This window comes from Phoenix dactylifera, chromosome 9, assembly GCF_051530095.1.
Source record: "Phoenix dactylifera cultivar Ajwa chromosome 9, Ajwa_hap1_PhDact_Kaust_v1.1, whole genome shotgun sequence".
Lineage (NCBI taxonomy): Eukaryota > Viridiplantae > Streptophyta > Magnoliopsida > Arecales > Arecaceae > Phoenix > Phoenix dactylifera.
The window spans coordinates 2,609,802-2,750,510 of record NC_143198.1 but is presented as its reverse complement, the minus strand read 5'-3'; the positions used below and the strand labels follow the sequence as shown (position 1 = coordinate 2,750,510).

General features: G+C 38.2%; 13 protein-coding genes, 1 long non-coding RNA gene, 1 other non-coding gene and 3 pseudogenes across 36 annotated transcripts; 10 read left to right on the top strand and 8 right to left on the bottom strand.

Annotated features, from left to right (window-relative positions):
* Window positions 1–2,101: 2,101 nt before the first annotated feature.
* On the top strand, window positions 2,102–9,478 carry LOC103704469 (ATP synthase subunit gamma, mitochondrial-like). The gene is made up of 9 exons (XM_039115771.2): window positions 2,102–2,308; window positions 4,039–4,082; window positions 4,200–4,352; window positions 6,158–6,271; window positions 6,355–6,482; window positions 7,611–7,733; window positions 7,825–7,944; window positions 8,980–9,101; window positions 9,223–9,478. Exons 1-9 carry the CDS (start codon window positions 2,211–2,213, stop codon window positions 9,290–9,292), a joined length of 972 nt encoding a protein of 323 aa, XP_038971699.1. The 5' UTR covers window positions 2,102–2,210; the 3' UTR covers window positions 9,293–9,478.
* Window positions 9,479–10,529: 1,051 nt separating this feature from the next.
* LOC103704470 (uncharacterized) lies at window positions 10,530–13,152 on the bottom strand. The gene is made up of 3 exons (XM_008787761.6): window positions 12,758–13,152; window positions 11,693–12,037; window positions 10,530–11,141 (listed from the first exon to the last, which is right to left on the bottom strand). Exons 1-3 carry the CDS (start codon window positions 13,046–13,048, stop codon window positions 10,632–10,634), a joined length of 1,146 nt encoding a protein of 381 aa, XP_008785983.1. The 5' UTR covers window positions 13,049–13,152; the 3' UTR covers window positions 10,530–10,631.
* Window positions 13,153–16,604: 3,452 nt separating this feature from the next.
* On the top strand, window positions 16,605–23,133 carry LOC103704471 (uncharacterized). Its single transcript, XM_008787763.5, has 4 exons — window positions 16,605–16,763; window positions 16,913–18,103; window positions 21,194–21,624; window positions 22,207–23,133. The coding sequence occupies exons 2-4, from the start codon at window positions 17,155–17,157 to the stop codon at window positions 23,002–23,004; spliced, it is 2,178 nt and encodes a 725-aa protein (XP_008785985.1). The 5' UTR covers window positions 16,605–16,763; window positions 16,913–17,154; the 3' UTR covers window positions 23,005–23,133.
* A 484-nt stretch (window positions 23,134–23,617) lies between these two features.
* LOC103704472 (uncharacterized) lies at window positions 23,618–28,742 on the bottom strand. Its single transcript, XM_008787764.5, has 5 exons — window positions 28,619–28,742; window positions 27,148–27,266; window positions 26,980–27,048; window positions 26,767–26,873; window positions 23,618–24,511 (listed from the first exon to the last, which is right to left on the bottom strand). The coding sequence occupies exons 2-5, from the start codon at window positions 27,254–27,256 to the stop codon at window positions 23,831–23,833; spliced, it is 966 nt and encodes a 321-aa protein (XP_008785986.1). The 5' UTR covers window positions 27,257–27,266; window positions 28,619–28,742; the 3' UTR covers window positions 23,618–23,830.
* A 2,625-nt stretch (window positions 28,743–31,367) lies between these two features.
* On the top strand, window positions 31,368–33,503 carry PS2 (Presenilin-2). Its single transcript, XM_088703943.1, has one exon. It carries the CDS (start codon window positions 31,496–31,498, stop codon window positions 32,780–32,782), a length of 1,287 nt encoding a protein of 428 aa, XP_088560069.1. The 5' UTR covers window positions 31,368–31,495; the 3' UTR covers window positions 32,783–33,503.
* Window positions 33,504–35,457: 1,954 nt separating this feature from the next.
* Window positions 35,458–38,818, top strand: LOC103704474 (uncharacterized). Its single transcript, XR_015968602.1, has 3 exons — window positions 35,458–37,988; window positions 38,093–38,243; window positions 38,375–38,818. It is a non-coding gene; the product is annotated as an uncharacterized LOC103704474 (transcript).
* Window positions 38,819–41,065: 2,247 nt separating this feature from the next.
* LOC103704473 (uncharacterized) lies at window positions 41,066–45,690 on the top strand. 2 transcript variants are annotated; one of them, XM_008787765.5, is made up of 5 exons: window positions 41,066–41,349; window positions 41,437–42,004; window positions 42,461–42,739; window positions 44,334–44,842; window positions 44,950–45,690. In XM_008787765.5, the coding sequence occupies exons 2-5, from the start codon at window positions 41,613–41,615 to the stop codon at window positions 44,961–44,963; spliced, it is 1,194 nt and encodes a 397-aa protein (XP_008785987.3). In that variant the 5' UTR covers window positions 41,066–41,349; window positions 41,437–41,612; the 3' UTR covers window positions 44,964–45,690. The 2 variants fall into 2 exon arrangements, with proteins under 2 accessions (XP_008785987.3, XP_008785989.3); XM_008787767.5 differs by having other exon boundaries at window positions 41,106–41,349; window positions 42,470–42,739.
* Window positions 45,691–48,959: 3,269 nt separating this feature from the next.
* LOC103704476 (LRR receptor-like serine/threonine-protein kinase RPK2 pseudogene) lies at window positions 48,960–56,277 on the top strand (annotated as a pseudogene). Of its 7 annotated transcripts, none has more exons than XR_015968601.2 (5): window positions 48,960–52,572; window positions 53,362–53,454; window positions 55,378–55,606; window positions 55,700–55,914; window positions 56,009–56,277. The product of XR_015968601.2 is annotated as an LRR receptor-like serine/threonine-protein kinase RPK2 pseudogene, transcript variant X7 (transcript). The 7 variants fall into 7 exon arrangements; XR_015968598.2 differs by having other exon boundaries at window positions 53,238–53,454; XR_015968599.2 differs by having other exon boundaries at window positions 55,378–55,914.
* LOC103704477 (ninja-family protein AFP3-like) lies at window positions 56,195–58,737 on the bottom strand (annotated as a pseudogene). Its single transcript, XR_016396359.1, has 2 exons — window positions 57,969–58,737; window positions 56,195–56,713 (listed from the first exon to the last, which is right to left on the bottom strand). The product of XR_016396359.1 is annotated as a ninja-family protein AFP3-like (transcript).
* A 1,769-nt stretch (window positions 58,738–60,506) lies between these two features.
* LOC103704478 (mitochondrial import receptor subunit TOM5 homolog) lies at window positions 60,507–65,179 on the bottom strand. Its single transcript, XM_039115775.3, has 2 exons — window positions 64,952–65,179; window positions 60,507–60,826 (listed from the first exon to the last, which is right to left on the bottom strand). The coding sequence occupies exons 1-2, from the start codon at window positions 65,033–65,035 to the stop codon at window positions 60,749–60,751; spliced, it is 162 nt and encodes a 53-aa protein (XP_038971703.3). The 5' UTR covers window positions 65,036–65,179; the 3' UTR covers window positions 60,507–60,748.
* A 3,093-nt stretch (window positions 65,180–68,272) lies between these two features.
* LOC103704479 (uncharacterized) lies at window positions 68,273–74,552 on the top strand. Of its 2 annotated transcripts, none has more exons than XM_039115776.3 (2): window positions 68,273–68,773; window positions 69,612–73,644. In XM_039115776.3, the coding sequence occupies exon 1, from the start codon at window positions 68,378–68,380 to the stop codon at window positions 68,771–68,773; it is 396 nt and encodes a 131-aa protein (XP_038971704.1). In that variant the 5' UTR covers window positions 68,273–68,377; the 3' UTR covers window positions 69,612–73,644. The 2 variants fall into 2 exon arrangements, with proteins under 2 accessions (XP_038971704.1, XP_008786000.1); XM_008787778.6 differs by lacking the exon at window positions 69,612–73,644 and adding an exon at window positions 74,254–74,552 and having other exon boundaries at window positions 68,277–68,773.
* Window positions 74,553–78,608: 4,056 nt separating this feature from the next.
* On the top strand, window positions 78,609–81,381 carry LOC103704480 (uncharacterized). Of its 2 annotated transcripts, none has more exons than XM_008787781.6 (2): window positions 78,609–79,006; window positions 79,983–81,381. In XM_008787781.6, the coding sequence occupies exon 2, from the start codon at window positions 80,002–80,004 to the stop codon at window positions 81,013–81,015; it is 1,014 nt and encodes a 337-aa protein (XP_008786003.4). In that variant the 5' UTR covers window positions 78,609–79,006; window positions 79,983–80,001; the 3' UTR covers window positions 81,016–81,381. The 2 variants fall into 2 exon arrangements, with proteins under 2 accessions (XP_008786003.4, XP_008786002.4); XM_008787780.6 differs by having other exon boundaries at window positions 78,736–79,133.
* Window positions 81,382–86,371: 4,990 nt separating this feature from the next.
* LOC103704481 (Asparagine synthase family protein) lies at window positions 86,372–100,988 on the top strand. Of its 2 annotated transcripts, none has more exons than XM_008787785.6 (15): window positions 86,372–86,588; window positions 87,367–87,490; window positions 87,614–87,832; window positions 88,685–88,875; window positions 89,016–89,151; window positions 89,603–90,016; window positions 90,109–90,191; window positions 92,046–92,160; window positions 93,944–94,049; window positions 97,528–97,621; window positions 98,263–98,456; window positions 98,976–99,075; window positions 99,155–99,271; window positions 99,821–99,877; window positions 100,273–100,988. In XM_008787785.6, the coding sequence occupies exons 1-15, from the start codon at window positions 86,493–86,495 to the stop codon at window positions 100,378–100,380; spliced, it is 2,154 nt and encodes a 717-aa protein (XP_008786007.4). In that variant the 5' UTR covers window positions 86,372–86,492; the 3' UTR covers window positions 100,381–100,988. The 2 variants fall into 2 exon arrangements, with proteins under 2 accessions (XP_008786007.4, XP_008786006.4); XM_008787784.6 differs by having other exon boundaries at window positions 86,379–86,588; window positions 90,094–90,191.
* Window positions 100,989–102,714: 1,726 nt separating this feature from the next.
* On the bottom strand, window positions 102,715–106,516 carry LOC103704482 (large ribosomal subunit protein uL13w-like). The gene is made up of 4 exons (XM_008787791.6): window positions 106,160–106,516; window positions 105,891–106,007; window positions 105,665–105,752; window positions 102,715–103,066 (listed from the first exon to the last, which is right to left on the bottom strand). The coding sequence occupies exons 1-4, from the start codon at window positions 106,429–106,431 to the stop codon at window positions 102,923–102,925; spliced, it is 621 nt and encodes a 206-aa protein (XP_008786013.1). The 5' UTR covers window positions 106,432–106,516; the 3' UTR covers window positions 102,715–102,922.
* Window positions 106,517–108,904: 2,388 nt separating this feature from the next.
* On the bottom strand, window positions 108,905–111,977 carry LOC103704483 (uncharacterized). The gene is made up of 3 exons (XM_008787792.5): window positions 111,685–111,977; window positions 109,642–109,716; window positions 108,905–109,270 (listed from the first exon to the last, which is right to left on the bottom strand). The coding sequence occupies exons 1-3, from the start codon at window positions 111,837–111,839 to the stop codon at window positions 109,198–109,200; spliced, it is 303 nt and encodes a 100-aa protein (XP_008786014.3). The 5' UTR covers window positions 111,840–111,977; the 3' UTR covers window positions 108,905–109,197.
* LOC148702386 (uncharacterized) lies at window positions 110,404–110,672 on the bottom strand. Its single transcript, XR_015968594.2, has 2 exons — window positions 110,629–110,672; window positions 110,404–110,543 (listed from the first exon to the last, which is right to left on the bottom strand). It is a non-coding gene; the product is annotated as an uncharacterized LOC148702386 (long non-coding RNA).
* Window positions 111,978–114,782: 2,805 nt separating the features above from the next.
* Window positions 114,783–128,100, top strand: LOC148702385 (transcription initiation factor TFIID subunit 8 pseudogene; annotated as a pseudogene). 7 transcript variants are annotated; one of them, XR_015968592.2, is made up of 4 exons: window positions 114,783–115,176; window positions 115,288–116,566; window positions 123,077–125,138; window positions 125,411–126,191. The product of XR_015968592.2 is annotated as a transcription initiation factor TFIID subunit 8 pseudogene, transcript variant X6 (transcript). The 7 variants fall into 7 exon arrangements; XR_015968589.2 differs by having other exon boundaries at window positions 114,903–116,566; XR_015968590.2 differs by having other exon boundaries at window positions 114,935–116,566; window positions 125,079–125,138.
* On the bottom strand, window positions 125,330–132,549 carry LOC103704579 (protein LONGIFOLIA 1). 3 transcript variants are annotated; one of them, XM_039115778.3, is made up of 6 exons: window positions 132,334–132,471; window positions 131,721–131,877; window positions 130,729–130,796; window positions 128,410–130,644; window positions 127,841–127,994; window positions 125,330–126,129 (listed from the first exon to the last, which is right to left on the bottom strand). In XM_039115778.3, exons 2-6 carry the CDS (start codon window positions 131,872–131,874, stop codon window positions 125,330–125,332), a joined length of 3,411 nt encoding a protein of 1,136 aa, XP_038971706.3. In that variant the 5' UTR covers window positions 131,875–131,877; window positions 132,334–132,471. The 3 variants fall into 3 exon arrangements, with proteins under 3 accessions (XP_038971706.3, XP_038971705.3, XP_017697631.4); XM_039115777.3 differs by lacking the exon at window positions 132,334–132,471 and adding an exon at window positions 132,016–132,114; XM_017842142.5 differs by having other exon boundaries at window positions 131,721–132,549.
* Between the last annotated feature and the right edge of the window lie 8,160 nt (window positions 132,550–140,709).

Below are 140,709 nucleotides of genomic sequence, written 5' to 3'. Positions count from 1 at the left end.
TATATATATATATATATATATATATATATATATTGCCAGATTCAGATTTTGAGAATTTTTCTGATAAGGATCCGGATATACAGTAGAAAAAATATATCTAAATATCTCTTAAATCTAGGATCAAAACCATAACCTTTTAATTGGTTAAGTAATACGCAACCACGAGGACAGAACTCGGTGCTATTTTATAATGATAGTTTATTATACTCGTAGAATTAATTCTTTTCATGAAAAAATGAATCCTATTTTGCCCTTTGATAAAAATGAAAAATAAAAAAACCTAGAGTATCTCTAAAGGTTTGTAGTTTACAAACATTAAGAAATCAACAACTTCTATACATTCCAAAATTTATTCGTAATTTTTTCTTACAAACTTTCTAAAAATAGATAATTCATGGTTATTTTTCATTTACGCCCCGATTAAACAAATTTATCAATACCGCTATTCAAAAACCTGATTGAAAGAGAAGATTAGCACAACCAGTGGTTATGAAAAATCTGATTGAAACAGATTTATCAATGCCGCCATCATCGCCCTCGGATCGATTCCCAATCGATCGAAGTCTACAGCTGAAACACCGGAAATAATTCCAACCTGTAGTTATGAGAAGCCGTGACTGGAGAAAGCGAGTCGCCGGAGTCCCGATCAACGTCGGGATCAACTCCTGGCCTTCCTCGAGAGCCGGAGCGGGCGTGGAATGAAACGGCGGCAAACTGACCGAAAGAGGGTTGGAAATGCGGATTAAAGCCCAGGGAGAACCAAGGGTCCGGGATGCGGAGAACTCGGAATTTTAGCCCATAGAACTTGGCCCGGCTATCGCTGATGTGATTTGGGGCGACTTCAATTGAGTTGATAGTGGCATGTTAGTATTTAAGCTGATTTGTTTGGAGTTTGACCTGACAGTATATCTCCCCAAAAAATAGTCAATAGTAGATCATATAATAGTTATCATATAAATATGTAAAGAAAAAGTAAAAAATATTATAGATATGGGGCTAGTCAAAATCACTTTAATATTTTATTGGATCTAAATAATCATTTATAAACTTATTCTTAACTTATCCAACAATGGTATGCCATCTGCTCATTCTCCGCAATCGACAAAGCTAAGCAAAACTAGCTCAAATAATAAAGTTCTATATTTCGTGTACGTTGTGAGATAAAATTACTATGGATAGAAAAGCAATAAGGGTAAATTTCTACGTAACACGTTATCAGAATTGGATATGTTCGGAAGCATAGGTTAACCTATACTTAAAACCCAAAACCTAGGCCTAATTATATCATATACAATGCATCTATTTGTCTCCATTATTGGCATGGATGCTATCTAGCTAATCCATGCTTGAATATTGTTTCCCAAGTAGGCAATTCATTATTACTTTCTATTTTCATATGAAATTTCCTAAAATAGGTTACACAAATACCAACAATAATGACGATAACATGCTAACTCATCTATCAATTTCAAATTTATTCAAACAAAATCGAAAGTTTACTTGTTACAGCTTTTGAGCTTTTCTCAATTGCAGGACATTTATAGTCCTCTTTCAGTAGTCTCCACTACCACAACTTTGTAGCCTTCCTTAGTTTTGAAATTAGTCCACTTTTTTGTAGATACATGTGTATTTAGTCTTTTTTTGTAGATACATATATTGACAAGCCTGGTTTTTTTTATTCAACACAGATAAACAAAATTGAAAATAAAAAATTACAGTAATATCAAATAGAATATAAAAACAAAAATATACTCAGAGTAAAGTTCCGCTCTGCAGCTATTAGCCTATTACTTGTCCTTAGTTGAGCTGATTGCAGCTCAGTTTAATACTCTGGAAAATTTTAATAATAAAAGATGGAAATAAGAAAAAAAGAGGATGACAGCCATTTTACTGCCTCCTTCGGGCTCAGGTGCATCTCATCCGCCAATTGCAATGATTTGGATAGGCATCTAAATGTATAAGAAAATCAGACGGCTATGGAATGACGAATGAGTTGATTTCCTTCAGATCCAAATCCAACGGCTGTCGCACCACGGACCTATGATGGACCGCACCGTTACGGTGTCCATCACTTTCCGGTGAAAATTAAAGCCCGCAGGAGGACGCAGGCAGGTCATTTGATCCGAGGTCGCGGGCTCTCCTTATCGGCCCCTCTCCCGGCGGCAGGCGCTTTCTAGGGTTTCAGAGAAGACCTCATCTTTGCGGCAGCGATGGCGATGGCGGCTCTGAGAAGAGAGGGGAGGCGCTTCCTCCTCTCGCCCATCTCACCCAATCCTTCTACTGCCGCTCGATCCGCGATGCTCTCGGAGTAAGATCACATTGATTCGCCCTTGGTCTCCGTGAGATTTCGGAATTGTTTGGAGTTTATTAGAGAGAGATCCTTAGAAGTTTTCTTAATGCTTCGTTTTGATATAGATCTTTTGCTTGCGAGATGAAATAGTTCTTGATTGATTGACTTGGTCATGACTTGATTAATGGAGAATTTTTAGCATCTAGCCCAAATCAAATGGTTATATAACGAACCACGGAAGTAGTAGGAGACGATTTGTTTTTGTTTGTTGTTCTTTTTTTTGTAAGCGCTGGGTAAAGGAAACTGATTGGCACGAACACCAATCGACTCTATTAAAACTATTTTTTCATCCCATCGAGCTGATTTATGAGATGTTTGATGCCGCTGAACCACGTTATCTTTTTATATAAAGATCGATATCCATATTTTTGGAATAGGATGTTTTATTAAGAGGCTGCCTGGGTGAGATACTGGATCCATTTCCACACATAATGAAAGGGAAGGCCTTGCTCATTTCTCACTTTTGATATTATTTGAAATCAACTCTTAAGTGGCATTTGGTTTTTTTTTTTTTTTTTTTTCAAAATAATGCTGCTGGTCCACTGGTTTTTGGGCAACCACTCTCCAAGAAGCTTAGATGCCAACTTTGATGGGTGTGACTCCATTGTCAACATGTTTATGCTCCATTACACAAAGAATCACAGAAATTTGATGTTTGAATCGAAGAATAATTCAAAAGCTTCCTATGTGTACCTCCAGCGGTAGTTTTTTGTTAATAAAGTTGACGTGGTAGATATTGTTGTTAGTCAATGGAGGCTAAGAGATACAAGAATGTCCTTACCAAAGATGCGAATCTTATTCTGGCTCTTTCCTTTAGAGATTTTATGTGAATTTTCACTCGTTCACCCTTTCTGAGACTTCTGAGATCTTTTCAGCTTAATGCCTATTGATTCTTAGCTCTCTCCCTCTTTACTTTATTTTTGAAAGTGTTGGTCAACTTGTATACTTTTAGAGTTGTGGGTATAGTGTTTTGATCATTGAGTCTTGATAACTATGGTCTTAGTTGTTTCGATAAAATATTGTGGAGTCATACTTTATGATTGAAAATAGAATGAAATCAAGGTGACAAATTATCATAAAGAAATGAATCTTGAAAGTTTTATTGTCTCAATGGTGAGCAAGCACAAACTTCCTTTTATTTTTTCCTTTTCCTCTCAATAGTCAACTGTCAAAAGAACAAATACAGTTTGCTAATGTGAAGTAAACAAGGGGGGAAGCACACATGTAGTGGGGTTGGAATGAGCAAGTAAATTTACACATTGATAGGGTTAATGTTGCTATGCAGGATGACCGTTTGAGCCTTTGAGTGTTAGGTCTTGTTTCTATCCACTATTTCATTATCAACTTTTATAGTTCTAAGTTCCATCAACTACACTACGTGAATGTTAGCATGGACAAATGTAGCAGAAAGATGAAGGTTCAATTAGTATATATGAGGTGTAATATTCCTTGAATGCTAACAAATTCTTAAAATGATGGTGCAAATTTTTTGGTAGACTTGGTCAGCATTGATTTTTTTTGTTCCTTATAAAACTTCATGATTTGTTCATATTATTGTCATGATTATCTCTATTCAAATTTCATTAGTCTAGTCAATCTTAATTGATCTACTGTGGACCGTTGCTTGGTTATTATTATTATTTTTATTATATGCTTTTTCACAATAGTAACATGAAGCTGTATTTCAGAGACTTGAGCCCGTTAGGCACTCGATCCATTTCAACTCAAGTAGGTGAGAACCCTGTGATTCTTGATTACTGCATTTTCCCCTTCTACATAGTTAGATCATGCTTTTATAGGACTGACTATGGGCCATTTAATTGTGTATGTTTCTATTTGTGCCTTGCAGTCAGAAACCGGATGAAAAGTGTTAAGAATATTCAAAAGATTACAAAGGCTATGAAAATGGTTGCGGCATCGAAGTTACGGGCCGTTCAGTCGAGAACTGAAAATTCACGTGGCCTGTGGCAGCCTTTTACTGCACTTCTTGGGGATACCCCTAGTATGTTTCTCACTTCCATTTTTCCAACGGGCAGATGCTTTTAGAGGTTTTAACATCTTTTTTTTTTGATGCAGTTATTTTTTTTTTTTCACAAATGCTTCCCTCCTCCTTGCCACAATTTTTTTCTTTTCCTACAAATAAATAATCTTATTGGAAATAATGGAATATTAATGTTTAGGGAAAATAGGATCGGTAATGTGGGAAGCTTTGATCAGCTCTCCAAACAACCAAATATTTGTGATAGGAGAAAGGCTTTAGTGTTTTATTTTAATGTGTATCTATTATCCTAACAATAATGCCACCTCTCCTGACATATACCTGCTAGTGAGGCATGTTTGTCTTTGCATGCTTTCCATCCCTCTAACTTTGTATTTGCATTTTGCCATTCTGTTTGCATGCCCTGCATCTGGGCATTTTTCAACTCATTTGGCCAGGGTAGGTAAATGGTTAGAGCATGTGTTTGTTAACCATGAGATCGAAGGTTCAAGCTTGCTCCTCCAGTGCTTATAATTTATTCAAATGGGTCTCACCCGTTTCTTCTCTTAGAAAATATAATCACATGCATAGCATGCCACTGATTAGTTTGATTGTGGTTTGAGATGCCCCATTACACTCCACAACACCAACCCCCTCTTCTCCTTTCTTCACCTTCTCTCTGCTCTGCCTTTCCTCTCCATTTATCTTCTCTATTATCAAAACCAATGGTCATATTTTCTACTCATTTTTGCTTCTCATGTTTTATGGATATGGAAGCAAAGGTGTCTGGAAGCATCAAATAAGTTCTCGTTCTTCTCTTTATTAGCTTTTATTTAGTGCAAACTTCTAAACCCTCTAATCTCTTTATTAGTGTTGGCTTTTGAGTTATTAACAACAAATTTTTGTTGCATAAACCAAGTTACAATGTTGAGGAAGAAGTTTCAGTCTTATCAGAAATAAGTTATTGGCAGTCATAAGATTCTCTTATTTTAAATAATGTCCATAATTGCAAGGAAACTGGTAGTTACAATTGGTAGGAGATGAGCTCGAAAGTTCAAAAGGTAGAAACTCAGGACTCTTTACTTCATTATATTTATGGGCAATTTCAGATTTTTTGAAAGAATGGAAAAGGGATGTTTCAATTTTGGACCCAACTCATAAAACTCCTTGCCGTCTTCTTGGACCGCCAATCTGTTTGCTTTACCATTTCTACCTTCCTATGGAATTACTGAGGTTCAATCATATTTTGTTTCTTCTTTCACCAAAACATTGCTGAACAATACAAAGAATAGGGTAGCTACTAATGAAATTCAGCTCCTGCATTCCAAATTTCCAATGTGATAACAAAATGACCTAATTTAACCATATGACACTGTATGTTTGTCTGGCTCTTTCTCACACTATATGCCCTAGACCATTCATCATATGGCAGTCAGAATCTATCTTGGACAGCTTGCTCGGAACTTCTAGACAGCTGCAGGCATAAATGCTACATGAACCTACATGTTTGATTTGTTTGGATATTCTGCAATTTAAGTTAACTTTTCCCTGTTGTTTGATTGTAATGTTTGACATTTTTTGAGGTCAAATAGGATGATATATTGTCGAACCATAATAGTATTACGATAAAGGCTTGCTCACTTTTCTTTTATCTAGCTGGAGATTCATATCTTGCTCTCTTCTTCATGACAATTTCCTTTTCCAAGTCTGCTATCGTGGCATCAGTTGTTTTCGTTCTTGCTTTTTACGTTCATTAAGTGATTATTTGACTTGTTCTCTTGTGATTTCTTCCTAGTTAAATGTTTTCACTATGCCATGTTGCAATCCAGGTGTTGATGTGAAGAAGAATGTTATTGTGACTATCACCTCTGACAAAGGTCTTTGTGGGGGCATCAATTCTACATCAGTCAAAATCAGCAAGTCTCTTTACAAATTGATTTCCGGTACTGTGAAGATAATTGTATGCTTTGGTAGCTTCTTTTTTTATGATAACTTTATTCTCAGTTTTTTTGTGTTTTGCTATTAGGTCCTGAAAAAGAAACAAGATATGTTTTATTGGGAGAAAAAGGGAAGGTTCAAATGGTACGTGACTCAAAGAGTAGCATTGAGATGACCATAACTGAGTTGCAGAAGAATCCGCTAAATTATACTCAGGTCAGTGTACTGATTATGATTATTATGTTGCAAGAAATTTGTAGAATTTGCATTATTTTGATTCTTGTCTTGTTAGGTTGCTACATCTAGGTTTTGTCATAGAATGATAATGCATTATCATTGCCTTGATATTTTCATTTTACTATATCTTCACATGGGATGTTCCATTTTTCGTGGTTTCCTTGTGTTGAAAATTTGTTCTTTTGAAAAGAAATGTTCTAAGTCACAAATTCACTTTTGGTGGCATTAGATATTCCAATTACATGCAAGACCAGGGAGGTGAAAAATAAGATGGTGTGAGCCTGGCTCAAACAGGTCCCATATATTAGATGCCCAGATCCAACTAAAAAGCCAATAACTGAGCTTGGGCCTATTTAAGCTTGGCATATGCTTGACAATTGAAATTTGCCGATTAGACATTTGAACTCAATGCGTAGTTTTCTCTTCTCAAGAAAAAAAAAGAGAACTTAATGTGTAGTTTGGGTGGAAAGGCTGAGCCGCTTAAGCCTAACCTGAAATCCAGGATACCATTGCTAAGCTTGGTCATTCAACACCGGCATATATTTGTCAATCCAAATTTTGCTCTCTCTTAAGAAATAGAAACATGCAAGGCTCGCAATCTCAATTGTGGATCCTATACCGGTACCATGTTGGGGCAATGTCGGTGCATGCAGTACGGGATTTGGTTCTGGGTGCACTGACACTTGGTATTGTCCTCCATAGTGGTATTGTCCTGTGAACCTTGGGAGGATGTTAACTTTAACGAGGTTGTCAACTCCAAAAACTGTAGATGGTCCTAAGGTCATGCAGTGATAATTCAAATAAAAGAAGCTTAGTATATCATTTCAGGAAAAAGCTCGAAAATTAGCTTTTCCCATTGGAGGTTGCATTTTTTTCCCTCCCAGAAAGTTCGTTGCTACCTTATTCTTTATGGAAACTCGGCAATATTCTTTTTAGTCATTTTGGTTCTTGACATTTTATGATGTGCATGCTTTGAGATAGCTTTTGGTAACTGACAATATAGCCCTGTAATATAAATGCACGATAAATCTGAAACACTTATGACTACAAATGTGTTGCTAAAATTTCTTTCTTCTTGTTGGCCATCTTCTCATTGTCTGTTGTCAGGTTTCTGTTCTTGCTGATGATATTCTAAAGAATGTTGAATATGAGGCCTTGAGGATCGTTTTTAACAAGTTCCATTCTGTCGTCTCATTTCTTCCAACAGTTTCAACCATACTATCTCCTGCGGTGATTGGAGCTTTCTTTGTTACTGCTTTCACACATCTTAACCCTAACATAATTGAGCAAAGATAAATGCTATACTTCATACTGCATGCAGGTAGCGGAGAGAGAGTCAGAATCAGGTGGTAAGCTTGGTGATTTGGACTCATATGAAATAGAAGGGGGTGAATCGAAAGCTGAAGTGCTTCAGAATCTAGCAGAGTTCCAGTTCTCTTGTGTATGCCTTATCTCTTCACAAGCTTAAGCATTATACATTATATAAAATGCATCTTATAGTTCATCTCTTTTCATTTTGTATAGAACTGTTTCAGTCATCTCCTAGGCTCATACAAGGACAAGGATGATGATGTTTAGAATCTGGTTTTTCAGAAATTTAAATTAGTTTAAGAGAAGCTGTTCAAAATGGGTTCTATTGGATTGGGCGGTGGATGTGAAAAATGTTAGGAGTGGCGTAGTCATATTATGAAAATGGGTAATGCTAAGTCAGCTATGTTGCGATCTCCCCTTGCTGAAGGATAGATATGCTGGTACTTTTAGGAACAAAGGTGGGAAAAGTCAATGACTGTCTGAAGAATCAAATGGCAGGTATTAGAAGCAGGGTCTACAATAGCAAATTTAGCATAAGTAACTGGAAGAGTATTTGGGTATATTGAAGACCACCACCAAAAGAAATAATGAGCATCAACTTTAATGCTGCTTCTAGCATAGAAGGGTTTGTTGCTACCATGGAATTTATATGTCGTGATTAGAGAGGAAGGCCAATCTTTGTAATAGCTGATTTTGGAGATCTGTGCAGTGAGACAAGCCCGCTTGGGCCAAGCAGGAAGGATATGGAAATATTTAGGCCAAATTAGATGCTATGTTGATTGTTGGACATATAAATGGTCAATATACCTTTGGCTGCCGGAGAGATTTTCTTGCCTATTTTGCTTCGTCATTTGGTGGCAAAGTTTTGGGTTTTCATCAGTGTCCTATATCTAGAGAGAAGCAAAATGGCTGTATATTCAGTGACTAATTTTGAAAGGTTTGAAAATGTGCATGTCGTTGGTACAGTTTTTTCTAGCGAGCCTGTACTGAATTTTTCTGTCAGAAATGATTCTTAAGAGTTTACTATTAGCTCTCGGATCATTTATGTTGTAAGCTTGCTTGCTGTACTCTGTTAAGTTCTACATGATCCATTGGTGATGACTAGTCATGCATTAGTTGTGTCGTGACTGTGCTACTTGGATTCTAAAGATCCCTGTTGTGGCAGGTTATGTTCAATGCTGTCCTGGAAAATGCATGCAGTGAATTGGGAGCAAGAATGTCGGCCATGGATAGCTCCAGCAGGAATGCTGGCGAAATGCTTGACCGCCTCACCCTCACTTATAACAGGTCTCTCTCTCTCTCTCTCTCTCTCTCTCTCTCTCTCTCTCTCTCTCTCTTCCCCCCAAGTTTACAGTTTTGATTGCAAAACTGGAGTGCTGACACCACCCTTTTTAAAACCTATCCAAAGGACCCGTCAAGCATCAATTACGACGGAGCTCATCGAGATCATATCAGGAGCATCAGCTCTCACTGGCTAGATTCGAGTTCAAGAGTTGCTTTCTTTTTTTTTTTCCATGTGCTTTCTGATGTTCCTTAAGATTATTCTGCGTCAAGATTTTGCAATAATTGGCCCAGATATTGACGAAGTCATGGGAGTAATATGTTCCTCTTGCTCTACAGTACATTCCTAATGGGATTGACCAATTCTTTGGTTTGTGCGGTTATTCCAATGATTGTTCATTAAAAGTCTTCAGCATGCAGTTAGGCAGGGCTTTTTACTTGCATTACTGCATGTTTGGATAATTACCAAACAAAAGTTGTTCCTCAACCGCGGCAAGCAATCAAACGTTTCATCTGAGAAGAATGGTGGCTGGGCCCGGCATTATCTGAAACCATCGGACCAATTTTAGCAGCTGGTCTGAACCCTGGTCACGGTTATAGCACTTGTGGATGAGTACCGGTCGAGGTATTGTTTAATCATAAAATCCTTTGTTTTTTTATTGATGTCAATAAGGGAGGCAATACCACCCGGCTTTTGTTAAAAAGCAGCAGCAAACGGAGTACAAGTAGAGGAGAAAAGAAAAGTTGCTTCTAAGTAGGATTGTCAAGTCATTTGATGGTGTGTAACTGGAAACAACCCAGCTCTTTGAGGACAGGTCTCGCAAGTCTTTTGACATGCATGCAACTTTTGCGTCTCGGATGGATGGGTAAAATAATATCGGAGAGAGCAACCCCTTCATCCGAACGCTTTAAACTGATCAGGTTTAGCCAATCTCTTTTAGTCAAATCTCATCCCAGAGAGTAGAGAAATCCCTGCTCTGTCTTCAATTGTCTAGTCCCCCGTGGGATAGGAGTAGTCTCTAATTTTGCCCTCCCATCTCTGTTGCAGCGAGCCTCATTTACTAGGCCTATCTATAATGGGCAGATATTAACGGTCTCTTAGTACCGATGGCAAAATAGAAACGAAAACTGATCAAGTGGAAACACAATACTTCTGTGCATTTGAAAAAAGAAATCAATTAGAACAAGATGAAGAAATTTTGTGCCTCAAATGCAATGCATTATGATTCAGGCCCAAAACGCCCAAACAGTAATTGGAGCCCTACCGTTCTCTCCTTCTAAGACCAATGGGCTTGAAAGCTTCTGGTTTTGGAACACAAGCCTTGTCTCTTGAAGGACATGCAGCTTGCGGCATTCATGTCTCCCATTTCACTTACATAACTCTTATCCACGGAGCCATTTTCTTCAAAACCTTTTACCTTCCTCCTATCAAACGCCCCGAATAGTGAAGAAAAGAACATGAAAGACTCAACAACATCTCTAACAAAAACATGGAAGAAGAAGAAGAAGAAGAAGAAGAAGGCATAGCTGCTCCAGTCATCCGGCGTGGTTGTCGTCGTTGTCTTGCTCTCTCTTGAGGTCGGCCGGTGGCAGGAAGACCTCCATCGACAGACCCCATAGGTTGAATCCCACTTCCTCGATGGTCCAAATCTCCTCCATTCTCCTCTTGTGATTCACCGACCCCTCCCCATACCGGAACAGCGTGACGCCGGTCTTGCCGGCGTGCGCGATGTTGACGCCATCGACGTAGCGGTAGTCCTCGATCACCGACTCCATGCTGGTCTCCCAGAAGATGCTCTCCCCACGGCGGCCGGACTTCATGCGGAGGAGGTGGGAGTCCTCGAGCTCGATGAGGAGGCCTGTGCGCTGGCTGAAGCAGCCCCAGATGGTGTGATGGATGATTTCGAAGGTGGCGGCGCTGCGCGCCTTGAGAGTCGCTGCGTTCGCTTCTAGCTTCAGGATGAAGCACTCCTCGCCATGGATGACCTTCTCGCCGATGCACACTGCTTCGGAGAAGAGGTTGGCGGTGGACCTGGGGTCCAAGCCCTGCCGGTAGAAAGAGTGAAGCAAAAGTATATATGAGGAAACAAATTAAGGACTAGATGCAGTCTCGCTCTTATTAGCTCCAATTTAAAAGGCTCCTATCGCTTTATTAGGGAGGGAGCGAGGGATGCAACGACTGTATTCTGTGTGTTGAACTTGGCCAAAATCAAAGCCAGAATAAATAATGTTGACATGCCTATAGGGTTCCCTACTTTCCTCGGAATATGCATGCATGCACCCCTGTTGAACCACAAACACTTTCGTTGTGGTCTAAATGCATGCCATCCTTCATTTATATACAATTTCCAACTACTATGTTATATATGAGTTCAAAAAATGAAAACCAGTGGTAGAACCTGAAATCGAATGGCATTCTTCACAATAAAACCTTTCTTTTTTTTGTGTGTTTCTCCTCACTTAGTTTCATAAAGATTAACCAAACAATATCTCCATAAAATTTCCTGAGTTTTGTACCTCTTTCCCTTTAACTCGCCTACATAAAATCTAAAACCAACCAACCAGTCTAGATAAAAACTCGAATTAAGGTGCCCAACCTGCAGTGATCGACGCAATGGCCGTGGAGGGCCTCTGGAGGCATGCGATTGCTCCGAAGCCGACTGCCTCCATGCCACCTTTCCATCGCTCCCAGCGCTCATCTTGCTGCCGCCCATGATGAGCTCGAAATACCAGAGATCAGGGCTCTTTTGCCACAAAACATACCCTCCAACCTCGCCATTCCCTTTGGCTTGTGCCTGCACGCTCTCGTCGCCGACGTGGAACTCCGACGCGCTCATCTTCACCTTCCCCACGGCATACATGCTGCTTACCGACATCAGCGCTGCCTGCCCTCCCGTCGCTGCAATGTATTGTTGGATGATGTATTTGGCCGTCGACGCTTGCTTTCAAAACCACAAAACAAGAGAATAATAAAGGTGCCGCATCATAAGTGCTAAAGATTAATTTAAGTCCTGTGCTTTCTTTTTTCTTTTTTCCATTTTTCTATGATCATGATGAGAGATTGCTATGCATTTTAGTCATGAGAATTTATTTTGTTGGACATGTAGATGCCAATTAATCTGTAGTCACATTGCTTGACATATACTAATTTAATTTCCCCTTCTTTCATTACTTTTTTTTCATTTAATAACTACTTGCTTTTAGCTATGACGTAGAGAAGTTATAGCACAAACCCTGTATCATGTTCGGCGAAGAAGTATAGGAATAGGATTACCCTTATATTGTCAAAAGAATCTCCGCAAAAACAAAAAGTTGTTTCCTTAGAAAACCCTGCGAATAGAGTTCCAACTTAAGGATTTAACGGCCACACATTGTTAATGCTACCAAGAATTCTAATATATGTTTATGATGACGCAAAAGAAGGTTTAAACATGGGGAGAGATTAATGAGAGAGAGAGAGGACGGATCCAATAAGAATTATATAGGAACGGATTATAAAGAATAATGACATTTGTTTTCCTATATAAGAAGTTAAGAATTAACGTAGAATGAACCAAGATCCATGCAAATGTTGGTTCTAATATTTGTATTAACAAAACCACGACATGCAAATGGTGTTAAAGATATGGAAATGAGTACGTAAAAGGTTGTGCAGATCTTACAATGGAGCAGTCGCGGATGGAGCGGGTGAATGCTAGGTCATGGGGGAGGGGGCAGGGGATGAGGGGGGAGCCAACGACATTGAGAAGGAGCTGCAGCTCGGCGTTGCGGCCGGTGAGCAGGGGCGGAGCCTCGGCGGCCTTGTCGAAGGCCTGAGCCTTGAGCCAGTTCCTCATGTTCTGCCACCTGGCGCCGCCGGTGCCCATGCCGGCGAACATCTCCTCGGGGATGGGCACCTCGAGCACGGTATCGAGGCCATCCTCGCGATCAAAGTTGGGACAGAGCTTTCTCATGTGGGGGTGATAAAGGTGGTGGTGGTGGTGGCGGCGGCGGCGGTGGCGGGCAGAGAGAAGCGGGCTCTCAGGGAAGGCCCACCCACCCTCCACCCGGGCGCAGGGTAACGGCTTTGTTGTTGGACGAAGGCACGGAAGAAGAGGAGGAGGAGGAGGAGGAGGGAGGAGAAGCCATTTTGGGGTTGGTTGACACCAAGAAAGGCCTCTCCTTGCTTGTAGATGGCTTGTGGACTGGTTTCCTCCTCATACCTATCTTTCAGGGGTTGCAAATGAGTATGCCTTTTTACGTGGCTTTTTGACCACTTGGTCTTGACTCATGGGAAAATTATGTTAATTTTTCCATGTTTTGCTCAGCATAAAATATTCTGCTAGTTAGGCTGATCAAAACCAAATTTCGAAATATTATTTAAAACTAGTTATATATTTCAGCTCATTTTTTATTGAAATAATATATTTAATCTTTAGAAGAAGGGAAATTCTTATTTCATAAATTCACCTAGATGCCTGCAGCCTCTTGATTGGACTCTAGGGTTGTGCATTATGCAGTGTTTTGGAGTCAAGAATGCACAACATGGTGAGCTAAGCTTGATGCTTGATGCTTGATGCAATATGTTTTTTTTGCTATTTGTATATATTTCATCATGCAGATTAACATAGATTTCATCATTTAAACTTCAGTTTCCTGATTCAAAATTAGATGTCTTTTGTAAAAATTGACATCTTTTGCGACCCGATTTTTTCTTATCTTTTGCTTATGCTTTTGCTTTTGCTTCAGATCCACAATTGGTATATCTGAGTTTATTTCAATATAAATCCATTTCTATGATGACAGAGCTTGGCTTTGCCTCTGTTGGCTGAAATTTTACTCAGCAATGTGCAGTCTTCATAATTGGACAGATGCATTTGCCCCTGGCATCCCACAGAAAGACTAGGGTAAAAACATAGAAGAGATAGTTCAAAGCATGAGGTTGTTTCTGTCACTTAAAAGGCATTTTTTTAGATAGGTTTAGATAATAAGGGCATTAGGTGACTTCTAAATGGGAAGTTGGAGGATATGTCTCCTTTTGTCATTTATTAAGATAATGATATATTTTAAGGGACTAAATATATCTCTGTCTGTATTAAAATGAAGATAGGTCATATAAAATTTTTCAGGGCATTAATGTTTCTCATCCTGAACCTTCACAAATAGATGGTAAAGTAAGGTTAGATCAATTATCATCACCATTCATCATAGTAATCATCATCGACAAATCTATGATGATGTGTTTGAATCAAAATCTGGGTATGGTTTCTATAAAACTCCTGACTGAGATGAGGTAGACTCCTCCATTTTGCATTCTTTAGAGGATCCAAGTGGTGCAAGGAATGTTTCTTCCATGCCAAAATTAAGTAGGTTCATTAAGATATCTCAGTACTATAGCTTCTGTTTGGTAACCTCATTCGCCTGCAGAAGTTGAGATTGAATTCAAACATGAAATGAATATCAAAGTGTCGAGTTTCTGGGTCATTAAAACAAGATCAGAGAAATATTTCAAATTTTCTTTTGTATGTTTAGCCTTTCTAATTTTTAGCATAACATTTCCCTCAAAAAAAAAAAAAAAATGGTACAGCATGCCCATTGTTAACTGAATTTATTTTTGTGTTGATTCGTTCCCCAGCTGACGGCGATTTTTCTTAATAAGTTGATTTTCCTTTTGTCTTGATTTTTCTTTCAGTTACTCTGCTCAAGCTTGTGGAAAAACACTTCAGATAAATTAGAGATTTTATTATCCATAAACTCAGTTTTAGCCCAGCAGTTGCTCCCCTACTCAAAGTTTTATTTCCATCTACTAAGAAGTGTTTGTTGAGTGTTTGATGTAGTTAATTTAGCTTGGTGGTTCTCCCACGCTGCTAAGATATTTTTTTCTAGATGAAAAAGATAAGCAAACTTATTTCATGTCCCTTTTATTGTCAAACTTTTCTCTCGATCTAAAGATTCCTATTCAACCTGATTTATCCAACTTGACTAACTCGACCCAATCCAAATTTAACTCAAAAAAAGGTTGAATAATTGGATTAGGATAAGAGGACATAAAAATTGGATTTAGGCTCATCTTTAATTCAACCCAACCTATCTGAATTGCAGCCCTAATTATAATGGTTTTAAAATAGATCCAATATATTAAATATGTTAGTTTTTTGGTGGGTGCATTGCACGTGCACTATAAAAAAAAATAATAACTACAACCCAACTTATATGTTTCCATGTTAGGAAACTTTACAATGTTGTTTTTGTCCTCGAACAATTGTTGTTAACTCATATACAATGTTTTGATTAGGACTTACACAAAATTTATTCAAATACACGAAAAATTACAAAGTTAAAACCTAAAGAGATGGCCATTATTTAAGGGTAAAAATTATCAAGCATGTCCATATAAAAGAGCATTGTTAGCATCATCTATTCGAACTAATCTTGTGTGATCGCTCAATTAATCTAGCATATTATAACACACAAACCATTTGTGACGTGCTTCTAGTTGTAGAGTTGAAATTGGATCGGATATTAGAATATTCATATCCATATTTGCTTTATTAGACGAATAGATACAGATGTTAGTTGGATGCAAAAATTTAATCCCTATTTTAAATGAATACGAATATAAATCACATACTAAAAATATAGATATAAATACGGATATAAATCGAATAATTAAACTTTATGATCACAGTATCAACAATATTACTCAGTGGATAATAAATCAAGTTAATAGCATACTAATATGACCATTTATTTTTTAAAAAAAATTATGAGTGGCATATAAAATTAAATAGAGTTACAAATCAAATCAGATATTTAGATACGGATCACATAATTTCTATCCATAGTCATATTCATTTTTCTTTGACAGTTATGGGTACGGATATGGATATTAGTCGGATGCTCAAATTTCTATTTATATTTAGATACAATCGAATACGAAAATAGATACGAATAGATATTATCCAATCCACTCTCATCCTTATCTAGTTGTGACTATTGTTCTAAATCAAGATCTATTTCGGCAACCGATCTATCAAGTATTCCTTTCTCTATGAAACATATGCACTAGACATGATGCATTCTTGGCGACCATCCGATGCATGTCTCTCTACTCGATCAATCATATACTTGGATCAAACTCTTCTCAAACACTCCTACAATATATTTATGTTAGGCCAAAGAGAAGGCTAGCAAGAGCTTTCAAACCCTGGACTCAACAACCACCCCAAACCCCACCACATTGTATTCCTTTCAAATTAGAGAACTAAATATCTATCAACGTCTAAAATGACATTCCCGTCCCTAAATCTTCCCATTTCACATTCTTGATATAATTTTTCTATTTATGCGTGACTCGACCTCACGTCACGAACTCTGTAGAATTTTAAGTAGGATCCTATTGGCTCCCGAGTGACACGATCATGGCCGTTCATATGGTAAAACGGAGGATACAACGGTGGAGATTATTCATACACATTTCTACCGTATTGCCCCACTTTCCAATATATTTCGCCCATCGGCCCATTGGAAGTCTCGAACACGGCGAGTGCGATATTATATGGGGGAGAACTGGAGGGACGAAAAAAAAATCTCATCTTTTTTGTTTTCTCTAGGTTTGGATTTTGCTCATAGCTTCCGCTCCTCGATCCATCTGGAATCTGTGTCTGGTCCGGCTGTCGCCGTTCTGGGGTAAGAACCCCAAAGTCCCTCTCTTTCTCTCGTTCTTCTTTGTTTTCTTTCGATTTGGGCGCTTTATTGCGATGGATTTCGTCCAATGTTGGCCTTTTTAAAGCCAAGATTGAATATTTTTTGCTTTTACGATCATTTTTTCGTTGCAGTTTGAATTTTAATCGGCTCGGCACGGAAGGATTGATGCTGGATTGATGGGGTTTACCTGAGATCGGAGTTTTTGTGGTTTCTGCTATCAGCTCTCAAGGCTTCTGCGTGTCTCTGGTTTTATGGAAAATTTTCATCCATGGAGTGTTCCACATTGAGGGTTTGCTTGAATTAAAATGATGAATTCTCGGAGGTTCCGGCTCATTGGGTTGGTGTTCGTTTCGTCAAGAGGGGTGAAACATAGATGGACTTGTGGGTAGCTGCGGGAGCGAGTGGCGCGGGGTATTTGGTCGAGCGTTGGCGAAAGGTTGTGAAGAAGGGGGAGGAATGCTCGTTAGAGTCACTTCATAGAGGCTTTACTCGCACGAAACCCAAAATGCCGTCGTCGATGGACAAGAAGAATGATCGGAAGAGCTTTGAATCTGGGGGCAGTATTTTTTGTAGATTGATTCGAAGGAAAACTGCAGAAGATGCTTCTTCTTGTAATGACAAGGTCCCTTGTAATACCCCTAGAAGGTCTTTGGGATCAAGGGTTAATGCTCCATTTGAGGGAATGGCTTCTAATGGTGGTGTTAAAGGAGACACTTTGATGAGTTCAGGCGAGTATATAAGGGACCACAATAATCTTTTGAGTTTGCAGCCGTGGATTTTTAGAAAAGACAGTACTCAAATATGTGAGGAAGGGGTGAAGGTGAATGGTGAGTTTTCTGATAAATCTGGGTATGAAATGAACAGTTTCGGCAATGCCTCACTAGTTGATGTTTCTCCGATAAGTGTGAGTCTTGGTTATGGGCATGGTAAAGGCCGAAGAACTCTTAGGAGCAGACGGTCTCGCAGGCATTCTGTGAAGCCTCTTACTTCTACAGAGACCTGTCTCGTCCCTCAGCTTTACGAAGAAAATTTTGAAATTGAAGAATATGTATTTAGTTCACTCTCGCCACCTAGTGCACAAGCTGCAAAGCCATTTGTTATAACTGATGGGAACAGAGTAATCAGCAAATCAAGCCATGAACCTTTGGGTAACAATGGCTTGCTTAAGGATGTTGGAGTTAGTTCAGGAGTGAAGGAAACTGTTGTTGGAGTTTCTCCTCTTCCAGATTTAAAGAAACTGAAACGGAAGAGCAGGGAGATGCAGAATGGAAGGTTGGTCTCTTCCACTTCTCAGAGATCCTGCAAATTTCCACATTCACAAGGTAGCATAATCAACCTCGGCTTATGCTTTTTAAGCCATGACATCTTATATATCATAATGAACTTTCTATGTTTGTTTACCTTTTGCATTAGCGATAGACTATGTTAAGAATATGAAACTTCCTAAAATATATAACATATGAAATGAGAAAACGGCATCACAAAAAGTTTGGAATATGAACTTGCAGTGCGAAATGTTCTGAATAAAGTATTGGTATATAATCCCAAATTGTTTACACTGAATATATAATGGTTAGCTTGTTTTTTGTTAAGTGTAGTAGTTCATGAACTATTCATTCTCCTGTACATAAGGACCAGAAACCTCCTTTTGGGTCCTGACATTTGATGACTGCACACTCTGAGTCTGATTGACATCAATGCACAAATTGAATCACATAATTGATTTGTTAATTACATTATCTTGGATGTTTGCTGGATTCTTTTTTTTTTTTTTTTTTTTTTTTTGCGGTTGGGGGGTGGTTTTGGGGGGGTGGGGTGTCATTTGTTTTCAGGTTAAAGAATCTTATCAGATATGTAGGTCCACCTGTTGTGTCATCCTAAGTAATGGCCGATCCCGAAACCAGATAAAAATAATGATCCTATATTAGGCCCCTTTACATTTTATATTGCAAATGCTGCATTCAAATGTTCTTTTACCAATACTATTAATGTAATATCTTCTTCAAGAAGTCCTACAATCTAGAACCCACGCCATTTTACTGTTATTGTAGGGATAGTGAATTCTGATCTGCACCCACCAACCTACCTGGACCCACCCAGAATAAATAGGTTGGGGTAGGATTTTTTAAATTTGGGTTGTTTCTGGGTCAAGCTAAAATAGTATTGATAATAAATGGGCAGGTATGATTTTAGGCTTTTAGCCCCTTGGACCTAATGGGTCACCCTGGAGTGAACTAGATGGGAACCAGTCAGCACCCAAACCCAACATAGTTGATAGTTCTCTGATTATTTCCATGTTGTTTGGTTCTAAGCAAAAGGGGAAAAAAGGCTTATAGAGAGTAATGGATAGGACAAACTGCAGGATTTTGGAATGCATTTAGCTACTTTCTTCTTAATTAGTTTATGATTATTATATCCCAAATTTCTATTTTTTTTTTTCAATTATGATGATATAGTTGAAGTTGAATTTGATTTTGTTATTTGATCTTCGCATACCATGTTTTCCTTTGTTTTTCAGTTATATATATGATTGACAATTGAAAACTTATATGAGTTGGTGGGTGGGTGTGGGTTATGTAAAATAAATGGCTTTGGTATGGGTTTACATTTTCCAACCTGATTATAAAAGGATCGGGTATGGGTTGATGGTTTTCTGACTTGAACCTGGCTCTACCTGACCCAACTCATTGTCGTTTTATTTGGTGAAGGGAACAAGAAGGAAAAAAAGAAAATATGCTGAAATAATGATGTGTTTAATGCCTAAGAAATTGAAGTTTTGGAGTGATTGATGCAACCCTGTTAGCTCAGGTTCTTTGTCTACTTCGTGTCTGTAGACCATCAGTCCTTTGTGTTTCAGTGCTACTGGGTTTAAAGTTAGCTGGCTTTTCTGACCCCTGGCCTTCCAGAATGTTTGTGCTATCCGGCAAACCTTTAGTTCTGTTTGAATAAGTGGTGACTTAAACCAAGCATGTTTCTTCCTTACAAAAGGCTGCTGAATGGTAATACTCTTCATCCTCAACGAATATTCTCAATACACATGTATTAAATAATATTTTTCCAGAAAACTAAAACACTGAAAGAGAATTGTTACCATGTAGAAAAGCACAAGGCAAACCCGTAGGAATCTCAACCAGAAGTTTGCATTGCATGATTTGCATCTAGATCAGTTTTATAATGAATAAATTCATAGATGATGAGCAATATCCAATTTGACTATAGGTTGATTTATTTGGTGTGCATCCTCATGACAAGACTGTGCACAATTATCATAGCCAGGGATATCACATGAGAACTCCCACCATTTCAAGCAAAAGGAAGGGAGGGATGGAGAGAGGGAGAGGATGTAGGATAATAAGATCAAGAGGAGTAGATATAGAATAAATGACAGACAGAGAGAGAGATAGAATAGTAAAGAGGAAATCCTCTCATGGAATGATTTCATTTACTATTTGGAATATTTCATGACAAGTATCTTAAGAGGGAAGGAGGGAGGGTGATAGGGAGAGGGTGCTTTCGCACTAGGAGGCATGGCCAATAGGAGAAGTCATAGAAAGGGGAAAAAGAGAGGAGTAGACAAGGAGTCTTCCCATGGAATGATTTTATCCACTAGTAGGGAGATTTTATAACAATATCTTATCAAGGTTATGGATAATTGTCCCAAAAGGAAAAGATGTCCCCAGAGCAAATTTCCTTCGGATTTTAGAGGTATGGGTGGTTGGTGCCCCCAGCAATTAGGTAGGATCTCGGGAATATGTGAATGAGGAGGTCAAAGAAGTTGTTTTGATAATTTTTTCCTTCTGTTGATAAATATGGATTTTTGGGTATTTTTTATCCTGGTTTATAAACCTTACCTGTCCTTTCTGTTTTCTTAATACTATCCTTGCAACTTTTGGTGGCTTCTTGCACCGACTCCCCATGCATTGAATCCCCATGATTGGTATCTACTTGTCATCAGTATGGTTTATTTTGCATTTGGAACAATCAGGCACTAAGACAACAGCTTCTCTAGCGTTTATTTTTAAAATTCTGTGTATGCACCCTTTCAACAGGCTCATGCATATTCTCCCTACTTGTTCAACCTATTTGTATTTATCATCAAGACAGTTTGATCATGCATTTAGCGATATAGATCAAATATAAAGGCTCAATTTCTTGCAAAAACATTTTATTTGGTATCACAAAACTTTTTTTCTTTATTATCGCATATGCGTGCAATGACAACACTATCATATGTAATTGCTTCAAATATCATCTATTTTCTTAGTTGTTACATTTTAGCTTTTCTTATAAGCACAAGCTTTATTCATATTCTTCAAATTCCAAGTATATTATCTGTAGTGAATCTTTTGGCTTTGGTTCGTTCTAAAACAGCTTTTCTTCTTTTTTTTCTTCCTCTTCTTTTGCTTTTTCAGAGTCACTTGATGGAACGCTTGTTTTCTGTCTTGGAGCGAGCATTGGTGTGATATCCACTATTATGTCACATAGAAAAGAAGTTGAAAAATTAAATGACCAACTGAAGCACACACAAAACTTGGTTCAAGATTTACAGGAGGAGTTGGAGATGAAAGAATCACTGACTGTTAAGGAATTGGCTAATGAATCTTGTGGAAGCCATGGACATGATTACAGCAAGGCAAAAACAGAAGATTCTATTGAATCCTTTAAGGAGCAGGTTCCGACATCTTATTTTCCTGAAAAAGAAACAGTGGAATGTAACAAACTGCCGTTGTCCAATGTTGAGTCAATGAGTGAAATCGAAGCAGAGCTTGAAGCTGAACTTGAGAGACTTGAATTGAACATGAATGCTGATAGTCAGGATGGAAGAATCTCTGCCTTTGGTGAGGTATAGCCTAAACCTATAGATTATCAAAGCCTAAGCACTAAATTAATACAATGAAATGTTTATTTGTCATTTGTTTGCTGGAACTTTCTTGTTTCTTATTTTAACCTAATATATCCTTTGAACTGGCATTTTAGTAGTGGATGTTCTGTGACATTTTTCAAATAAAACTTGCTAAGTAGGATTGTTTTATATTTTTCTGTCTCTCTTACGCATGCCCAGACTTGACATTGTTGTATGCAGTAATTTCTCATGGATAAAAGAATATAATATTTTTCTTTTCAAAAGAGTATTATATTTCATTCTCGGAATTAGCAACAGTATTATCACAATTAATCTAATTCACAGCTATTCTCGATCACGCTTGTCTTGCATGCTTTTATTGCAATTGAAATTTCTTTAATCATGATATTTTCATCTTTTGTGTCATCTAAGTGATGACAGTCATATGATGGAGCCAGTAACTATTTTGTGATGGTTGGTTCGATGTTTACATACTATTTCCCCTTTACTCCTGGTAGAAATCTAAATGCCTCATTTGATTTTACGAAAGTTTTAGTTTACAAGATGGAAATCTGATTGCAGTTTGATGAAGACCTCATAGCTGATGTCGTTCATGGGGAGCTGCGAGAAGATATGCTTGAAGGGGGAGTTCATAACAGGAAAGGTGATAATGATACAGACAGCAAGAGAACCTCCACAACTGAGACACATGATGCGAATTATGCTATCTCACCTAGAGAGCTCAGCTTACGGCTCCATGAAGTGATCCAACTCAGACTAGAAGGACGAATTAAAGAGCTTGAAGGGGCACTCGAGCAAAGCCAGAAGCAAGTGCAGTTGATGGAAGTTGATAGAGTTCTCTCTCAGAAAGCCTTCTCGAGCAGTGATGTGGGATCCTATTCCACCCAAGAAAGCCTGACCAGGATGGGAACTGATAATTCTCCAAGTCAAGCAGTCTGCTTAAACCTAACAGGAGACGCATTAAATGCATATGATGAGGCGTATGAGGAGTTCTTGCAAATGCCCAATACTGAGGAGGAGAATGTGCAATTAACCGCCAACGTGAGTAATAAAAAATTTTGTATGGATGGGCTGCATGCCGATTGGAGTCCGATATGGGGTATGGAAGGTGGCAGTGCAGACAAGTTACCAAGATGTGCACAATTTTTTGAAAAGGAGCCAAGAGAGGAGCAGTTTAAGCAAAGCAAGGAATCAAATGATGCTCATGAGAGCCATGGAGATAATGAAGATGAATCTGATGATGATGATGATGATGTTGTTGTTGATGATGAATTGATCCAACAGATTGTAGAGAGGACAAGGCAAGGGTCACCTGTAGTGTTACATGCTCAAAGAATGCTCTTTTCATTGGATGAGTAAATGAGGAGGAAGGTTTGTTTTTGCTTCAGCTTGAGAAAGGTTGCTCATTTCCATGAGCAAACCATTAAGCATCTTGAATCAACTAGGCTCATGATTACAATCTGAAAATAATACTTGGAATTGCCAGATTAAGAGACTAACCACATCACCTGTCCTGAAATCGCAACTGGTTACGTACTGCACGTAATTATTATTGAATAAGAATCTTATACCATGAGCTAAAGAATAAAAGCTCTCATGACAAACAGCGTTGTAGTATAGAAAACTGAAACAGAACGTAAAACCTTGCTAGCACTCTAGATCCACATTGTATTTTGCTGAACCAATGGTCCTCAGACCGTGCAGAGCATCAGCCATAGAATAATCCAAGCCTGAATCTGAGGACCTAGTCTGTAGAACCATTCAATAACTTCCCATTTATAAAAGCTGAATCATATATTGCAATAAGAAATCCTGATTCGGATTTTTGGTGGTTCACTTGCAGATAGGACAATAATTTGTAAAGCCTTGTAAAATTTATATAAGGGGGAAAGGCCATATCAACCTGTACAGAGAAAGACAGTCATTCTCTAAAGCAAAACCCATTGCATCTTTCCCATCAAATTTGAAACAATTTATCAAAAATTACTTTTCAACTGATTAAGAACAAAAAAGTCCAATCCCATACCTTCATTGTCCAAAATTTTGAAACAAAGATCAAGGAAAAGATAACAAAGAGATGTAACACAGGATATATTGTCCCCCAAGTTTAGGCTCAATGCTTAGTTTGTGTCATCCTAGCTGTTCTATTCTCACTTGGATGTGGTAGGTGAGCTTGGTGCTTTAATCAGGCTTGCTTGGTGGCATGGCCATCGGGCTCATCAAACTCATGATTGCTGCCCAAATCCGGGTTGCTGTTATCATAACCACCACCTGTGCTGCTGCTCGTAGTGCTATTATACTGGTTGCTACCACTACCATAGCCGATTGTCCCGCTCCCACCATACCCACCTGAGCTGCTGCCACTGGCATAGCCGTTGCCGGCAACACCACCAACATAGTTGTCACTGTAACCATCACCTCCAGCAATAGTGTAATTTCCACCACCTGTGCTACCCCCATAATTCCCACCATAGTTTTCGCTACCACCACCACCACCACCTCCACCAACAGTATAATTCCCACCGGCGGTGCTTCCACCATTTCCAGCACTGTTTCCACCATAGTTGCCAGGCCTACTGCTGTAGTTATTTCCACCGTAGGTACCTCCACTAGTGCTATAGCTATCCCCACCGTAGTTACCGCCGCCACTGTTGTAGCTATCCCCACCGTAGTTACCGCCGCCGCCACTGTTGTAGCTATCCCCACCATAGTTACCACCACCACTAGCATAGCCGCCGCCACCATAAGCGCCATAGCCGCCGCCACCATAAGCGCCATAGCCGCCGGCACCATAGCCACCACCACTGCCATATGCGCTGCGGCGTTCATTAGCATAGTTTACTCTAACAATGCGGCCATGTAGATCCTAATCACAATGGAATAAGAGGCCATAAATGACACCTGATCTAGGAGTTGCAGCATTTTTCACGTAAAAAAGGCCTACAATATGCTGACTTGAAAAATAAAAAAGTTCTGCAAGTCCAGTAATCATTCAATTCTATTAAGCTGGTTACAGGTGATTTTTTTGTTTCTATAAAATGAGACAAAGACATGGTCTTGCAAATACAAATAACATACAAAGGTAGTCCTCACGCCAATCTATAAGAAGTCAACAACTCAATTATGGGCAACAGCTTACAGGAAAGAAGTGTTGTTGTGGCATGACATATGCTAAGCTGATAGATGGACTTAAGCCCCCTAAAGCATCTAAGAGTGTGTTTGGAATTGGTTTTGATCTTTTTTTCGAATTGCTTTTCAAAAAGCGTTGTCATAAAAGTGCATCAAAAAAAATCATGCATGGTGTAAAAGCACTCACCAATGAAGGAGACAAGTGCATACAAAAATGTAGACACAAATGGGTTTCATCAACTTCAGGTCTGATTTAAACTAAATCTAACACAAATTGGACATGAATTTTAAAAAGACAGGAGACGAAGCAATACTCAAGTTAATATAATTTTGTTTGATCCAATTGTTGTAGAAAATAAATCTGATATGCTTGCCCTTTAGTGTCTGCATTAAGAACTTAGATCCAACCCGCATGTTTAAATATTGGATTTGGATTTCAGTTCATGATGATAAGATTAAATTTGGTTAAATTGCACCTCCAAACATTTTGTTCTTGAAAGAGTCAGTCAAATTTAGAAACATTGTCATGGATTCAAAAAAGCATAAAACCAATAGCGAGATCTTTTAGCTTCTGCTGAAAGCTGCTTTCTGACTACTGCTTACTTGATAAGAAACTATTATATGGCACTTCTAAACACAAACTTTTCCTATGAAAAGTGTTTTTTGCTTTAAAATCCACTAAAGAGTCATGCTAAACAAGCCCAGTGTCACCCACACAGACATCCATTAGTTACCTACTCAAATGCACTAACTTTCTTGTTGCCTTGTCTAACTTGCATAAGACATCTCAAGTTTCTTTTCTTGCAAACATTCTAGATTTTGTCCAATGGATGTAAAGGAAATTGTCATCAACTCAAAATGTACTCCTGGCTATACATTTTTTTTAAAAAATTTCAATGTTACATGTCAAATGTTCCAAATTGAGATCTTTATTCTTCCTAAATGAGCTCAGATTGTGATCCATTTGCTTATCTCACCCTCGGTAAGACAAATTTAGTCACTCCATCATCTTTCCTTGTTTAAAGGTGTGAGAAAAAAATAAGACAAGTTCATTAATTCAAAGTGCAAAAGAATTATGAAAGTCATGAAATTTTGTTTGTTAGGAAGATTTTGTTCCAAAATGTACTGAGGAGATTGAGACAAATACGAAATTAAAATTCAATTGAAGCACTCAATTCAAACATTATTAAGTGGCAAGAAATGGCACACATGGTTAGTAATGAATATCATTTTATCAATCAAATCAATACACATTATTTTAGCAACTTTATATGTGGAAAGAAGTTTATATTATATATGTGTGTTGATTTAATCAATTGTCATAAACAACATATTTTGCTCTTTTCAAGAAGAAGAAAGGTCTTCATTTTAAAAGGATGCTCAGGTACCTCCTCTTCATCCTACTATATGCATGATAAATTAATATTATGCACATCACTTTTTATTAGAAGAGGCCAACTCAAGTGAGTAAAAAAAAAATTAAATTCAAGTACATGAAGAGGAAATGAGCCCTGTTCTGACAAATAACCATTGATATTATCAAGGCTGAAAAGAACATTTTCTAAGGCTAACTGCCATATAAGTCAAAATGTGCATCAAAGGGGAAGCAAAGTTTAAGATCAGCATCGCAGACAACGATGTTGAATTGAGTTCTGGTACTGGATAGGGGTCTTGCAATAAGGTTGAATAGTCACCATAAACTGGAAGACCAAACAAGAATTGGAGGCTTGGTAGTAGTACAGTATTAATAGGAATAGTTGTTTTAAGATAAAACTTTGGATGTACAGCATACTTTTCCAAATCTCGATAAGCTCTTCAGTTCATTAAGGATTTAAACGGCAGTTTGATGGATATTATCATTTTTTTGTTTTCAAATATAAACAACAATATGTTTACTGAGCTAAGTGCTTGAATTCATGGAGGCTCTACTTTAAGATTGACTTATAAATTATAATTCAAATAATTAACAAGAAGATGTCTCATTTTTAGTACCTTTCCATCCATGCTACTGATGGCAGCAGAGGCCTCTTCACTTGATGTGAAAGTTATAAAGCCAAACCCTCTGGACCTACCAGTTTCCCGATCCATGATAATCCTAGCTGCACAGAAGGAAAATCTGAACTGAAGGAAAAATCACGTACAAATCATTGCTATCAGAAACAGTTTGCTAGGGAAAAAAAAAGAAAAATTGGATAAAACACATACCTTCAATTACTTCACCATAGCTGGTGAAGGCTTCTCTTAAGCTCTGATCGTCTGTGCTATACGAGAGTCCTATAAGATAGGTATTTTGGACATCAAAAGATGTGAGATACCTAGAATCTTTTTTTTAAAAAAAAAGGAGAAAATAAGATTGGAAGTAATAGGGCAAACCTCCAACGAATAGCTTTGAGGATGACATGCATCGTATTGCTTGGTATATGGACGGATTGGAAGTTATAGTTTGCTTAATCAGATTACCGACTTTATTAACAAAAGCCATTGTTAAGAATCTGAAACCAATGCACCAAGAAACATGGAAACTATCAGAAATTTGTTGCTGGAATAGAACGGCGTAGAAAACTAATCATCTATGTAACATTGATTTCATCTTTGCAAAATCCATTATTCAGAATCTCAAACCATTGTCCAGAGAAAGATGAAAAACTATGAGTCTGTTTTGAAATAGAATACAATAGTTATGCTATATAAAATTGGTTACCTCTTATGCACTCATTTTGGAGGGTGACAAGCATGAGTTGGACATAGACAAGACAAGCTTTAAGCCAAATTCTTAGCTCTAAGCACATAAGCATTTAGAGCATTAAGATTGGATCTGCATTCCATAGAGCAATTGCAATGGACTAATGGCTCCGGTCACCTCTCAATTAGCAAAAATGAAAACTCTATCTAATATTCCATCAACCTCATATTGCTACAGTGAGTAACAGTTTTCAAAGTGTGACTATAGATGAAGGTTGCATTGATATCAATTGATTATGCATACAGATACATGCAAAACTACAGTAAAGATAATACACCAATGAGTAGGCTCAGCATCCAAACAATTTTGGACAGGATAGCTCAAGCGATCAACAGGACATCTCCTTAATCAGCACTATCCTAAAGTTTATCATGATCCAGCCTTTTGGCATCAATTGTTAGATGCCTTATAATGCCTTAGTATGTACTTCAATAAATATGAACTGCAAACCCCAATAAAAAAGCAATAACAAAAATTTTGAAAAAGAGAAAATTTCAACTCCATCATTTAATCTACCACCATTCAATTTAGATATATTTTCAATTAATAAGGCAATAAGCTCGAAAACAATTATATACATATATATAAACTAAAAAGGAAAAAAGAAAAAAAAACAAGACAGCAGCGAATAAATCAAAACCAAGATAGCTAGAATGCTTCAACTTCAGCATCTTCCTGATTATATCACCCAAATGAAATTGACCAGAATCAACGAAAAAAATAATAAAAGGTATATAGACATATGATATAATCAACGAAAGCATTTTCTATTTCCTGATACAACAAGTATATTAACAAAAAGAAAAAAAATCTTGGAACAATACCAACATCAGTCATCACCATCCACATACACATCAAAATCTTCACTATCCCAACACATATGCAAGAGAAAAACAAAAAAAAAAGGCGGGAACGCCGCAGCATAATAACAGCAAAAGAAAGAGCTACAAAACAAAGAGTAATCGATTCCCAAACTAATAATATCTATACATGAACTCTTAAAAGAGAAACGAAAAGATTAAAGAATGCCTCCGCCCAGAAGCATGGAACCCTAAAAATTAAGATATGGCAATTAGGGTTAGGGTTTTAGAGGCGCAGTACCTGAGAGAGGTTTCCTCGACGACAGCCCTCGAGGTTTTAGGAAAAGAGCCGGCTTTTGAGGTCGCCGTGCATCAGGGGGTTTTATAGGGCCGTCGGCATTCGGGGAGGAGTACTGACCGTTGGATTAGAGCAGCGGGTTGATATCATTTGGAAGGAAAGGCGTCGGGTGATAATTCTGGTGATCCTGCGGAAGGAAAATCCTTAGCCTGTTTCTGCATTCTATTAGAACTTTTAATTTTTTCCAATATAGAGCACAAACATATGCAAGGAGTCATATTACTTTGGTGAAGATAGAATTATATGAAATTATTGGTATTCCGATGGTACACAATGTACAACAATTGTAGCTAATTCTTTTTTGATTAGCAGAAAACAACCAACTTTTTGTGCAAGTATGATATGTATCAATTTTGAATTATTTTGGTCATGACACATGAAATACCACCATATTGCGGCTTCTCTTTAAATGAATCATGTTTTTTCTTCCTATAAGCTGAAGAATGATATAAAAGATCGATACAATATATTATGATATTGTTCGTATGATCGGGCAGGTATTGATGGTGAGGATCAAAATAAAACTCTATTACGATGATGAAATTAGTGGGAAGTTTGGTTCAATAGAATCGAACATGACCCTAGCAACAAATCTTGGTTTACTGTTAGTAAGAATGCTTGATTACAATTGATCATAGCTTGATGTAACTGCAGGTTCATATATATTTGCTAAAACATGCAACATTTTCCTAACATATTTGAAAACACTTTCAAAGTGAACTAAGGAACTACCTTGATAAAAGTTCAACCAGTTAGGGTTTTCTAAGTTGAAAACAAATTAAGGGTCCACTGATATTTGTTTGTGAAGAATTTGGCACATCATCAAGCACTTAATTGGATTTGTACTTGCTTTGAAGCTCAAGATTCCAAAATTGTGCCTACAATAACTGATTCAATTTATGAATCAAGTCAAAGCCATACCACATGATTTGTATAAAAATATTAAATGCATACTCAGAAATTCAAGACAATCTCCTCGTCTTCTTCCTTTTTCTCCATATTTTTTTATTATTATCTGAGTGATACAATATATTCATCATGAATAAACAAATGTTGGATTTTTTTTATTTTTGTAAAATATTTTACAATTTACTTATTATTAGACATAACTTGAAAAGGGATTTGCTTGAAATTGATCTTTCTAAAAAAAATATTTCCTTATTCTTTCTAAGCAATATTTTACAATATCTTATGAAATATAAAACACTCTAATTTGAAAATACTATATGCCCATAGCTAATAGTTGGTGTGTCATTGTCCTATCATGTTCTAATTTTGTTGTCATATCACATCCAAGTCACTAAACTTTAAACTTTTCATGACTCCAAGGGTAAAAGAAGGTCTAAGAGCAAATCAGTTAGAAAAGTAAGTTATTTTTACCAAAGAATTTGTACTACCCTTGAGAAGATCAACCAATCATAAAATGAACACATGGCCTTTAAACCCATTTTCACAATTTGTAGATCATTTAATCTAGGATTTTTTGCACGAATACCCTCCTAAATATCAAATTTTGCGTGAATACCCTTTCAAAATCGATATTTGCATGTATACCCTTTTAAAATACTTGTTTTACTATTCTATCCTTTTTTTAATTCTTGTTTTTGCATATGTAACCATGCCATTTAACGCCGTTAAAAAATTAACAGTTCCAAATTAAAATAACTAAAACATCCTTAATGGGTAGATGTGGAAACAGAAATATTTATAAAGGATCGCGATCGCGACTCCGATGGCAGAAGAAAAAGACAGAGACAATAGCATAATTTTAAAATTTTATCTTATTTTTAATTAATATAAATATGATTTTTTTTAACACCATTAGAACAATTGTTATTTTAGGAGCATTTGTGTAATAACACAGTTTTATGAGGGTATATATGTAAATATTAATTTTAGAAGGATATCCATGCAAAATCTGATATTTAGAAGGGTATTCATGTAAAAAATTCTTTGATCTCTTAAAAAAAAAGAAGACAATTTGTAGATCATTTAAGGACTCTCATAATAAGTTATAGCTTGCATACATACACTTTTTTGAGCAATTTACCACCTTGTAAACCATTTCTATTGTACCAACCAAAAATATGGTAACAATAAGCTATATATCTGTTATTTATCTAGCTCTATCAAATATTTTTATTAAAGTTAAAAGAAGAAATTGGTACATGTTCAAATTCCAATGTCATCCTTGCCAAATAATATTGCTCGGTAAAATAGCTGCCACTTCCCCCTATCTTCCAACCATTAATTTATTTAGGATGTATTTGGTTGGCAGAAAGAATTCATCCTCATTGGAATGCGTTTTCTAGGAAGTTAACATTTAGTGATTTTTATATATTTGATTGATTATAAAAAATAATATAAAATAATTTATATTTAGTTGGATATTTATTTTATTTAAAAAATATATAAAATATTTATTATATTTCTGATATTTTTTTTTGTCATTTTAGGATTCTGGCTGAGAGTTTCGGAGCACTTCTGAAAAAAACATAAAAATTAGACGTTCTTATATTCTTCATATTTTTTTATAAAATATAAAATTTTATTTATATTAAAATTTTAATTTTATTATTTTTTAAATTACTTATATATATATATATATATAGTGTTTATTGACCATACTTCTCTTTCCTTTTTTTTTTTCTTTTTTTTTTCCCCTACTGAACCAAATCTGGTTCAAAGGAAAGGCAAAGAATAATAATTAAAGAAAAGAGAATAGAAAGGGGAAAAGCCTCCGCATCCCTCGCAAGGAAGAACCCCAATCCGGTCAGTAGCTTCCGCATCTACCGACACCCTCCTCCTCTCTTGAATCCGATGGCGCAGGACCCCGACTCCACCCCCAGCCTCCTCGACTCCCTGGGCGAGGAGATCATCCGCATCGTCGCCCCCGTCTCCGCCTGCATGCTCCTCGTCGTCCTCCTCGTCTCCACCCTCTCCTCATCCACCTCCCCACTCTCTTCCCTCGCCGCCGCCGCCTACTCTGACCCCTCATCCTCCTCCTCCGCCGCCTCCATCTGGGACAAGCTCTCCGGCGCCCTCTTGAGCTCCCTTGTCTTCATCGCCTCCGTCACCCTCCTCACCTTCCTCCTCGTCCTCCTCTTCTACCTCCGCTGCACCCGATTCCTCAAATCCTACATGGCCTTCTCCTCCTTTGTCGTCCTCGCGTTCCTCGGCGGCGAGATCCTCCTCCTCCTCGTCACCCACTTCAGTTTCCCTATCGATGCTATCACCTTCTCCCTTCTCCTCCTCAACTTCTCCGTCGTCGGGGTCATGGCGGTCTTCATGACCAAGATGCCGATTTCCGTGAACCAGGGGTATTTGGTCATCATCGGCGTGCTCGTCGCCTACTGGTTCACTCTCCTCCCGGAGTGGACCACCTGGGCCCTATTGGTAGCCATGGCACTGTATGATCTTGCCGCTGTCTTGTTGCCTGGTGGACCGCTAAGGCTTCTGGTGGAGCTTGCAATCTCTCGGGACGAGGATATACCAGCTTTGGTGTATGAGGCGAGGCCCGTGGAGCCTCGCCCGGGTGCGAGGAGGAGATTGTGGAGAGAAAGAAGAGATTATGGTACGAATTCAGGTTCTAATGCCAATCCTTCATCACTTGGAAACATGTCTCCGGAGACAGATGAAAGGAGAGATTTGGGTACCAATTCAAGTTTGAACTCCAACAATTCGATGACTGGAGAGGCGTTGCCAGAGACGAGGTTGGTTATCAGTGAACAGGAGTCTGCTGGGGGTTCTTCGCTATCAGAGTTGAGAGCACCCTTGGTGCAAACCCAATTAGATAGTCGTGGAGAAGGGGAAATTGAAGGAATTGGATTGGGTTCATCAGGGGCGATCAAGTTAGGGTTGGGGGATTTTATCTTTTACAGCGTCTTGGTTGGGAGGGCGGCGATGTATGATTTCATGACAGTGTATGCTTGTTATCTTGCTATTATAGCTGGACTTGGTATCACTCTGTTACTTTTAGCATTCTATCGGAAGGCATTGCCTGCTCTTCCGGTGTCTATAATGCTTGGTGTGTTCGTTTATTTTTTGACCAGGGTCTTGCTAGAGGTGTTTGTGGTCCAGTGTTCAACAAATCTATTGATGTTTTAGAATGAAATTACTGTTTAATAGGAGGACATTTAGCCTATTCCTGTATGATGCTTTCTGCAATTTCCACTTTAAATGAAAATGCATAGAAAAACTGGATGGGATTCCATGGGTTGATAAATTTATTATTGCATGAAAGTTTTTCATGTAGTACCTTTTGTTTCAACATTTTTCCTGTCACTTAATTATGTCTGTGGATATTGTAAATTGCTCATGTTCAGGAGATTGTGAAGGGAAGGAGGTTAAAGAGCAGCCTGTATTTTTATGGGCCAACATTCATGCTAGTTGTTGTCTTAATGAAAAAAGAAACTGTTTTCCATGCTTTAGTCTCCAGGATAATACTTTTACTGAAATAATATCTCTTTGCCTAGTTCATGTTGAACTGCTGAAGTTAATTCTCAATTGCATGAAGCTTAAATACTTCAGACCTGTTGCTAATGACGAGAAGAATGCCTGACACCACAAAATCATTGGAGAGGTCCTGCTTTGGAATTTCTTGACTAATTCAGGTGCTCGTCACATCATTTGCTCATTTAGTTACTAACTTAATATCATGTATCCCTATTTATTTGTATTTTTGGCAGCCTAGCTCAGTTGAAGTTTTATTCAGTATTTGCTGATTGAGTGAATCAGCCACAACATGTTCTGGTCAAGTAAACTAGATCTGGTGCTTTGCAAAGAGAAAAGAATGAGGATACACCTTACATCTTTGATAACTGGTAAATGGGCAAGCCAGGGTGGAAAATTATCCAAATTTGTTAAGCTTTGAAACTACCTTATCTATGTTCATGGCTTTCTGCAGAAAAAAAAAATATAAAAGTGTTGCACTAGAAAAAATTCTGAAAAAAGGTAGGTGGAACTTGTTCTTGCTGTTTCTTTCCTAGTGTAAATGCAAATATACATCATGGCTGCAATTCATGTTATGCTATAAATAAAAGTACACCTGCATTGATTTTTCTACCTGTAACTGTGCAACTATCACACTTGTATGTTTTAAATAGTAATTTTTCTGGTTGCTATTCTCTAAGGTTCACATAAGCTTCCCATGTTTCACAGTTGGCCCCGATCTGCTTATGTCTTAATCATCTGTCGAGTTGCTGCAAATTTTTTTTTTTTGGCTAAGATTGCAACTTGTTTCATTTGTAGATATTTTGTTTTACAATGCGATTCAGCTTTAGAAATCTTCAAGTAAGCAGTGGCTGCAATCAATATAGCATGGAAAGAGAAGTGATCTCCAACTTTTTGCATGTGCAAATGATTTTATCCCTTATTCCACTAGTGTGCTCCATCATTTGAATTCTCTTGTGCACCCAAGATTCTATTAGCTCTTTCTCAATATCAGTTGGTTTAGTCAGTTCCCTTATGCTGAATCAAGATCTGTTTTGGAAAGAAAACGGTCCTAAATGAAACAAATTTTTTGACATGTAAGTGTTACTCATGTATGAAGCATGTTCTTGGACGATATGTAAACCTGTCATTATATGAGGCCAACCAGGACTAACATAAAAAGAATAATGATTTTAAGTCTCCCACTCATGAACTTTTCTATAAAAAGGGGCACCTAAAAGCTAGAAGTAGATCTTCCTAGCTCAGCTCAAATAATTAATAAAGTATTTCAGATGGACTGGAAAAAGTTAATTCCATGCCATTCAATTGTCTTAGTTGATTTTTAAACCCCATCAGTAACCATGTTGTTAAATTTTATTACCAACAACACAATTGTGTGGTTCTTGCATAAACTTTTTAAACTAACACCTAATTAACCTCTGCAATGATTTTACGGAGATCTATTTGGAAGAGAAACTTGTCCTAAGAAGAACTAACTATTTGATGAGCCAAAGACTCTTGTGAAGCAAGAAGATTCATTGCTGAACTTATCCTTGAATTAAGGACTCTCTCTTTGGACTGTGAATGATGTATTGCTTTATCCATGCCTTTGAAATATGATTCTTTGGTTCCAATATCAACATCTTGAAAAATATTCTTTTCCCCGTATCTCTAAATATCCTAAAGAGATATTGTGATATTGAGATATCACCTTGTATGACATTGGCCAATTCATTCTCTAGCAATTACAAGTAGACCAAGTTCTTCTCATTGAACTCGTCAAGAGTTGTCCAAATATCTCAAGGTAATTGCAACTTATAATATGCTCAATGATATTAGAAGTGGATCTCTTGTAGATGAATTGTGGGTTTATATTTGAAGGCCTCGGCATTCTCTCTAGTGTTTGCTGGAGCAACTTTTACATTTGCACCAACAACCTGCCTTAAATCTTTGCCAAAGAGATAAGGCCCCATAAGTGCCCTCCATATTGTGTTTGGTGTGGCTTAGTAACTCTGCTCCAAGTTTGCTCAAACAATTATTTAAAATCCACAGTTGGAGAATTGATAGCTCTCATATCAACAGGAATCTTGAAATGCATAGATTGCCATGCCCTAGCTTTTATAACATGTGGAGAAAGGAGGATTTCACTTTTCACATGCCAGAAAGTCCCCTTCTCAAGTAGTTATTACATTAGGTTCAAACTAGCCCAAGATCGACAACCAAATGTAGAACAAAATGTTGGGGTTCTCGAACCTACAAGATTGTGCAGATAGACTTTAACAACACTAGCTTCAGAGAACATAGAAAGGGGACGTATTCTAGTAGCTTCAGACTCTTTAGGTTCAACAATCTTGCATCTGTAGTGTCTTATGGAGATTCATGAAATTGTTGAGTTGTCACAAAGATAGAACAAAGGTTGGTGTGAAGGAAGAACATGAAGTTTTCTCATTAAGAATGATGAGAGGCTTCAACAAAGAGGAGGCATTAATGAGGTGGGTGGATGTTAGGCAATAATGGTCTAAGGGTGATATGCTTGAGTGAGCTAGCATTAAATGAGTATATTCAAAGTTCGAATTTGGTTAGAGTGCCAAATGGAAGTGGCAGGGATAAGTTTATACCAAATATGTGTGGCTCACATACGTGCGAGCTACAAAAATGAGTGTTCATCAACCCATGCATATGTCACACCTAGGACTTGCTTTTCCTTAGCCGTGATGCCAATTATAAGTGATATATGATTGTTCCAAATAAAATCATGGAGGTAGAACAAAATCTGTACAAAGAAATTCTCTATGCATGTTTCCATGGTCAAGCTTTGATTTTGAAGCAGAAGGTAAAATTGGTTAAGATGGGTGCAAGGTTTGTTGGCCTACAGTGGTGTAGCAATAATGATAGCATGCTAAACTATTCCCACCAAATGACACATTTGCTAAGGAAAATAAAATAAACTAGCTACCAACATGACAACATGACCATAATTTCAAAAATTACTCTCTACAAGGGAGTCAAATTTTCCCTTAAAAAAAAGAGTGTTAAATTTGTGATCTAATTTCATGACAGTTTATGCTTTTTATCTTGTGATCATAGCTAAACTTGGTATCACTTATTTACTTCTAGCATTATATAAGAAGGCATTGCCATCCCTTCCAGTGTCCATATTGGTTAGTGTGTTCTTTTATTTATTGACTAGGGTATTGTTAGAAGCATTTGTGGTTTAGTTTCAACAAATGTATTGATATTTTAGAATGATGTTGCTTTTTAATAGGAAATTGAAGCCTATTGTTGGATGATGCTTTCTGCATTAACTATTTCAAAGACAAATGCTTAACAGATCTGGACAAGATTCCATGTATTGATAAATTTAGTATTTCATGAAAGACTTAGATATCACCAATTTCTCTATCACATATCTCTTAGTTGCATGCTTATAAATATCATGCATTTTCACAGTTTGGGTGATTGTTGAGGAAACTCGTTACAGAGCTGCCTATGTTTTCGAAATCTAGTATTGTGCTCGTCATTTCTTCCATAATGGAAAGGAAAAAAATGTGCACCACACTTTACTCTGGAGGATAATGCTTGTATGGAAATAATTCATCTTTAACTAAGTTTTGTTCACTATCTTGATTCAATTCTCAAATCCGTGAAGATAAAGGATTCTAGACCTGTTACCTATGATGAAAGAATGATTGACAGTTACAAAAACATTGAAAAGGTTCTGCTTTGAATTTTTTTAACTAATTTAGGTACTCATTAGACCATTTTTTTCCGTTTATCTCATTTCATGCATCCCCCTCTGCAAATTTGCTGGGATATATATGGTTTAGAACAAAATATTTTTGATGACTTCCCGCTTGTATTTTGGCAGGCTAAGTTGCGGCTGTCATCAGTATATTTTTAATTGAGTGAATAAATCACACCAAAGTCTCGCAAAGTAAACTAGACTCTTCTGCTTCACAAAGCTCAAATTAAAAAGTTGATCCAGTTTGTATCTTTGATTACTGCTAAATTGGCAAGCCAGGGTGAAAATGATGAGAATTTGTTACAATTTGCAATTCCTTAAGATGAAAATACACTTCTATTGACTTCCACATTTTATCCATGCGGCTATCATCCTTGTATATCTTAAATAGTGAACTTGTTGCTTTGTAGATTTTCTGGTTTATAATGAACTTCACGTTTAGGAATGGCCTCTTGAGTAGTCGCATCAAGATAGTACGAAAATAAAAGTTATTTTGGTGCATTCTATGTAATTTTTGCTTGATGATATCCTCAACCTTTTGTGTGATTGTAACTTGTTTTATGCCTTTTTGTACTAGTGCGCTCCATCGATCCTCTGCTTCCAAATTTCTATTATTAAGCAACATACCTCTAACAACATGGGAAATGATTTAGTTATTCAGAAATTTCATTCAAACAAATCACACTATTGGAATTTAGGGTATCAGTTTGTGGAGCAATCTAATTTCTGAAGCTATCTAATTTTTTCAAGCAGAAATTAGTTTCGCAATGAAGATGAACTCATGCACAACTCCTAAACCACCACCCCCATCTCCCAATTTTCACTTTCTCAATCTTCAACGATAACTACCTCTGGTTTCTAAATGAATGAGAAACCAACTGCTATCCAGGTTCCCAGACAGGCAAAGATTTTGCAGATCTTTTCAGTGTGTTGTATTTGTTGTCATCTCTGTGGTAAAAAAAAAAAAATACATTTTATTTGTCTATTGTCACCTTTCTTTGTTCCTATTCTTCTTTAATTTTGATGTGGTATTACAGGATTTTAAGCCCAGACCAATTCAATTCCCTGTGTCAAAAAGATTCTTCCGCTGGAAGCACCAAGAGCAGCATGACCTTATGACAAGCAAAAAAACAATTACGGGTAGTAATTTTGAAAATCCCAGATCAGGAACAGTTGCTAATGAGCAGTTGTCAGTCACCAAGATCTTGATTAGTGAAAATAAACATTTCTTTTCCTACATACAGGATCAACAATAGCAGAATGCAGCTGTCTCTGGGAATGAAGTATTCGACAGGCACAGGGAGTAATTCAGAATGTTGGCTTCTGCTAGTCTATGACCAAGCTCTTTTGTTCATGAAGAATTCCAAAAGCTCCATTGCTGCCACTGTTAATTACGTAAGACTTTTGTACATGGATTTTAAATTCTTCCATAATGAATTTACATGAATGCTGACCACCAGAAAGGATCTCCCCCGGCCCCCCTCCAACCTCGCCTTCGATCTCAAGCTCACAAACCAACCTGACAGGTTGATCAACGACAGCATCAACAGCATCGAGCCTGGCAAGATCAGGTATTCAGGTGGCAGGACATTGCCAGGTTACTTTCACAGCCAGCCCTTCGGCCTGACCCTAGGTTCTTTCAGAGGCAGAATGTGAATATGCCCTTCTCCTCCGAACTGCAGAAACCTGCTCATGATTTCTTAGTCAGTAAGAGGAGATGCTGCAATTAGCAACAGCATGTTCTTTTAATTTACAGAAGCAGCATCACATAATTGCGGAAAATGCAAGAATGGAGAGGGAGAGATTCATCTATCCTTGCTGATTTAGTTGTAAGATTGAAAATCTAAACGAAACTCATTGTAGAAGATATGCGTGCACGTGTGTACAAAATCTCAAGCACCACATGATTATGAGGTAGCAAATCAAGTAAAATGTCAGGTACAAAGACTTAATTCATATCTCTTGACATATGGTTATAACTTCAAACTTGCAGGCCATTGGGACAACTGAACTAAAACCATGTTTCATAAAAAAGAACTAAGTAACCAGGCATGTGATTGATAACAAAACTCTACTTCCCCAATTTACAATCCCTGAACCAAGTAAACAATGTTGTTTCACATTTGAAGTATACTTATGTTTCTTGTTTTGTGGAACTTTACAGATTTAACAGTTCATGACATCTAGATACTTTACTTTGAGTGCACATGTATCCCAGTAAGATGTAGTCATACCACATGAAAAACCATTCCCATTATCAGCCAAAAGAAAAGGTTGATATAGATCAGCAACAAATGACAGCAAGATGTCTGGATGAAGTTTTGAGCAGAAGATATGCTGTACCTTCATATAAAGCTTATTATGTTCCCTCATCTGTGGCTGTTCTGAATTGACAGTGGGGGCAAAGTCTACGAGTTAGCAATAACAGAGTTTGTCTAAAAGAGGGAGTTTTTCTAAAGAATAATGACTGCTTGCCTACAATGTGGAGGCACATGACATGGCACCAATATCAAGAATAAAAGGGATATAGGAAAAAAATTTAAAAAAAAGCAAAAAAAATGTTTTTTTCTTCTCATTGGACAACAATTATATTCTTTGCACTTGTGAAAAATTACAGTTGTCGTATGAAAATATGTATTCAAGGGACCTTTTATTTCTCTCAAGATAATTTTGGGTTGGGTTCTCTTGTTTCTTTTTTAATAGGGTTATGATTACTTTTATTCACTATCCATTTTACTTGCTTAAACTCATAATCCTTGAGTTTTTATTTTTGTTTTTTAAATATCCTTGATAAGTATGAATACCCAGCTTAGCATATTTTGTATCATCATCAAAAGAAACCTTATTCTCTTTACATGTATGCAGACAAGAAAAACTAATCTGCAACATGGCTGACTTTTAACACTAGAACTCTTTGTAATTGTTTATGAGACATTGTTCTCTCATGTTGTGCTGGCAATGGACAAAAGAACCTTTTTGCCGGTTTAATCAAAACAAGAAACTACAAGGACTCATACAACCTTAAATAGCATTTTCTAATTTACACAATACTGTAAAACACTAAAGCCTTCATATTTTCTATTTTTCTTGATTGCAAGTCCAATGTTTTACTTACAAAATAACCACTTTCCAAAATCATGAGACTTGAGTCATGAAATTCCCAAAATTCAAAGCATTCTTATAAATACTTAAAGCCCACCTCATTCTTTGGAGTTATCTATTTTCGCTGCGGTAACAGCACCTCCTACTACTACTCCTGCCGAGCATTCGCTCAAAGTTCACCCCGGAGGTTTCAAAGTATTTGGGAGCATTGCAAATGGAGATGGTCAAGACGTGCATTTCGGACTTGCATTCCGATCCATCTAGGACTCACATCCGGGTCCGCTAGGTCGCATGCCTCAAGTGGACGGATCGAGGCAACCGACGCGCCATGCACGACCACCGCTGCAAGCCGAAGGCATGTGAGCGGCAGGGCAACGTTATGCTGGAGCAAACATCGTTGAGGCAATAGAGCGCAGCAAGTCTGCTGTGAGCCAACGAGCATGCGGCTACAGTACAATGGGCCCGCCACGGCAGCAAATCATAATACCATCAAAATCATCTTTTTAAAATAATAAACAATATCACTAAACACTATGCAAGTAAATTTATGATTTTGTTTTTTCCAAGCAATAAAACACACTTACCCCTAGCTTCCAATATGTATGTTTTTCTCTTGGGGCTCGTTTGGTTCGCGGAAAAGAAGGGAAAAAAATGTGGTCAATGAAAAAGTAATGAGATGTCTCTTATTTGGTTGGAATTTTTAAAGGAGAGAGATGGAAAGTTGTATTCCCATGGAAATATGATTTCCACATTTTATGAAAAAGTCTTTCCCACAAGAAACATGTAAAAATTACTTTTCCATGAGGCAAAAATCACTTCATTTTTACTTTTTTTCCAAAAAAGATTCTTCAACATTAAAGAAGCATTAAAGAGACATTAAAGACCTAATTTTTTATTAAGGGCATGATAGAAATTATACATAACTTTCATAGAAAAGTGAATGGCCAACCAAACATAAGCACTTTGGAAATTTGTCACTTTCTTTTGATCAACCAAATATACCAAAAATAAGTTTTTAAATATTTTTTTAAAAAATTTATTTTTTAAAAATTATATTTTTACGAGAAAAAAAAGCTTCCGACAAACTAAACGACTGGCGATGCTAGCTTTTTGTCATGTTTGGTGCTAATAGGAGGGCGTGGATAAAGCGTACTTGAGGAGGATAACGTTCGCAAACTTTCGCTCCCAGAATACCCCCGGTCTACGTTATATCCCCATTCTGCCCCGACGATTACCAAAATTTCTCAAATGCCCCCACAAAGTTTCCAAACTTTACTCCCTTCCGCTCCTCCTCCTCAGATTCTATTCCTCAAATGCCCCTCCCCCTTCCCACCTCCTCTGTACGGCCGATTCCGGCTGCCGGAGCTCGATCCTCCGCCGAATTCCGACGATCCAGATTGTACTTCCACAATCCCCTTTTTCCTTATTTCAATCCAATTATCGATGGTTTTCTTTCTGATTCGTTCAACTTTGAATTTTTGTGCAGTTTTCTTCGATTTTTCTCCCAATTTACGATCCTCTTCGTTTTCTTTGATCCCTCAATTGCTACGAGGTAACCAAAATCGGAAGTGGATCCGGAATCTGGGTTCGGTTTCTAGGTATAGGGTTGAGAATTTTGGATTGGAGAGCTAGAATTAGGGCTAGGGTTTCCGAACTTTTAGTATGGCGGGAGAGAAGGCGAAGCTCCTCTGTAGCTTTGGCGGCGAATTTATAAGCCAGCAGGGGAAGCCCTTCTATGTAGGGGGAAAAACTCGGCTGGTGTCAATCGATCGGTCTGCGAGCTTCCGATCCCTCCTATCAAAGATGTCGGAGCTCTGCGATGCCGATCCGAGCTCACTGGATATCAAATTTCAGCTCCCAGATGGCGGGCTTGAGTCGCGGCTCGTGTCGGTGGAGACTGATGATGATGTGAGGAATATGATGGAGGAGTTCGATTCTAATCGGAAAATTTCCATCTTTTTGTTCACTGATAAGACACAGAACACAGATGATGATGACATTGCTGTCCAAGACGATGTGCCCACACTCGAAGCTGTTGCGACGGAGGCCGTCAGGTACTGCACCTCAATTACTGGAGTCGTTCATTTATATTTTAGTGGGAAAAAAAAAAGAGAAGTATATTTGTTGGATCCTATATAAGCTTAAGTTACAAATTCTTCTTTCTTTGTGAATTTTATTGAATTTTATGTAGATTGTTCGAATCTGGATTTTTTCCATAAAAAAATCAATTGGTAACTTTATAGAATTAATTACCCATAATAAAAAAAGTTTTCAACAAAATAATTTGACTATAATCTGAAAGATTGCACATTCTTCTTATTTAATTCAATTATAGTTGCTCTTGTCAGAAGTTGTTAAAAAATTTTCAGCTGAACCACAGCCCAAATTTTTAATAATTATCGGATCATTTTTCGAGTCACTTATTTATGTAACTTTAGAAAAATATTTATTTTACCTGCTGTTCTTTATTCTGGATTTTGTTGAATTACTAAAGATTATTCCTAAAAAAGAAACTACAGAGAGCTGACAACTGCAGCAGCTGAAGAGCCGCTTGAGAGCCAAAGTGATCGAAGCACTTCGGCAACATCTGCCAGAAGAGATTATGGCAGACACTCATTAGTTGGTCCAAGCATGTCTGGAGAGAGATTTCGAAGAGAATCACAGTCATTAGTTGTCGGTCAGGAATATGAGGATGTGCAGACATTTCGAAATGCACTGACAAGTGCTGCCATTGCTGCTAATTTTGAGCTTCACATGATCCGATCAGATCAGCGCCGTGTCACAGCCAGGTTGCAGCCAGCATCATATCTATATGTATAAGCTATCATTATATTATTAAATGTATGAACTAAGACATAAATTATAGTTTCATTTCAAATCATTTGATGAAGATTGGATAGTCAACCTCCCAGCCTTTTAGCCCAGAGTTCTAGCACAAGCTGCATATTTTTATTTGCCTATGAAAATGCCAGTTTATAATCCTACCTCAAATTTACTCTCAAGATTGTCACCTAATTAGAATAGTTCAGAAAGAAACATTATGCTATGAATGCCAACAATGTAAGTGGATAAAATACAAGATGGCTTTTTTTCTTTAGATTCCATCTTCATTGAAACAAGCTTTCAGGAGATCAGTTAGTTTCAGGATACATTTTTTCAATGCTTACTTAGATCCTTCCTAGCAAAGAAGAGTTGCAGATAGCTGCAGCTCATATCATTCAAGGTTATCTCATTTTTGACTTCACACATGAAGCCTAGTCTATTGGATTCACATTGAAGGAATGAATGGTGATAGATTGTCTTTTTATAAAAGAAATCATAAATTTGTAAAAGAATAAGAGTCCCGAACTGCCTTTGACACCTTTTAGAACTATGAATGCCATTGAAAAAAATCAAAGATCTGATATGTTTGATACCGCTATCTGGTTACATGATTTACATCATCTTTAAGAATATAGTCTGGTTTCTGAAGAAAAAATTAGGGTGAACCTATTTGTATCTTGAGCTTTCTCCATATTTTATTTTTATGAAAGTCTTTTTCGTTGCGCATTATATTTTTCAAACCCATGTCTAATGCTCTGCCCATCCAAACTGATTTCCAAAGCTAGTATCTTAAGCTTGGATCGAGTTTCTTATCTGATCAGCTATCTTTCTAGAAAGTAGAAACACCCTATACAACAAACCTCTACCAAAATTTCTAATGAACAGTCTTGTTGTTGTTGTGCTTATGTCTCTTTAAAACCAAATAATTTAAAATCCTTGGCTGCAAGGAATTTTTCCTATTTTAACCAACTACAACTCTATATGTCTTCCTTCAATGCCTTTAGTTTATGGATTATTTTTCTACGTTGCTTCCAATTTAATGATTTTCTGAATCAACTTATAAAGACCTTGATGGGTCGAAGTCCAGAAAAAGAACAGTCTTTCCAACTTCACACGTCGCACAAAATGCAAATGAGAGCGCCCTTTTTAACCTGCCATTTTTTATGTTCTATCATTTTCTCCTGCCATTTTACACAAGAGGCCCCTTCTTCCTCCAAATCCAACACCAAAACCTTGTCATACTTGGCTAAGTTACAAATTCTCTAGTTATTTCCTTCAGATAACCCATATGAAACCTTCCAGGCTTGTTTCCTCTATAGTCTATATTCTAATTCTTGCAACCCATCCCATCTATACTCCCCTCTGCTCATCTTATTAAATTACTACCGGCAAACCTAGAAACCCAATTCTCTCAATATGTCCATCACAACTCGGACGTTTCTATCTTGTTGTCACGTTTCTTGTTTTTCACTGAAGTAGCTTCTATGTTGTGGCTGCTTGAATCAATGTTTGTCATGTCATTATGTCGCTAAGAATTTAATTTCTGGATATATTTCACAGGTGTGCTGCAGAAGGATGCATGTGGCGTGTGCATGCATCAAAACTCCCACAAGTCAGCACATTTAGAATAAGGACCTTAACACCAGAGCACACTTGTGTAAGATCAGAAGATGCTGGCCACCGACAGGCCACTGCAAAGTGGATTGCCAACTGCATAAGAGACAAGCTTCGGCAAAATCGAAACTATAAGCCACGGGAAATTTTGAATGACATACACCGGGAGTATGGGGTGCTTATTACATACAAGAGGGCTTTCCTTGGCAGGGAGAAGGCATTGGAAGAGCTACGTGCTGAGCCAGCAAGGAATATGGCTCCCATAGAGAGCAGTTATGAGGCTATCATGGAGAACCATTCAGAAGTTCAAACATGGGGTCAGATACATGATCCCCCAAGAAAGAAACGGGCTTATAGACCCCATCAACCCAAGGAAGTGCGGCCATTGCACTGTACTCGGTGTAACCAGATCGGGCATAATAGAAGGACTTGCACAGTAGCCGAATCAATGCAAGGTTGAGCTTGTTCCTTGTTTCTTGCTTTATATTGTAACAGATTATTTCTCTTCTATGTTAGCATCTTGCAGTTGCTTTTGCTAAAACACTCTTTCATTTCCTTGCAGATGGAATCAGCTAGGGCATATGTATGAGCAAGATAGCCCGTTTCAGTAAAGTTACAAGATGTAGATGTTCCATGGTCCTCAGCCTTCAAATTGCTGGTGCGATGATTATTCATGCTTCCGTAAAGCTACCAATGAGGGGTCTTTACAAGCATTCTTTGAGGCGGAGAGTATCAGCTTCTATCCATTCTTTCTTTCTTTCCCTCAAGATAATCAAATTAAAGAGTTTCAGTAACTGTATCATAAGGCAGATGTGCATTCGGCTACAGGATATAGACAAAAGCAAAGAATGTTTTGCAGTTATTATAGTTTGCTGTAAACTTTCAACTTTGCTGTCAATTGGAAAATAGATTTAAGGCTTTCAGAAAACCCAACGTATCAAAGTTTTCCTGACAATGTGGGAATGTCTGTTTCAAGTCAAGTGATTACTGCAATGGATACTTCAACTAAATATCTTCTCCGAACCATATGTTTGAATCGGCGCAACTGTCCGAAGTGATAATGTCTGTGCACTTGATGGAGGACCTTCCAATAAGAAATTGAGATGCACTTTTGTTGGTTGCAAATATCAAAATCAGTAAATTCTATTTTATTTGAAAATTGGAGAGTATTATTTTTATTTTTATTTTATTTCTATGTGGATTTCTATTGGGGTTTGGGGTCTATATAAACTATGGCTATGTAATTGAGAACACAAGTTTGCATTATTGAGATATGGGAATATTGAGTTACCCTCTTCTTTTTTCTTCTCCTCCTTTTTTTTTTTTCTTCTCTTTTTTTCTCTCTTTCTTCTTCTTCTTCTATTCTGCGTCGGTTGGTGTCAGAGCATGCTATTCTCCCTGCGACCTGAGCAAAGAATGATGAGGTAAACCTGTCTGCTGCTCAAAACAGGCAATGCTGAACTTGGAGAGGAAGACAGGATACAGCTAGCTATCTGTCGATGGAGTGATGGATGCAGCACTTATTTTTAATGAGAATTAAATTATCACTAAGCAGTTGGTGTCTTTGATCCCATTAGATGTTGAGAACATTATACACATTATTATTTCGCCGAGGATTGCCCATTCTGGGAACCTGGGTGGGATAAACACTGAGGTCATCCTTTATGATGAGACAAACTAGGGCAAGGTCTTTTGCAATGTGAAATAGCATCCCTCGATGCAGTGGACTCTGCAATATTCCTAGTCCACCAACATTCAGATTTAAGTGAAACATATAATCTAACCACTCTATTATTGAATAACAGCAGCCATATCAAAACTGCTCGAGTGCTCGGAGCTTCTATAAACTTAAGAGTTTCTTCAGCTGCAAATTAAGCTGCAATGTTTTTGCTGCACTTTGAAATAGGCTTAAAATTTTACTAGAAGATGGATGCTAGAAGGGACAAATCGTCATCCTTTGGTTCACAATCGATCCAGTTATGTGCAACAAAAACATATTAGATCCAACAAATCTAGAATCTCACACTGAAAAGAACATAAGGGGAAAAAACATGCTGATATGGACTGAAAAGTGACAACCATTATGGTTGCTAGCTGATGCTAGCCAAGAATAACAAAAAAGCTCCATATTGGTGTTCTTTGATTTTTTAAGTGAGATCTCGAAGCCACTACAACATTCCTGATCAAATTATTCATCCAACCGACAATTTTTTCTTCCCAAAAGCCTATCGATCTTTTCGGCTATCAGTATCGAGGGTGCCAACTGACTTGGTAAAACTACAGAGAATAGTCAATATTAGTTCATACCAATTATGTGATGAGAAGGTCTCTTTCCAATGAACCACCTAACCTCCACTTAGCCCTTGGAGTATTGGATGAGCCTACTTGCTATCAGTTCAACACATGGTCCCACCAAAGTCCAAACCCTAATGTGACTCAAAGCCAATCTCCAAGGTGCCTTCCCCATCTCATTCAGCTCTCACTGTAAGGGACCTGAGTCCCACCCCAAAGTGGACTCCTCATCGTCCAATATTTCCACCAAAAGTCTAAGCTTCAGGCCCCCCTCGCTCACTCTCCGTCTTTGGACTTAATTTTTTTTTTTTTGGTAGCTTGGAGATGGTTGCAGGTCTCGCACGTTAGCTTTAAATGATCCAAGAGTTGCTTCACCTGATGTAATAATGATTTGAGTCCATAATAAAGAAAAAGGTGTATAAATTGATGAAAAAAAAGTTATCTTTCTCAGCCTTGAATGATTGGAGATAAGTTTATTTGAGCATTTTACTCAATCATTTAGTGAGCCCTTACATTAATGGCCCATTGATAAAGGAGCATCCATGGTGGGGCCCATGTTGACTAATCCATCTACTTACTTGTCTACATTGTTTTTTTTCTGGCCTTCCAATCCCTATCAGCTTCCTTACTCTATTACCATTACAACTAGATTTGTACTAGCTGTCTTGCATCGGTTTATGGAATCTCACTATAGCCTTATTTTGTTTAGGAGCACATTCCTTTGTTACAACTTAGGCCAGTTTATTCATATTCAAAAAAAAAAAAACTTAGGTCAGTTTATGCTTTCCTACATTCTAAGATGGAGGCATACGTACAAGCTCTTAACCTAAACTAGCTTTGTCATATCTTCATCATGGTACATGATGTACAATATGAGTGATTCACTAGCTTTAACAATAAATTTTTAGAAATAATTTTGTCTATTCATGATGGATGGTACCAATAATGTATGCTGTCACCTTTTCTAATCGGATACTCCCTACCACAAGTTTTATATTAGAAGCCTTGTTTGTGTATTGTAAAATTCATCCTATAATTTAAAAGGCACATGATGCCCCTTGACATGATCAATCTTGCATTTACTCAAGGGGTCTCTCTCTTTCTACTATTATATTTGGTAAAATATACCAAAAAATAATTTCTATATCTATATAGTCTTAAATAATGTACAATAGTAATGCCCATAATAGATGAGAATTACAGTCCACTATAACTATGTACATATCAACAACTTTTTTTGATTTTCATTTCTTATATAAAAAAGTTTTTTAGTATATGCTCGCGCTTCATTTTCCCAAATAGCTATTTTGCATCTATCTTCAAATTAGTAATTACAAAAATTTTGCTTAAAAAACATTTCTTAAACGGTTGTGCAAAATCTAGTAATTGCACCATAATTAATAAAGATTCACAAAAAAGGGAACGTACATTATGTAGGCTCATTTATATTGCCAATTAATAAAGAATTATGTTAAGTAAGCCGATTTTGATATTTGTAACACCAAGTTTTATGCAACCTCCTTGATTGAATGTTCCCTCTTATTTTAAAGAGTTTTTCTTCACAATATTTTGAATGGACGGTCTTAAAAATCCCAAAGTTTCTCCAAACAACTGTTATAATAATAATTACCAGACAACGAACAACTTCCACTGCAGCCTACACTTTTTTAAAGGTGCAATCTCTAGACTCAATCTTAGTCACCACGAGAGACACTACCAGTAGACTTTCTTCGAAATATAGCCATCATAGGCGATTCAAGATAGCAACGATGGCTACTGTGGTTCCCAATTGGATTTATGAACATTTTATTAATACCATAATAATCAATTGCAGCAGGACAATAGTTTCTTTAATTTAATTTCATTTACACCGGACCCAGGAAACCCCTTCGAATATTCGTAGGGACACACGGCCATCCTCGAGAAGGGAGCAACTATCGTGGACCCCGCCTTCTCCTGCCACGTGAACACTCCACGCGGTGCGGGACCCACATACCCTCGCCGCCCTCTTGACCGTCTGATGCACGTGTTGACCAGAGTCGGCGTTTCCATCAGCTCTCCCATCTCAAACACCAAACACAACTCCACACCACTCATCCTCCTCCTCCTCCCCCTTCCATGCGATCCTTGGTTGATATCGTCCTGTCAACCCCTGACACGTCATCAAAGGCAGGTTGCTGTTTGAGACCTGCACAGCTGATTCCTCCATCCTGTCGGGGGGCCCCCAGGAAAGATGGCGCAAGAGATCATTTAAAATTGGAGAAGGAAACCCGAAAAAGTACCCACGAAGCAGCAGCCATAGAAGAAAGACAGCCTCGTCTTTCTCCCCTCAAACCCCCTCAATTAGCGAAAATTATTTCCTACTCCTCCTCCTTCCCTCCCCTCCTTCCTCGCTCACCGATGCCCGGATAATTACCGCCGAGGCCTTCTCTTCCGAGACATTTGCCATTCTCATACCCCAAGAAAGGGGTTCGGGCGTGTCCGTTGATGCCCGGCCCTTCGCCGTCGGCGATGGCGCAGCGCCGGCCCTCGGCTATCTCTTTGTTCCTTCTCTTCCTCGCGGCCGCCGTCGCCGCCACCTCGCCGGACGCGTCCACACGCGGCGAGGAGAAGGCCGCCCTTCTCCGGCTCAGGAGCTTCTTCTCCGACACTGCCGGCCTCCTCCGCCGGTGGTCCGCGGCCCCCGGCTCCGACCACTGCTCCTGGCCCGGCGTCTCCTGCGACTCGAGATTCCGCGTCGTCTCCCTCAACATCTCCGCCAGAGCGAGCGACGGCGCTTCCTCTTCTTCTTCCTGCTCCCTATCGGGGCCATTTCTGCGGGGCTGCTCGGATCCCGCCCGGAGGCTTGCCGGGAAGCTGAGTCCGGCGGTGGGTAAGCTCTCCGAGCTCAGGGTTCTTTCGCTGCCGTTCCACGGCTTCGATGGGGAGATCCCCGGCGAGATCTGGGGGCTGGAGAACCTGGAGGTGCTCGATCTTGAGGGGAATTCGCTCTCCGGCGCCCTCCCCTCGCGGTTCCCTCTGCGGCTCCGTGTCTTGAATTTGGCGTCTAATCTGATCCAAGGTGAGATCCCACTCTTCCTCTCGAGCTGTGCAAATTTAGAAACCCTAGACCTCTCTGGAAACCAGCTCAACGGTTCCATTCCTCGGTCTCTGGGTAATGCCTCCAAATTGAGAGAGCTGTATCTCTCTTTTAACCGGCTCGAAGGGTCCATCCCTGATGAAATTGGTGCTGGATGCCGCAACCTGGAGTACCTGGACCTATCAGGAAATCGACTGGTCAATGGCATTCCTTCTAATTTGGGCAACTGCGCGGAGCTTCGAGCTCTGCTGCTGTTCTCCAATCTTTTGGTTGGTTCCATTCCCTCTGATCTTGGACAGCTGAGAAAGCTTCGAGTTTTAGATGTTTCAAGGAACAGCTTACGTGGCCCTGTGCCTGCAGAGCTTGGGAACTGCCTAGAATTATCTGTTCTTGTTCTTCTGAATCTGTATGATCCGATGCCCAGCGAGGACTCTTCGAGGTTTGTCGATGATGATGAATTCAATAGTTTCGAAGGTGGGCTTCCTGAAAAAATCACGTCCTTGCCGAAGCTTAGGTTGCTTTGGGCTCCGAGAGGAATGCTGGAAGGGGACATTCCGAGCAATTGGGGTACTTGCGAGAGCTTGGAAATGGTTAATTTGGGTCAGAATCTATTCACCGGAGCAATTCCAAAGGTGTTGGGCCGATGTAAAAACCTTGAATTTCTTAACCTCAGCTCGAATAAATTGATGGGTTGGCTTGATGAAGAGCTTCCCGTGCCTTGTATGGCTGTCTTTGATGTCAGTGCGAATCGGCTGTCAGGCTCCATCCCAAGGTTTAGTTACAAGCAGTGCCCTTCTTCTCAATTCTTACCCAATGACCTGTCGTCTGCTTATTCTGCATTCTTCACGTATAGGACTCATATGGGACTGCCTTTCCCTTCTTTTGAATCCGGTGGTGGCTTTGCAATATATCACAATTTTGGCAAGAATAATTTCACAGGTTCCCTGCCATCTTTACCGCTTGCCACCAACAGATATGGAAACCAGACTATTTATGCATTTCTTGCTGAAGGGAATATTCTCAGCGGATCATTAAATGCCATTATCTTGGAGAAGTGCAGGAATTTGAATGGGTTGATCACTGACTTAAGTAACAATATGATATCGGGTGGAATTTCACCAGAAATTGGTGCCTTGTGCAGATCTCTTATGGTTTTTGATGTAGCAGGTAATCACATCGCTGGAACAATTCCCCCAAGTCTTGGGTTATTGGGTAATCTCGTTAGTCTGGACTTGAGTAGGAACTGTCTTCAGGACAAGATACCTGCAAGTTTTAGCCAGTTGAAGAGCTTGAAGTATCTATCATTAGCTGGTAATAATATTAGTGGTCACATCCCCTCTGGCTTGGCTCAGTTACCATCTCTTGAGGTTTTGGATCTCTCATCAAATTCTCTCACTGGTGAAATTCCTGGTGAACTTGTGAACTTGAGAAATCTCACTGCCCTTCTACTTAACAACAATAAGCTTTCTGGAAAGATTCCTTCTGCTTTTGCCAATGCTACAGCACTTTCCATGTTTAATGTGTCGTTCAATAATTTGTCTGGGCCACTGCCATTGAATGCCAGTACAATGAGATGTGATAGAGTTCTTGGAAACCCTTTACTCCAGTCTTGTCGGGTATTTTCTCTTTCTATTCCGCCATCAGATGTGGAGGGTCACAGCGAGGATTCACAAGCATATACTGATCCACCACTAGGAAGCTCTCCTACTAGGAGTGGCAGTAGTGATTTCAGTCCTATTGAGATTGCTTCAATTACTTCGGCAGCAGCCATTGTTTCTGTCCTATTAGCTCTGATTGTCCTCTATATATACACAAGGAAATGTGCACCAAGGCCTGCCATCCAGTCTTCAGGAAGAAGGGAAGTCACAGTTTTTGTGGACATTGGGGTTCCACTGACTTATGAGAGTGTTGTCCGAGCCACGGGGAATTTCAATGCAAGCAACTGTATTGGAAGTGGGGGATTTGGTGCCACGTACAAGGCTGAGATTTCACCAGGAGTTTTAGTGGCTATAAAGAGACTTGCGGTTGGAAGGTTCCAAGGCATGCAACAGTTCCATGCAGAGATCAAGACTCTTGGGAGATGGCGGCATCCCAATCTTGTGACTCTAATAGGATATCATGTTGGCAACACAGAAATGTTTCTCATATATAACTATCTGCCTGGGGGTAATTTGGAAAGGTTTCTTCAGGAAAGATCAAAGAGACCTGTGAATTGGAGGATGCTTCACAAAATTGCTTTAGATGTTGCATGTGCACTTGCTTATCTGCATGACCATTGTGTGCCCCGCATCCTTCATCGGGATGTTAAACCAAGCAATATTTTGTTGGACAATGAATTCAATGCTTGTCTCTCCGACTTTGGATTGGCAAGGCTTCTGGGAAATTCTGAAACCCATGCAACCACTGGTGTGGCTGGAACTTTCGGATATGTTGCTCCAGAATATGCAATGACATGTCGTGTCTCTGACAAAGCAGATGTATATAGCTACGGCGTGGTGCTACTGGAATTAATCTCAGATAAAAAAGCCTTGGATCCTTCCTTCTCTCCATATGGTAATGGTTTCAATATTGTTGCTTGGGCATGCATGCTGCTGGAGAAAGGCAGGGCACGTGAGTTTTTCACTGAGGGGCTGTGGGAGGTGGCACCCCATGATGATTTGGTAGAAACCTTACACTTGGGTGTCAAGTGTACGGTCGATTCACTTTCTATCAGGCCAACAATGAAGCAAGTTGTTGGACGGCTAAAGGAACTGCAACCCCGACCTTGCTAACACCAGTAATATATGCTTGATTAGCATATTCACACTTAGAAAGGTAGACATGACCTGTAACATCATTGATTATATGTTGTTCAATTTTCTAATCACCTCTCAGGCTTGAAAATGAGTTCTTGATGTTATCTTTGTAATTTCTTTGTGTGTGTGTGTGTGTGTGTGTTTGTGTGTGTTCCTCCTGGGATAGCTTTACTGATGAAGAAAAAACCAGATGTATGTTGACTGGATCAATTTTTAAGATATTCAGTTTCATACCTATGTATTCTCTAGAGTCTTTCAGAGTATACATAATTGATTTTGTTAACCATTCCTGCTTTTCAATTGCCCAGATAAGCAACATTGATGACATTGGTCTTCATTAACAAAAAAAAAAAAAAAAGTGGTGATTTATTTATAAAGCTAAATTAATGTGTACTCATCCAAGCTTTATCAAGGTGTAACATGTGCTTTTTGAGCATCTGATAAAAGAAGTTTGAAAATGAAGTAAGTAAATCAAAAGCTTCATATTCCAGGATATATGTCTTGATAAGCCAGAAATAGTGGAGTTATGAGTTTATTAAGAAGCAAACAACCTTAAGTATTAGGGAAGAAAATTGGATACGAATATTGTTGCAGAGGGTATTTATTATTATATTTTAATATTGTTTGCTTCTGTTGGGGACGTGCTTTTGTTAACACTTGCTTTTGTGGATTCTTTGCTTGCAGCCTCGCATAAGTTGTGCATGAAATGGGAGGCAATCCATGCCACTTCGTGCAGAATAAATTTGCAATTTCTTCATTTTATGTTGCTTTCAATGTTAAAAAAGATGTTTTTGACGTATGACAACAGGTGATATTGTATAGATGCATGCAATCTCTTTGTTCTGCAGTAACCGAGGCATCCTAAGTTCATGATCGTGTCCTGCAGTTAATATAAGTCCAAGTAAGTATGTTAGACATAATGATATTTCTCACCTCGCATATTATTATTGTCTCTTATCATCTTATAATTGATCTGCAAAATGTTTTAATTATCATATTGTACTAGTCCGTAGTGTGCATGTTGTAACATATCGGTAGGAAACTGATACCTGGTATTCCAATATACCATCAATACGGAGCATGGTCTGCCGTACCGATCTGTACGGGCCGGTACGGACCGGTACCGGACGGAACCGGTACGGTACATCTATATTTTTCGGTTCCGACTATTCGCAACTCGTACCGGCTCATACCGATCGGTACCGGCCCGTACCGACCTTAAAATTTTTTGGCTTTTGGCCTGAACCAGCCGAACTGGTACAATACCGGTTCGGTACCGTACCGGTACCGGTGCCCACCGGTACATCGGTACGGTCGGTATAGCGAACCTTGGTACCAAGAAATATACCATTCTGACACTGTACGGTACAGGCACGGATACCAAAATTAGTACTTAAAACCTTTGTTTTGCATGCTTGTTATATAACCTTATATTGTAAAATTTATCCTATACTTTCTACAATATATAGATTATTTTATTCATTGCTTGTAGTCTTAATGTCAAAATCTTGTTGGTTTGAGGGATTTCTAATACTAACTTCTTTATCATTAGAAATATATTTTCTATTTATTTGTTAGCAGACTTATTATCAGTTGGCATGCAAGTGGGTTGGGTAGACCTAGATTCAACCCATGGCAAACCCAATCTGTGCCGAAGCAATACCATAAATTCCAATCCATGGGTTGGACCTGTAACCAAGACCGCAACTCTGACTTGCTCATGTATCGATCTAGTAAAATTGGACCCAACCTAGTCAGAACTGAACTGATCTGATTAAAGTTGATAAAGCTTAGATCATTGCGTGTCCTATGAAAGCTGCATTCACTTTGAAATTAACCTGTGCCACCAAGTGAATGGGTCGAAAATGGGCCTAAACTTTTGACCAAAAGGCAGTTTTGTTTTGATCCAGGTTAAGTTGGACCCAACCCACTTCCAGCATCAATCATTAAAGAGACTAAATTCTTATCGCCTATGTGAATTTCCTCATAGTTTGAAAAGATGTGAAGTTCATTTAATTGGAAAGACAAATTGTCGGTAAAAAATATCATATAAATAAAACTACTCATATGAAACTACCATTAGACAATGTGACCTGGACCCTTTGTTTTAGTCTAAAGTACCTATACCTGCACTTAAATATGGGCATTGATATGACACTCGGACTTGGGTCCATTGGGAAAAATTGTTAAAAAATTGAAAGTATCAGACACTTAGACATGTACTTGACAGTTGGGACCGAGTCCACACAGCACAGCCGTTAAATGATACTTCTTTCTAATTCAATGGTCCGAGCGCAAGTCCATCTAGCAGTAAATAAACTTTGACTGTTAAAACTATCCATGGTTATATTAAAACTCCAAAGAACTATATCCAAACACGAACCGTAAAAGTTGGGCCCTTAAAACTTGAAGATTCATAGTTTCACATGGGGAATACTTGAATAGTATGATACATTGCATTTAGAAAGTAATTATGGAGTCATGACAGCTGTAGCTAATGCTGAAGCTGAAGAAAGATCAAAGTGCTTGGGGAGGTGTGGGTGAGAGTGAGTCTCGATGGTGGATCTGTCTGCTAATATGGAAGTTTCCTGCTACCGAACTTCCATAGTATGTTTGATACTCTTTTTCGAGTGGTCGCAGTATCTTTGATACTCAGTTATAAATAGTTTGTACCAGCAGTATTTACTTCATTGACATTGTCTCTCAGTGAATTACAGACACTATTCATATAAATGTTTGTTTGTTTAGGTGAGCTTGTTTTCTGATACTGGATCATGTTTATCGAATAGCATACAACTTGAAAGCTCCTTGGCTTTTCACGTAGGTAAGCTGCAGGAGGTTCTTTAGGAGAAAAGTGCTTGCAGAAGATACTGCATGAGACAACAACTTACGTACATGGCATGTACACCACAGCCCATTATTTCGATAGTTGGCAGGAGGATGAGCCACAGATGTTACTCTTCAGGGGCATTGCTGCTGATATGAGGTTCTGGTTTTTGGTGACATGGACGACTTTCTTGGCTGGGAAAAGGAAAACTTATTGAACTCAAGAGGTTTGTGGGTTCCTCAAAACAGCATTCAATCTCAGTTTCTGTGAACTTGGAAAGACAGAAAACAATTGTCACCCATTTTTATACACCATGCAGCCAGGATGGTATTCCCATCGAATGCTGTAGGAAATCACGATCTATCACCAATCCATGCCGATCTATTCCTGCAAGGGAATATGTTTGTACAGTCTTCCTGGCCTGCATTACCTGGGGTGAGCTGAAGATTCCCTAAAATCAGTTTAGCAGCTGCAGCTAGTCAGAGAACACGTAGCTTAATGGAAAGAAAATTTATCTGAAGAAACTCCTAGCTGGTAAGTGTTATGGGTATATGCCTATTTGGAGAGCGATCAGTTTAGCATCTGCTGACTGTATGTTTGCTTTTCTTTTCTTTTCTTTTATGATCAGATTAGGAGAGACCAAGAGATTGCCCCAACTTCTGTAATGGTCAAAACAACTTATCTGTTGCTGTTTCCTCACAAGGAGCTTGTGCCTGTGTGTCTCATTTGCCACCAAAAAGTATGCTATCTGTTTGCCGTGTTTCCTTTCTTGAAAAGAATTAAGGCTAAGCGGAAGGAAGATGGTTGATCAGTGTATAAGTTCAGTCATCATAAGCCATTTTCGTTGTTTCCGGTGTCTGTATTTGGTTCTTTTGAATGATAACATTGACAAACCCACCACATGCTTGGAAGAAGGCTACTTCGGCTATTGTCCTGGGTAATGAAGGGGTGACCACCATCATCACAAGAAGCCCGACCGGGTTGGGTTGACAAGAATGTGCCTGAGGGGGTGAGCCACATTCCCAGCTCCCGCATGCCTTACAAACTCCGCGGGCGTGAGGAAGCTGCCATGGCACGCGCACACAATCCTCACCTCCTTCCCTTCCCCGTATCCGTAGAGGAACCCTTCAATCCTCCTCCCATTTGGACCATCCCCCGTCGCGGACACACGTGGCATCTCTTGCACCTCGTTCCACTCCCATCTCTCTCCTAATCCAAGTTGGTCTCCCTGCAATCTTCTTCGAGGATTCTTCTACCTCTCTCGCAGAGCCAACTGCTTCATGATTGCTATGCTCGGGCAATGAAGGGGTCGTTGAGGGACGACTCCTGACTTCTGCACAGCCATTTCATCCAAAGGCATTCAACCCAGACTTAAATATGACAAGAGAGTCACAAATGCATAAAGAAGGGCAATATCTGAAGTTCCAACAGGATTCTTGCGAATTAGTCATAAAACAGCTAGCTTTTTGTTGGAACGGATTCACCAGAAGAGTCCGAATCTTCTGCGCAGGTGAAGGAGAAGCCCAATCCCAAAAATTCGTAGCTGTTATAACAGCTGTAAATTTAAAATTCAAATTTGTTGTTACAAATTTTTGAGATTGAGCTTCTTCTTCACCTGCACAGAAGACTCGAACTCTTTTAGCGTGTTCGTTCCAACACTTCTCTACCTTCTGTTATATGGGTTGTACTTTGCAAGAGCCACATAATTCAAATTAATGCTTATCTTTAAGTTGGAGAACACATAAAAATATTGTGAATCTTGAGCTTTGTATCTTTTGTTCCTAATAAGCTTTTGTATCTTGACAGACCAATAGAGTTTTTTGCAATTTTTTTATAAAACAAAGAAAATATCAAAATAATAAATTAAAGAAGTCGGAATAAAGGGCAAAAGGCAAATAAGTAGTGAAATAGTTATTTTTTCCCCTCTTGTAATTTTCTAATAATCAATAGAAAGAATTAGAAACAGTAAGTTACAGCAAACTAAAGATGTTTTAAGCAAAAAGGAAATGGAAAGGGCCACATACCGACTTCCTCGATTAACAAATAGCAGATGTTTGCCTAAAAGTAGGTGTAGAAAAGAAACAATTCTCCATCAAGGAAAACTAAAAACGAAAGCAAACCAAACTAAAGAACACCAACCAAGATTAATCAATTAAAGACACGGTGGGGAGCCAAAAACCAAAAAAATAGAAGGAAAAAAAAAAAAGACCATAAGAAATCAATCAACACCCCAACCATCCACTTCAAAATTTCCTAAAGAGTGGGAAAAACAAGCAGCCAAGTAACAAGTCTCTTTCCAACTCAAATTACCATCAAACCCTAAGCCAATATACATCAGATTCCCATCATCAACTAAGTAAACAAGCAAGACCACTAGCTTGAGCATGATCTCTGAACATCTAAGTTGAAGGGAGAAAAAAGGATGGAAAATCTTGTCAATTAACTCAGCAAACAAGCAAGACCAGTAGCTTGAGCATGATCTCTAAACCTCTAAATGGTTAAGGGAGAAAAAAAGGATTGGATATATATATATATATATATTGTCATACTCCAGCAAATACTGGAAGTGCACTGAACTAAAATTGTACCTTGCACCATATGGCTCTCGAAATTGGACACACCAGAGGAGCTACTCCCCTGCGATCCGATGGACCACCGAGATGCTGGTCTGAAGCATCCGGATGCATCTACTTGCCGAGCACCGGCCGCCGTCGAAGCCGGTCCAGGGAGAACCCTACCATGCCCAGCATTCATTCCCTCATTAGAATTCTCCTCCCTCTGATCTCTCGCCACCAGCTTAGACAAATTTCTCCTCTCCGATCTCTTCCTCTTGACCTCCAATCTCTTCAAGCTCTGCAGCTCCTTCCTCTTTCTGTGCTCCTCCTCTGCCTCCGTCGGCAGCGAGCACGTCCTTGGGAGGGGAGCAGCCACCGGAAAGTCGTTCTCCGATGGGAACATCGACAGGGTGGCGATCGACGATGACCGAACAAGCCTCTTTTTTTCCTCGGGCTCCACTCCAAAACGACCGCCCAGAGACAACCCAAGACTAAGCTCAATCTCTTCCACCTCCTCTCCCGCCGCCGCCGCCGCCGCCGGTCGCTCATCATGACAACTATTACCTCCAAATCGCCTCAGAAAATCTCTTGGACGGCCCTCTATCCTGCCGGCAAGCGCCTCTATCTCCCCTTCTGTCGCCTCCGCCGCCATTGCGACAGAGAGAGAAAAAATCGATCCTTTTTCGTAATGTTTCGCTAATTCTCTCTTCTACTCGCAGTCTAAATAAGCTTCGATGCTGGATTTTGTTATGTTATAAGAAAGTGTAGCAACTCGGAAGAAAAACTCGTAAAACCGAGGAGAGAGAGGATAACGAATTGAGAAAATCAGGAAGAGTAAGAGATCTGTTGGCCTTCTCAAATCGAGAAAAGGATATAAGGATCTGTTAAAGAAGGCCAACAACACGAGGTCCCAAGGAGATCGAGCATAGGAGCACAGAGATTAGAACAGAGGTGGTGGAAGAGATAAAAGAGCGAGAGAGATATACGCGGAGGGGGACGCGGAGAAGAAAGAGAGAGAGAGAGGGAGGAGATCTTTGTAAATCTAGATTGCGTAGCCACGTGTCGACGTATTAGGAGCCAGTTGGACACGTGGCTAGATTTGGTAGCCAATGGCGACGCCAAACAGGAGTCTCCTCCACACTCGGCTGCCCTAGATCCTCGAACCCAAGATCCCGCCCCTGGCCACGGCACGTGTCTGTCGGTTTCCAGAGCTAGACACGTGTCGGAATCTTCGCACCCGACCCCACGAATTGCGCGCCCCGAGGAAATCGAAAACCGGGGGCGGGGGGCCGACGGCAGGAACCGCGCGCGACGCCTCGCTGTCCTGTCCTCCGACATCCTGCAACGCTTTTTGGATGACGTGGCACGATCCTGTAGGTTCATATATCGGTGCCCGCGTACGTTCTGTGGGCTCCGTATCGAACGTAAGAGAGCAGATCAGCGAGACGGGTCCGGGTTGATTGATCTTCTTTCGCAACTACAACCGTTGGATAGCTCTTTTTACGAATATCAAAGCATTCCGATTTTTTTTTCCTTTAAGATTAAGAAGGGCTATCTCCCATCCCGTTTGAAGGCTTATATATCAACTCAGAACGGAACCTGATTTCCAGTGGCCTCTGTTATACAAAAAGCTTATATCTTAGAAAAGGAAAATCATGATGCCCTTAATCAATAAAAAGTTTGCTCCAGTTAGAGAAGCTAAAAGCCATCAAATACATCTATTTTTTTTACCCAAAAAAGGGCGAAGGCCCGAGTTAACTACAAACCCCAGGAAAGGAACCAACACGATCCAATATAGAAAATTTACTAAAATAAGCAAGTTTGAACATGAGTTTTTTGCTTATATTGATTCTGTCCTGATTAGATACTGCTCATAGCCTGCAAAGACTGTTGACTTCCCCTTACTTGGTCAGAAGAAGAAGTTCACCAAGAACACTGAGGATGGCTTGCAACAGTTTTCAATTGGCTTCTATTTTGAACATGAAGAATGTTGACTACGTACCATGCATCAAGTACAAAAAGGCTTGTCATGAAGAATAAGCCTATTTCCATGAAAGGAGGGAAGGTGAAACCTGCTTGGCTTTGGTTTGGGCAACGCGGAATAAGAGTATTTGATGAGAATAATAGGGATGCAAGCTTAGATTGTAGTAGCACCAAATTTCTGGCTTGCTACCATTCATCAGTGATGACGCATTTCATAATAAGACTGCACTCTTGATGATCACGAACTAGGAGAATTTATAAATGATATTTTTATGCACTCTTCTTAAGATGGCCAGGCCATTCATTATAAGGGAATGAATCACCTGATGCATTGTTTTGAAACAAGTTGCAAATACCCACTCCCTGCTTTAAAAAATATGAATAAAAAAAAGGATGTTTCAAGGAACAATCCCCAATTGCTGTCAATCACAATCAAGATCTCCATAATAAACTGAACTCTGGATATTACCATAATCCATATCAGAGGGATTCATGACAAAAAGGCAGTGATAAACTAATATGGCAAAGTCGTATTAACAAGGCCATGCCATGAATATTCAAACGATCTCAAATAAACCACCACAGGAATTATAAATAATCAGGAAATATTAACCAATGATCTAAACAAACATATCACCATCAAACTCTTGTACCTTGTATAACACAAGTTATACCGGAGAGTACAACTCATACAAAAATTATTCAATAACAAACCAAGAGGAACATCCAAGGAAGAGGTGGAAGGCTAAAGTGAAGAAATGTAATGTCACCATTTGCAGCATGCTAAAGAAAAAGGGAACACTAAGGAGTCAATGCTGCCACCTATGCTCTTAAATGGCCATAAGATCGCCAAAGTTGCGCATAAAAAGTATTGAGCCAGCAAATAGCCCAGCAGCACCCAGTAGCTTCTGTAAACACCAACATAGTCACAAATTCAATTAATATTGAGACAGAAGGCTATACCACATCAAGTTTATTCTAGATAGTAAAACAAAGAGGCACATGAAACTGATTCAATGCAGCATCTGAGCTTCCTGTACCTCTTTTACTGGATAGGAAGGCTGATAAAACAAAACAGTTTCAGTTTCAGAGGAATCCCGCATTAATAATTGAATACTGAAAGGAAGTTGTATCACTAATATGTAGCTTTTTGGTGGTTATGCTACATGAGTTTACATAGTTGGAGAAAGCATTGGGATAGCTGAGGTTTTTTGCCCATTACAAAGGGTTAACTTGATATCCTAAAGTGGGAATATGGAAGTTTTATAGTTACATGTGCACATAATGCTTAAAAGATGAACTACGATTGGTTAATATAACTGATTACTGTCAGGTATGTTGGTGTTTCTAATTTTGCAGCAATGGTACTTCAGAATGTTCAAACCCTAATACATATACATGTATATTTTTTTAAAAAAATCAAATTCCACATAAGTTTAAGAGACCTAGATGGGAAAAAATGCATTTTGATTGAGCAATTGTACATGTTAATAGACAAGGTAAAGACAACGAGAAATACATGGAACAAAAGGTAATTGAAAGAATGTGTTATCCACAAACTTGATAATCGCTAAACGCAGCGACCATGAACAATATGGGGTTGCCAATAGGTATATGAAACAATCTTCAAATTAGATTGTACAACATAGCATTGGTGGGGACTCATGCTCGTTTTTAAGGGGTACAAGGAAGAGGTATCCATCAAAATTAGGAGACTGATACAGATTGAAACATTATTTGGTAAGGGCCTATTCAGCATTATTGTCGTTTCTGTGTTCTTGTTTCTCTAAAAGTTAGCAAAATATCACATGACGATTGAGGCAGATCTTAGCATTTGTGCAAAACTTAGGTTATTCCTTGCTTTTTTTATTTACACTCTTTTTAAAAGCAATAAACCTTTGCTGTCAAAAGCTCTAAAGATTTTTCAAACAATTTGAAGAAATAAAAGGGATTCATCACATATGGTTTTAGTCTAGTTCATTTCTTCTTGTGCTTGAAAAAGAAAAGAAAAGAAAAACACAAGCAATACCAAACAGGCCTTAAGCAACACGTTATTTTGGAATAGCAACACATTATTTCGGAATAAGGTTGTTGCCCAACAAGCATCAGAGTAATCAAGTCCTCCCTAGTAGTACAAGTTTCTAACTCCCTATATGATAACTACAGCTATCACACAATTTCTTTAAAAAAAAAAAAAAACTAGCAGACAGCAAACCAATTTTAGCTCAAATATGACTCCAGGAAATTTATACTCGAGATTGTAACAGTTTCATATATCTTTAGAATGCTCTGCTATGAAGCATAGACACAAATTCATGATACAGATACGATATGACAAATATTAAAAAGGTAGGATCAGATATGACTAAGTATGACAATCAAAATGCAAGTGGGTTATCAAAATAACATAATTTTTATTTTATACTCTATACAATAGCATCTACATCCACAAAGTCTATCATTTAATTGTCATTTAAATTCATAGAACACACTCCACACTTTATATAATAATATTCATGTGATGAATTTCAAAATTAACCATTCATCATTAAAAGGTCAATGTTCATCAAAAATAAAAGAAAATAAAGGGGAAAAAGCCCTCCCTCATTCTTGGAGGTGCGGGAAAGTATCTTGTGTGTATCTAAGAAGTATCCAAAGCCTTTATATATATATATATATATATTTTAAAAAATCATAATTAAAATAAGTACTTATCCTACAAGTATCTGACAAGTATCAATATTTGATACGTATCCATATAGACACGGCACACAATGTCAAATATCCATGCTAAATGCTCTGGTACTCACTATAGACCTCTTAGGCTATAGCATTGTTCAAAAAACAATTTGCTACTAGCAAACAATAACAAATTTTAGCTCTAATACGATGAAATATTACACAGGAAGCATGGTATCATGCACTCTCTTCTCATTCTTCTGAGAAGACTTTGCTACTCTAGAAAGGCATTGGTTACCTAAATGAGAGAAGGGGAGGGTTTTTTTTTTTTTTTTTTTTTTTGGGGGGGGGGGGGGGGGGGGGACACAAACATGCCTTCCCAGCTTAGGTTACTAATTTATGCTCACTTAATTGTGGTTTCGCCCTTAATAAGAAATCCTCAACTTGTGTTTATGCGAAAAAATGATGGTCTTGATTTGATAAAGAAAAGGCTTCATTTAAAACAAACAGCAGTGATCAATAAAGACATACTTGGCCTGGGACTGATAATCTGATGCTTGTATAATACAGCATGATATGACAAGCATCAAACATATCACAGAGATGTACTATACCATGTAGGCCCTACTTACTGGCTGATATACCTTTACACGGTTATTTAGGACGTATACTAGCCAAACAAAGTTGCAGCTAGAACAATACACAGCAAAACTTAAAATCAGTTATATGATTACCATAGCATGTAGGCCCTACTTACTGGCTGATATATCTTTACGTGGTTATTTAAGATGTATACTAGCCCAACAAAGTTGCCATTAGAACAATACACAGCAAAACTTAAAATCAGTTATATGATTAGCATAGCATTAGGCTCTACTTACTAGCTGATATATCTTTACACAGTTATTTAAGATGTACACTAGCCAAACAAAGTTGCAATTAGAACATGCAGCAAAACTTTAAAAAAAGTTATATGATTAGCATAGAATGGGTTCACTTGAAGCCTAAAGAGATGCAGCATCTAGAAAAAAAAATTAGCAGCCATCTGTGAATCTATTTCAAAATGAAATTTTCTAGAGATGCTCTTGCATTATCAATCTAATGTAAAACCCTGCAAATCTATAAGCATCTAAATTATCTCTTTCTCAAAATACTTGCTAGAGTCGAGTCAAGTTGGCCAGGTCCTTACAAAACAAACTGTCTGAAAATTACACATATATTATCTAGCATTGTGCAATCATGGATAAGCAACTCAAGAAAGGGCTCTTTTCTTTTCAGCTTACAATCTTCATCCATAGTCTTAATCAAACACAATAGCCTACTATCAACTTTCAAACGAAAGAAGAAAGAGGGAAAAAACCAAACTATGGGATTTGGGATAACTTAAGGTATCCCACCTTTTTTTCTTGAACTAGGACCCAGTGTTTCTCTATTTTGGAATTCACCAGAGTCCCACCATATAGAATTTTGAGTTAATTCCCTCACAACAGGTTTAACATCCTGCATCGAATTTACAAGATTCAAAGACCCTTCAAGTGACATTTGAAGACTTTTCAACCCAATATCTAACTATCTAGGGCTTCCTTATTCCAAGGCATAGCAAAACTATTGGCTTTTCTTTCCTCTGAAGTGATCCTCAACTCTTCATGCACTCTTAATTGTACCAACTTAAAATTTAACAGCGGATAATTGTTAAAATTAGATTACCAATTTCTTATAATTTCAAAAGCTTATATAAATTGCAAACTCATTAATCAAGCATGCACTGGTACTATATTTTCATTTTCCAAAGAAGGTTCCCAACCCATTATACTTTGTTTCCCTGTTGTAGAAGTGATGAATTTCATTGTACATAATTTATCCTGCAAGTGCCGCATGATAAGGACCAGATAAGTGGTATCGCACAATCCAATCAAACATCAAGCGGATGAACTCTCGCCCTAAATAGATGGATTTGGCTTATTTGTTATATATAAGCATGTCAGAAGCCCTTCAATCCAATTAGGTACTTCTAGTCATAATTATACAAATCTTTCAAGCAAAAAGAACAAAAAATTGATTTTCAAAACAACCATCACCGGAATATAAAGTACAACAAACAAGTGAACTGTTCATCAAACAAAAGAACATCTAGACACATAGACTTCCATGTCCTGAAATCTTGTTTTCGGGCCCAAAAAATCATAATCCCTCCAAAATATCATATGAAAACACGAAAAACTGAAAAAAAAATCAGAACCAAGCCAAAGAACTCCATGAATCCTTCATTACTAGAGCAGACACCTAACAGATTAAAGAAATCTAAAGGAGAAAGAGAAGAAAGATCGGAGGAGATGGAAGGAAGAGAAGAATACCGAGTTGACAGCCCACTTGTCATCGTCGTAGATCTGAGAGTTCAAGAACTCCTTTATCTTCTCCATGGAGGATGCAGGCGCCATTGGCAATCGCTCGCTAGGGTTTAGGGTTTTGGTTTCGCGCTCCTTTCTCTCCACTTTCGCTAAGAACTCGTGAAGCCGAAAATGAGTCGGGAAAAGGGTTCCGGATATTACATAAAATTAAAATAAAGACCATAAAATCCAGAATCTCTGATCCCGTCTTCTTCCTAGTTTTCAACCGATAATTACAATCGAAAAATGCCGTAAGATATCTCGGAGGTGCCATAATTTTCATCACTTTATTGACAAGCAATCTTAAACGATATATTTTTTATAAAATTTTTAATTTTTATTATTAACAAAATTTAGTTAAAATTATATATTTTTAAATCATTTGTTATAATCATATTTTTATTGCCTATTTTTATTATTAAATTTTGCTCAAAATTTAATTAATATCTAAAAAAATTTATATTCGTATTTGAATAAAAAAATAAATATAATATATAATTCATATCGACTATCCGTCCATAATAAATATGGATATACTTAATATCCAATTTGTATCTTTATCTATTTATAATAGATACCAAGTTTGATATTCGTCTAATATACACATTCATATTTCTTAAAAAAATAAATATAAATAAATATAGTAATATTCGATGCATAACTAATCTATTTTCAGCTATAGTGAAGCCACCCGCATCACCAATATAAACAAACTTAATGTAATTAATAGCACTTGCAACCAACATTTTGAGAAGAACGCAACACAAAAAGCTACGGTCCAAAAAAAAAAAAAAAAAAGACCAAGCAAACGCATTGGTCCAATCAAAAGTGCCTTTCCTATAAGATGTTTGTAGGTGATGCCTGAAAAATCTAAAGGAAACTCCATGCCACGAGAATAACTAAAAATTCAAAAATCTACCATTCAAAAGAAGATGAGATATGTGTAGTGCCAATGAGGAACGAAAACCTTAATAGCCATCACTTCAATTTGTGACTAGAAACATCATTCAAGTGATCTTAACCTTCAAATTCAATTCTCAAGGAGAACTGTAACTTTATGAAAACTGGAACGGGCTTATCATAGCGACATAAACTGATGGAAGTAAAATTTAAGTGCCATCATTGCTAAAAAGATAAAAGGAAAGGAGAAAATCATATTTATATCCGAAATGCGATAGCAATAACATGAGACTATCAAACACAGTACAAGCCCATTTGGTTTTCGGGTGCCCCTGCACCACACTTAGACATGGTTATTCTCGTGAGAGTATGAGACTTTGGCTACGAATTGTAAGAATAAATTGGAAATTAGAAGAAACCAATAGCTGGACATGCACCTGCCCTGAACACAGATGGGTCCCAAATATGATCACAGTTTTGGCATATTTCTAGGGGTGATGTAAGCGTGTGAGACTGGTCAACATTTATTTGCCATCCCTCGTGGCATGGCGTCAAGATTTGAATATCAAGTCTAGCTAACAAATCATATATATTTATATATACAAATGTATATATAAATATAAATATAAATAAATAAATAAATATATAAATATATATATATATATATATACAGACGTATATATGTAGGTGTCTGAAAACTGTGTGATGCATAACGAGGCCCATCTCTTCAACCCAAAAAACAACAATAACAAGGATCCTGATTCCATCATCCTCTTCCCCATATGCTATCGATTCAGGCACTACTAGTATTGATGGGAGGCAAAATGGATCGTCCCGCCTAGAGCAAGGAATCATCCCACAACACCGACTGGGCAGGACCATAGCCTTGCTCAGAATTGGCCCAATCTCAGACTCCGCCGAAGGCTCAGTTAACCTCGGCTGGATCTCTCCACTACTACAACCTGCCGTAACTTCTTCTGCCTATAATGACGTCCCGAGCCCGAGCTCGGAACGCCCTGCTGAGTCAGTTGCGAACCAAAGAGCTCCTTCGACCGTGGAACTATTTAACAACGCGCCCTGACCGAGCTCAGAGCACCCTTGATATTCGCCGACACACCCCGACCAAGCTTGGGGCGCCTTTTATATTCGCTGACGCGCCCCAATCCGAGCTTGGAGTGCCCTTAATATTTGACGATATGCTCCAGCCAAGTTCAGGGCGCCCCATCTAACAACGCGCCTCGACCTTTGAGCTCGGAGCGCCCTACTGAGCAAACCTCAAAATCGGAAAAGCTAGGCCGACCTCAGCACTCGCTAAAACAACCTCGTCGAACACATGATGCGACCCCTCATCGAGCTTGGCTTCGCCCATGACCGCATCCACGTACATGCCCACACCCGCCTACGTGGCCATACATTACAATGTCACCGCGTCATGCTTTACTTGCTGGCCAACGATAGTTAAGAACAACGCCATGCTACTCCAACTATACCCCGTCGCACCTATCGACACCTTACCGTTCACAGGAATGGCCTACGCCGTGCGCCTCAAGCAAGCTCTAGCTGTGCATCATCTGTTTGAAACCTATCTCCTCCCATGCTGAGGACAGACCATACCTCCGCCACCTGGACACCTCTCCGAGGGCTATATACAGCCTCATCAGGTAATACTAAGGGAACCTTTTTGGACCAAATGGAGGGCCCTCACCGGAACCACCAGTGAGGCTTTGTGCAGGTACACCGCCGCACGGAAGGTGGCTCTTCTTCTTCCGCTCCAGCTGGCAGCTCCCTCGACTCCTCCGGCATGGTCACCCTCGTGTCAAATTTGAACCACAACAAGTACATTCACTGTGCAACAACTCGATCGAATAAGAGGAGCCAATAAGCCTTCTTTCTATGGTATGCAGTACCGGTCTAAATCAAATAGTATATAACATATTGTATCTTATTTGTTCAGTGCCAATATTCGATATGTATAGTATACCGATATTTAATATATTAAAAAAAATATAAAATTAACTGGTATCTGGTGATTTTGCACCACCTGGGGAACTCGCACAGTTTCCAGGCAATCCTAGCAACCCCTCCCCCGATTGCTTGAAGATGCGCGCGCGATACGAAAAAGGAGGAACCAATGAAAAGCCAGGGTAGAGCCCAAAGAGAAGGATTCGAGAATCAACCACTCATCCTAGAAAAGAAAGGCAAGCAAAGCCCTCATCGTTCTGCCGGAAAATCCGCCTGTGGATAGGAAGAGCCAAGCTTTTAATATATTAAAAAAAGTATCATATAATTTTATACTAGTATGGTACCGGTATGAAATTCAGTCCGGCGAAATCCGGCTTCCTCTGCGTATATCTTGGATTCGGGTACCATCGGTACAAGCACCGCATAATAACTCGACCGAAAGAGAGGACCCGACAAGCCTAAGGGAATATCCGAAATAACTCCCATTCTCTCTCGAATTCCACATCCGTCTCTCCCCTCCTCCCGCCGCCGATGGCCGCCTCCTCTTCCTCCTCCGCCGCCAAATCCTTCTTCCATTCCCTCAAGAGATTCTTCAAGGCTCCCTGGGAGATCACCGGCCCCTGTGCCGACCCCGAGTACCGCACTGCCGTCCCCAAAGCCACCGAATACCGCCGGTTCTGCCCGGCCACTGTGCCGGCCAAGGCCTGCGTCCCCACCGCCGACCCCGGGACCGTTTTCGACATCAAGTACCACATCCGCGATCGCCGCCGCGACCGGCCTCCCGTCCGCCGGACCGTGCTGAAGAAGGCCGACGTAGAGAAGATGATGGCCGAGAAGACCTTCGGCGCTGCGGACTTCCCGCCGGTGTACCTCACTGAGCGGGTCCAGGAGGACGAAAACGCCAGGGGAGGCGGGTACCAGAAATAGGTTAGTGAACCCTTCTTGTGTCTGTAGATTTTAATCGATATTAGGTTTTCGAGACTTGGTGGAGATTTCTCTCAGAGGGTTCTGATGGTAGGTTCGATAAACATTTCATTCTTATTTTTCTGTTACGTTCTCTGGAGGAAGAAAAACTCGATGATGTTCTTTGATTTGGTGTTTTTGGGTGTCGGAAATAGTCGAGCAAACCTTCTCATCGATTGCTTTTGATTGGATTAGGGTTTCAGAAGTTGTAGAATCCACAAAAAATCCTTTTCATTTGCTTTCGTTAGAATGAAAAGAAAATTTTGATGATGCTATGTTGTTTGGGTCGGTGATGATTGCTTATGAATTAGGTGCTTCATCTGCTTTCGTGGGATCAATTTTCTGTTTCAGAGGTTTTATTAGAAGGTTCTCTGAAGATTTTTTTTCTTATTGGGAAAAGAAAAATTACACTGTTTCATGAATGGGTTATTGGGATTCGTAGAATGCGTGCCCTGTTGAAATGATCTGCTAAATAAGATGTTTTCTTTTGTAGAATTTGGTTGCAAATAGGGTTTGATTGAATTTTCTTGTGTTATCTACTGATCGTTGACATAGGATTTGTAAACCTCTTTCATAAATTATGGAATCATGAATGTAATGATGCTAGGGCTGGGAAGTTGAGGCATGATCTGGCTTTTGAAGGTGACAGACTGAACAAAAACAGACAAACATTTGCCTTGCTTTATTTTGTTTGAAGTGAAAAGAAATGATACAGATGCATGTTTGGATTCTTAAGCAATTAGGTTGGATGTTATGCAATGTTGATGGTGAAATGTTAGACTGGTGCTTTTCGGTTTTGCAGGTTTACACATCACTTGCAGAGTTGATCTTCCATCAGGCTATTTTCAGGTTTAAAAGTTCAGTCTATTGGAACAGGTTTTTCTTCGATCATAGAGGAAATGTATAACTAAAGAAATATATAACTAAAGAACTTCTCCTTAGATGACAATGTGTTTTCTTGTTCTGGTTGTGGGGCCTCTAAATGGTTGTTAGTTGTACTGGATAGTTTTAGGGCAGGACTAGACCCTTGGAACATCTCAAGTATTTTATTTATATTGTATAATTTTGTTGGAGAAGGCAATAGGAATATCGACACATCCAGGATTTTATGATTGCTTGTGTTAATCACATTGTCTTGTTTGTCCAACCTTCTTTGTTCTGAATAGGATATATACAATCTTAGGGCCTATTTGGATTTTCCTACATGATTGGGCCGAAAATCTTATAGATTCGTGGATTGAGCTACTAAGATCACAAGCTACAAGCTGGGCTAGGCCTATATTCATAAAATACCCAAAAATAGCTTTGGAAAGTGCCGGCCCAAGTCCCATAGGGAGAAAAAAAGAAACTTATAGGATTTTTTTTCTTTCCATGGGATTCAGGCTAGCTCACTCCAAAGCCATTCCTAGGTATTTTATAAATATAGGCCTATCCTAATTTGTAGTTTGTGATCTTACTAGTTGTACCGGCCCAATCCACGAATTCTACATGATTTTCAGCCTAGACATGTAGGAAAATCCAAACATGCCCTTACTAGAATTTTTTTCCTAGAGAGATTTTGGAGGCCAAGGCCTAGGGTTTTGGATTTTTTAGCATCCGATAGGGAAGAGAGATAAGAGATTAAGAACATTCTTTTTAATGATATGGAAGTCTTGGTTAAAGTGGCATGGGAAAAGGTCCAAGCTCCAAAGTTTACATGAGCTTCCTTTGCTTTATGTCTTTAACATTGTTGTACTTAGGAAATATATCGTGATCAGTCAAATGATTTCCTAAACAAAAGACTACATAGCATCAAAGGACATCACTTGTTGTTCTTGTTCCTAAGGAAGAGAAGGCTATGCATAAGGAGCGTAAGCCACTTAACCCTCTTATTGAAAAATCACAATCTTACTGCATTAAATGGTTTGGTTGAAAGCACCACACGTATCATGCATGATGGGGTCACAAAGATCCATAGAATTATGCGCCAAGTTAATCAGATAAATTAAAAAAATGATGCTAAATCATGTGGTCATAAAGGCCTATTAGACAGTTAGATCCTCCGTAATTCTCCAACTCCACTAGGTTCAAGAGTCACACTTAGGCCTCTAAACAGGTTGGTTTCAGGTCATGTCTGGGTGGGCCTGAGCTGGACACAAAATTTGAATGCTAAACTAACCCAAGCCAGGAACCCAACCGGTTGGCCAAACCATGCCTCAAATGCGAACCAACTTGCATTTGGACACACTGCTTAATTATCCAACCTGGCTACAATTTTCCCTTGGCTTATTTTCCCATCTTGTTAAGGGATTTGGTGGGTAGGTTTTGATCTATGGTGTCATTGGCAATGCCAGGCACAGCAGGAGGCCAGAAGCATAACAGTAAATCATGAGCCAGTAGTCAGTGTGGGTCAGAGATGGTGGCAAGAAATCAGTTTTGATTGTATCATATGCAATACATGTGAGTGATTTATGTGGAATGAGTATATGCTTGATGGTGATGATCCCATGCATGTAACCTGTAATGCAAGTTCAAGGGGAAGGAGTATTTGCTGATAGTTGTGATCTCATCAACAAATGAAATGTTTGGAAGCAAGTCTTTTTATCATTAGTTTTTGGGTGCACATATTAAATTGAAGAAGTATTTGGGAGATGCCTGTGATTCCATCGCAAGCAATGGACATGGTTGATAAAAGCAGAAGTAGTTGATGTCTGCTTGTAATACGTCATATCTTGTCCATGTGACTGATTTTCTTGAGGATGTTATTCAACACATCTAGTGAGCATAGTTGATTCAGGTTGAAGCAGTATTAAATGGATGGCAATGATCTGATCTGTCAAATAGTGCCCCGGTTGTTTGCAAACAACTTGGAAGAACTGTACAAAGTTCAATTATCTAGCTTCATCCAATTGAAACAGTTTTTTGGTCCCCTAATAAAGCATGAATCAATGTTTTAAAATGTTTGGCCGATGCCATTGCTACTGAGTTGCCACAACACCCACTATATCCCCTTTTAAATTTTAATAGAAAAATTTAAGTTATTTTTAATGTATAGATTTTTTTTGTTTTGTTAGGACATGGCATGTTTAGTAGAATGGCATAGTACACCAATTGCCATTTCGTGGAATCATTTTTTTGGGGTTTAAAGATGAGTAAGTATTTTAAGTCATTTATTTTTTAGATATTCCAGATAAATTTATATGGGAATGAAAAGGTGTCCTTAATATTCTAATGTTTGAGATCACCTTTTTACCTTGTCATTTTTTTTAATTAAAGTTTAGGTGAAACATTCAACATGTGCAATGACATGATTGATTTAGGAGTACTTAGTGGATGATCGTGATTGCATTACCATGGTAACACTTGACTATTTCAGGAGTATTTAGTATCTTATGGATGTCATTGTGTTACATGGACATTCATGTTCGGCTCCTAAAATCCATGTCAAATACATATCCAAATTAGACATACGATATACACTTGAACACTTGTCAAATTTGTTTGGTTCCAAATTTTTGAAATTAGTAGAGTTGGACTCTTCCAACAATCGGTTTGACTCATTCTAATAATGTTAAAAATGAAATTTTATTCTTTCCAGAGCTTGGTCTAGGATGTAAGCTTATTGGTAAGTTTGAATGAGAAATATGTTTATCATATGACCATAAAAAAATAAAATCTTTTAATATTTTCTTGTAGACAATATTTAGATATAACGTTTTATTTATTTATTTTTTATGTACTATGTAACTTTTTCCTCTCGTGGTGAGTTAGACACTTGGGCATATGTTCAAATCCAATTAATGTGTCATCTCCACACAAAACTAGTTGGCATCCCATCAAATGAAATTTTTTCACTTTGGTTCTTTGTCACCTTTTACATGTTTTTGCCACTTATGATGCATGTTGCTAATGTAAAAGGAGTATATGATAGATGGATGTGGTTTAGTTAAATGTGGTACATATGGCTTATTCAAGTTAAGGTATTTGATGAATGTCATGGATTGCATCCATCAAGAAAATGTTTAAGATGATCTTTCTTGTTTTTTAAAGTGAATTGTTTTTTAAAACAAACAATTCATCCACTAAATATTATGTGCAATACTCCATGCAGCTTCTCACGCATAACATTTTCATGTACTACCATGTAATTTTTCACACGCTAAACAACTTTCCACAAACATACACAAATCTATCTATTTTTCCTTTTACATCCCTTCAACCATGCAACAAATAATAGATTAAAAAAAATATTAAACATATGCATTGAGATTTGAAAGTGCTTGACAAACTAACCTTCTTGAACAAGTTAGAGTAAATGAACTAGAGATAACAAGATGGCATTATGCGGGTGTTAGTTGTGGACAAAGTGTTATGTCAATCTTGATGCTTGACCTTCTGTATTAGTCCATTGTGAAGAGTTAGTTTAACTCTTTGAATTTGACATATGCTGATTTTGCTGCTTGAGCTTCACAAAATCCCTGCTTGCACCACAGAAGAAAAGGAGGGTGATTTTGGTTTGTGCAAGTTTACATGGGGATCTGCTACATCTTTCTTTGGAAAAGCAAATGTGGGACGTGCGTTATAGGCAAATAAGTTGGTGAACTAAATGTTTGTGGATGTTCTTTAGCAATGAAATGATAGATACTTAGGAAGGAACATGTATGAATTTCGCTTCACGAATCCGAGGAGGGGAACACCTAACTCTTTATGGAAGTAACAAAAAGGATTTATTGATGCCCTTTTACTATGCCTGCTGAGGGCATGACCTTAGAAAGATATGTTTCTGTTGGCTCATAACATTGGCCTCAGGTATTTGGGATGTGTAAAATTCTTTCTGGTGTACCTGTGCACATTTATGCTATCTGCTTCATAGCTGTTTGGAACTTGCTTGACATTTTAGACAAGAAGTTTCTTTTCACCTTTAACAAGGTTTCATTTAGAAGTTTACCAATGAAACATTTCTCACTTTCTCATCTAGCGTAGTTCCTTCTGTGGTTGACTTTAATGTCAGAGAATAACTTGTTAGGTTCTTGTATGTAGCATTAAATGCTGCACTGATTTCTTTGGATGATGATGTAAGTGCTGCTTTGGATGGACTATTGTGTCCCTGTAGTTGCCAATAAGTCCTTGTCCAACTGAAATCACTTGATCAGTTGCAGTAGGTCATGAAACATTGACTACCACCTGTTTATTTTATTATTTACATATATTTGTTGTTTATAAGATGCAATAAACATAATATTGTAGAAAAGTGTGGCCCAGTGTGCAATGCTCCTGCCATTGCAGGGTTTGGGGAGGGTCATATGTGCTTAATAATAAAATTTCCTGCTGTCACTCGCTTAACAACTGTTTCATATGGTTCTTCATGGTTCATCAGTCAAATTACTGATAAACCTCCATTCATCTTTTTTATATATTAGAGAAGAAAGGGAATACTTAATTGTTTTTTCTGTATTTTTGAACAGGTCACATCTGTCAGATTGTATGCAAGCAAACAGGTGTTTTGTGCTCATGGGTTTACAGAAGAAGTGCTTTCTCTTCTTGATATTTTCTGGCTGCCTTTATTAATGTGCCTAAAGACCCTTTTATTTTATTTGCTTTTCAAACCAGCTGGTGGATGGTGGGAAAATAAATAATGTAACTCATTCCATTTCAATTACTCATGCAAACATCTCCAATTGTTGTAAAGATTCCATGATTTCTATAACATGCTGTAAAACTCGTTAAAATTTCATCATTCTATAACATTCCTGCTGTCTCTCAATTTATGCCCCCTAGAAGGAAACATCACTCGTCTCACCTAAAACTAAGTCCTAAACCGTATTTAATTTGTAATATTCCGCATTTCTAAAAGGAGATTGGAAAAAGAGTTTGTGTATGATGCCACTTCTGTACAGTTCTACCTATCATACTTATTTTATACCAAGGAACTTGTAGCATTATGATGCACTGGGAGCATTTCATTCAGATGTTTTCTTGGAAGTGCAATCAGTCAACTTTGTAGCATCAAATTTAAGGTGGCAGAATGGTTGGTTATAACCAGTGGTTATAAAATAAAAGCCTACTGGGAGGGGAAAAAAGACACTCAAGGCAAAGTTTGTAGGGCTTCACAAGACCTCCTTGCCTTCTAGACCTGTTTGAGGGGGTTTTAATTACGTTTTGGTGGTATCAAAATTGGCATTAACAATTATTGTGTACAATATGTGGTTTGGAATGAATTACCAAAGCAGTAATGAGATACAGATTTATTTATTTATTTATTTGCTTGGGAATGAGTTGCAGACCTCTATAATGGTAACATTGAACAGAATAATTTTTGATGTGGAAGACAAGTTAAGGTTTCGCCCCCCTCAAACTTCTGTCTAAGCAGCAGTTTCGTTTTAGATTACTGGCAGGTTTTGCTGAATCTAAAAGAAACGCCTTTACATTTCAAGATGGGAAAACTTTTTCTGCTTTGAATTAGCTGATGGAATTGGTTGGATACTGAAAGATGAAAATTTATGCTCATGCAATGTTATTGCTAGGGCTTGTTTTACCGTAATCTCTTCACCTTTTTCTCTGAAATTAAATGGAGGTTGGCCTTTCTGTTTGGCAATGTTATATGTCATTTTTGGTGTTGCTTTGAATGTTGGATGACTTAGAAATTATCAATTGTGACCAATACATCAGATTTAAGTGCAGATCCAACTCTTCTACACCCCAAAAAGCCAAAAAAAACAAACAAACAAACAAAAAAGCAGATCCAACTGGAGCAGCATGTCATTCTATGGATGCTGGTTATTGCAGGATGTCTTTGTTCGGATGTCGGTTGTCCATGTTGGTGAGCCCAGATTAGATGAGATCATTAGTTTCCATATTAATTGGATTAATGATGTGTGCTACAGAGTAAAAGAGCCCAAATGTTTGTGCCAAGATTCAATGCATCTTCAAAATGGGAAATCTTTGTGACACATAACTCTAACTACAACTAAAGAAGTCTCAAATGTTCTGCTGCCTTCATACTCATGCTTTGAGAGCCTGGACAATTACCTTTTTCCATGTAAGAAGACACAAGGAATAATCGGATGCAGGGTCTTGTAGCTCAAAATGTAGGCATGTAAGCGAACCAAGTGCACTTCAATTAAGACATCTTAAACTTACGAGTGTACCAGACTAAATGACAATGCTTAATTTTAGTCAAAAATCTTATTCATTCAATATTTAGTCAAATTAGAAAGCAATGCCAGATTTGAAGGATAATTACGGGAAATAGATGTTTCTACTTGCAATCAATTAAGATCATTTCATCCATTGCAAAGAAACTTGGTATATATTAGAGTCATGACCAGCCAACAATGTTGTGTCCTAAGGCAATCCTACCAACAACACTCATATCCAACATACTAGTGATCATTCTACACAGAGTTTAATAAGGAATTTAACTCACAAAAGCCTACTGCAATGAACTATATCTTAATGCTGAATAGTACTCTAATAGTCTAATTACTACTTGCAGAATGGTTGCTTTTTTTCTTTCTTGGTACAGCAGAATGGTAGCTTTTGGAGCAATTGGCCAGTGTACTAGCTACATCACCCGAGAATCTTGTGAGGATGGCATCATGCTTGAGGGGTATCTCCGGAAATTTAACTCTCAGACACTGTAGACACTAGCGGTGCTTTAGCACTCCACCGTAGTCTGCAGGTGCGACCATCTTCTTTTTGGACTCGGAGCCAAGCCTGCTCACCTTGGTATTTCCTCGCTTCTCTCTCTCTCTCTCTGTGCGTGTAAAGAAGATTACCAAGAGTGTAGCCCTAAAGATTTCTAAACAGCAACAAATCAAAACCCTAGGAAAGAGATTTGTTAGTCACGTATGACACAAAACATATGAGTTATATTCCTGATGATTCCATGGAAATACGTACGGAAGCCTTGGTTGGACCAAAACATCAGGCTCCCATGTTTTTGGAGTTTCCAGGATCCAAGATGACTACCGAAGGTATAGGATAGATTGGGTTTTTGTTTCATTTAATGCCAAACGCTTGTTGGGGAACAAAACAGCAAATATGTCGAGATTTTTTCTCTTTTTTTTTTGTGTTTTTAGATTAAAAAGGTTGGTTGTAGTGAAAAAGCCTTTCCGTGGCTAATCCTTTTCCATTTGGAACAGGAAAGGTGGGTTTCGTGCTTTGTTTTTGGTGGGTAAGTTGCTAGTAGGATCTTGCTAAGACCATCTTTTGGTCTTCTTATCTTTCTGAAGCTCAGTTTTTGGTGTCTCTCTTAACCCAAGAAGATATATATAGTATGCATCCGGTTTAAGGTGTGGGGGGTTTTCATCAAAAAAAAAAAAAAACGGTGTGGTGGCTTTTCTTGCAGCAAATGCAAGAAGATACAAAGCTTTGTCTGTCAGAGGTTATTGGTTTTGGGTGTTAATGTTGCTGTAGGACCCAAGCAAGAAGGATTAGAATATTCTTCTTCGCCTATTTGCTAGTTAAGTAAAAGAATTGTATTCCAGTTGGTAGCCTATTCTTTTATTTCCATATACATAGGAAAAGAGTTGGAGGTCCGAGGGTTTTAGCTTCTCCACCCACAAAAGAAGAAGAAGAAGCTTTGTAGATACACATGGGTTCACATCTTTGCTTTATTTTGGCAGGCAATACTAAGAAACGGCTCACAGAAGAACAAGAAACAAGAATCTCTAGTTGTTACCTCGTGAAAGCTCTTGGTTTCCCATGTAGGTCGGAGGTGAAAGAGGCTTGCAAAGTCCCTCCTTGGTTGCAGCTTACATGGAGACGCGCTTTTGAACTAAAGCTTTTGGGCAGCTTGAGATATGTCGTTTAGCCTGTTGTCAGAGAATTATTCTTGTCTGCGTTTTGAGAGGATCTATCTCTTGGAAAATGCAAGGAGTTTGGGCGTAGCTGTCCTACTCCTCTTAGTAATTGTATGTACCATGGAGAAAAATGGGCAGGCTCGCTTTGAATCCATTTGTTTCACCAAGAATGTAGATTAAAGGGAAGAAAATTAGAAAATCTCATAGAGCATCTCAATGATGAAGATGCTTCACACATGGGTGTGATGTTAGATGCAATCCATTATCATGGTGCATTGCATCCAGCAGCTTGGATAAAATCTAGGCACATGGTACACAATAAATTGATTTGTCGGAGATCTTCCAAATATCCATGGATTCTACTTTATCCATGTAAAAATGTGCACTCATCAGAGAAGGATGGAAAGGTTTGTGGTCCTCCAACAGCTGGTGGATGCCTTAAAAGAAGGTTATGCTGGTCCCTGGGCTATGCCATAGCTTCCTAGGGTTTTTAGTACATGGATCCAATAAGGCTGCTGGTGTTTAACTTCTTATTCTGAAAACCACATTAATGTGGTGAGTCTAACTGAATACTTTGTCGATTTCATCTTCCAATACTCAAAATTAGCAGCGAGCTAGTTTACTTGAAATCTCAAATTGTGCATCATAATTCTTGTTTTGATGGGGATTAAATTTATGGTCGATGGCAGTAAAAGTTTTGAGAAGAAATCCCAACCATAGCTTTTAGACATGGGCAAATCCTTGTTTAATGAAGCTTTTTGTTGCCATAGATTGCTGGTGAGCAAATAGCTATATTTACCATCACTTGGCAACAAAAACACAGAAAAATATTGTGTGTTCTCATTTTTAAGATATATATGTGGCTGCTTAAAGTTAAGTAAACGCATGGCATTCAGACAGATGGTAATACCTGGCTTTTGAGAAGCGAAAAGGCATCAGCTGAGGTTGGAAATTGAGCATATCTTCATTGCTTTTTCTACTAGTGCTTGTCAACCATCAACCATCAAGCATGACATATGCCCTTCTACAATCTTCTTTTCTTACAGTACGAAGATTCTTTAATTGCCAATTCATTTGATAATATGTTGGTTTTCTATAGCAAGTATGTACATAGGTTTATCTAAGTCAAGACCAACTTACCCTTGTCAAAAGGGCATGAGTACCATAAGGTGTCCTATAGTAAAGGGGCGAAAAATGGTGGCTATTCTGTCCATCTGATAGGAATAAATATGCACCACATATTTGCAAATGCGCGATGCCTTTTTTTCTTTATTAGGTTTCTGCAAATCATGCTTCTTTCCTTTCTTGAAGTTCATAAGCCGTTTCAAGAGTTTAGCGCTGGTGGTAGCTCTCAAGCTCTGAAGAGATACTAGCAAGAAGAAGGAGAAGAAGATCTGTGCAACTGAATTTAGAGGTACTAGTTCTTGTGCAATCTTGAGAGATCTCTGAGAGAAAACTGTCTTGATCTCATATTTCATTCAAAAGAGCGAAGTAGCAGATCTTGATTTCTAGATGACTAATCAATCTCTCTGCGTTCACAAGTAAGACCAGTATTTATAAAATCCATATGGTAGCAAAGAAATAGATAGATTTATGCTAGTCTAGATTTCAGATTCCTTTAATATACTATTTTGTGAATGATGAATTAATTAATTGGAAGTGCTTTACTGGAGTTTTCTTTTAATTTCATGCGTTCCCAGATGAGATGCAAATTGCTTTAATATATCAACAATACTTGGATCTGAGTCCAATAGAAATACAATTCTCCGGTCTTTGTTTTCTTTCTTTCTTTCTTCTTAATTTCCTCTGGAACTGCATGTCATGAACTCTTTCTCATGTAGCATACCTGCTGCATTAAAAAGGAAAAATTTGAAGTTTCTGTATCAATCTTCTGATCTAAAGTTTGTATCAAGAAAATATTCATTTATCAGGAAAAAGAATTTCTCTGAAAGTCTCTTACATCTTATGCGCATCTCCGGTGATACTTAATTTAATTTTTCCCTACGAAGTGATGAAATCACTTTAACTAAAGATTGTACGATGTAATATGCCATAGAAGCGATATTCTCATTCCTGTTGCATGTTTTTCTTTCCTGCTGCACATATATATTTAGTTCATGTTGCATATTCTTTTAGTTTCTCCATGTTAACTTTTCTTTCCAGGGTCTGTCTAAACACATATATTTCTGTTGTAAGAAAAACAATAATTTTTTCAATAAATATTTTAACTAGCTTTTGTTTATAAATTATGAAACTTACAAGTACCAGAATGATTTGATTCAATAAGGAACATGGCATGATGTGAATTTATCTTTGCCTCTTAATCTAAGAAGATGAGAGAGACCTACTCTAGATCAGCTATCTCATATGTAATTTATTTAATTGCTTAGGAGCGATGATGCAAGTCTTATGATGATAAGGTATTCACAAGAAAAAGAGCTTCCAGCTAAACAAGGTAGTGCTAGTGATGACAAAGCCCCAACCAGTACAAGACCATGGTCAGGACTAAAGGATTCAAGAATAGTACGAGTTTCCCGGGCATTTGGGGGAAAAGATCGCCATAGCAAAGTAAGCACTGTTAGAGGATTGAGGGATAGAAGAGTGAGGCTATCAGTCCCAACAGCAATTCAATTGTATGACCTTCAAGATAGGTTGGGGCTTAACCAACCTAGCAAAGTCATCGATTGGCTGCTCAGTGCTGCTCATCATGAAATCGATAAGCTTCCTCCACTCCAAATGCCACCAGGAAATTTCATTCAATTCCCTCAATCATTGCAGATCTCTCATGAAGCAACTCCGCAGCAGGCCTCCTCTTCATGTGTAGAAAATCTCGAGTTCACAACTGTAAATGGAGCTCGGCCTTTAACTTTATTCTCTAGTAGGGAAAATCAGGAGGTTTTTGGTAATGAAGTTGTCATTGAAAACCTTGCAGCATTGTCTGAATCTAATTATTGGCTTTCAGAAGTTCCACAAAAAGCCAAACAAAGGGAAGCACCGATCGAATCCAGCATCAAGAAAGGCAACAACATTAGAGGTAAGGGAACTGAAGATGCTATTGGCATACATTTTGCACAAGTTTCAGCTAATGACCCTCTCTCTAGACCTCATCATTCTTCACTGGGCTTGCTAAGTAGTGCCATGCCATACACTTCCTACTATCAGCGGGAGCCTACAAATTCTTATGTATCCAATCTAGGAATTCATTCAACTCCGGCGGAAGGCCCCCCAACCTCGAATCCATCATTGTTGTCTTTGACACCTCCTTCTCAGCTTGTATTTTGTCCACATGGAGCGATGCCATCAGTGTTTGACTTTGATACAAAACAGTTCAGTTATCTTCAAGCGGTCAGCTCAGCTTCACAGAATACTCCATTGAATCCAACGAGGACTTCCCAGCTGCGAGACCTTTCCAGTCAAAGATAGCTTTCAAGCGTAACCCCTCTGAAAGCCAAAATGGGAGCCAGCTTATAGTTAGAAAGAGAGCAGGCAGAGAGCTGCTAATGGATCAAATATAATTGCGCCTTTTCCGTGTGAAGAATTTGATTGGAAAGACGCAGTGAGTACGAGTCCTCTCAATTGCCAAAGTTTGTAAGTGTTGTAATGTGTTCCGTATACTCCATTTCATGGTTTCTCATGATATAACGGGGTGATGAATTTGCTTGCATAGAAAATCTGTTCTCTATTACAGTAGTATCATTTCTTTTACTCGGAGGTGTCAGGTGTGTATGTGGACACTCTTCAGTGAAAGCACATGTTTATTCCCCTCCATATGCATAATTAATTTTTCAATATTGTTGGAGTGTTCTTTCTTTGACAGAATTCCCCTGTGATTTAATTCTAACTCCGAAGTTCCGTCGCCCAGGGCAAGGTGGCATGAATCTCTACCATTGTATCAAGGAAAGTGCTGTATTCATAGGTACTGCAGGAACTCTTTATAACTAACTACAGGTGCATATACATTACCATGTAAACTAGCTTTAGCTGCGGTGCATTAATTTGCATACATCCATTATCATCCACAGATTATATCCTTGTCTAAGAAAACTTTTCTTGAACTTTATCAGCTTTTATGAGAATAAATAAAAGCTAATAAAGGACAGAGGGAAGTTCTCCTTTCTTTCTGCAAACCTCCTCTCTCTCTCTCTCTCTCTCTCTCTCTTGACAGTCATTATAGTTAGTAACATCGTTAAAAGCATCATCATCCGCAAGGTTTTGGAACATGGGAAGAGATGGCGCAAATAGTGGGAGATCGATCTGAGACTGAAAGGAGATCAGCATGGAGCAATGGCTAAATTTGTTTTGTTTCTGCTGATATTTTGCCCTTGTTTTAATAGGACAGAGAGAGGAAATTGTAGTAATCGTCATGCCTGCGTGAGATCCAAGAAAATAAAAGATCTCTGTTGTGGCATGGAAAGTGGACAGATTTTTAGACTGCAAACAGGTGCGGTCCCATCCATAAAAGCTACATGCATAGGCCTGCTGAGGTTTGCATGGCCGGTGGTCCTCTTCTTTCACAGGGACTAGTCGTTCTCACGTGGTCCCCATGATAGTTTTCTTCTTTATCTCCTTGCATTCTCCTTGAAGTCTATATTGTGGGCTATGATCAGCAGTATACTCTAGAATAAACTATGAGCAGTTTAGTCTAAAGGATCCAATAAACTGTGCGTGGTGTCATGATCAGGACTGGTCGAACCTGAAATGTTGGACAACACCTCATGGAAAAGCCATAAGACCATGACATATATTTAGCCTTGGCTGGACCTAAGAATGAGTTTTGCTGGTTGATAACTTGAACACCACAAATGGAGTGTCTTTTAGCCATCCCTTCTCTTCTTCCTCCATTTCCCTCGGCAAACGTTCAGGTTGGTGGTCTTTATGTTCCATCAGGCTCAAACTAGTGTTTATGAGGGTTATACCATTTCTATCTCCCTGAACCTTAAGCTGCTGCTTGCTTGCACTTACTGAACCTGTTAATATATATCACATGTTGCAAGATTTCAGGGACCAATGTCTGGACTTGTTCTATCAGAATATAGGATTCCTTCAAATATTTGTGTGCAATGGAAATGATCTATGCTCGAACACACACTTCATGAGTGGTTATTGATGTGTTAAAATACATAAGGGAAAAAAAACTTTGGAAGAACAGAAGCCAGTTAATCGTATATAAATTATATTGATCTAGAAGGACCTAATTAACTTTGTGCACCAACAATAGCAATATAAAAAGGAACACAGGAAGCTCTTAGTACAAGTAAAAATTTATGATATGAATCGCTTTTAATGATATTTTACATAAGCTATTCCTAGAAGCAAGGCTTATGATATTTTAAAATAGAGTGTATAAGAACAAACAGATATAGAAGGATCAAAAACGTGCAAACAAATTAATATTTCGATTGGGATTTTTTTTTTTGCTTTTATTTAGTTCAATCATAACACTGGAACTAAAAGTAATGTAGAAGGAGCGAGATTATTCTTATATTTCTTAATATGGATTATTTTAAAAGAGAGATGAAATTTAGATGAAATAGCCACGAGAAGCCACAGCATATCTATAGAATGAAAGAAATTATGAAGATGGATGTATTTACCTTGCTAAAGAATTGAGAAGTATGATAAGATAGACATTCTGCTAAACTGAATAACTACAAGATCATCATATTTCAATCAGAAATTCTTGAGATGAAGGAAGTAAAAGAGAATTTACTAGTCTAGATTGTAATCAGAGGAAATAAAAGCGTATCGCATTCTTTAAAAAAATTATAGCATCAATCTAGCCTAAAATCCATAATTTTGTCCAACAAACAGGTAATTAAGTTCCACATATCAGATAGTCAGCTAACTAAGTTTGCTTAAAGGAAAGAATATTTACGAGACAAATAAGTAAAGCCAAAATAGCATGTCATGTCATTGTCTTGAAAGAATATAGCTATAGGTTACACTATGCAAATAAAGCTTCAAAACAAAGGAAAAATGAACATATTTACTAACTCTGACCCTGATTATTGTCAAAGTCATTCCGGCAGTTATTAGAATTATCGAGGACTAGATTAGCAACCTAGTGTGCCCGTGCATAAATTTATATGATTTTTGTTCTAAAGTAATAGGGATTGCTGTGCCAATCAGAGATTTAATTCAATTATGTTCCCAAAATAATGGATGTATATTCATTTTTAAATAAAAAATATTGCTAACTCAAAATTTAAAGCTACTACCAAGCAAGAATGTGCGATGTACTAATAGATAGGATTTGATTTTAAAAAATATTTTGTATGTTTTAGTTTTAGAAGCAATTCACAACCTTTCCATATTTTCATCAAATCATTTTTGTCCAAATCGGTTTTAACAAGTAGTTATTTTTTAGTAGAATTTGATATGGAGAAATTCATCTTTTTGTTAGGTTAGATTTTAAAAGGAATTTAAAATCTTTCCATATTTTCTTTTGAAACCTCCAAAATTAATAAGAGGGAACAAGTTACATATTATTGAAAAGCAAGAGGGCATTTTTGATATGAAAAATGGTACTCGGAATTAATCAAGAGAAAATATTTTATCATTTTGAAATCATTTTTATGTATAGTATAGATCAATACTTTCGATCACAAACTTCTTATTTCCATCTTATTTAATCTTTAATCATCTAAAAACTTTAATTTTATCTGACTTTCTCTAGAGATATTTTGGTCAAAATCTTTCTTAAATCCCAGTTGGGCTCTCCTGATTGAAAACCATGGATATGCTCTTAGATCAAACTCCTTTCTTAAATCTTTGTTGGCCTTTCTTACTTTAAAAATCCGTACAATCTATTTATGACTAAAACTCCTCTTAATAATTATTTTTTTCCTTAAGAAACACTCACTAGAGATCTCCTATATAAAAACCAAATATTTAAATTTAAACATCCACTGGAAATGATGATTTGTCAAAGGAAACGTCAACTATTCTAACATCATCATTGACTCAAAGTTTTATCTTCTATTTCTCCTATAATTTTTGTTCAATTTACTTAAGTAAAAACCAAGGAGTCAGTAGAAAAGGAGAGAAAATAGAACCAACTATTTTACCCTTAGAGATTCTATAAGATTGGATTGTTTTTAAGTCCATCTATTCATACTGTAAGATTTAAGTATCTCTCCCTCTCTCATGTATATGCACTAGTTACAAAGTGTAGGAATAACATTTTCAACATGAATGAAAGATCAAGGGGATCTCATGTTTTTGCGAAGTTAGATGGTAGTGAGAATACAAGGCTTTCACTAGCCACGGGTATCACCTAGCGTAATTGGAGGCTTTGATTATGCAACTCTAAGATAAATATTTTTTTTAGAGATACACGGCATCTTGCTTGAGATGGTCACACATCTTGAGACGGGCTAGACAACATTATTTGTTCATCGGCTCTGAACCATCAACTTTGACACATCTTGCTCTTGAGAGTTGAGAGGTCTTAAACTGCAGTGCAACGTTTGACACATTTCTAACTTTCTTTCTAATCAACATTTGGACTATTCAACTATGCATGCTTGAGAGAGGTGTATTTATTTTTGATTTCATGTTGAATATGATTATTTTTTTTAATGAGAAAAAGGAGGTTGAAAGCCACCTAATGTTATTTATAAAGTAATGAAGGGAAGAAGTATACACAAGAGCAAAGGTAGAGAGAAGGAACGTACAACAAAAGACTTTAAGATGTATATCGAGAAACGGTGACTTGGTCGTAGCATCTGCTCTTTCTCAAAAATTTACAAGGTATCGATTTGGCATATGTTGAGGAGACATTCCAGAGAAAAATTTCAGCATCTATTGGAACAGGAGAAGAGTTTCAGCAATTTGAATAAAGTATTTTAGATTAGTATCCATTTAAAATAAATATGGATGCTAATCTTGATATCCTTTTAATATCCATATCCAGATTCATATCCTTTAAAAATATATAGATATAGATATGGATATATCAATATTCAATCCGTTTTCAACCTTAATCGCCCAAGACCTTTGCGCCAATATAATAGCAAAGGATAAAACACTCAAAAATAATTTGGCCTCTTATGCACAATTTCTACTATAGATAAATGAAAATCTGAAAAAATGAAGGCTCCAATCAACCATCATCATGTGCACCAGGTAAATAACGTGACACACAATCAACCAATTATATAGTTATTGCAAAATGTTCATTGTCAATGAGCATATAAAATACATACTTCTAGCCCATTTATGCATCATAAACTTTAGTTCATTTGAAAGATTATATCCTGAATGCTATAATTTTATTTTTTTTTATTTATAAGGGAATGGATGCTATACATATTATGCTATAAGATCATATTTTGGATGGTATACCAGAGTTATAAAATATAATAATTGGGCATACACAAATCTCAAAGTTATATACGGAGTAGACCCGTCTTTGTGGTTATTATTGTTGGGATGGAAATCATTATTTAAAAATATTAGTTATTACATATTTATTCTTAAAAATTATTATTAGCACACACATATATATATATATTAAATTATTTTATTTTTAATAATGCCTCTCCAATTAGATTTTTGACATGTTCATAAAATGACTATTTTAATTTTATACTTAAAATATTTATTTATTAAAACTGCCAATGAAAATCTAATAAAATAAATATTATTGTAAAAATAAGATGATTAGTGTGGGTATAGATACACTATATATATATATATATATATATATATATATATATATATATATATATATATATATATATATATATATATATATATATATATATATATATAAAATAAAACATGAGAGAACTCAAAGAAAGCGCGGGTAGAAAGGAAGCCAAATCCTTTTTTAGGTTTCGAGCTCCTCGCGCCGCCTCCCTCTTGCCCTCTGGCGCTGGAGGTCGAGATCAGAGAGGATGTGCGGCATCGCTCTGATTCTCTCGGGAGCTCGTATTGTTGGATTCGATCTTTATAGAGAAACCCACGGATCACCACCTCCCGGTACCGAAGCGGTGCGGATCTCTCTTGCGTCGAGTTTTGTTTCTCCATTTATGATTCAGTTTGCTTGTTGTTGGCTTCGAGTTTTTTTGATCCAAATGGTTGTTTGTAGATTCTAAATTTCCTTCTGGTGACTTCAAAGGTCTTAGTTTAAGGTGTTGAATGCCTGCGAAAAGATTAGGCTAAATTTGCAAAGTAAAAAGCTTTGCGAGAACGACTTTAATGTGCTAGAGTGGTCCCTATGACATAAAAATCCGTCAATTAGGTAGTTGAGTGTTTGGACTGAGAGTTAACAGGAGTCTTGGTTGGAGCTGTAGAAGCCTCAAGCTTGGAAACAATGGATTGATTACTTAGCGAACTAAAGCTGCTTTTTTATTCTCTCTCAAGGGAGTAGCTTTAGTTAATCAGGGAAGGGGCTTGGCCATAAATTGATATAATTTTTGATATAAGTTTACTTCCTCAGAATCCGTGTGTTTAGAATCTAAATCGGAGATGCCTTGGGCTTATTGTCCAACTCTGGAGCTGAGTTAGACTGCATGGAGGCGCTAAATATCTACTTTTTGATCTTGTAAACTTTTGTTGATGATGACACGTGCATTTCTTTTGTCATGGAAAACAAGGTAGGCGTAGTTAAGTTACATTTGATGCTAGAAACTGAAATTGATGAGGGGGCTTATAGTGCAGAAATTGATGAGAGTGCCAGATTTAGTAATTTCAAGTGTATAGTTAAATGTATTGATTGCTATGATTTGTAGTCAACTTAGCTTACTCTAAGCGACTTAGATTATGCAGGTGTATCAGCCAGATCTTTCAGTAGGTGATCTTAAAGTTGCTTTGAGAAGAAGAGGACCCAATGAACTGAGTATCAGAAAGGTCTTCCTTCAGTTAAGAACAACAGTTTCTGTTGAAAAGGATGGTAGGTATCTCCCTTCAACATGAAAACAGAATGTTTTAGAGTCAAGCTGTTTGCCACCTGCTATTGTTTTGTTAAACATATTTGGTTTTGAGGTCTATATCTGAATTAACCTTCACATTACAGATGATGAAAAGGATAAGCAAGAAAATTCATGTTTGTGGTTAGAAGAAACCGTGAAGTATTGCATCAGTTCAATGTCAGGAGCTGTTGATACAAAAGATGGCGTAACAACAGAATCTATTGCCGAACTAGATTTCCTTGGTGCGACATTACAACTTAGAGGAATAAGTCCTGCTTTTCAGCCACTGGTGGATGTTTCTGGAAATATTCTTGTTTTTAATGGTATTTCTTTAGTCCTTTGTCAATTTAGTTTTACATGATTGTAAATCAAATGACATTTAGTTGCCATTTGTATGGTTTAGTTTTGTGTTCTCAGTACAATTATCTTTGTCCCCCTTCCCTCCCTGATTCCTTTTCCAATGTCTTGTTCTCAGTACACTTATATGTGTCCACCTTCCCTCCCCGACTCCTTTTCCAATGTCTTGTTGGTGCTAAGTACTTACTCTATATTAGGCCATGGATCACGTTTCTAGTGGCATATTTAGGAAAAATTGGAAACTTTTTTAATCCACCACCTTTAGAGAACATATATAGAATGTAAGATGGTGTAAATTCTTGTTTGGATCCATCACAATTTGATGCAAATTTCTGCTTTCCTAGTTTCTTGTTGAGATCTATGCTGATATGTTTTCTTATTGGATCAGTTGGTACTTTCACTGAAACAGGAAAACAATATCTTGTGAAGATTTTTATCATTGTTGAGTAACTTGAGTTGTATTACCTATTTGAAACTTAACCAATAGGTTAAATCGATGTATCGCACACAGAGAGAGAGAGAGAGAGAGAGAGAGAGAGAGAGAGAGAGAGAGAGAGAGAGAGATAAATGCAGTATGACAATCACTGTTAGGGTATTTTGGTCCATCATCTTTCTTTATTAGGGGTTCTTTTGTACTGCTGTCTGTTCTTGAGAAGACAAATTTCTTGTGACGAATCTCATGCAACTACTCCAGTTACATTTATCTTAGTTATTGCTGATAATCATTAGATCAGTTCCCTCTTTGTTTCATGCTTCATATGTTAATTTTTTCCAAACAAGCACTCAGGATGTTTTGATTGTGGAATTGTGTTCGAAAGGTGAAATATTTGGGGGACTTCAAGTTGATGTTGATAGCAGTGATTCTGAAACTCTTTTGCATGCACTGGAACGTTGTTGTTCCTGTGACAGTGAACTTGGAAAAGCTTGTTCTTGCATTCAGAATGGAGAGAAAACTGTTCCTGACATTCTTTCAACAATCAGAGGGCCATGGGCTTTGATATATTGGCAGGTAGTTTTAGTCTATGTTGATTATTAGTATAATTCATTTGTAAATGTTGGTAGATCTCTTTCTTGGATATTATTTATGTAATTTAGTTGGGATATAATTGAAAGTGCTATTTTTGCATCTTTCAAATTTCTATTTCTCAGAAAAAGTCAAAAACTTTATGGTTCGGTCGAGATGCTTTTGGGAGGAGAAGCCTTCTTGTTCACTGGCCAACATCTGATGAGCCACAATTTGTTCTATCTTCTGTATCACCAGCTTCACCTTTCAGAAAGGATTCAGGTAGATAAATTTTTAGTCGAGGTTTTCATGCATCTCTGAATATACTGCTTAATTTTGTTCATTGATGATTTACTTGTATTGTGAATGGATGCAAATTACTTTGTTTTGGCTATATCACGTCTGACATTAGATAGCCTCAGCTAGCTGATATTTGAGTTCATATAATGTTACCTATATAAATTTTGGTAATTCATATGTAAGTTGGTCATTTGTCTTCAATTTCTCTACTTTTATATTTCCTTTCTTATGAAATCAACTGAATCTATCAAATTCCGTTCCACCAGATTTTTTTTTCTTCATTTCAATGTTTTTGCTTTCTTTTCCGGGGGTGAGACTCACTCTGTTGATTCAGTATTGAAATTTACTCTTACATATATTTGATATGTGATTACCTGCATCACTTTCGTTGTTTGAAACTTTTCACTAAACTGCCTGTGTTCAATTTATGCAGGTTCCACCTCAGCAACTGATGGCTTTGAACCTGGGATAGATTCCAATGTTGCATCTACAGCATGCAGACTTTGTAACTGGGAGGAGCTTCCTTGTGGGATATACAGTGTCCACTTAAAAGCCCAAAAAGCCATCGAGCAGTGTGTAAGGGAAAAATTGGTTGGTGAAGTCAGAAAACATGAATGGAGCAATCTCTTGTTAAATGAACTGATTAAATGGGAGAGGACCTTTCTGGATCCCAGTGTGGAAGAGTTCTCCACAATCGGTCTCCCACTTCAAATGGAGCAACTTGCCTTGCTTTCAAAAGCTTCAGATGGAATGCATCATGATATAGCTGATCTCAAGGGACTTACGGTGAAACAGGCAAATTTCCAATCAGATATTGCTCATTCCTTGATGAATAATCTCAGACCAGGTCAAGCAATGAGAAATAATGTGTTATATTTACTATAGGATTTTCTAGGTGTTCTGCTGAAAAGTTTCAGAACATAGTTAATGTTAATGCAGGGTATACTCAGCCTGCAGAGAAGGTGCTCATTTCACTAAGAGAATCTGTGATGCGGCGAACTACTCTAGACACAATCTATCAGGTATAATATTTCTGCTTGTTTATGAAGCAATTTGCATAGGTTGCTTGTGCATCATTCTTATTTTTCTTCTTAATCTTTTGTAACAATGTAAACAACAAACATTAGCTAATAGGAGAAATAAATAATGACATCAGCTGTTACCTCTGCCAAAAATATGTTAGATTTTTTTATGTGTTCTATAGTGATATTATTTTCAAATCAAAGTTTTGCTGATCAGGATAGCCATATATGATATTCAGATGTATATTCAAACTACCACAACTGCTCCTAAATTCAGTCAAAAGTGCTGTCCTGATCTTATACCTGAAGAAGCAAATGCATAAAGGTCAACTATTTTGATCTGAAACATGTAATATAGAGATGCCCTTTAAAGCAAAGGAAAGGGAAGAAGTGATGGAGATCGAGAATTTGTCATGGTGCATTGAAGGGCTGTAACATGGGATTTTTCTTATATGTAATTGTGGTTATCGATTTTCTCTTTTTTTTCTGTTTATTTCCAGTTATTTTTTGTTATTAGTAGGTCTTTTGAAATCAAAAGCTGAGATTACAAGTACTCATATTTTAATTGTTATCTTGATGAGGCCTATTTATTAGGGGCAGTTTTGAAATTTTAACAATCAAATTAGGGTTTCTGTTTTGTTATAAAAAGGGATTCTTAGGGTTTTATGTTATCGGATTTTATGCAGATTGTGACTGAAAGAATGGAATCTTTGGTTTCTTTACTCTTATTGTATGATTCTGCAATGAAGGTGTAAGACCTTCAAATCCCAGGTGTGATTTCTAGGTCCTAGAGCGACATGGTAGTAACCATCCAATTTTGCCTCCAATTTTGCTTCTGTTTATTTTCTGTGGCCTGGTTATTCTATCACTTATATGAACTAACCTGCAGCAGAACTATGCAAGACCCTCATAGCCTGCGGACCTAACAACATGGAAAGCTATTCCTTTGTTATTGTGCTATCATTAGCCATCAGTGGAAGGGAATCATCTACCTGTCAGGGTCTATTTTCAGGTCATATCAGGTCTGTTGTCACAGTAGACCATGTCCTAGTATTGCATTGAGCCTAACAGCCTTCCATCGCAGCCCATGTTTGATCCCTGCAAGCTCTAATGTTGCTGCCCCTAACACCACCCATTTTCTCAGATCTGTAGTGCTGCAGAATCAAATGTACTGTTATAATCTTTGTTACTTCTCCTTGAATCTATCCTTATACTCCACCAACAAACCCCTCTTTCTAGCCAAAAATATAGCTTATTGCTTTGCTATATTTAAAACCCTATAGTTACTGCTAAGATGGAATTTCCAACAACCTATAGCTTTAATCCTTGCTTCCTAGTGCTGAAGAGAAAAGGCAAAAAGAAGAGGATGAATAGAGAGAGTATCAAAATGACTTAAAATGTGGTCAAGTACCATTTTTGTTGAGTGCTGTTAATTTAACACATGCACTGGATAAAGCAGCAATGTGACTGCAGGACTGAGATTGTGAATGATAGATATTCATTTATGACTTAACACAGACTGATAGGGTGAGCTGTTGAAGTCAGAAATGTGCTCAAGTGGAAGCAGATGTTGGTGCTCTTGAATATCCAACAGTTGTCCCGTTTTATGGGTGCTACTTGCTTATTTGATTCCCTGGCTAATTCAGGAAAATTCTACTAGCATTATTGTGATGCCACATAATTCATAAACCCAATTCATTTACTTGGATAACTTTGTTTAGAATTTATTATGCAATTTCCATTGTTGATAAAACAGAACATATTATGCATCTGTTGGCTTGCTAACTGAAATCGACATTTTTGCAGTTAATTTAGTGATGCTGACTGAGCTTATTACATGGAATAAACTTGCAGACAGCTTTACATGAAGGGAAAGAAGAGGAATTGGCCCCTATAGCACTTCTGTTTTCTGGTGGCTTAGATTCTATGATACTTGCAGTATTATTAGATCAATGTCTTCATCAGAAATGTAAGTTTGAAATCTGACCATCTGTCATCTGCAATCCATGCAAACCATATTTCTCCTCTATCTTCTAGAACCATGATTGCATATGTGGTCTGTTTTTTTTATTTCTGTAAAACTATGGCTGTTATTTTTTTCCAATTTTGCACTAGAAGAAATTAAAAGTATAGGAGTATAGGTTTGGTAAACAATGGTAGCTTTTACCATAGCTTATACAGCAGACAAATGAAAGGATTTATTGCACATGCCCAGTTAGAATCAAGCTTAAGACTTTTGCTAGCTCAATTAAGCAAAGGCAAAGTTCACCTTGACAAATATGTAAGGCTACTCATTTCACATGAGATTGGAGTAATATCACAAAGGGAATCAACAAGATGATTGGTGCATAGATCATTTTTAGTGAGAGGCAGGGCATTTTCTCTTTTGTATCTCTTTTATAACAAAACAAGCATAGACTGTGTTACAAAGTTCTTTCTGAAATCTTCTTATACTAAAGAATGTTTTTTAATTAATCAATTTTCTTTTGTACACTTGTAGTTCACAACATTGCAATCAGCACACCAACCTTTATTGATATGATTACCTTACTTGAAAGTCGGAGACGACACCTAGAAGTGGTGTTCTGAATCTCCAGAACACATGCTAGGGAGGTCACTAGAGCATATACAATTTGTTAATGTGCTACTGCTTCATCCGGAAAAACACTGTGTAATCCCTTCTACTAAAGTTGTTTTTGGTTGCTTAGATCTGATAGAAGAAAAGAAACTAAATCACCTATTTTCTGTAGTTTCTGTGGTGTGGATAATAGAACAGAAAAGAGTGAAGAAGAAAATTGTGACCAGTATTATCTCCTGCATGCTCTTTTTTTTTTTTATTCTCGAAAGGCATCCAACTTCTTGAATACGCATAATTACCGCCATTGCCATTCACCACCACTATTTCTTCCAACTTTGCCATGCACCATTATTGCCCCTCCACACCTCCCTCCCCCCCACCCACCAGCACAATTCCTGCTAGCATCATCACCATTGTTTCTGCCAGAACCACCACCACCATCAAACCACAGTCGACATAATTATCTTTCCTTTTCTCTCTTTTAATGCTAAGTCTATATTTCTTTTTGTTTTATTATTTTCGGATTTTCTTTAATATTTTCTCTTTTCCTCCTTTCCTATGCAACCAAACACAGCTGTTAACTAAAATAAATGTGTAATTGCTGGATAATGTGTTTCTCAACAATCAATCATTTTACAGGGAAAATTTCTAGGAAACATATTTGTTTTGGCTTGTCTGATATAAGAAGCACATGGGCAACACATAAGGAAACACCTGACAGCCTGTTGGCATAGTAATGGAAAACATTACATTGTTATAAGAAGGAACGCGAAACTATTGGAAATAGTTTTCAAGCAGTATGTTACAAGTTCCCCATGTGTGTTTGATGCGCTTCAGATGCCGACTGTGGGATCAACTTTATTACCTCCAATTCATTTCATGTACTTGCACATGTTTCTCTGAGTGTGGAGGATTATTCAAAATTCTAGATATAACTAAAGTTTGCTTCAGTTTTGGATTTTCATTCAAATGACTTTTCCGGGGGTGCAGTTATGATAACATCATGGCAAGGCATGGGTTTTTTTTCTACTTATTCTCTCTTTTCCAATTTCTTCTCCAAACATCTTAGATCCATCAATTTGAAAGAACAGGAAAACTATGCAAATTTTTGTACGTGCTGTCTTTTTGTCAATTCAGGAAGTTTGATGTTGGCTGATGTAATATGTTTTGGCAGACACGGTAGATTTGCTAAATGTAAGCTTTGATGGCCAGCTTGCTCCAGATAGAGTTTCTGCAAGGATGGGCCTAAGAGAACTTCAAAAGATTGCTCCATGTAGGAGGTACTGATGCATCTTGTTTTCTAGCTAAACCTTCAAACTTTCATATCACTGGAAGTTCATAAGTTTTACTATTTTACAATTTTAGTGATAATTATTTTAGAAGGCATTGCTGAACAGAATGCATTCTTTGGTGATCTTGACCAAAAGGTTAGGCAGATATTTTATATATTGTTTCTGCCATCCTACTGTGGTCCTGATGTGATAAATTTATGATGTAGGACAGTTGAGGGAAGAAACCTTGTTAGGGTTTAGGAGGAGGACCGAAATCTATGAGTTGCCAGAATTTCAAGTTTAGGCCTGAGTTTTCCATAAATCTGAACTATGAAATTTGGAATTGCAATGAAAATTTGATAGTGGATGCTTGAGATGAATCTAAATAATATGAAATTAGGGCTCAATTAGGGAATGAAGATGGATTGGATGTGCTTTGAGATAGATCTAATGGTTTGCTGTTTATTCAAAAAAAAAAAAAGAGATCTGTTTTTAAATATTGAATGAGCTAGAAAGGTGAGTTTTCTATAGGAAAAGAAATTGATAAATATAATATATCAAGAGAATGCAAATTAGGGATCACTACTAGGAGGAAAATGGGGAAAACAGAACTAGATGCGAAAGAAATAAAGAAAAAGTAAAACAAAACACTGATTATTAGGAAAAGAATGAAAGGAAGGATAAAAGATGAACCGAATTCTCTCTAGAATGTAGGAATCATACCTAGGGAGTGGTCTCACCAGGGCCATGCCTTACAAAGTCACTGAATTGCAAAGAATGATTTTTTTGTCCCCAAGAAAACTTCATCTTTATTCAGTCTTGAAAACATCTTGCTTATACAACTACTGGAGACTTAATAGATAACGGAGAAAATCCTAATTCGATGACAAAATCCTATAAATACCTCACTAAAATGTGCTTACTGTTTGCAATTACTGTAGCATAAACAGTGTCATGAATGGTGTACTGTAGTAGTCAGCCTTATCAAGTTTTTAAATAAAGATTGAGAATTTTTAATCTCTTGACTCTAAAATAAACCTCTAAAACCAAAAAAATAAGCACAATACAGAAAATTGATAACTAAAATTAAACGTAATAAAGACCCCTAAGTTACAGCCCTGTGATATATCATGGTACGTTCCTGGATCTCCATTGTGCATCCAACTGAACCTATGTTGCTTTATATCATGACCTGCAAGGCCCGTTGGTCCTAATTCTGATATAGTTTGTTTCCATCTTAATTTCTCAAGCAGATTGTGGATTGCATGATTAATTATGAGTATAATAAATAAAAAAGAAATAAAGAGAACAAAATAGGTATTGTATACAATTAATGAGGAAGGAGAAACCCTCCTTCCCAAAGAAATCCACACAAAAAGGTACTTTTGCTTTTGAAGTAACATCGCAAAGAATCGGCAATAAGAATGCTAATGCATGCTAATGTTAATGCAGCTATAAATGGCATGATGTGTGAGTGGTATGGAGTATGCAATATAATGAGATATTACTAAGTAATACGGCATAGTCATGTGACAACCAACTGCTCTACATTAATGCCAATGTTTGAAAACTTGGTTTCGCTTTTGTTTCTGTTTTGGCTAAGACTGTGGAGTTTCAGTTTCGGAGGTTTTGGCGGTTTCACTCCAAGTTTTGCAATTTCAGTTGATAATATCAAGAAAATCCAAAAACTAAAAATAAAAAAATTCCAAGAAAAGTTATTACACAATTTTAGAATATTTTGTGTTATATAGATTCTTTATAATTATATGTATAATTTTGATAATTTTAGGCTGAAGTTGATATTTCCTATAATTTGATGCCGATATGATGAGATGGGAAATGAACTAATGAAGTATCTTAAGAAAAAGAAAAAGACAGGAGAGGCTGATTAATTGTTCCTGCAGTTTAACACACAGGCCTGTGACCAGATAGATTGAAGCTTCGCCAACTACCTTGCTATTTAATTTGGATTCCTTGATGATAATATAGTTCAGCCATAGTTGGATCATTTACCTTCTCCATCAGAGTTTGGCCTTCTTCAGGTCTCTTATCTTTTCCTGTTCCAAATCTAGCCTTATAATCTCCGTAGAGCTGCCCCCTGCAATGAGATCCACATTTTTCCATCCAGTGCTTTCTTGTCAATGAGGGTTTATTTGAAGTTGAATTGTTCTTTTGTCATTTTTTAGGTGGACATTTCTACCCTTATTGTATCATGTGCTTAATTATGGGTAAGTACTCTAAACACCTTTGTTTCTTAATTCTCTAGTTATGTGCTGTGTTGATACTGACATTTCTAGCATTACTCCCTTCTTGGCTTCATCTTGATCATCTTCTTGAAGTCCTTTATTGTTGGTCTGATTTTTATTTCATGCATTAGATTCACTTTACCTTGTTATTGTACATTAGATTGTCTGCATTAGAAGCCCTTATCTCTGCCCTTGCGATCCTTGTATTTTGAGAACGGTTGTTCTTTTGTGCTGTGCATGAGCCTTTTGCATCATTCGCTTATGTAAATATTCCTTTCACATCCAGATAGTTGCCCCCAAACTTGACTGCATTATCATGTTTGTCATATATGGGCAATGCATCTCCAGTCATCTTTGCTTATCCTTATATTTCTAGCATCATATATCAGCAATGATTCTTTGTTGATCCATGTCGTTTATTATACATAAATTGGTTGACTTCACCAGTTAGTCTGCTTATCTTATCTTACTGTGCTTGTCTGCCAGCCTTATCAACATGTAGTTCTACATTGCCTGGATTGCCATTACATAAACTCTTTAGATCCAGCACTACATCTTGAAGACTCTTGTTCTTATTGGAACTCACTGGTTGAAATGTTCATCCTGCTGACTTTGGCATTTCTTTACTTCTTATTTATTCAGCTCCATATGACCTTGATATTACAACCACAACTCACATGTGGACTTGCCTTGTCACAGCTTTGCTGCTTCACTTCAGTTTATCATCTCCATTGATGCTTTGGTCTAGTGATGATTTCTGATCTGTGTCTGTACATTGTAAATCAGTAGCATGGTGCACATTCTATGAATTTAGCACAATGACCTTCCTGTTCTACCTGGGGCACTGTTCTTTTACTACTGTTCTCTTGCTCCCGTATAACAGCTCTATTGTATAGTCTATGCCTGGTCCATCTCCTTCATGGTAAAATGTTGGCATGTGATCCAGCTTTGATTTGGAAGATACGAGTTCGAGAAAAACAGGATACTGGCATAGTATATTTCATGCACATTATAGCACATACATGCTTGGCATGTTCTCTTCATATGTACATTTTGATTCAGTGTCTTTGTATGGATTCTTTATAATAAGTCTACAGATTCTTATGCCCCTAGTGCATTTTCATGCTCATTGTATGCGAATCATTGTGTAAAATGGCTTTTTGTACTATGAATAATAATTTCCAGTGACAATATAAATCTTGCTTTTCTTAATATTTATCAGTAGCTTCTTTAGATAACAGGTGGCAACTTGTGGAGATTGATGCTACTTTGTCTGATTTGACTTGGGAAGCAAAGCATGTAATGTCACTGATACATCCTGCAAAGACCTACATGGTATGTATTGTCCTATTATTATTGTAAGAACATGTTTCCATCATAGTCCATCTAGTTGTTCTCTCTTTGACATAGAGAATGCTTTTATGATTACTTTGACATTTTTTTTGGCTTTCTTGGAATTTCTGAGGTTATAATTCTGTTTGCAAAACCAAAATGTGGAAGCAAAATTTTTTGAAAGAAAATGGATCAGCAAAGAGATTTATCTTATTCTTACCTTTGTAGTTCCTGGATTCAAGAGCAATAATTTTTAATTCTCACTGTCATGTGATCCTTTATCATATTTCAGCTAGAGAACTTTAAATCATGCGGTTTCCTGTGGCCTTTTTTGTCCTTCAAACTAAAACATCCTCTCTTAAGCATTTTCTTATTACTAATTTTTATAGCATAGGAAATCTTTTGCATCAGTGGAAATTGCTTTATAGTAATCAAAACATTGGTTGTCCAATGCATCTCAAATTGGATTATGCGACTTCTGCAGAGAGAGTATTGATAACATTCTGAGTACTTCGCTACTGTCTGTGGTTTTCTTATGTATTCTAGTGATGATTGCCCAAAGTTTTTTTTTCTGATTAATAGTCTTAATGTTGATTGCTACTATTAGCTTCATTGAGAACCCTTATCTAGGTATTTTGTTTCAGGATCTGAATATTGGAATAGCATTGTGGTTGGCTGCTGGTGGAGATGGTTGGGTGGATGGAAATATCTGTAATCTAGGAGAAGATCGATGTCGCCATAGATACAAGTCAATGGCACAAATTCTCTTGCTAGGTTCCGGTGCTGATGAGCAGTGTGCTGGATATGGTAGGCACAGGACAAGATACAGGCTGGGAGGGTATGCTTTCACTGAGGATAATTAAAGCTGTGCTCTTTCTTCTTCTTCTTCTTTTTTTAATAGTTCAATCGTGTGCATATGTTTTCCCCATTCCTTTTATGTGAAAGGTGGTTATCCTGTGCTGCTTGTTGCATCCTGATTTTGTTTCTGGTAAAACATTTTTAAGGATACAGCACATATACTGCTGTGTGAACAACTTTTGCTGATTAAACGCCTACTTCTGTTATCTTAATAGCATTCAAAACAGGATTTTCTAGCAGCATTCCAGTTATTCTCTGCTACCAATTATTTTGGTAGTGTAACTTAATAGCTCTTAGGTTTTCCTCATGATGACGCAACATGTGTGATTAAACTGAAGAATACCTACATATTCTTGGTATATTAGTCTTCAATGTCACCTCTCGCGAGCTCCTACATGTCTGCTAGTTAATAGGGTAACAGATGTCTAGCTTTTCAAATGTTGCTAATTTAGATACCCTTGGCTCTTAAATTGATTCTTTTTTTTTGGTTTTCTTTCAGTTGGGTTGCACTCCATGAAGAAATGAGACTGGATATGCAGAGAATTTGGAAAAGAAATATGGGTAGAGATGACAGATGCATTTCTGATCATGGAAAGGAGGTACTGCTCATTTCATCAATGACTTCAGAAATCTTGCAATTTGCATTTTGAATTTTTGACATACTTATTTATGTTGCAGGCAAGATTTCCTTTTCTCGATGAGGATGTCATTAAAACTTTGTTGGAAATTCCTCTATGGGAGATTGCTGAACTTGATAAACCTAGTGGAAGAGGTGACAAGAAGATTCTAAGAGAGGTGTGCTTGATTAGTGTTACTCTTATAGAGCTTCTAAAAGATATTTCTTGAGCCTTTGCTCCTTAGATGCTTATAGGTGTCAAGTCATGCAGACAATAATTTGTCTCGATAATTGATTTGTATCCTAACTATTTGAGTACTAGTTATAACCTTTTTTTCCATGATATATGAAGTGGAGTACTGTTTTGTTGTTTGAAGCAATGTTTTTATGTCCCTGTACAGGGTCCCATACCAGGACCTTACTGGTATTGTATGTCACAGTATGGTACACCACTGCACCAACACATGGTAAAGGTGCTAAATCGGCACAGCACCTAGATCATGTGTTAGTATGGTACCATATTGAGCCCCTGTATGATACCAATTATCTACTGTACGGTCCAGTAAGTCTGCAAAGTAAAACCTTGGTTCAAAGTTTAAACACAATTTATGTCTGGCCTGGATCTTGTGTACATGTATAACCGAGTTTGTCTTCTCCATTTTCTGCGTTGTTTGAGAAAGGCAAAATTTCTGATATGTTGATCTTAGTTTCTTTTTTATATGTTTAAGGTTGCACGGTTGCTTGGCTTGGAAGGAGCTGCTGTTCTTCCAAAGAGGGCTATTCAGGTGCCAATTCCACTGAATCATACTTCAGAATCACTGAGCCTTTTCAACATAATTTTTATATGCCACTGGCAATCAAATTGTTATCAAACCTTTCAAATTCTGAGTTTTGACAAGCCTTGATGCATGTAGCAGATGTTTTACATCCATTTTGTACATTAATGTTTTGTTTTTTTTTTCATCTTTTCTTTTTAATTTGGCAGTCATTTTGTGTTACCTAACGCCATGCAACATCAGCCCCTAACAGGAATTTTCATCCTCAACAGGAAACTTAATGTTCATTCGGAAAGAAAAGAAATTTAAGTGATTGCCATTTGCATTGGGGCTAAAGTAGCAGTACCAGGTTCTACTTTTACATTTATTTGTGTGAACTAGCTCATGTGTTATCACTCTTGCAGTTCGGCTCACGGATAGCAAGAGAATCAAACCGAAAGAACTTCGGATGCAACCGTGCAGCGAATCAAGCATCTGCAGGGAGTGTTGAGATTCGTCAGCCTGAAAAATAGCACCACTAAGGCCTATTCTGGTCCATACCAGGATATTCCAATAGGCAACCCTTAGTGTGGAGAACTCATACTGTATGGCATGCTTCATCTCACTGCAAGTCTGCCAATGTCAACGGCGTCTGCAGACTGGTCACATGCTAGCACCAGCTGATGTCTTTGAACCATGTGAATTGTGGGTTTTGTCCCGACATGCTTGCAAGATGATCGAACGGCTTGTCCATTCTTGCACAAGAGGTCGGCATATTCTATGCGGTCCAAAAAGGAGGCAGGTGGAGATAAAACCTTGTCTTAACTCTGAAAGAGGATCCCTAAAGTCAAACCCGAAACCTGATCTAAACCTAGTATTTTGGAAATGTGATTGTTTGTAAAGTGAACAACCTAATGATAGTGGCATCCAAGAGGCATGTGAAGATGAAGAATTTGGGCTTATATAATTCTTCTTGTTGATTCAGAGTTGTATTTCTTAGTATGCCTATGCCTAGTTCTATGAGCTTTATTGTGCAAACCTACAGTGATCAAGGGTGAGGTTTACACTGACCGAGACTTGGTCCGATGTGGCCATGCCTCGCTTGTTATTAAATTGTTTATAATATACATATCCTACTGAACTGCTGATCCTGAGATTGTGAGACCTGGCTTTTTTTAGCATGAATAAGGTCAGGAGTATTCTTATACCTGGCAAATAGATATAAGGGAATAAGGGGAATAATTATCCTCAAACCTGCTTTATATTGATGGGGGACTGAAGAATTTTTATTTCCAGATCTAGGCACTCTTCTCTTCTTGCACCAATATTCACAGATAGAACCTAAGCCTGGAGTGATACCAGCCAAGAATGAGAAATTTTAGCTGAAGAAAAATTGCGGGAATAACTACTCCAAAAGCAAGCAATAGTTCTAGTAAAAGATCTTAGAACCTACAAGCACCTTACAATGTTGGGTGCATATCAAGATGGTTTCAGGCATGCACTGACAATGCTGTTTGGTTATGTCAGATACCAAAGCTGATGAACATTAAATAAGATACCAAAGCAGTCCCTATAATCAAAAATCATACTCCCTTTGTTTGATATCAAACAGGCAATGAATCTTCTACTTTGCCTGTGGTTCTGTGGAAAAGGATGCACCTCTACCTGCATTTTAAAGGATGTCTTAGCACCCTTAGCACCCTGTGTTTGGTGGTGCGGCAAAGCCCCATTTATTCAGCCAGTTGGTACCTTACCTTTTCTCTTCAAAGTATTCTAAAGCTCTACCATCGCATGGTAGCAATGGACCAAACCAAGCCATGAATCAAAGGTATAGGCACAACAGATAACACCAAGAAACTAAAGAATAGACAACCTATCAAGCCATGAAACAAAGGCATCAACAAAATTTACCAACAACTTTACATTTTAATTAGAATGACACCTCTAAATGGTGGAAACATCACCCACAAAGACAGAAGGTGGAGAGTTCGGGGCATATAATTTTTGATTTAGTTCTGTGAGCTTTTTGTGCAAACCCATGGTGATCAAGGGTAAGGTTTACCCTGGCCAAGAACGGTTCAATGTGGCTTTGCCTTGCTTAGAAGTAAAATGTTCATAATATATATTCTTGCGAACCGCTGACCCTGAGATTGTGAAACCTGGCTTCGTTTGGTTTTGAGAATAAAGCAGGAATAAGGCTGGAATGTTCCTTACCCATGCCGAATAGATAGAAGGGAATAAGGGGAATAACTATCCACATCAAACCTGCTTATTTAAGGGGGACTGGAATATCTCTATACCCAAAATAAGATCCTCTTCTTGTTGAACCCATTTATACATAGTAAAATACGGCTTTAAAACGTTTCACTAAGCCAATTAGCGCCTAGCGTTTTTATTTTGAAGTAGTCTAAAGCTTTACCATCAAACAGTAGCAATAGACAAAAACCAACCAAGCAATGAAGCTACAGCATACAAAACGCCATTAAATTAAAACATAGACGCAACCTACCAAGCGATGAAGCTATAAAGCCATAAAACTAAAAGCATCAATACAACTTACGAGACCATGAAGTTAAAGTATGATCTATCAAACATGTTTGAGCTATTTTAACTGCCGACAGTAAGAGCAAAATATGCAATTGACACTGTAATGAAAATGAAGTCACACTTAAAACTGAGACCTTAGTGCAAACAAATGTTCTCTTTTGTTGACAACACTTCTGCTGCCTCTTATAACCTGCTCTCAGAAATTCACGGGAAGACAACCAGGCTGCAGAACTATCAAAATGCTGTCACATTACTGAACTAACAACTGAAGCTGTGAAACTAATCTTTTCATCACTGAAGCATCTAAGTAATGCTGTGGCTTGAAAACAAAAATTGCATCCATTAGATCATTGGAACTTAGTTCAGCGCAAAACCATTTTAATCCAAACAGACGTAACCAGATTGACAGACTCAAAAGTTACTGATGCCACAAAGCTACATATTTCAAATATAAAAAGATTTCATAAGAAAGTCTGAGATGAGAGTGGAGATCTGCTGCAAAACTGTTTACTCTATAAAACAAGCCTATCAGTACTTCAATGGGGCCAGAATGCTGAGTTGAGAGCCAAGCTTCTCTTCAGCTGCCTTCTCTGCCTTCACGCGCAGCCTAGCCAGCTGCTTCCTCCTCTCATAGGCAACCTGAGACCTCTGCTTCCTCTTCTCCTCCAATTCCTACCACATAAATAGATAAAGTCAGAACAAGAAACTGAATTATTATTAAAAAACTGAATAAATGAAGATTTCATTTATGAACAGCACCCCGTCATAGCAATAAACAAAACATTTTTTATGAGATTCATTGGCACCCCAACCTGTCAACTCCCCACCCCCGGAACCCTCTTTTTCTAATGATGATGGTCACGGCTCCACATGAGCCACCCTAAAAATAGTAATAGTACCAAAAATAGTAATCATACTAAAACTAGTAACAATACTAAAACTAGTAACAATACTAAAAATAGTAACAATACTAAAAATAGTAACAATCCTAAAATCGTAAGAATACTAAACATAGTAACAATACTAATAATAGTAAAGTACTAAAAATCGCAATAATACTAAAATAGCTACAATACTAAATATAGAAATAATACTAAAAATAAAAATAATACTAAAATAGTAATGCTATTAATAATTGTACTGGTATTAATAATAGTAATAATACTAAAAATAGTAATCATAGTACAAAAAGTAATAATAGTAATAGTACTAATAATAGTAATAATACCAAAAATACAAATAATAGTAACAATAGTAATAATATTAATAATAGTAGTAGTACTAAAAATAATAATAATACTACTAATAGTAATCATAGTACAAAAAGTAATAATAGTAGTAGTACTAATAATAGTAATAATACTACTAATAGTAGTAGTATTTATAATAGTAATAGTACTAAAAATAGTAATACTAGCAATAATATTTATATATGTGTGTGTGCGTGCATATATTATACATATGTGTGTGTGTGTACATGACATATAGATATGTACATATCTACATATTATGTATCTACATATGTACATATCAACATATCTACATATGTACATATATAATATTACAATCATAATTTTATATTATTATTATTATTATAGTTATATTATGAAAATAGACATTATTATTATTATTATTATTATATACAATTAATAATATAAATGATAATATATTAGATTATATTACATTTTATTAGATTCTATTATATGATTATACTATAATAATAGTATATGACTATTAAGTATATATAATAATATTTAATAATAATATAATATAATCTATTATTAGATTAGAATCTAATCAGTTATATTATATTATATTATTGTATTATATTACAATATTATTATATTATATTATAAATTATGTTATAATTATACTGATATTATATTCAAAGGCATAATGATAGTAGAGTCGGGATGTCCCCGCCCTCCTTTATTGTCATTTTATCATACCTAAAATACTTTCTTATTTTGGTTACTAAACATATGTTAAAGTTTCACAGTAATTTAGAAATGTAATTACGAAACAACAAATAGCTTTTAATAAAAACTCTAATTCTTAAAACTCTACTTTCCGAAAGTTCGATTTCTAAAAGCTCTACTGCCAACAGCAATTCCAAATAGGGCCTCAATGTGCCACCACCTACAGCACCCACCACCAACACCTCCCCACCCAAGTATTTTTGTGTGGGGTAGGTTTCTAACTCAAACAAGTTAGATCACATTAACGTCAAACCTAACCCAACTTCTAATCTTCCAATCCCAACCCAACCCCATCTTAAGCCCATCAATTTGAGTGGGGTTTGGCTCATCAAGTTCTGTTGGGTTATTGAAGTACTATTTGCTGGATTCAGGTTTCAATCATCAATTTGACAGCACGCTTGCATCATAATTTAACAAGACTAAAGATACAATTATAAAATATATAACTAACTTATATGAAACATGAATATGAATATTTATATATTGGATTAGGGCAAGTTGGATCAGGTTTGAGTCAAGCTACAGTTGAGTTTTGGTCGGATTTAAGTTTGACCCTAACCAATCCAACTTGAGGCCGGGTTGGGACGCCTTAGCCCAAGCCCAATCCAATTTTAAAAAACCTTGATCCAACCATATCTAGTAACTAGATTGGGCAGGTGGGTTCAGGCTGAGCCCAACTCATGTTGCATCTCTACTACTATGGGTAGTACAAAGAGGTCTACGGAGTTGGAGAGGAAGACTAACAGCAAAAAATCAAAGTCTCAACATAATAGCAAATTCATTTTCCTAAACCTCCTGCAAGAGAACATTCGTTTAACCATTAAAATAACTAACCTTTGATACATAGTTGTATTTCATGAGTCATTATACTTAAAAACCATCATTGGTACTTCTAGCATAATATTTATGTTAAATTTCCCTGCAATAAGGGAATGTTGTAATATTTGAAGTTGAGCAACAGCCTGGTGGCAACAACAGCTATTTCGCATATTCTAAGACAATCTTCAATTGTTTCACATATTTCTGTAATTACATGGTTTATACAGTAATTGCAATCATATTCTGCCTTGGAATGTAAAAGGCAATAAAGAAATAGAAACAGATATAATGGCGCGTCAACACTATGATTCAAAGAAAGAGAACAATAGCAGAGAATACAGAACGAAATAGCCAAGAATAATCAACCACATCCTAAACACATAACGTTGGATTTCTTTGAATAATGGACCTATAAGTTGCCATTCGATTAAGATTTTAAGATCAAAGGAGAGAAAAAGGGAGTTTCACTCACCCTGATGGTATCATAATAGCTCCATCCCACCTCCTTGGAGAGCCGACCCAGCAAGCAATACTTGTGCCCTGCCTGAAGCCTCAACACCCTAAAATTCATAAAACGATCAAATTAGTCATTTTATAAACAACAAAGTCAAAGGCCGTAACATTTCTCAGAGCATCTATATAAAACTAAAAGGAAACACTAAATTAGATCGGAAGCTCAAAATGGGAGAAAAACTTACTTGAGAGCATCGGGGATAACCATCCGCTTCGTCTTATCGTAGGGGGGCGGCACGCCCTCGTAGGCCTTGAGCCTCGCCAGCGCCGCAGCTCCACGCTTGGTCTTGTGAGGAATCATCCTACCAACCAATCAACAACAGAAGCATCAGATTGCGTCGTAGAAGCAAACATCGATCAAGCATCCAAAACGCAATCGATCTACAAATCCATCCAAAGGCTACTGCAATGGAGAATTGAACCGAGAAAGAAGAATGGATATATAAAAAGTTACCCACGGATAGTGCGCCAGAGGATCTTCGCGGGGGAGCGGAAATGGATGGGGCCGTGGGAGGGCTTGGTGTTCATGCGCTTGCGGAGGAAGCGGAGGTACTTCATCTTCTGTCGGACGAGGCCACCGGAGAGGCAGATCTCCTCGCACCGCACCACCACAACTCTCTGGCCATTGAGGAGCTCCTTCGCCAAGATCGACGCCAGCCGGCCGAGCATGTGGTGGCGCGCGTCCACCACCACCCTCCTCGCGCAGATCCCCGATCCGGACACCATCTCCGCCGCCGCCGCGCGCCGCCGCCGCGGCTGCTAGAGTTAGGTTGGCGCTTGGTGTTGGGTTTCAGAAGGAGAGAGAGGTCACCGGCTCGGGTTTTGGGGCTTTTATCCCGTGCAAGGAGGCCTCAAGGAATACTCGTATGGGCTGGCTCCACCGTTTTGGACCGTCTGATGGGTCCCATCGTCCGGCACCAAGGAAATGGGCGTAAAATCCAGCCTTCTGATCAAGGAATCACTCGTGATCATGGCCAAGAAATGCAGTCGCGCCGGTTACCGCTCAATGGACGGCTAGGATTTAGTTGATTATATATATATATATATATATATATATATATATATATATATATATATATTAAGTAGAGTGGTAGCTTAATTGGGGTCGGCTGATCTTCCACTCATCAGTGGTCTTTGCCAAGCTTCGAGTAGCCTGGAAGGGTGTCTTCTTTGCAAGACGGATACTGGGCGCGGATCGTTTGCTCCTCGAGGAAGACTCGGCCGATCGAGTAGATATGAAGCCGAGGCAGCTTAGTCGAGGATCGGTCGTTGCTCCGCGATATTCATAGATTATTGAGGGAGTGTGCCTTCCATCAGACTTCACATGTCTACCGAAAGACGAATGATACGGCTGACTGGATAGCCTCCTATATAGCTCACCACTCGAGAGGCTTCACTTGGGCAGGCCATAGGCAAATGCCAAATTCTCTATATAGTATTTTATTTTCTGATTTTGTTGGCCCCATTCATGTGCGTCATATGTGAGCCACCATTGTATCAGCAAAAAAAAATTATTTATATAATTTTATAATATTTTTTTATATTCTGAAGGTACGATATCATGCTGCTATTATTATATAAGTATTGGATTAAGTGGTATATTTTGTTTGAGTGGTTAGAAAACTATGTAGTTATTAGAAAAGAGAGATACTTAGAGATGGGGAAGCTCACAAGAGGCACTCCAAATTTTGCATTTCTATGAATTATTGTAAGGTATTATTTTTTTCATCATTTCATAAAGTGATCATATGAAACGCAAGTGAAAAACTATATGAATGACAAAATAGATAAAAGGGTGCTTTGGATTTTGCCCATGATTTTTTTTTGCAAAAAAATCAAGTTCGAAATTGTCTTCTTCTAGTCCAAGTATTAATTGGATTTCATCGAGAGAAAAAAGACATGATATTTTACCTCCACTTTAGAATGTTAATATAATCACATCATCAGGAGATGCAGGTTATTTAGAGATTTTGATTTAAATGGACAAAATATTTGCGATTACCAATTAGGAAACCAGCTGTGAGGTAAGAACAAGCCATTAAGCTAATTAAATTTTACAAATTACAACTTCATCATGATTCCTTTAGCCGTAGATGTTTATAATTGATAGTGCATATGGAAAGAAATCAGACGAGCTTTTTTTTATCAAGTAATACAAAAATAATTGAATCCATTAAATTCTAACTCAAATACTCTAGCCTACACCACATCGTTATTGCTTTGAATGGTCTCTTAACTTTTCTCTTTTCTTTTAAGCATGTTTTAGCAATTAGCAGCAATAATATAGGCATGAATCTCCTTTTTCTGAAAACAATTCAAAAAAATAAGTCCAGTCATTAAAAAGGTTGTTGTTTAATAGACATTCCCCTCCTATCAACTAGTTGTATTGAAATTGTAATAGAGAGGGGGGAAATCCAGCTTCAAAAAATTCATTCTACAAAGAGTATTCCAATTATAGAAGACTTCCATTCAAATACTAGATTATACACACACACACACACACACACACATACATACATACACACACTCACATAAATATATATATATATACACACCAAAGCCATGACATGGGACCATTACAAATACAATCTGTCTGTAAATACAAGCAAATTTCATATGCATAAATGTATGGATATCAAATCATCTTCGCTAAGAAGCACTGCCATTCTTTTATCCTTCCAGCTCTTTTCTCTCAGTTCAAAAATTAGATGCTCCACTTTGCTACAAATTATTTCTTCAGAAACCTAGAAAACTCCATTATCTATTCGACAAATTATTATCAAGGTCTCACCCTCTGACTAAAAAAAAAAAATCCTAGCATATTCTATAAAAGAAAAACCCCCAAAACCGGCTAAAATAATTGGGACAAAGATTAACAACCATGGTTCTAAGCATTACCATTGTTTGAGAGAAACCGTCGTATAGAAAATGTAATAGGCTAGCGACTGCTGATCATTACATATACCACATTTATTCAGGCAAAAAAAAATCTGAAGAAAGTGCATACTAACTTTCCAATTGACCCCTCTTTACCAGTGAAGGACTCCTAGTATCTTTGACCCTCAAACACCTTAGATTAAGAGCTGATACCTGTGAGGCAAAGACCAATTTTGATAAAAGCATCAAAAAATGCTGCTTTCAAGGCCATCTGTATAGACAAGGAATATGTGAATCTGCCATTTGAGGTCTCTGTGAAACATTTAAAAGTAAGGGACCAAAAAGTCCACAACAGTGAACATATACTATGCAAATATTATCTCTGAACAACCAATGCAATGCAGGTTGATTTAATGGCACAATTAAACGATGACAAAAAGAAACGACTCCAAATACATTTAGAAAATGATATAGTATGCAGCTTGTTCATCCACAAAAGTTCCATGCCTGAAAGCCTATCCAGATGACCCAAACCATGAACACTCAGAGCTACTTATTCCATTGTTACCTATTCTATATCCAAATGAAACTCAGAAGAAACATATTAGCAGCACTTCAGCTAGTGGATGTAGACTGGCCAACTGAAGCAGCATAATTCCCATGATCGCTTGCTCCTTTACTCTTTCCACTGGTAAACAATAAAATAAACAAATAAGAAAAAAAGAAATGTGTTAATACATGGCAAAAGGCAAGACATGTAAGTAGATAGATATAAGGTGTAATTTCCTCAACAATTATATATACAGACAGCTACATATATATCAGCTTGGAACCGACTATAACTGACTCAGCCATATGGTCTAAAACTTGTCCGAAACGACATGGCAACGATGGCAGGATGAAAAGGTCAATCCACAAATCTAGCAATCAAGGAGGGGCCAGCTATATACCCAATTAAATCCATCAGAAAAATTGTACAAAAGCAGAGCAGAAACAAGCAACAATAGAATCTGTTGCAAATCACACTAATAGCCAGTAACAAGGATCACAAGAACTGACAAACTGATTTGCTGCTGCTTCTCCATAGCTTTCTTCCGATGGTGGTGATCGAACATCAGGGCCTTATCATCCCAACTGCAGGGAAAAAGAAGAAGAAAAAAGAATATGTGAGGCAAATTGAGATTGTAGACTTTCTGAAAGAGTAAATTTGAGATCCAAGTGATGAGATGATTGTTTGCTGCATGATTGGTGCAATGAAAACAACCAGAAAATGTGGAAGAGCTATAACTTACACCAAAAACATGCTAATTTATTTCTCATTAAACATTTACAGTCATGTGCAATGACAAATATGCAGTACACTGATCAAATTAAAAGCAAGGGATAGAAAACCCAAGTATTTCCTACTCTACAAGTAATATCTAAAATCAAAGAAAATGAACAAACTATAGATCTTAGTCTGCAAAAGATATCAAAGATAGTAAGTTTAATGGAAATGTGATCAGCTCAAATTGCTCCATGGATCCTGCTAAATGATCTAGTTTGATCCCCACAGGAGTAAGGTTAGAGGCAGTGATTGTAAACTCTCATATACAAGAAGAATGGAATGCATCATAAGTACAAATATTCTTTACAACAAATAGCAGAAGGTAGCAGCCACTAGACTTCCTGGTGAAACTCGCTACTCCAAAAAGATCTATGTAAAGGTACAGAAGTAACATAAGGCATTAAGAGAGTACACCAAGGAAGTAAAAAAAACTTCTCTAACCATTAACAAAAATTGATTGTAATGTTTGCAGAACTCATCATGAAGCAAGCAGAAAGTTCAAAATACACTTTCTCTTCCCTTTCACAACTCCCACCATACTGCACACTATACATCTCTCTTGTGGTGAGAAGTTTGCTTCTTCCACAGTCTTCCGCAATAGGAAACTGAAATGTCAAGACTCCTAATAATTTTTCTGTCCAATTGATCCAAGAAAATTTGAGTGCAAAAGCAAATATATCGACTAGTACCAATGACATTGATTTCAGCATGCTTTTTACCTTATTATACACTTGCTGATAAAGACAGGGAGAGAAAGAAGAGACTTCATAGAGATTTTGAAAAGGAAAAGAAAAAATCTGTCAATCAGGCTGCATTTTTAATATACTATGAATTTGAAACTTGAACATGATCCAAGAATATATTATTAACCCAAAAATTGAGCATGTTAAGTAAAGCAGCAAATAACTTCCAGCTTCTTTTGAGACAACGAAGAATGCTGTCCTGCTATGGCATTTATACTCGTATTAGCAATTTTTCCCTGATTTCATATATAACATTGTGACAGTTCCCCCCCCACCACAACACCATATAAAAAAGCAGCAAGCAAACTGGAAGAGATAATGAGTACAACAGTCGCCATATTCTTAAACCAACAGATAAAAGAATATCGGTTCCCAAATCATAGTGTGTATAATTTATCTATTTGAGTCAAAGAGTCAAGAAAGAGAAGGACAAGGATTTTGAAATAACTTCATTTCGTGAGAGACCTTAATAGCTGTGATCAATGAATAAAGCTTCACCAAACCGACCCTATACAATTGAGAAAAGACTTGATGATTATGGTTATGGAAAATGATGCCCATTGCCTTGTATGTTCGGAAAAGCTTAAAAGAGAGTCCATCTAAAGAATCAACATTTCATATCCAAATATTCGAAGATTATGAATTATGGAATCAGAAGCTATCGCTGGGATAAATCTGGTGACCATTTACAGATTTCCTCATTAAAAGTATCACTTGAACACTACATCAAACACAAGGATCAAAGCTCCAGACCCATAGTAATATGATCTAAAGCGTTCCCTGGTGATAACTTCTTATCATTTAAAAAGCTGAATTCCCGAGGTATAAGCGATGAAAAACCGGCATTTTCAATCAAAAGCAATGCATTTTCTACTCTACAGGATCATTGTTTGCAATCACTATACTAGCCTCAGAGGATCCATTGTTTAGCCCTTACAAGTAGGGGGTAGAAAGAAACAAGAGGACGAGCATGAACGAAACAAGAATGATTAAGAAAACGGGATAGAGAGAAGGGGGGGTTAAGGAGCTGACTTGAAGTGGTGGGAGAGCTGCTGCCTCGTGAAGGAGTTGAAGCAGGCGACGGCGGAGAAGGCGAAGGTGCGCACGCATGTGCTGACGATCCGATCCGGGTTGGTGTGCGGCACCCCCGGGTCCCCCCGATATATCTTCCACCAGAAATCCTCCATCTCTCTCTCTCGATCGAGATCGATCGAGATCGAAGGGGCTGTCGGGGATTCTTTATATCTCCTCTGCTCTTCCTTCTCTGTTCTAGTATTCTTTTGGGCTTCTTTTTCGTCTTGCGGACTCCCTCCTCTGCTCGAAGAAGTTTCGAGAGAGAGGGAGGAACAAAAAAAAAATCTCCAACATCAAATCTTCTATGTGAAGGGATTACTTTTGGACGGTCGCGATTGGCTGCCCATCGAACTGGGAGTAGGTCGGTGTTTCTGGCTTGCAGCTTGCTGTAGGGCTGTCCCTGGACCCGAACCGCCTCAAAATCCCTGTCGGATCAAGCTGGCCTAGCCCGAATCTTGGAGAGTCGGATGGATTCGGACCTTGCTTGGGCTTCAAGTTTTCCTTTGAAACAACCTAGCTGGGCAACCTAAGCAAGGAATGAAGGATTCAATGCCTGTGGAAGGTTATGAATTCATGTTTAAGGCCACCAGAATTTGTAACCAATCCTAATGTTAGTATATGTGGTATTAGTTGATTTATAAAGTGATATGGTGAATATTTGTCCCCTGACCTCGGTATAAATCGAAGCGTCCAGGCTGGAATATCATTCTAGTCTGATCGGGCAATGAGAAAAAGCTATATATCTCATTGAAGACTTTTGAGAGCAGTTAATGCCGGTAAAGATCATGGTCACAATCTCAGGCATTATTGCATGATTAAAACAGTCGTCACCATGTGTGTAATGTGGGAATTGTTACTCTGCAGTTATTGTATGTCCTATTAATCTCGGTAATAGACGCTGATCCCATCCCATATAAAGGAGCAATTGGGGGACCCTCAGCTAAAGATCATTTTCCACTCTATCCTCTCACCGCTGATCCTGTTAATCTATGTAGTTATTGTATGCCCGTAAAGATCATTTTCCACTCTAACCTCTCACTCTAAAAGCTCTGTTGCTCTCTCTTCCATTATTTCCTTGAGCATCTAAGGGACCTGGTAGATAAATTCTCGCAAGAGGACTTTATTTTTAGGTCAATCTAGGATCATATAAGTTTGACCATAGTCGTCACCAGTGCTCCGCTTGTCAATCCCAACTCTACAACTCGGAGCATAACAAACTTCACTTCTTTATCTTGGTCGCCTACCGACCTCGATATTCACCTCGGATTCAAGCAGCAGCATAAGATATTTGTCTGCAGAAGTAATTATGGGCGCATGTGCGTGAGAAAATGCTACCCTTTTATTCTTTTTTTTCCCCTCCCAATAATTGCTTGCATTATCTTGCCAGATAATTATAAATACGGAGATATATAACATACATCAACTTAGGGAGGATTTTTTCAAAATTAATTAATATATAAGATTCGGAACAAGTTCTTGTCTATTAACCCAATTTTCTATTGCTACCTCCTATGAGCATCATCTAGGAGCTCTGTGACAATATCTGGCCACCATCCTTTCCAGCTTATCATCAAGCAATTCGTTTCAACTTTGTGGAGGGAAAAAGGGACAAGGGATAAATGTCATGCTACATCTATTCATTGGAATCAAATCTAGAACTATATCAAACCATGACATTTATCATTGTCATCCCTTTGTTGTTTATTAGCCTCGCTCCACTAGTCATGCTTTCTACCAAACAATCAAGGCAATATCGAAAGAATTTTTAGTCCTACTACGTAACATCTCACAATATCTCAAAATTGGGGTCAGGTTGAATATTAGAGTTATGATATTTCATCATTTTATCACCATCCAAATGTATTGCAAATGATCAAAACACAATTATTAAAGGTGGCTCACTTGTCACCTTGCAATTGTAATATAAAATTGGGTTTGGGTTGTATCTTTCATACAAAAGAATGATTGACCTATTTTCACGAGCCCGACTATCTGATTGCGCTTAGTGCTTTGAGAGTAGTGCAAAGACTTTAACGAAGAGCAGGCGTAGGAGTGAAACCAATGCATACAATTCCATCTATTTTGTTTGTGTTTTTTTTTCTGCATCCAATCCGAATGTACTTGCTTTGTGGAGAGGAGAGGTGCAACCTCTTCTATCGACCCTCCCCTATCTTCATGCGCAACCCTTTCCATCAGCCTTCCATCCTCATGCAAGCGGTCCTCCTCCGGCCCTCCATACTCGAGGCCCATTGCCCTCTACATCATACTTTGATCTTTCGATAAATGTGTAATCTATATCTTTAGAAAGAGAATAGGAGAAACCTGTCTACCGGCCCTCCTCCATCCTTGCACCAGCGAGCCTCACCATCCCCATCAGCTCGCCACCCTGCATCTCAAGAGGGCCGATGGAAGGGGTCGTGCCTCTTCTCTCCTCTCCTCTTTATAGAGTGAGCAATTAGATTAGACATGAAAAAGAAATCCATATGGATGGAACCATATGCATCAAGTCCACTTTCCGTCTACTCTCTAATATGCCCTCTGTATCCATCTCAAAGCACTCAGCACTATCGGACAATCAAGCTCGTGGAAGAAGATCAATCATTCTTTTGCACGAAAGATACAACATGAGCCTATAAAATGTTATAAATTAACTTGTTGTTCCTTGCGAAGGTCATGAACTTTGGATGCTCCACATGCCCGGGATACTGGGAATTGCACTTCATAGGTTAAACATGCTGCATCATGCGAGGTCATAAAGCCCCATCATCAAGAACATGCATAAAAGGAGGAACCTAACATTTTTGCTGCATCAGCCAAACAGCAAACATCCACATGCAACTTCCCGTGCCACAACGCGCACTGCCACGTGGCTCCAACTCATTGACGCTATCAACTCCCAAATGACGTGGGATCCACGTGGCATCATTCGTGTGACCACCGTTGGGCCGCGAAGCCCCACACAAACCCCAAGACATCCCATGCCCCTGTCCCGCCGGAACACGTTAAATCTCCCAATCCTCGTTTTTTTATATTCGTCCCATTTCTCAAATCCAATCACAGAAAGCCACGTTTCCGTAACAAACTCCCCAGAGCTACGCCTCGCCGCTAGATCTCGGACCTCTTTTGCAAGGCAAAAACCTCCCCTACTTTGCCCGAACCCCTCCCCCTCTATAAATGATTCCCCCCTTATCTAATTTTCTTCGATCTCTCGCTCTCGCTCTCGCTCTCTCGCTAGGGTTTTTCGAAGGTTTTTAAATTTTCCCCTCCAAAAACCCTAACGGACGACCAAACCCTAGTTTTTTTTCGCCTATATCTTGAACTCTGTGCCACAAACCCGAGATTTTTTCTCCCTGTTCTAGGGCTCAATCGAACTCCAAGGCGGCCGTGCTCTTCGATTTCCAGCTGCCGAGATCCATGGGGGGAACCGATTTGTCGCCGCAGAAACCCACGGTGAGTCTCCGAACAGTTCCGAGCTCTCCCGGTCTTCCTGTCCCGCTCCGTTTCAAATGCTGTTGAAATTTAGGGTTTTCCAAGCGTATCTCTTCCGAACCATTGTTCCAGATCGGGCGCGGTGTTCAGTTCCGTGTCGAAGCTGGTGAAGCGCTGGATTCAGGACCGATGACAGAATAGTTGAATATGAGCGATGGAGGCAGGGAGAGTGGAAGGGACAACCAGACCACCTCGAAGAAGAGTAAGGTATCCGGTAGTGACGAGTTCGGCCGTGCCATTGCCAAGATCGCCGTGACTCAGATCTGCGAGTCGACTGGGTTCCACAGCTCCCATCGCTCTGCTCTTGATGCGCTAGCAGATGTTGCGATCCGGTACATATGTGATCTAGGCAAAGCTGCAAACTTTTATGCTAATTTATCCGGGAGGACAAGTAGCAATGTGTTTGACGTCATTCAGGGACTGGAGGATCTGGGTTCGTCGCAGGGGTTCTCCAGTGCATCAGACGTACACCGTTGCCTGGTCAGTTCAGGTGTTGTTCGAGAGATCAGCCAGTTTGTGAGCACGACAGAGGAGGTTCCATTTGACCAACCTGTTCCCCGATTCCCAATTGCTCGGACCCCCAAGCATACACCTAGCTTTGCTCAGATTGGGGAGGCTCCTGCAGGGAAGCACATTCCTGATTGGCTGCCGGCATTCCCTGATCCACATACTTATATCCACACGCCAGTTTGGAACGAGAGGGCTACAGACCTCCGGGCAGATAAAATTGAACAAGCAAGGCGGCGGCGGAAGGCTGAGAAGACTTTGCTAAGCTTACAGCAGCGGCTTGCTTGCAATGGTACAGCTGGGTTTGCCCCAGCCATTGACGCTGATGCTGGGAAGGGAAAGCAGGTTGTTTGTAGCAACCCTTTCGTGGCCCCACCTTTGCCATTTGGGGAGAAGGAAGTGTCAGAAATCATTATCCCAAACGACGATGCTAACAAGAAGTTGTCAGTGCTTGAGACTTTTGCACCTGCCATCGAGGCAGCAAAAAGTGGGTCTTTTATGTCCTTGATTAGCAAGGAAAGGGTTCTTCCTAGTGAAAGGCCTCCGGTGCATTTTAAGTTTGGAATTCACAAGAAATCCATAGCGGTGCCATTGTTCTCGAAAACTCTGAATGTTAAAACAGATTCCTGGTTCCTGAGGGATGATGGGAAGGATGACAAGAAGCGGAGAGCAGAGATGATACTTAAAGAATCTATGGAGAACCCACAGGAACTTGCTCAGTTGTAGAGTTCATTTTAGATGGGTTTTGCTGATGTGGAGTTGTGTTACTGTTGGCATGGTGTATCAAGATTGGTGGAACTTCTATCTCAGATTTCTGATGGTTTGATCCATATGAGAAATTGAGGTATGTGGAATGTCTCAATCAGGCAGTAACCTTTGCCTACAATCTCTCTCTCTCTCTCTCTTGAATTTTCTCTTTCTGAAAAAGTGTAGAGTATCCCTTTCTTGACATGCCACGATGAGTGATAGGCATAATCTTTCCACCCACATTTTTTTTTCATAATTTCAAGTTTAATACCAAAGTGTAGAGGCCAAGGATGTATCATCTATGTACCATTAATTAAAGTGTGAGTTAAGAAGTGAACACTAATCATGCACTATGGTATTATCCGGAAACAAAACTACTAATCTGAGCCTGGGGGACCATTTTTTTTATAGATCAAAAAGTTTATGACTTTGCAGATTCTCTTACTTGTGACATACATGGTTCCTCATGCTTTTGCCTGTTTAAATGGAAGACATAATTTATTTATCTGCTTAATGTTATGGAAAATCCTTGCTTGTATTTTTTTAACTGTATCCAAAGCTGAGCCAGCTACTTTTTGCTTGCAAATATTCTCCCTCAATATATCTCTGTTTCCTATCTTTTCCGTGTGAAGTTATACTCTCTGGTTGAACTATTTTAGCTGTTGAAGTTCTTACCATTATTCCAAAAGATAGCTATTACAATGATTGTCAAAAGGGTTTTGGGTCAATTTTGTCACATTATAATTTGCAGAACAACCAAACAACACAACTACCATTGCGTATGTTATGACAGACATAATGACTATATGATGGATGTTATTGAATCTTTGTTTGCAAGATAAAATATTGTGATTCATTTGTAATATTTTTGTTAGTACACCTGACTGTTAATGTGAGAAAATTATATACTATAAACAATGTTGAATAAAATCCATTCAAAGATTGAAACGCACAAATAGAAGCCATTACCATTACAGAGATCCAGCAGTTCTTGGGGCCCATTATGCTGTAGTAATGGCCACTAGGTGCACCTATTCTAATATATGACAGAAACATGCAATGCTCCACTGACTCATACCTCTTCCTTTCATGTCACAAGCATTAAGCTACTCCAATATCCATGTTGGATAGGAAGTCAATTTAACCCCCTTTATTCTTAAAGCTTTTAGAAGTTGGTGTGCTATATATTGCAGCAGCTCTAGCTTCATTATGGACTGGTGAATTCTCCACTGATCAGTGTATTATCTGTTGTTATTGTAAGTCTAATGTGATGCATGTTCTTCCAACAAAATCAGGATGCTCGTCATTTAGCATAACCTCCTTCTCTAGAATATAAAAAAGACTTGACATACGTTTGTGATGGAGATTGAGAATGTGTTATGGTGCATTGAAGGGCTGCAACAGGGGATCTTTCTTAGATTTAACTATAGTTATCAATTTTTTTTTGTTTCTTTATAGGTATTTTCAGTTTTAGTGGATCTTTTACAATCAAAGGCTGATAGTCAAAGATATCAGATTTTAATTGTTAGCTTGGTGAGACCCATTTACTGTAGTGGAACTGTTCAAGCACTGTTCACGCTATAGTAATAGTGAATGGTAATCGTGCCTTATTAGGGCCATTTTGGAATTTTAAGATAGAATCAAATTAGATTTATTGTTACGTTATAAAAAGGGACTCTTAGAGTTATTGACCATCTTAATTTTTTGTGGTAGAGTGAATCTTTTGCCATCAATGGTTAGATTCTATTGCATCATGATGAGGCATATGGTGTAGGCTAGCACATCACAAATGCATTTTTGGACTAGCATGGTAAATTGATACAATGCTTTAGGTATTACATGTTGGGATCATCCTTGCATAGAACTAGCATGGAACTTGTCAAGCTGGCTATGCCGGTGCTTGACATGCATTGGCATGGAGCTGTGCCACATGCCTAGTTAGGCACTGACATGATATGATCTGATTTGCGCCTGTTAACATGGATGACACTTTAATCCTTGATATGACATGGGCAGCCATGTTTTGATATTTTTGTAACTGACATTCAATTGCACTTGCTTGTTGCTAGGGGTGACTTGAGTTGTGCTAGGCTGATAGCTTGATAGGCTAAGACCACTTGAGATTGGGATTTCTCCAGATATATAGTAGCTTGGGTTGGACTTGATCGAATGAACCAAGTTTGGCCTAGCTATGTAGTCACTGGGAACTTGGCCTAGCTATGTAGTCACTGGGCCATGAGCATATTTATGCATGATTGAACAGTAGCTTGACACCATTATCTATGTAAGCCTTGCTTGTAAGCTCTACAGCACATTTAATTTAGGCGATGGGAAATAATGGACATAGATGAACAGTAGCTTCACATTCACGTGCCTTAACTTGAATCTCATGTTCCATATAAACAGGGTCAGCATAAGAGATCAAGTGGGATTTTCATCAAGTATGAGTATATTTGATTGACTCTCAACTTGATGCTAGTCCTCCAAATCAGTGGCAATTCCTTTGCCAAGGCATTTTCTGGATGAGAGAAGAGCTTTCTGCAACACCTGAAAGACTTGTTTGAGGGTAGGGTAACCTACATTGCTGGTAACTCGGCCTAAGCTCAGGCAATTAGGGGCCAATCCTCACAAGTTCCCATAAAACTGGAAAGATGTTATGCAATTAGGAAAGAATCCGAAGTGTAGTCAGTTTGCCATCAGTTTGATTTCTATCAATACAGATGCAATACCTCCTTTGATATACTTATTCCTTAACTATCTTTCCCACTTTTATCACATGTCCCTATCAAATTCTTATTTTTGTATATGCAATTTGTTTGGTTGGGTCCTCATTATTGCTCAATTTCCAGACCATACAATCTTGCAAGGCTTATTGCTATTTTATACTTTTCTCCCAAGTATTTAGGGTGTTCTCCAGTCATAAAACAACACAAGAAGTTCTTCATTCAGCTCGTTCTATTTTGTGTATCCCATCTTCTGCATAGTAAATCCAACATGTAACAAGACAGATGACACTGTGGCATCTTCATGTTATCAATATCGATTGGGGCCTTATTTCGATATTCAGTAAAATTGTAATCTAAAGATTCTGCTTTTACTCTATTAACTAGAGGCCACGTGCCTTGATCAAGGTTTTGAATTAGTCGACAAGCCCCATCTGTTAGAGAGAGAGAGAGAGAGGGAGAGAGAGACTAGATGAGGTTTTGCTTTTTCTTTTTTTTTTTGGGTCAAATCTTTTTCTTTCTTTGGGCCAGCGGAACCTGTGCCCCCAAGATGGGAAGGCTTGTATTCAACCCACATGCTGGACTCAAGGCTTTCCCATTATATATAGAATAGTTTTGAAGCCCTCATCTGTGAGGACTTTTCTTCCCTTCTTACCCATCAACAATTATCATCTTAACATATGTGACAAGTCAACCACATGAAAAAGTAATGAATTCATCTATGACTACTGTAAAGCGGTTGAATGTAGTTTTGACCCTTCGTGTGAGCATGTCATGATTGAAATCATCATTTCATACAACACTATTATTTTCCCATCATCATTTAGAATCTCAGCAATTTCAGTGTACCTTGTGTGCACACCTTTCAACTTCAGTACCCATCAAGTCGCTTTCTTCTTAAAAACAATAAATAATAACAGTAGTAAAAGATAATAAAGTAAATAGCTAACATGTCAGCTACATAATTCATAAAATATAGTTACTATATTTTGGATGGTTTAAAGGAAATCTGGTTGGCATGTACTCAGCATGCCTATTAAAAAGTAATGCGATGAAGTCTATTTTCATGTAAAATCGCTCAAATCTTCATCAAATGAATCCCACATCAATATATCTGACTGTAAACATTTTAGACAAAAAAGGTTACGATTTCTTCACATCATTTTTGATGTAAAATCAATAATGCATGGATTGTGAATAAAAATCAGAAGTGGTATTGTTATGCCCAAGCTTATGTCACTGCATTTCTTAGTGTTAAACTGTTCCATTATTGAACCTGATTATATTGTTTAGTTGCAAACCTGAAATATGGTACTTATTGAATCATGTCACGCGATACGTATTTTCACTTACACCCTGATTTAAGTGCTGACATTCATGTTGGCTATATCTTTTGGTGCTGTTGTAAATTAGGATCCTCCAGTGAAAAATCTGAAACCATCATCCATCTGGGTCAAGTTTCTGTAGGCAAAATGTGAGGTTATTGAGATAAGCAAAGAGTCTATATTCTTATTCTTTTTCCTCTATTATAAAACAATTTTCTTTCCATTTCTTGTCTTCTAGTTTCCAAATTGCAGCTACATAGTATCTCTTTTAAATGATTATTGTGCATCTGTATCACTGGGGATTGTTTTAAGCAATTCTGGCATAGACAGGTTTGAGGCAAGGCATTCAGACTCTTAATGAGGTGAAACTCCAGCCTCAATGTTATGCGTTTTCCGCTAACAAAAAGGAAAATATTTAGATGGGAAGAGAAAAATGTGCCAAAATAGCATGTGAAAAATACAACTTTTTGCCTGATATTAAATTAGAATTTGCTATAGAAGAGTGTGATATTGCATAGTCCAATTATGCTCAATTCTTGATGTAAATATATGAGGTTTTCATGCATTGGTTTGATATCATGATGCTTTGCTGTCTACGTAAATCTAGAAACGTACAGCTGCAGATCCCACCATACACAAGACTGGCATTTGGTTTGCACAACTTGATGCAGATATAGTATTCAAAAAATTATAGTATAATGTAAATCTGTAATGTGAAAAGACAGTAACGCTTGAGGTCTCTAAATGAGTTTGTAAGTTTCAGGTACATGTGTCATTTTACAGTGTTGCCATAGAGCCTGAAGAAGGCTTTTTTCTAGGACCATCATGTGACATGTGGTGAGCCTCTCAAATGCATTTTCAGACTGATTTGTAGTTAATGAGAAGGGTCAACGGATGCCTTGGGGCCATTCATCAAGGGGGTCGCCCCCATTTATCGCTAATGACATGTCTTGTTCTTATACATCAATTAACTAAATGTAAATGTACTATATTAGTCATCAATTATCTTTCTAAATTTGCTCTCTGAAATATCCTACAATTTTTCCATCTTGATCATTAACCTCTCTAAAAATTCGCCCTCATTCCATTTTCGTCTTTGTATGTGGTCAAGACTCATTTTAGTGAAGCATAATGATGGATGAGAAGTTATTAATATTAGAAAATGTTAGGACGCGGAGTAAGGTTCGCTGTACCGGTACCGGACTCTGTACCGGTGCCACATTAGCATAGTTTTGGTACGGTATGGTATGGAGTTTTTTGGCGTACTGAGGGTCGGAATGCGACCGGTACCGGTACTGGTACTGAACTATTACGATATGGTATGCCCGGTACGGTATGGTACGACATACCATGACATGGAGATTATTGTAGAAACTTAGGTTCGCCTCCAATCGGATGTTGACATGTTATTTATGATTCGTTTGGTTTGCGGAAAAAGAAGGGAGGAAGCTATGGTCAATGAAAAAATAAAAAAAAGCCTCTTATTTGATTGAAGTTTTCAAAAAAGAGAGATAGAAAAGTAGTATTCTCATGGGAATAAGATTTTCATTTTCTTATTCTCATGTTTCATGGGAAAGAAAAACTCATGAGGAATATGGAAAAACTACTTTTCTACCAGTTGGAAATTGAGATCTTTTTTTTTTTTTGTTGAAAACTACCTTTAAATCATCAAAATCCATAAATAAGGTCTTTCCCTTTATTAAGGGTATAATAGATATTTCACACAACTTTCTCAAGAAAGTAGATGCTCAATCAAACATAAGCCACTTTGGAATAACTATTTTCCCATGGTCAACCAAACATGTCAAAATCATTTTTTCAGGCATCTTGTTTCCAGGATTCAGCTTCCTAGAAAAAATATTTCAACGAGAAAAAATTCTTCCCGTGAACCAAACGAGTCCTTAGGGTAATTGGGACATTGCTCTCGATGAATGCCCTTGGGGCGCTTATTAATGGGACCTAAGTTAAACTTTAGAGGTCGTTTATTGGATATCATGGAATTAATATTGAATATAATATCGTTTCATGCATTTGAAACTTGGTTGAACATGTCATCTCACTTTAACTTATTATTCCATACTGCGAAATGAAATGATCTGGTGGAAATCAGTGATCCATCAAAATGTTCTGTTAATATAATGAAGTCTAGCTTAGATAAGAATGGAAGTATTGTGACTTAAATGTTGATAAGTCTGCATTTCTTCCTGCTTCATGTGTCAAGTAGATCACATGATACAGAATGGTACTTGTAATGTGCTGAGTTGATGGTGCTGTTGCTGCTGCCATGACAGTGTTTATTTAAGTTTGTTTAGTTTAATCTCTAAGATAAGGGGGCAACAAACCACGAAATAGTCACATTTGGTGGCATCTTCTATGTTCTGGCAGCCTCTTTCCTAATATAGTATAAATAAAAATCATAAATCTATAGAACTTAGGGCCACAACAAAGTGAATATATTTAATGTCTAAAGTATACCATTATATGTGACTTTTCTAGTACTTGGTTCAACCAGTCACCAGTCATATTTGGAAATGAGAATGTCTCTGTCATCTTTTGCAGGTCACATCTATCTGATACAAACATTGCTCAACTTGTGAAAAACTCAGATTACGAGTGAAGCTTCTCTTGCAAAGTCAGATCAGTAATTACCTGCCCATGCTTGCACTTAAGTTAATGACCTCATAACCCGATCCTTTGGCTTGAATGCCTTAGCAAAACAACTTTACCCTTTGTTAAGAACCATCATAATACAGCAGCTATGTGGGGGCTGAAATTTATATTTTTAACTATGCGAAACAAGTGGAGACGTGTCTCAATTATGAAAAAAACCCACCAACTTTACCCCACCATAACCATGTATTTGTGGTTGGCTTACAAACTCATTGCCATAGTTTAATATCAATCCTTGGCCTTTTCCATCTAGTTTCAGGACCAGCATCTGCAGCACGGCTCGTCGTACCGGCCTAAATCAGGTGGTACAGGACGTACGTATTGTACCAGTTCAGTACTGGTATCTGGTACGGATGGCGTACCGACACTCGATATGCCAAAAAGATCCTGTACTGTATTGTACCAATACAGTGCTAATGTGGCTCCGGTATGGGGTCCGGTACTGAGATGGCGAGCCTTGATCTGTAGTGTTTGCGGGAATATCTTAAGCGTAAATGTTGGGAGGATGGTCTCAGCAAGTGGGTCCATTTGTTCCATGATGGATTGCAGAGAGCTGTTCCTCGTACTCCTGGAGACCTGTGGTGGAGGACGACAGAACCCCTGTTCCTAAGGACGAAGGATCATAGTCCAGGAGATCTGTGGTGGACGCTAACAGAAACCTGTTTCTAAGGATGAAGGATTATAGCCTCAGACATTATTTGGCGAGGTCAAATGAAGGAGTGTGGCACTCTGGCAGGGCAGTAATTTCTTCCCATGGCTCATAACTATTCATTATGCATCTGGTGTGTTGAACTGAGAGCAACTACATTTCAATCATTCAGTTTATGGTTTTGGGCTGCAACCTGATTCAAATATTCTTTGATTATTGCTTTATGGACTTGATTGATTCAGCGGTGCAGTGGGTGGCTATGGGGCATTAGGATGTTGTGAGGGGATTGCACCTCATGACCTGTTCCAATGTTCTAGGCTTTTGGCACAATTTGTTAACATATCTGCACCATTATTTATAGTCACATGTACATCAGATTGCTAACCTGAATTACCAGTGCTAAGGATGATTATAAAAATTCATTACATCTGCTTGCTCATGTTGAAGATAAGAATGTATACTATTTTGCTTATATAAGCATGACAATTGGGAAGAGCTCTGCTGGATGTGACAGTGGTTTTATCTCTATTCCTGGTTGTATATCTGCAGTTGGTTGTGTATGCTCAATTGCAGGTTCTCCTTGCAATTGTATGCTATATTACATCTACGATCAGTTTATTGCTGTGGTATCTGAGCATCCATCCAGCTGTCACAGCTTTTCTAGCTCTTCCTGGCTGTGGTATCAATATTCAAGATACCAGTGAAATCAAGTTAATTTGGGAATCTTTTCTTTCTGGAATTGGTAAATGTTTTGGCAGCCTGTAGGCTCTTCTACCTGCCAGAACCTTAGATCTTGATGACGGTGATAGGTGAGGTGTGGCATTACAGCTGATGAACATTATATTAAAAATGCCTTTCACCTTTATTATTCAATTTATAGTTGTTCAATGGAAGACTGCATGACACCTCATGGTTATTAATTCCTTTAATATCTGTGGAACATTTGAGATCATTTTGTGTATCAATAATGGTGTCATATATGATCCCTTTTATAAGCTGTGGAGCTAGTTACATTATATATGATTGATCAGGTTACAAATAGGCTGCAGGTAGCCTCCTGTCCAAGGCTGGCGGCAGGTAGCTGATCGCCTGCCTTGAGCCATATGATCGGATAGTAGATCCCAAATGATTAAGGCAGCCATAGCAACTGAAATGTTGTACTCCTTTTGCATTAAATTATTCTCATCTGATGACTTGAACCCTCATTACAGCTCATGTACATGTATGTGCTTTCTGTCCCAGGTAAGTGTGAAACGGGAAGCTGACAACAGCACAGACAATAAATTTTCATCTCATTTTTATGTAAGGGTTATGATCTTATATTCTTATGGTTTGATTCCATCAGCCCTCAGTGTAATGCTTAAATATTATGCAGCAGATAAGCTGTACAATGTATGGATAGGAAAAGTTGTTTCCTTTGCAAATTATTATACCATAGGAAGTCAGGTTAAAAAAAAAAAAAAATCATAACAGAAGATTTAGACTACTTTTACTTAGCAAATGGTTGCCTCTGCTGCCTGCTTGCCTGTTTGCAAACTGGATGCACCTTCCCCGCTGACAACCTCATCAATTAGGTCCTTGAAGATCGATCTTTCAATCTCCAACACAACATTTGGCACTTCTGCACTGAATTCGTTCCATCCTTCTGATTGCCGCAGCACATCTTCACCAGATATCAAGTTACTATCATTGTTACAGCGGTCACTTATTGAGCTCTCGGCTTTGAGTTGCTCAATCTTGGAGCACAATTCCCTTAGCAGGTCCTGACCACCATGAAATCTGGCAGCAAGCTTCCTGGCTTGAAGCATCAGGTAAGGGTGAGAGCCTGGACTAGTCAGCTCCAGCTTCTGAATTAGTAGTTCATTTACCACATCAAACAAGAGCTTCCGATGAAGCTTCTCTGGCCCGGGCTTAGGCCTGAGACTGTTTTCATGAACGCTTTCAAGTTTGGTGAATGAGCCTGACTTTGTTTGCTCGAGGACAAGGAACAAATCAGGGTTGATTGGGTGGCCTGAAGGGTGAAGCTGATTGGGCATGGGGCCTGCAGGTCCCCAGCTGATATCTTTCATCAGAAGACCTGAAGCCAGGAGTATCTCAGACACAAATCTCTGGTCTGGGCTCCGATGTTCACACAGTGATGCACGATGATCTGTGGCTGGAGCTTCATCATCAGTCGAACTAAGCTGTCTGAGCTTTTGAACCAGGTTAATGTTCTCAAGCTTCTTGTGATTGACTTTAGAGCTTAACTTGGGTGATGAGTTGTCAGGCAATGCCGTCGGATTCTGGCGGTGCTCTGAAGGTTGAATCTCATCATTATTCATCAATAAATGAAAATGATATGACACGCTTATTTCTCTTCTCTAAGTGCCACTTAATATGATTGCTAACATACATAGAAAAAGCATTTAATTCTTGGTATACAAAAATATGCATATCCTACAAATTTATCACATCAGTAAACCCCAAAAGCTTGTATTCGATATATACATGGGATCAATAAATATTACCAGGTATGTATGGGCTACTTGAAGTGCATCTTTATGTGTATATGCGAATCAAGATATGAATATATACATCTCTTGGTGTGTACGCATGCATGTGCTACAATTATATCACATCGGTAAATCCAAAACAATGGTATGTTAGGCCTCCACATCTATGTTCAGTAGTTCATGAAACATTACCACTAGTATTAAAGATTAGTTCGTGCATAATTACAAGCATATTGAATAGGCCATGCTATCTTTGGATTCACATATTGCTTGAGACATCCAGCTGTGTTTTCCTGCAACAGGGGGAAGACAGCTGGGAATGCCTTCTCTTTAAGCAGCAGTTATAGACAGACCCCTTGAATTGATCCATGGGTCATCGCAAGATGTGGCGGGACCCCGTAGTCGCAACTACTGCGATGCATAATATAAATTGCATGCTTCTGTTCAACGAACACATCACCTGGATGTCAGAAGCTGGTGTTTCTGAAACTGTGGGAGGTGTTCTCTTGGCAATAAACTAGTTCCTGTGTGTTAAATGACAGTAGGGTCAGCTACTTACTTGGCATGTCTCATTAGTTCATTTAGTTGTCAATTACCTGCTTGTTCTATTTAGGCAACTGACGGTTTATAGTGCCTGTCCCCTGAAATACAGTTAGAGAGTGGAGGCCTCTGAGGGAAGCTGGAGGAAGTGTCCACTTACTCTGCGGTACCTCATTTGTTGCTGGAGTCCGTTCTGACCCTTTATGTGCATGAGCTACAAAAGGATGTCTTTGTCTGTTCATCTAGCGGCCAAAGTATATGCTGAACCTAGCACTGTTCATTATAATCGGTAGGTACTTTAAGCCCCAATATTCTTATTATAGATGCTCATTCACCAAGAGCATTTAGCCCTTCAATATCGCTTAACTAAGGGAGCTTCACAAGTTGATAAATTAAGATCTCAAACCATTGAAGTAGCACTAATATCAAGTCTTACTTGGATTGCTCCTTTAGTCATACATGGAGAACTTAAGGAGAGACCTAAAAGAGCCTGCTAAGTGCTTGCTGCAGAGCAGGTGCTACTTTAGAATGAAATGAGTGAAAGTCAAATGTTGTTAACTTAAACTATATTAGTTTAATATACTCTACGTGACACCTGGAATTCAGAAGATCCTATGTCAGAGTTTTCATCAATTTTACTAGCAGCTGTTTGAATTATGATTGGTGAACCTTGAGAATCGTTAATCTGAAGCTAGAGTGAGAAATAGATGAGTGAACTTCCTCAAAAGATAGGTGAGTGAGCCTATTTCGGATACTGGTGACACTATTTTCACCTCAATGAAAGATTGGCCGCCATGGCTCCATGTAAGGCAAAAACATGTACCGTCACCATGTCTAAAGAACTTCATGAATTATTACCTTTTTTGCTGAATTGAGGGGAGACTGTCACCATGTCTAAAGAACTTCATGAATTATCACCCTTTTTGCTGAAATGAGGAGAGAGAGAGAGAGAGAGAAAAACCATCTCCTCACCTTTGAATGCATTTGGAGTTTTGCTGACAGCAGAAGGTGGCATGCCATCCTGGTAAAATGAAGCATCTAGGACAGAGACTGGGCTTGGATGTTCAGGAGCAACAGTTGCAACCTCCATGGCTGCAACATCTTCATTCAGACTATGCGAGGACTTCTGAAGCAGGCAAAGAAAATAAAAACATGAGACTGATCAACCATGTGGCACATAAGCAAATAATCAAGAACAAGGAGCTATTATAAACAAAACCTCAAATTTGAAATTCAAATATATAATCTAGAAATGAAATTTTGCAGCACAACTCCTCTCAAAAAAAAAAAAAAACCAAAACTAAGAAAAATTGCATCATGGAAAAGCATACGTAGCAGTTAAGAAAGACAATCATAGCCATGACTCTTGTCCTTATTATCAATATAGATAAAATTTTAGAATTTATAAAAAACATTTAACCTGCATTTATTAAAAATATTCAATTTTAGAAATTTTTTTGGCATTATTGTTTTTTTTTAAACTGTAAACATAATAGAATTTAATCCGAACAAGATTAGGGTCTAACATGTGATGCGCATACCTTCTGCTTTATGACTGAAGATGTACTAATGGCATTCCTTCTTGATGGACTCCGGCTGCCCTGCTGTAAGCAAGAAAGGTTCATCTCTGCAGACCTATCAGCACTTGTTACTTCTATATCCACTTGTGATGCCAAGCTTATATTACTCTCTGACCATAGAGATCTCTCATCGCCTGGGTGACTCAGACTTCTCTTTCCGCTGCTTGTATCATTCAACTGGTCATCCTTCTGCTGCGCCTGAGCTGGTTTCTGTCTAAGTCTGCCTCTTGGAGAAACTGATTCCAGAGATTGTCTATTGGCAGAACTCCTTTGGGACTTATTTGATTCAGAAGAAGGAAAGGGGGGACATGATCTCTTTTCTGTTTCATTCTTTCTCTCCTGTATTCTTGGACTAAGAGAACCTGAAGTCTTAACTGAGCTGCCATTATTTTCCCTTGGTGAATGCTGATGCCTAGATGATAACTGCTCAATCTGAACACGAGTTTTCTGCATACTAATTTCTTCAGTCTTCTTAGTAGATTTCTTATCCATGGAGAGAAGCGGCTGATAAGTAGGCTCCCTGGGGCTGGCCTTAGGAGTTTGGTCTTTGACTCTCCTGTTGTTTGTGGAAGTCATCTTTCTATACATGGAATGACTAGTCTGCAGTTTCTGAAGACCTGACAAGCCTTCCAAAGGAATAGCTGAAGAAGCAGAAACACCTGATCCAATGACAGATTTTGCAGGCTTCATGATTACAATAGGAGAATTGTAAGCTCTTGGAGTATTGCTTCCTTCCATTAATGTGGGGAATGGCTGGGTGCTATGTAGGTTACAGGTTGATTTGAAATTATGATCATTCCGAGCTGGAAATTGGCCACTATAGTTCTTAGAAACTGATACTTTGGAATGCTGATCTTCACCCTTCTTGGTTTCTAACAACCCTTTTGCTTGCATTGCATCGAATATCTGTTTAAGATCCCTGAGGTCCTTATTGGATTTGTGGAATTCAAGCTCCTTCAACCTTTTCTCTATTTCACTGTAAACTGACTCAGGTTGCTGCTTCAGATGTGCTTCTTGGGATCCAAGTTTTGTTTTCTGGGGAATGTGGATTGTTTCCTGCTGTGTCCATGGTGCAGTTTCAATCGAGAGCCTTGAATTATTGACAGGATCAGACTTCTTCAACCGTGGAACAGAATCCTTAAGGGAGCTCTTTGGAGAGTGTAAGAGGTGATCCTTTCTGCTATCTTGAGTTGCTTGCGATGCCTTAGCTATGGGATTCCTATTTCTTTGTCCATTGAAAGGATCATTGGTTTTGCTTGTATAAGTTTCTGTCAGATTAACTGGCTTCTGACTAGCCAAGCCCATGTGGGGCATCGGTTCCAGGCCCATGAGCTTTGCAACGACACTGGTAGGGCACTTGTGACTTCCCCATTCTTGCTGAAAATTTGAAGGTGTGGATACTCCTTGGTTGATACTACTACTGTCCGAATCCTTCAAAATTGAGTTTGGTTTCAAGTCAAAGTTAGAACTTCTTAGAGAGCCTTCCCTGCTATCTAAGGATAGCCTAGGAAGCTCTTTGAGTCTTGAGACAGGTCTGCTGACATCTGGAGAATCCAGAGAAGGGCATGAAATTTCTCTTCCATCATAAGAGAGCCGTGGAGCTTCCCTCGATACTGGAAAAAAATAAGTATCTTTTTCTTCGCATGATGATCTTGGTTGTTCACTAGCCTCTGAGCAATACCAAGGTGCTTCTTTGAGCTTCACTAGTACTCGAAGGGATTCACTGAGATCATCAGGCAATCTGGATTTTCCATCTACACCAATCACGTAAGATCTATCTGCAGACTTGGACAGCTGCATGAGCCTTGGGGAGTCCCTATGCTTCAGCATCCGGTTCTTCACCTCCTCCTTTGTTGATGTTTTAATTGATAAACTGCGAGTTTCTCTGTGGATAGAGTCCTTAACAACATCTCGGAAATCAAGGGACTGGCGACCAGATTGAACTGATGCATATGATGGGTCACTGAGAGACTCATAGTAAATAGCTCTGCTAGTGACATTAGAATTCTTCAACCCGACTGAATTCCTTATTGATCTCTCTAAGAAAGTTCGATCCATAGAGGAAGGCTTTTGTCGAGTTGATCCATTACACTCTAGAGAAGAAAATGATGAGCAGGATGAGGATGAAAAAGAAGTTCCTGATGACTCCATTGAAACACCTTGGTTCTCATTTGAGCTTTTGCTGTGATTTTTCTCCTGAAACATAGGTTATATGATCATAAATCCTCAGAAATAGCAGAAAAAGAAAGAGTTGTCATGACATCCAATTGGAAATCTTACCAGAACAATCTGTGGAGTGCATGCACCGCAATCTGCTCCAACACTACTGCTGTTTGAAAGGGCATGGCCTGTACAAATGTTATATGATCAATTAGGAGAAATAGTCAGGCATACACAGGGAAAGCAATAGAGAGCCAAATCAAATATTAGAAATGACAAGTAACTCTATCCAAACTTAAAACAAAAGAGATAAGGTAAAACACATCAAAATACGGACCAGGATTACTGGGCATCATTTCGAGAAGGTAGATATAGATATATTCTGTGAACTATCATTATCTGTACATAGACGGTTCATAGAGACAACGCATGCTTAATATAACTCTGTAGGCAGTAGCCATTGGATTATAACAGAGACGCTAATTCGATCACCTTGCTTATTTAACACCATTAATTTCTACTAGATTGGAACCATAAAAGGAACAACTATGAGAACTCGATGGTTGAGTATTTCTACTATGATTGAAATGATGAATTGAGCATTTCCCGTCCCGATGGTAGCATTGATTGTCAAGTTGGTAATAAAAAGATGTGACATATAATTTTAATATCTCAAAGCAACATGTATTGTGTTAGAGATGATAAACATTTAAAAGTACCATACTCAAGAGCAGACAACGGTCGGAGTAAGAACAGATATATACTTTCAGAGGATTGGATGCAGATTTGCAGAGAGAAACTTCCTATAGTTAAAGAATAGAAGCTTGGAGACAGAATCAACTAGAAAACTATGGAACACCAAATCATAACAACTTCATTTTGATTTACAAATCCCAGCACCTCTATGTAGAATGAAAACTTTCATCGAAAAAAAAAAAGAAAAAAGAAGAGAGTGACTGAAGAAACTATGCTTCGTAATTTTTTGGAAATTAGCCAACCACGGTTCCCACTAAAAGTTTTGGAAATAAGAAATACAGCAATGCAGCAAAACTACTATTAGAATGAACATGGGTTGATATCATGTAAGGAAGTAGAATATGTTGGCCAGGTACCTGAAGGAAACCTCTTATGGTTGTGTCCATTGAGGCGCCTTCCTTTGAAGATATGGTATCGGTCCAACATCTGAAAGACGCCATCGACGCACCCAATTTGCTTCTGCGCCTCCGTGTTTTCGTCAGCAAATGTATGAAGGAATTTTGCTGGCATTTTCTGAAAGCCAAATTGTAGGATTAGAGCCTACGGTGAGAGGCTTGCAGAAGGTCCAGAATTGCAGTTAAAGAATCTCCTACAATCCTGAGGTGGTAACCCTTCCACAATTCCTCATAAAACCATCCACCCAATCATTACCTATAAGTAACACACAGCCCAGCTTTCATGGGACCAAAACCTCTCACTGCATTAAAATTTCATTACAGAATAACAACCTTGGGCTCCTTCCAACTCATACACAACCAAATCTCATTACACTGAGGCCTCTTCCTTCAAAACCTTCACAGTAGTACAGGAGAAAACGATTCCTATACCAATCTCTATCAGTAACTCAGAAGGTACATAAATGGAAAACCCAGTACACCAAGCCCCTCCTAATTGCTTCAAACCTTCCAATGAGAAGAAGAGGGGCAAAAAAGGAGGACAAATATATAGAGAGGAAGGGGAAACTAACACCTTGTTCACCTTCAATGCCTCTCCAGCAGTGCACCAATATCAGCAAGCCCAAGAGAGCAGCTCTAGGGAGCACCAAATGAGAAGATGGTGATGGTAAATACTTGGTTGGCCTTCTTATTTCTCTCTGTCACTCTTCTTTTTTGGTCTGGTCCAGTTAGGAAAAGCAGAGGAGGAGATGTGAGATCATCAAACGAATCTAATGATCCCCAAGGGAATGAGGAGTTGAGGTGGGGGGAAACAGGTTTGATAAGGTGGGTGTTTTATGTCCCCAATGATGAAGAGGCCGCAAGGGCTTTGGTCCCTTCACATCAACCCACGTGCCCAACCATGCATAAGTTAAGTACGTTTCCAAATTTCAACTACTTTGTCCATCTTTCACATCTAGATTACTTAGAACTAGAAGAGACCACTCGTAGAAAACATATCCATTTAGTTCTGATATCCAAGTTATTTCACATTATTATAGCATGGTTCTTAGCTAAATATTGTACTATTATATAGAGGTGGTTCACCTCTATGTGATCTCTAATCGTTCACAGCAGTTGTCCATGAGATGGTGCATTTCTTTTCTGATCAATTTATATTCAAATATTAAATCATTATCATGGCGCCCACATTGATAAAAACTTATCATCCAAAGGTTCTTAAAGCTTGTTTCATGTCCAATATATTAGTTCTAAAAAATGATTGAAGAATGAATGGAGAGAAGTGTGAGCACAGTGCATTAATAGATGATGACCTGCGAAAGACGGCAGTTTTTGACAAAGGCGGGGGCATGGTGGATGTGGCAGAGGAATCTCACATGCTACCATGTTCTTCTCGTTCTCCCTCCAAATGCCACCCGGAGAGGTTAAAAGACTGCAGCCTCTAGGAATAAAGAGGGGGAAGTATTGGGTCTTCTCTTAGTTTACATGAAATGATTTTTTTACGTGTGCTAGAGGTTCATATGATTCATTTAGATCTTGATTTTGGCTTGTATTTTAAGGGATTATAGTGTAAATTTTAATAATCCATATTGCAAGTATTATGATGTCATCATTCTTGAAAGTTGCAAGATTAGAGGAGGCATAGTATGTTCTGATTATATTTGATCTTCAGCATATAAATTTCGAGGGCGGAATTCAATTAAGGGGAATAATTTGGTCTTTAACAGTAGAATTGATTTTCTCTTGGAGTGGTTCAGTTTGCTCTTCTCAACCTGGGTAGCAATAGTTTAAGGACGTGCTAGAGCCCTGCAAGTAGCATCCGGACCCTTCCATTTAAAAACAATTGAAACTCTAATCAATGAGTAAAACATGAGCCGCATCCATTAATAATCATCTACGAGGAGTCGTACAAGCATATATTCAGTCAGACATTAGTTATGCAATATGTAGGTCTTGAACACTTATACAAGATTAAAAAATCTAAGTAATACTTTTCAGCTAATTTTTTTGGGTAAGGTCTTAGTTTGTTGCAAATAGTATTAGAGTAGATCCAGCCCATGACTTATGTGGAGTAGGGGACACTGCAGCATGGGCCCATTTGGCCTAAACACATGCTGATGGTGGTATTTATGATTGAATATATGGTATTTATCATTAAATTTGGATAGATTTAGATCTTTAGTCCGGTGAAGATACTAGAGCTTAATTAGGAAAAGTATGTGAGGATCCAGGTACACGTTTGGTTCTACATTGGCTATACACCAGATAAATCTTGGATACTCATACAAAGATAAGGAATCCAAATAACATTTTTCGACTAGTCTTTTTGGATAAGATCTTAAGTCGTTATACCTCTATCATTCAGAACTTCAGATCTTAAAATTTTAAGCGGAGATCATCAGATCAACCAGTCTATAGAATATGTAAGCTAAGATAAAAAAATAACCGGCACTTGATAGTTGTTTAGTTGTGGTGTCAAATATGTTGGAGAAAGCAAATGATGTCATCTTCATACTCTTATGTAAGGAGATGATAGTTAGTGCTGAAGTTATTTTCTTTTAGGTAGTTTTTTCCTTGAATCAGTTGTTAATTCTAGAAAAAATTACATTCAAGTGGCCTCCAGGACAAAAGACAAGGGTCCAGCTATATTTTCTTCCAAGCAGATACACGATCTTGTCTTTTTTTTTGGGTGTGTGTGACTGAAGGGGATGTAAAACCCATCAAATTTTATTAAAAGTAAAAAATGCAATGACTATCAACTTTGCACCTGTTCATCTACAGAGAGGAGATAAAGTTGCTGACTCATATTTGACTGAAGAAGTAGACACCACTTCATGCATGTCTTTAAATGTTGTGCAACGTGGAGTTATTTTAAACACAGGTAGAATTTAGGACAGACAGTAACATTGAGTTGGATATGTAGTAAAACTAATTGTCCAACATCACCAAGAATTAACACTAATAGAGGAGGATTAGTTAAGGAGCATGGAGACCAACAACTATTAGGATGGGAAAAGTGAGAAATGTTTTAGAGATGCATTCTACTTTTAGTGACTTATCCCTATAGTAGGAAACATATTCTCACTAATGTCTTTAAGTTTATGATTCATTCAAGAACGTACCATCTTCCAACATTTCTTGTCTAATATCCTCTGCTCTATTTTCCCCTAAAGTGTCATCTCTCTCTCTCTCTCTCTCTCTCTAAATTGATCCTACCAAGAAATGCATGAATTCTGAACTAAAGTGACTCCAAAAAAAAAAAAAAAAAAAACTAAATTGCATAACCATCCAACCTAGCCTAATGTGCTTTGGTACCTTGATGGAAACGACACTTCCAGTACATCTTTCCACTATGAATGCAAACCTGCATGAAATGCTAGTTCTGGATACAAGTCCTCAATTTATTAGCAAACTTAGGAAGACACAAAGCATTGGAGATGCTAACATGTTTTTGTTTGTAAATGAATCTTAGGGATGAGATCCCTCATGGTCCCTACCATCCTGCATAAAGGGCCATGCATGTTCGATAGCAAGTTCAGTCTGTTGCGGAATGCATACAGTCCAGTCTGCAATCGGACAATGAGAACAAGTTCACAGAGGACACAAGTTGTTCCATTTCATGCAAGGAGTTTGTTGGCAGCTGTGAATTGGACCACATTGTAAGAAGATCCTCAGCACACCAAAGTCCAAACTGCTTGTCAGTCAGTATGATATAAATGACTACTATGGTTTAAAAAATTCAGATACAAATCTGATATCCCTGTACGAGATGTTACCGGATCCAATCTCAAAGTAAATTTGCTCTTGGTTTTGCGACTTACTGCTTTTAAAGGATTTGGATCTTATGACTAATCAAATTTGATCCAATCATTTATTATTGGATTTGGGTTTGGATCATTATACTAACCAACCTGAATCCAGCCGTCGCCGCCTCTTAATTTAGGTGAAAACATTGTCTTAGTTCCAACTAACATCTTAAAAATGGAGGGGGTGGATAATGAGAATAAAAGGACTTTTTCCTATTCAGAATAATAATAAAAAAAAGTATAGTAGAATAATCATATTGCTATAATAATAACAACAAACACTGACATGAATACTGGTAAACAACAAAAAGCAGATTAGTTCACCAAAACCAAAGAGAAGTCCCAAGTCAAGTCACAGCAGCTGTTACTTGGTAAAAAAAGGCTTATGAATATTTCATGAGAAGTGGAGGCAGTGAAAATGGTCATTTTTTTTTAAAGGGAACATTTCTGAAGATGTAGTCAGCAGGTAAAGGAGATTGGAAAATGACAGTGGGAAAGCATTGAACTTGCAGAGCCTTCCCAGAGCACAAAAACCCTCTTCTACAATATGATGTCCTGACACTCTTCACATGCCCATCAGACAGCTCCAGACACACCCACAGGGAGTGTGAAGTCTCCAACCTTAGTATTATATTCAAGTTACAACTGTTACACTGCAGAGGAAATATACCATGGAAGGTAGCCTCAGCATCCAATCTAAAATAAATGTAATAAAATTCTCCTCTGAGTGAGAATGATGTGCTCTTATCTTACATCTGTGCTTTTGTGACTCTTGAGATGAGAATGATATCTAACTTTTTGTTTAAATATCCCTAGACCTTGTCATCAAGTTTATATGAATAGAAATAAGTCCTCCCCAGTCAATTCTTTATTGTGATCTTGCATGCTTCCTTATGAACATGAGGTGGCCCTTGGCTTTCTGTAGTTGCCATTGTATTTGAAATGGCTTCAAGAGGCATTATCTTATCTTCCTCAGACTATTTCTCTCAAAAGATTAGTCCATGAATCATTATGTTATCTTATACCCTAAAGACTATTGCATAGAAGCATGTGCATGTGTGCATCTATAAGTGGGTATATGCAGATGCTAGGGTATGACCCTATGAAGGGATGGGGGGATGCCCTACAGGGAAAGGTGATGTTGATTGGGGAGATGTGGGATAAAGAATGAGGGATGCACCACCACATGCATAAAGTGGGAGAGATCACATGGGTTGGTGCCCTTGGCAGGGCCAACTTGTTCATCTCAATCATCCCAACCATGTTCCAAGAAACAACCACCATTAATTTGCACAACTAGATTTGCACATGATGCCCTAATTTTCTAAGAAGCTTCCCCCACCAAATCACAATGTGCCCAAGGGATGTCAGAAGGTTGGGTGTTGGTGGGATCAGCCACAGAGTCTCCCATTTAGCTTGTAATGAAGATCTAAAGGTGGATCAGTGGACAGGTGAAATGACTGCGTTGTTCGATAATGATTCACTTTCATCATAGTTCAATAATGATTCACTCTCAGCAAGGAAATCACTATCTTGGATATATATACTTGGCTACAAATTCTAGTTATCTACTTTGAATAATATTGAAAAGATTGCTTCCACATGAGTTAATAAGCACTAGTTATTAGGTCCATTGTCAATTGGGAAGGAGTTTTTTTTTCCCATATGGATAAATGCAATACAACAGAGACTTCAAGATTCTTGTAGGATTATGGTTTAATGATTGACATAGTTGGCATTACTTTTCTGACATGCATGAGAAAGTGCACTTGTTTTACTTGTTTGTTAATTTGATAAAAGAAAAAGAAAACAATACTGCCCTGCAGTGAGATAAATAGTATTGAATGTTGACATAAAATTCTGAATTTGCCGGACATTTTCTTGGCAAATGGAATTTAAACATACAAAATCTTTCTATCTTTGTGAATAGTGTTGTCTTGTTGAAGCAACTGAACATGCAGGTGACAGGGCTTGAATATTGGCTTACCATAAGACAAGGATGTTACATGTTAGGAGATATCTTCAAACATGAAAAGAAGCTCCTCTTTTAATAATTACAACTTGGAGTCAAGTGCATGAATTTAGGTTCTGATATTTATTTACGTTCTAGATTTCTCTTTTTGATTCCCTGTGATCCATAGCCCTTTTGCTGCAACAAATTTAAAAAACTTATTAGTGAAGCAACTGCATTATTGGTTATCCTTTCCTTTCAGGACATAATCTATGGGGACCTTTTTCTACTTTTTGGGGGGGCGGTGGGGCGCGCGAAGTATACGAAAACCAGAAAAGAAAAAAAGTTCTCCAATTCCTATATATGTTAACAGCACCCAAGATTTTGTTAGCATGAAAGATTTCGTTACCTTTCAATCTTCTCATACGCGATCAGCGTTGTTAATTTAAGGTGTCTCAATATGCAACAAAGTTTTCCTAGACTGAAGAGTATAATAAAAAGATTAAAACTTACCCTCTGTGGTCAGAAAAGATTAAGCTTTCCCTTGATGTTACAAAGCCTATTTCATTGTTCCTCTCGTTTAGGAGCTGACAGATATGACACAAGGGAAAAGCAACACTAACATAGAATGAAGATATCCCAAGTTATGGAACTCATCCAACTCAAAGATAATGCACCATCTCTGGTTCACAATGGAGAAAATTTATCCTGCCAACTTAAACTTTATCTGCAAAAGAACATCAAAGTGTACCACTACTGCCAACCAAAATGGCCTCACATCATGTGAGGGTGGGCCAATAGAGATGAGCAGACTGCCAATTTACCAGGGAACTCTCTTTAATTCACATGTGATCTCCTCCCAATCATAGAGTCCTTGCTGTCTCTAACTGCAAATATCCTGGTGGCTGGTCTATCTGAAACTGAAAGAGATGGCTGTCCGGCTCATGATCCTACTGGATTCGGGACAAAGGCAGGTGAAGGCCCATGTGATCTAGTAGCAAGGATTGCGACATCTTAATGGTATCCATTTCATGCTGATGGGAATCCTTGAGTTGGATTTGTTGTGAAAACAATGCCGATCCAGATCACAAAGCAGTTTTAAAACCTGTCTTCTTGGTTGAAAGGTTATCAGAGAGATTCTTCAGCTTTCTTCATCCAGAACATCACTACCCATGCATTCTGACCGCAGGTTTCGAGGTCTTTGCATTCGATATGCTGTTTAGTTTAAATGGATCATTTCAGTATTCACATGGCAAATTGAATTTAACTAATCATGTCAGTGACTATTAAACTAACAACTGGCTCAAGCAAGCAGAATTGGTCCCCTTTGCTGCTTTGCATCTGCAACACAACAGCTACAGATAGTGGTCTACTCTATTATCGAACAGAATCTCTTTTGTTTAGTTCTAATGTTCTGCCTGGAGTTTTTCCTGTGCTTCTGATGCATGTATCTTGCTCAGAATGATATGAAGATGGTACAATATGCTCTTGAGAGATATAAGCTCATTCTTTTCCTTCAATCTGGGGGTCTGTTCTTTAGTCATGGCAGGAGTTTCGTTCACTAGGTAAGATAATATATACAAGGATTTCACAGATCCGTGTCAATTAGTACTGTGTCACTTTTTAAGATAATATGTACATGGCAATGGATTAAAATCTCAATCAGTACTCCATCACTGCTGACAAAACATGTACATGGCAATGGATCAAAGTGAATGTGCTTGTTGTTGTAATAACCCAGGACCTCACCCAAAATGGCTAGCCGGAAGATATTATTTGAGTTTCTTGATTCTGTTTAAGTACCCAAGATCTATCCAGCGAATAAATGATGTGGGACTAAATACACGCCCGCATGGGTCCTAACATACTTCTCTGTTTAAGTTTTGACATTTTTGTCAGACTAAGGATTCAAATTCATTCAATCTAATCACAAGCACCACGATCGGCCCGTGGTCAGCCCCATTAGATTCGTCTTACAGTATCCCCTAGTCAACATAGGTTATGGGTCGGATCCACTCTGATACCATTTGTAACAATTCAGGATCTCATCCAAAATGGCTAGCCAGAAGGTATTATTTGAGTTCCTTGATCCTATATAAGTACTTAAGATCTATTCAGTGAATAATCGATGTTGGACTAAACACACGCCGGCACGGTCCTAATAATTGTACAGCATAAGGTGACGTTGTATAGCATGGTGCTGGTCCTAATAATCTCTGTGCAAAGATCAGAGGCCAATAAATGTACCGAAAAGCTGCCACCGGGAAAGCCAAAGGATATAACAACGCTGCTAGATGAGTTATTCAGTAAACAAAGTCCTCGATTCATGAGGTTCAAAATGAATTTGTCGTCAAATAATTCAAGTCCAGGCACTTGAGCCATCCAAAACATGCAGTGAAATAAGGGCAGCCAACTCATTTTCTACAGCTAATTGGTGTTATCAAAGCTAATCTTCTTACTTCGTTTAGTTATCAGCGACAGATTGCCAACAGACTGTGACAAAACAGAGGACTTGGCACCTTCAATCACCCGGCAAACAGTATTTTGCTAGGATTGAAACTCATATCAAATTTGCTGATGAATGATATATTGATGAAAGAAGCAGCATAGAACATTCAAGCAATGGAAAAGCATCAATGTCGAGTGTCGAGGGCTTCATGGATACGCGAGACTCGCAATTCCTGAAAACAGAAAAAGCCAGTGAGAAGAAGTTCTTGACATGGCATGCCATGCAGCAGCGACAAACAAGAACATATGATGGTAAAAGTTAACAAAGAGCATCACACATTTTAACATCAAACTACCTCTGGTTCAAGAGAAACCTAGCCTTCAAAAAACTTGCAGAGCGAACAATTACAAGTGATGTGGAAAAGTGGAGCAGGAGATGAGTTTCCTTAGTGCAAAACTGGCTGCAGTTTTACAAAACTGAAACTAGATTACAACAGATTGCATCATTCGCCAGAAATTGGTGGTCAGACTCATTATAACAATGCTGTGATTCTCTCGCTGCAAGAAAACCAACCACAGCCTGTGACGCAATGTCGATTGTCCTGATTTTGGAGCTGCTATAACAGTCAAATACTGCTGATAAAAGTAATTATTTCTGTCACGCCCCCTCCTGCGCAGAGCACGTGAGGCACCCAGTGCTCACGTGGGGGCCACATGAGGGGAAATCACGGAGCTCCCCTGCCAG

Coding starts and splice junctions, on each gene's coding strand:
- LOC103704469 (XM_039115771.2), top strand. CDS start 2,211: ATGGCGATGGCGGCTCTGAGAAGAGAGGGGAGGCGCTTCCTCCTCTCG. Junction 6,272..6,354: donor TCTTTACAAATTGATTTCCG/GTACTGTGAAGA, acceptor TTTTGCTATTAG/GTCCTGAAAAAGAAACAAGA. Junction 6,483..7,610: donor ATCCGCTAAATTATACTCAG/GTCAGTGTACTG, acceptor GTCTGTTGTCAG/GTTTCTGTTCTTGCTGATGA.
- LOC103704470 (XM_008787761.6), bottom strand. CDS start 13,048: ATGAGAAAGCTCTGTCCCAACTTTGATCGCGAGGATGGCCTCGATACC. Junction 12,038..12,757: donor CCATCCGCGACTGCTCCATT/GTAAGATCTGCA, acceptor TGGTTTTGAAAG/CAAGCGTCGACGGCCAAATA. Junction 11,142..11,692: donor CATTGCGTCGATCACTGCAG/GTTGGGCACCTT, acceptor TTCTACCGGCAG/GGCTTGGACCCCAGGTCCAC.
- LOC103704471 (XM_008787763.5), top strand. CDS start 17,155: ATGGACTTGTGGGTAGCTGCGGGAGCGAGTGGCGCGGGGTATTTGGTC. Junction 18,104..21,193: donor CAAATTTCCACATTCACAAG/GTAGCATAATCA, acceptor TTGCTTTTTCAG/AGTCACTTGATGGAACGCTT. Junction 21,625..22,206: donor GAATCTCTGCCTTTGGTGAG/GTATAGCCTAAA, acceptor ATCTGATTGCAG/TTTGATGAAGACCTCATAGC.
- LOC103704472 (XM_008787764.5), bottom strand. CDS start 27,256: ATGGCTTTTGTTAATAAAGTCGGTAATCTGATTAAGCAAACTATAACT. Junction 26,874..26,979: donor CTATGGTGAAGTAATTGAAG/GTATGTGTTTTA, acceptor CCTTCTGTGCAG/CTAGGATTATCATGGATCGG. Junction 24,512..26,766: donor TCAGTAGCATGGATGGAAAG/GTACTAAAAATG, acceptor CATTGTGATTAG/GATCTACATGGCCGCATTGT.
- PS2 (XM_088703943.1), top strand. CDS start 31,496: ATGGCGCAGGACCCCGACTCCACCCCCAGCCTCCTCGACTCCCTGGGC.
- LOC103704473 (XM_008787765.5), top strand. CDS start 41,613: ATGGCGGGAGAGAAGGCGAAGCTCCTCTGTAGCTTTGGCGGCGAATTT. Junction 42,005..42,460: donor GTTGCGACGGAGGCCGTCAG/GTACTGCACCTC, acceptor TTCCTAAAAAAG/AAACTACAGAGAGCTGACAA. Junction 42,740..44,333: donor CAGCGCCGTGTCACAGCCAG/GTTGCAGCCAGC, acceptor TATATTTCACAG/GTGTGCTGCAGAAGGATGCA.
- LOC103704478 (XM_039115775.3), bottom strand. CDS start 65,035: ATGGCGCCTGCATCCTCCATGGAGAAGATAAAGGAGTTCTTGAACTCT. Junction 60,827..64,951: donor ACAAGTGGGCTGTCAACTCG/GTATTCTTCTCT, acceptor TGGTGTTTACAG/AAGCTACTGGGTGCTGCTGG.
- LOC103704479 (XM_008787778.6), top strand. CDS start 68,378: ATGGCCGCCTCCTCTTCCTCCTCCGCCGCCAAATCCTTCTTCCATTCC.
- LOC103704480 (XM_008787780.6), top strand. CDS start 79,105: ATGACTAATCAATCTCTCTGCGTTCACAA. Junction 79,134..79,982: donor CAATCTCTCTGCGTTCACAA/GTAAGACCAGTA, acceptor TTAATTGCTTAG/GAGCGATGATGCAAGTCTTA.
- LOC103704481 (XM_008787784.6), top strand. CDS start 86,493: ATGTGCGGCATCGCTCTGATTCTCTCGGGAGCTCGTATTGTTGGATTC. Junction 94,050..97,527: donor AAGATTGCTCCATGTAGGAG/GTACTGATGCAT, acceptor TTTAGATAACAG/GTGGCAACTTGTGGAGATTG. Junction 99,878..100,272: donor TTCCAAAGAGGGCTATTCAG/GTGCCAATTCCA, acceptor TCACTCTTGCAG/TTCGGCTCACGGATAGCAAG.
- LOC103704482 (XM_008787791.6), bottom strand. CDS start 106,431: ATGGTGTCCGGATCGGGGATCTGCGCGAGGAGGGTGGTGGTGGACGCG. Junction 106,008..106,159: donor CTCTGGCGCACTATCCGTGG/GTAACTTTTTAT, acceptor ATTGGTTGGTAG/GATGATTCCTCACAAGACCA. Junction 103,067..105,664: donor GCTATTATGATACCATCAGG/GTGAGTGAAACT, acceptor TTTATGTGGTAG/GAATTGGAGGAGAAGAGGAA.
- LOC103704483 (XM_008787792.5), bottom strand. CDS start 111,839: ATGGAGGATTTCTGGTGGAAGATATATCGGGGGGACCCGGGGGTGCCG. Junction 109,717..111,684: donor CAGCTCTCCCACCACTTCAA/GTCAGCTCCTTA, acceptor TTTTCCCTGCAG/TTGGGATGATAAGGCCCTGA. Junction 109,271..109,641: donor AAGCAGCAGCAAATCAGTTT/GTCAGTTCTTGT, acceptor ATTGTTTACCAG/TGGAAAGAGTAAAGGAGCAA.
- LOC103704579 (XM_017842142.5), bottom strand. CDS start 131,874: ATGCCAGCAAAATTCCTTCATACATTTGCTGACGAAAACACGGAGGCG. Junction 130,797..131,720: donor CCATAAGAGGTTTCCTTCAG/GTACCTGGCCAA, acceptor ACATTTGTACAG/GCCATGCCCTTTCAAACAGC. Junction 127,995..128,409: donor CTTCAGTCATAAAGCAGAAG/GTATGCGCATCA, acceptor TGCCTGCTTCAG/AAGTCCTCGCATAGTCTGAA.